The following is a 111,631-nucleotide window of genomic DNA, read 5'->3' as shown; positions in this document are numbered from 1 at the left end:
TAAAAGTACAGGATAGCTTAAAAGGACCCTAATAAAGCATTTTAAACCAATAAGACATCCTCATTTAGAAATTTCAGTGATGCTGTTTCCAAGCCTGTTCTAAGATGCCCATCTTTTTAAATGCTGTGTGGAGAAGGCAGATAAGGGTTTGGATTATTCCAGTGCTTGTGCTTCGTTACCTGACTTTTGTGCCCACTACTGGGGAGGTTAAATCTAAAACCAGGATATCTTCCCATGTCAGTGGTTTTAACAGCGAGTCGCTGAATGGCTTGGATCAGGAAGAACTTGCTTAAGAATGCATTCATTTGCAAATGAGAAAAGTGGAGATATTGTGAATATTTCTGGAAAGAAAGGGGGACAGTGGATAATGTCCTGAAAGCTTGATGAATGATCATCACTAATGATTAGCAGTGAACATCTGTATTTTAAACTCAGTAAGTTCTTCAAACCTATTAAAGTATGAAGCAGGATCAAAGTTTACAAATACATATCAAATTGGCAGACTGCATCAAGCTGTTAACCATTATTACAACTCATTCACATGAGACAAGAATCCTATTATTTCTGGTAATCTCTGACTCACAGCCTAATAATCATATTTTCAATTAACCAGGCATACATTCACTCCAACATTAAGTTAAGGGATTTACAGTGAATGAAATCAACCATTACTATTTAATATCAGGCTACATTTATACCAATGCCAGCTCACTTTCCAATTCAGTAATGCTCTAGGATGAGCATATAGTTTATGCTGCTGTACAGATAGATTGCTGCTGTGTTGGAGATAAGACAAAACCTCCTTTGTCTATTCCAGGACTAATAAAAGATCTATTCAGGAAAAAAAAACTTTCACTTGAGTCCAAGTCAACATTCTTCCATTAAACAGCAGCAATACTACCTAATTACACAGAAGCTAGTCAACAGCTCAGATCAGACTTCCTGGGAAATGCTGGAAGTTCCTCAACCCAATTGCCAGCATTTACCTGCCAGGAAGTTCGGGACTTCGAGACACAAATCCCAAACTTGATGCCCACCAATCTACCACTGCACTCAGTGGCTTGCTCCACATGCCACAGTATCCACAAGCCTACGGTTTTCACCAGAGATTTGAGGAAAAAAGAGAATAGGGCAAGGCTGCCAGGGAATTAAAGCAGTAATGTGGTGGAAAATTGTAGGTATTAGAATGAGAGGGAGCAGAGGTCATCTTAGGGCTGCTTTTTCCATCAGGAAACTTTGGGCAACATTAAGGATAATTGCCAGACATTCACCTGTTGGCCCAGGAGTCACTAGAGTCAAGATTGGACAAAGGAAAATCCACTGAGAACTTGAACCCAACATGCCACTGGTATTTGAATTTGGGTGGCAGAGAAGAGATGACCACCAATGGTCCACCTGGGACAGAAAGTGTGCCGTTTGGGATAAGGGAAAACAAAATGGGGGAGAATCAGTGGTGTTGGAATGGTCTTCACTGCCTATTTTCTGTTTGTGATGTTTGGGTGGAACAGCACAGAGAAATCCAGGCTTACTTACCTATTGAGACCAGGTCTTCAAAGTAAAGATATCTTGACTGATGCATTAATAAAAGAGTAGATTAAATGGCATATAATTTTACTGTTTTCATTGTCCATTGCACTGCACAAATTGTCAAATTTCAGCAAAAGAAAAGATTCTTTCCTGAACATCTTAGTACATCATTAGAATGACTGTGTTCATAGCCTAATCCCAAGGTAAGATGGCCACATATTAGAATACCTGATATGTGTTACATTGTGGAAGTGCATTTCCTTATTCCATTTAAAGATGTTGTTTAAATCCACACAATAAGTGCATTGGATTTCATGACATTTAGACGTAAAGTAAATTAAACCTGTAAAACAGGATATACTATATCACCAGGCTCATTTCAAAGCTAAATAAGAACTACTCTGTGCACAACATCAAAAACATATTCCTTTACTGTTCTATAGTTAGAAGGGACTCTCATATAAATATAGAAACTGAAACAATGTAGATTACATAGACAACATAGAGAGAATTAAAAAGTTGAACTATTAACCAGACCATTTTCAATAATTCATTGCAATGAATTGACAAATAATTAACAAAGCATCAAATGCACCATAGTATTAGGAATGGCATTAAGCATTAAGGCTGGCCTGTTTTCTGCATACTATTGTTAGTGATAGCAACCCAGCCTTTTCTCAACAATGTAGTCAGTAAAGTACACATTATAATCTCTGCGATAAGAACTATTATGATAAATCCTGTCAAGGATACAAAGTCATTTAATGGTTATAAAAAACAATGGCCACCTTTCTTCCCTTCCGCAACCAGATTATCAGTATTTTTTGACCTACCCGGCAGTCTCTCTGAGTCTTTCCCGTTTTAAAGTTGTTGACAGACCCATTATGGGCCTTGAATTTTCACCTAGATTTTCTAACTGAATCTTATATTGCACCCCCAACAGTGAATATCTCAGGAATTTCACAGTGTTATGAAACAGAATTTGACACAATCCACAAAAAGTGTTTTTGGAAGGGTGACTGAAAAAAGAGGAAAGGTAGATATGTGGAGATGTGGAGATGTGGAGAGAGGGAGGATGTTACAGAACGTGCTGAAGGCTGGCCACTAGTGGTGGGGTGAAGAAAACCTTCACAAAGGCAAATCTACAAAATTCTTATTATTTGTGAAACTAACCATGAGGTACTAAAGAAGAGAATGAATTGAGGCCCACCTCAGCATCTGCCCATTTCCTGAATTCCTCAGGATCTTTATCTCAAAGCCTCCAATATGGTACTATACAAATAAAACAATATTCAAATAGCCATGACTCATTAAAAGATGCTTGGAAGATGCTCTTAAAATAAATCTCTCTACCTGTTTTACATTATCGGAGAATTGGAGCAGAAATTTCACAATGTTCCATGCAGTTATACATGCAGTACAAAACAACAGCTATATCAATTCTATCACAAGGCTTCTTTGATAAGCTTTTTTTGAAATAATATGGTGTTCTGTGACATACTTTCCTTCTTTAATGTTCCACTCACAATGACGTGTGACTAACACCAGCAAACAAAAGAAATTAAGCCTTTTGTTATCTAACTAAGTTCTGGGTAAAGGAACAATTCTGTGTGAACAACCCACACATACCACAGGTTTAATGTGGAATAAAGTTCACAGCCACGTCTACCAGATGAAACCTTAACCATATGTCTACCTTCTCACCATGAAGGTCTCAGAATGTCTACATGGCATTCTCGGTTTCGATATAGAGTATAGAACTTTCATACCCAAACATTTAAATGTTAACGGAAAATAACTAATAAAAATCAGTTTACATATGAATATACCACTTACAGTCTGCAAAGGCTCAAAATATATTTCAACATTTTGCTGGCCTTTACAAAGTGACACAACTGGCACAGCTAGTAGAGCTGCTGACTCACAGAGCCAGAGACCTGGGTTCAATCCTGACCTGGGCTGCTATCTGTGTGGAGTTTTCACATTCTCCATGTGGGTTTCCTCTGGTGCTCCAGTTTCCTTCCACATCCCAAAGTTGCTTGGTTCATTGGCCACTGTAAATTGCCCAAAATATAGGTGAGTGGTAGAATCTGGGGGGTGGTTGATGAGAATGTGGGGAGAATAAAAATGGGGTCAATGTAGGATTAGTATCAGTCGGTGGTTGATGGTTGGTGCAGACTTGATGAGCTGAAGGGCCTGTTAATGAGCTGTGTCACTCTACGACTCTATGAGAGAAAAAAGACGAGTTGATAGGCAAAATGAAATAAAACTCAATGTGCACCCACAAGATGAAACTGGTAGCCAAGTGACTGAGTACGTCAAACCTGGTTTGATGGCTGCTAAAAAGGAGCTCCATCACCACGTTTGTCTTTTCACAGGCGCAGTTCCATAGGTCAGCACTGCAAGATGCCTGGAAGTTGTTCTGCTTCTGAGGCAGCCCCTTGGGACTCATTCCCACTGCTGTTTTGTGATTGATGAGGTCAATGTGGGAATTGCAGTCTCTTCCACAGATGGAGGCAGAGGTATCTGACAGGGCAGGCCAAGAGGTGGCTCCCAAGTGCTCTGTGTTTTCCTATGAACCCTCAGAGGGCTGTCCAGTGCTTAAGGTGGGCAGGGGAGTGGTCAGAGGGCCTTAATCTCAAGGATGTTGAGAGTAAGGCCCATCCTCTCATGTGCTTGAGTGAATGAGTTGATGGGGGCTTGGAGCTCAACCTCCAAGTGTGTGCAAATGCAAGCATCATCTGTGTACTGCAGCTCAGCTACAGAGGTTCGGGTGACCTTGGTTCTGGAGTGGAGTCACTTTAGGTTGAACACTTTCCTGTTAGTTCTGAAGTTTCACACCACTCCTGCAGAAAACTGTTGGAAGCAAGATGCAACATTGCAGCAAGAAATACCAAGGACAACGATGCAGCCTTGTTTGACACAGGTCTTCAATGAACTTGTTCAGAAGAGGCAGTGTTGTGGCTGCAGCGGACAAAGACTGACACTTGCTAAGACAGTTCATACCGAGTTAAATGAAGTAAAAAGATGCATTCATACAGTGCCTTTCATGACCTCAGGAAACCCTGAGGCTTTTACAGCTAAGGAAGTACTTTGTAAGCACGACCAACACTACAATTTAGGAAACAGAGCAGTGGATTTGTTGAACAACATGGACTCACAAATAGCATTACAATAAGAAACAGATAATGGGCCGGAACACTGGAAAAAGCCAACATTTCTCTGCATAAATGCCATCAAGCTCAGGGTTACTGAGCGAATGCACAGTTCCCAAACTCGCTGGCCGCTCTTTGCCAGCAATATCCTGATTGCGCTCCAATGTTGAACACCGCAAACATACAGAATTTACGCTGGGGAATCTGCCTGCTGAGCTTAGGCCTGCACAGGAATACCAAGTCCATTCATTTCAATGCAGAGGAACAGGTGTGAGAGACAAAGGAAAGTAAAAGGTAATTTACACTTACTAGAAGTAATTGAGCTTAATATAGGACACTTTGTAACAGTTAGACATTTAAATGGTTGTAAGCATTTTAGCCTTCTATTTTAAAATTTTTAAAACAATTTAATAGATTATGAATGTTTCGGAGTGTCAGGGTCACACTGGGGTAGGGAGAGGGTGACAACAGAAGAGAGGTGCAAGTGCTTTGTGCCAGCTTCCTTTTTCCATATCTCCTTTCATCAGTCTCCCTCTTGCAGTCAGTTACAGTTCACTCCTAAACCATCTGAATCTTTTGCTGCAGATGAGCGAGGCAATGAGAGACCACCTGAGCAAAGTTAGGAGAGTCCTGCTACCTCCAGCACATTATTTGCTACTGTCACCGACTCTGCCATCTGCTTCAGCTCACTTGTGAGTCGCTATGTAAAAATCTAAGTCTTTAACCTGCTTCACAGAGGTGTGAAGCAAGCCTGTGCATGGTCTGCATGAGTCCTATGATGATGTTCCCTTAGAGGGTGCGAGTCCCTCTAAGGGAACATTATTGCAGGTGACCATTGTTGGTTGTGTTCATGAAGATTCATGAAGTCTTTGGGTGGAAGGAGTGGTGCAGTTAAAGAGATGCAAAGGCACAAACGCTTGAAATGATCATTTTGCACTGATTTGTTTCAATGGCTGTTCACATCAACTCAACATGACTGAACATTGTCTGCGCTGTGACTGCCCAATATTTAATTCTGTAACCAGATACCCTGATGACTGGGAACAATAAGGCTTCCCTGATCTTCAGCATCTTCACCTGTTAACTGAACAATGACCGGAGGTCCACCTCTGTAGCACCAGCGAAAGGCAGAGAATCAAAGAAGGATTGAGAGTGACCATGGAGGATAGGCATGGCATTGCATAAGGATAGTGTGTTAATTATGGATGAATAAGAAAATATGACTATGTTTTTGGTCCTTGAACTTCAATTCTTCCTACCACTGTGAAACTGGATTCACCAAGCGCTGGATCACCCAGTGTTCAGAAATGTGTGCTTGGATCAGACCACTCTGAGCTGGTTAGCCTTACATCATTGATGAATATGTTGTTGCTATAGTAATCCTGCTCAAGACAAAAACCACCACAGGTATTAACTGATATACAGGTATTATATGATACTGGTGGAGACTCAAATAGGGAAAGTTGAGGTGGTTATGCTGAAACATACATCAAAAGTAAGCTCAGTGTGCCACTGCTTTCCTACCCTGTTGAAATCATCAAATCATTTCTTGCATGGTGTCCATGGGATGACAAAGGACCTCTGCTGATGATGAACTTGCCAATAACCAACCACTTTCCTTGTCATAGCCACTTCACTAGAGAACAGTTTCTCTGAGTCCTCACAGCCAGTACATCCAGAGGAATATTGCTGCTGTTGAGATGTTGTCTTTGCCCCACCTCATTTCCATAGGCTTTCCATGACTACTTCACATTCTTTCAATTTGCATGCTTGGTGTTTTCCTTTAAATAATGGAGATCTTCTCATTTTTCACATAGCTTGGGTAAACACACCACGGAAGATGATGAAGGTGGGGTTTGATAGCCAGTTAATGACGCCTCTGCTGGTGACGTGGATTGCTTCAGTTCCTCCATGAAGTGCAAGTTTAGGGCAGAAGTTTGCACCGTGGTTTACTGAATGTATGTCACCACATAAGCAGTTCTTCAAGTCTGTGATGCCCCATTTGTTCAATACACAGAACTTCCATAACCCTGATGAATGTGGATCAATAGGGCCTCAAAATTATATTTCAGGCAAAAATCCAGAAACCTGATGGTCGGATCTTCAAATTTTCACTAGTCAACTGTTGCTACAAACCAAATGTTGCACCTCCAACCTTCAGCATCCAGACTGACAGAAGTGCAACAGAATTCCCTCTAACTGTGCATGGAGCAGTATTTGATAATATCATGGTCAGCGATGAAAGTGCTGGGTTTTAGAGCATCACTAAATACATATTTGGTAGTATTTCTCCCTTGTAGTAATGAGCTGTTCAGGCACCAGATGGACCCGACTACTGAGCTGTAGAGGGTACCAGGACCTGTGTCAATCCAAGGTATGTAGGGGCATCATTTCCCCAGGATGTTCCAGAAGGCTTCCCTGGAACATTTGGTTTACCCTCACTACTTGTTTTTTGCCTTGGACATATCAGTGGTAGCAGAGAGTTCAAACTTTCATCATACACATCACTGCCATTGACACCCAGGTTAAATGATAATATGGTAACCAAGTTCCTTGAAGTGAAATGGGACATTATGCTCTAACTTTCAGATTTCCCAAGCACCCTTGGTCCCTCTCCTGCTCTCCCAGCATCCGCACATTAAAATTATCATTAAATATTATAGATGTCAGATAATTTTCCAACTGCTTTCATTCCATTTTTGAGAGAAATGGAAGAACTACCTTCTTGTACATCAATCACTAGTAAACACATGGACAAGAATTGTCATTTGACTTATCTTTAGACAGTTCAGGACAGTTAATGTCAGGAGATTGCATCAATTCCACATTAGATTATATCCTGGTTCAGACTCCTGGTGCAAAAGTCCCCTGGTCGAGTCCAACCTGGTTTAGTTCATCACTATTAGCATCACATTCCAGCCACTGCCACGTACTAACTTTGATCAAGTCCCACAGGCAGAGTTACTGATTAGATCACTTTTGACTAATCCTAAAGTACTTGCAATAAAAAATGTTTGATCTTAAAAGTATATAAATTAAATAGTCTGCATATCTGTTAAATATATATATTTTATTAATTCAGTCTGCAACAGCTAGCAGTATTTTCAATTACTGATCCAGTAGCAGATTCTGGTAAGAAATTACAATAATGTGCTTACTGCAACCAGGGAACTCGATGACATTTTAGTGAGAATTTCAGTTGTTAAATAACAATACCAAATTAAAAGTTGTCAAGGAGAAAATATGTTTACCATCTTTTTTCTACTTGACTGAAGCAGTAATAAGAACCCAATCACATTTTATGAAATAGAAATTGATGTGTATTAGTAATGCAGGAAGTAAAAATCAGACAGAATATCATTACAATATCCACATCACAGGGAAGACTGCCTCACTAGATTTAGTGAACTTCTGTGAGCATACCTTTTAATCTTGTTTATAAATTTAGGTCTCATTGGAAACCATCTCCATCGCCGATTCCTTCAGCTTTGGTATAATTTTACAGTTGTGGAGTGAGCATTCAGGGCTATGGAGCCCATCTGTTATCTCAACATGAGAGGAAGAGAGCAAATAATGCAAACTTCCCAGCAACACCAGGTCACTTGGCAGGGTAACGTAAATTAGGTTTAAAAACCACTGAAGGTTTCAACCGAAAAAACATTCCAAGTTTCCTTTTGATTTGAAATGTGATCCATGGCTGTGGAGCTCTCTTGCAATGTTCTGAGATCTTAGATCAGCTTACTTTATATCCTAACAACTTTATTTCCGATTTGCAAAAAAAACTTCTCCATACTTGTGATATCAAAATTTCATAAGAGCAACAGCATTGGATTAGAATTTCAGTTGCTGCTTATCAGAACTGTTAAATTAAACTGTTTCAGATTTGTGAGCAGATCGTTCACAAGGACACCCTTAACCTTTGTACACTTTTAGTAACTGGTTGGCTATGACCAGGCGCTGGATTTCACTGGTTCCTTCATAGATTTCGGTTATGCGGGCATCACGATAGTGCCTCTCTGCTGCCATGTCCGTTACATAGCCCATACCTCCAAGAATTTGCATGGCCTAAACAGATGGGAAAACAGAAAGCAAACTCAAGTAAACAACCAACGACATAGACCTGTGAAAAATCCAACATGAGAACCAAGAATATTTTATTTTAAACACTGTATCATAAGAAAATAAAAGATACACTAAGGCTTTGCTTTTAGATATGTACTAAGAACACCCCAACTCTGATTTATCTGTAATTCAAGTTCAATTTCTGTAACCTTTTCAGATATTGCAAGCCAAGTCTTGGAACAACAATTCCAAGACTTCAACAGCCCCATCAGGGTAGAAACTCGTAGAAAATCACTGTGGGATTCAAGTCAGTAGAACTTTATTTTAGAAGCTGAGTTCTGAACCAGGAACATGACAGTAAAATTCTATGAGGAATTCAGAACCAAGTCCCTGCAGTGGACTCACAAATTAATAGTTGAAATGCACCGACCACAGCTATCTGAAAGTGGCACAACAAAATAACTAATTTAGAGCAAAATGTGATGCAAGGTGAGAAACTTCTTTCCCTGTAAACTCAAGTGCATTGAAACATACCACAACCAAAGAAGTAGCGGTCACTGGCCTCTGCTTATCACCCAGGGCGGAATTTAAAGCTATCACTATTATATTTCATAGCTTTAAATATATCCAGGCCTTTACACAGATCAAAAATACTGTTGAAATAACACAGTCACCTAATTCTAATTTATATCTGTACATACATGCAAACATGTCACATCACTGCCATATTTTATCATCGTTTATTATGTTTTATAATCAGGTTGATAGCAGCCAATTTAGGTTTGAACAGCAAATGCTTTGCCAACATTTGTAATGACCTATGCTCTTTATTACAACGTTTACAGTTCCAAAATAGGTTATTCAGTTCAGCATGCATGTTTTTATTAGAGCCTTATCACATTTCTAGATATTCCCAAAAGCACATCAAATATTATTTTGAAGTATGATTATTGTCCATTTCCTTCTGGTGAAAGCAGCATGTATAAACCATAGCTCATCCCACAGCTCTCCCTCAATATTGCACTGAAAAGGCAAAATAGATAATGTGTTCAGACCACCGTGCTCATCGGCTTCTGATTTGGGGCCAAGATTATTCTCAAGTGACAGTGAATTACACATTCATGTCATAACAATGCTAAACACAATCCAACAGCACTTTTTGGAGGAAGGCTAATTGGTGCATCTCTAGTGAATGTTGCAAGAAACTATGACGGCATCACAGGCCAAATGCAAACTAGAGGAACAACACCTCATATTCCTCCTGGGTAGTCTATAACCCAACAGCACGAACACCTGAGTTCTCCAATTTCAGGTAATCTGCACCTCCTTTGTTCCTTTCCCTCTCCTCCTGATCCCCCCAGATCCTCTCACACACACCCTTCTTTCCAACTGCCCCCCCCCACCTAGCCCCTGGTTACCCAGTTTCTTTCCCCTCCCCCTCCTGGTTCTATCTGACTATCACCCTCACCTTCAACCCCCTGGATCCCCAATGCCCTTCACCAATCTGCCGATCATCCCTCCCTTATCTGGTTCCACTTATCACCTTCCTTTCTTATCAGATTCCAGAATCTGCAACCCTTTCTTCTATCCACTAATCACTTTTCAGCCTCTGTCACTATCTCCACCCTTCTACCTCTCCCCCACCTCACCCCCCACCCACATCCCCCCCCCACCCAAACTGGCTCCATCTGCCCATCAACCTCTTCTCACCTGGATCCACCTTCCGCTTGCCAGCTCTTGCCTCACCCTCCATCTCATTCTTTATACAACTAAGTCTTCTTTACACCCCAGTCCCGATGCAGGATCTTGACCTGAAACGTCAACTATCGCTCTGCCTCCACAAATGCCGCCCACACACTAAGTTCCTCCAGCAGCTTGCTTTTTGCCCCAGATTCCAGCATCTGCAGTCTCGTGTCTCCAATGGACAGCATCATCTACACTGTTTTCTCCCTTTTGAAACATAAGCCAGAAACTCCATGGCATCTGCTTTACTTCAGCAGACAACTGGCAAAACTCTCAGAGAAACTCTGCAAACAACTGAAACCATCAGCAAACCTCAGTATAATTAGGTCTACACTCAAGTCCAAATCATCCAATGGAAAGAAAGGGGGTCCTACCACTGACTCATTCAAACCAATCTCAGAAATCGTCTTTTATATTTAGTTTCTTGTTCACTAATCAATGTTTTCACATTAATGTAACATTTTGCCTTAAAACATTCAACTGAATTCTATAACTTGACACGTGCTTCCTACGAATGATTATAGGAAAGTACTTGGCAAGTACTTCCTAAAAAGTATTATCAAATTTGTGAAATGCAACTTGCTTTTAACAAAATAAAAGAGATAATGCTGGAAATTTTCAGCAGGTCAATTAGCATCTGAAGAGGGAGAAATAAGGTTAATGTTTCAAGCAGATGTTCTTCTCTTCACAGATGAATACATCCAGCATTTTCTATTTTATATCAGACTTCCAGCATCCGCAGTTTTTTGCTTTCCAATTACCATTTAACAAAGCCGTGTTGCCTGTCCTTGATCATCCCATGCATTTCTAAAGCTTCACCATTTTTATCTCCAATTTTTGATATTGATACCATATTTCTTTACGACACAGAAGCTGGCCAATTTGGCTCATCAAGTCTTTAATGAATTACAAAGAAATCCCGTTCCCCATTAATTTTCCATTATCCACAGATTCCCATTAACTCTCTCCAGATTCTACCACTCACCTACACATCAGGGGCAATTTACAGTGGCCAATTAATCTACCAACCTGCATGCCTTTGGATGTTGGAAGAAACTCATGTGGTCACGGGGAGAATGTGCAAACCTTGTTTCTGACAGCATCAAAGGTCAGGATTGAATTGGGGTCACCGGAGCTGAGAGGCAGCAGCTCAACCAACTGCACTAATTTGCTGATACTGAGTTAATTGAGAGTAATGTGGTCAAAGGCAGATACTTGAACTTTGATCAATCTTCATTACCTAGCACTTACAAGGCATATATGATGGCTGTCACTAGTAGGTCTGGGTGATCCTGTTGTGGGCTGATTATGGACTGCTATGTTAATGCAGAAGTGAACGGAGCTGAAAGCTTTGGAATCAGCAGCATATAACCTGGCATTAGGATGGAGGTAAAGTCACTAATGATGAAGCTGGAGATAATAACTCATACAGTGACATCTTGGTACTACAATTATTGATCTCTAACAATACAATCATTGTCCCTTGTTGGAGGTATGATTTAAGCTATTGAAGAGCTTCATTTTTGACCCCAGTTTTTCAATATAGTTCCTACATGAATTTGCTATGGAATTAAATGCTTTGTGTTCTCGAATTCTATTTTGGACATTTACACACGTAAAAGTCAACACAAACTATTTGGAATCTCAGTTTTTAATCTCTCATCTGTTCCTTTATATTTTGACATTCTTTTCATTTTCCCTTCATACATCCCTTGCCCATTAACCATCTTATTTTCCTCATCTTGTTTTGTAACATACAATAATTAGTATAAACCTGCACTTACAGCAAAGACATTCTTACCTACTTACACTAAACAGAAGGAGCAATCCCATCAATACCAGTTACCTTCCCATTTCTATTGTAACTTATTCTCTTTCACATCAACATGTCTGCCACTTACCTATGTTGAGGGATAATTTACAGTAGTCAATTAATGTCCCAGCATTTCTTTAGTATGTGGAAGGAACACGGAGCACTGGTGGAAACCCATATGGTCTCGGAGAGAATGTACAAACTCCACATAGGAAGTGCACGAAGTTAGTATCAAACCCAGGTCCCCAGAGCTGTGAGGCAGCAGCAGTGACTAACTGCTGCATCATCATCATCCCAACTCTTACAGAGTTAGTTCCAATAGTCCGGAAATCTCAGTCCTTTACTCATCTTATCAACATTACATTTCAATTCTCTCTCTTTACTGGAATCCTGGAATCACTAAACTTTAGATACTGTTCCTTATTATATCTCCTAAACTTGATACTCTTTTTGCATTGCTGTAGCATATGATCCTTGAATTCAGTCTCGAATTAAGGGTCAACTGACCCCAAATGAACCACTGAGCTAATAGACTGTGCCAAATCCACTATCCTCCAAGTGATGTACACATAGATGTATTTGAACTGGGGTGACAGGATTTATCAAACCTTTAGTTACGTCATACAGCAACACACAAAATGCTGGAGGAACTCAGCGGGTCAGGCAGCACCTATGGAGGGAAATGGATAGTCGACATTTCAGGTCAAGACCCTTTGTCAGGACTGCTCCAGATCAGGACTGGTTATGTCATAAATGTTGAAAGTGAGTCTTGCTCCACATCCAACCTCACCTGTACCTTCACTGTTCAGTCGAAAAGGATGAAAGGAGACTGCAAATGAGTTTAGTACAGAAGTATCTAGGTAGTCTAGTGCACGAATCACAGAAAGCCACTAGGCAGGTTCAACAAGTAGTTAAGAAGGCAAATGACATTTTGGCTTTCATTGCAAAGGGGTTGGAGTTTAAAAATAGGGAGGTTTTGTTACAGCTGCACTGGGTGTTGGTGAGATCACACCTGTAATACCGCGTATAGTTTTGGTCCTCTTACCTAAAAAATGGTATAGTTATTGTGGACGCAGTACAAAGCAAATTCATCACGCTAATTCTTGGGATGAGAAGGTTGTCCTACCAAGACAGGCTAGACAGCTTGGGCTTCTATTCCTTGGGAGCTTAAAAGAATAAGATCTATTACAGGGTAATGTTGGGATGTTTTCACTAGTGGGAAAGTCTCAAACAAGGGGACATTGCTGCAAGACAAGGGATAAATAAAACTAGGTACATAGAAATTTCTTCTCACAGATGGTGGTGAATCTCTGGAATTCTCTGCCCCAGTGGGTGGTGGAAGCTGAAAGATTATGTACTTAAAGTGGAGGTGGATAAATAGGATAGATTGAGGAATAGAGGAGTTAATGCCTGGATAGATCAGCCATGATCATATTAAATGGCAGAGCTTGAAGGGCGTGATGGCTTTCTCCTGCTCCTATTTTCTTGTGCTCACATTATTATTTCTCTTTCTTCCCTCCATAAACTAAACAAACTTAGTCACTTGAAACTTACTTTAAATCTTAATCCACTAATGCCTCAATTCTTCTGGTCACCCTTCTCTAAAGATGGATAGGATGGCAGATCTATGAGCCATTAATTTACACAGTGTCGGTCTAATTGGGAAAGTCGTTTCTTGCAAATGTATCCCTTTATCAATTTAGTAGGGCCAGCCCCTCCTGAGCCTTTAGAGTATCCTCCCTCAAAAGAAGACTATTTTGGTCAATCTAACAACTTCACTTGCTTGTCAGAAAAGGATGCTCACGTCAAACACATTTTTGCTTTTACCCTTCCCTATTTGTTTTGCCGTACATTTATTTACATCATCATCATCTGCAGGTTCTCAGCCCATCTATGTTATTGCTCTGGTACTGGATCCAAGTGACTGCATTTTATGGTGAAATTATCCACAATGAACTGATGAGCATTTGTTTTCAAAAAATAATAGAGTCAAAAAATGAGAAATCAGGGATACATTCATTCTAAGGACATGTAGATAGAGATCTCATCCTTCATGAGTAATAAATCAACTCTTTTGGCAATTGCATTTCATTTCAATTGTTAAGCGTTTCTAAAGCTTTCCTTTTTATCTTTCAGATTTTATTAATGTGAGCCTCCAAACTGAATATCCCTTTCAGTTTATGCTCCTGTCGTCATCTCCACATAGATCAGAATTTAAGTTTTTTTTATCACTTTGAGCCAAATGTATTCTCCTGTATTTCTCTCATCCTTTATTTCAGAGCAGGCAGATAATTTCAATAAATTACAGGCAATAGTAGATTCTTTATATTGGTTGATGCCAGACACCCTATACACCTACTGACCATTTATAGTTTTGTTTCTTTATGTTTCAAAAAGTGAACTAATATGTATTAGACACAAATCATATCTTACTTCTCCTTTATATCTAATTCAACAGTGTTGGCTGTTGGTTTTGGCATTAATATCAAAGGGACTTCTGAACAGCAATGGGATGCAGAATTTTGTGGAGAAATGGGAAGTCAGTAGGTCAGAATCTGTGATCCAAGTTCAACTGCACTAATTATTCCTTAGTTCCAGGTTTTGAAGGAAGTCTCCATACTGTGAAGTGGACATGATGCATACCCACTTGATAGGATGTCAGTTGTGCTAAAAGGGATACTGTGCAATTAGAAATTGCAATTACTCAGAAACAGACATAGATTAAGGTCTTCACATCTCGCTGGTATGATCCATGGCATGGCATAGGTGCAGGCAACTATTCTCATCGAGAAGGCATGAGTGAATGTAGTTGAGGTGAAAGAGCTACCCAGTCTAATCCCATGTTCTGCTTCTGAGCCTTGCAGGTTACAGCAGAAGTATGCATCCAAATATAGCAAAAGCTCCGTTATCTGCCACATGCCAAATTTCAAGGGTGCTGATGAAGGAAATACTCCAGTTAACCAAGTTACCACCTTGGCCTCCCTTGGTGTTATCCCAATCTTGGCCCAGGCATTCCCTGAGCACTGGTCTGATGCCAACCAGGGCACTCCCTCAGTGCTATCCCCTTGGTGCAATTCCAGAGTCATTGTATCTGGGAGAATACATAATTTCTCTATTTATCCCTTTCACCCTATCCACGTCTATCACAAAAACCAGCCTCCCCTCCATTGACTCTGTCTACACTTCCTGCTGCCTCAGGAAAGCATGATCATGAACCCCTCCCACCCCAGTCATTCTCTCTTTTCCCCCCTCCCATCAGGCAGAAGACACAAAAACTTGAGAACACATATCACCAGACTCAAGGACAGCGTCTATCCCACAGTTATAACATTCTTGAATGGACCTCTTAAATGGTAAAGACGAACTCTTGATCTCTCAGTCTACCTCCTCATGGCCCTTGCACCTTATTTGTCTACCTGCACTGCACTTTCTCTGTAACTGTAACACTATATTCTGCATTCTTTTTTTTGTATTATTTTGATATACTGGAATTATCTGTCTGGATGGCATGCAAACAAAAGCTTTTCACTGTATCTCAGTACACATGACAATAATAAACCAATTACCCCCCCTCACCCCTTTCTAAACAATGGTACATTAGCATCCCTCCAATCTTAAAGCACCGCTCCCTTGTGCAAGAAGGATTGAAAAATGACATCCAGTGCTTCTGCAGCTTCCTCCAAATGATGAGTGGGCTAAGTATGGTGATTATCAAGTCTTTGACATGAATAAATCACATTCTTTACCCGTATGCTCTGGAGCCTTCACATGCCTAGGTCATATTGCTGGACAATTCCTCAGAATGTTTCATTCCTTTTGAGTGTACACTGTTACTGAAAAGTGCACAGAATGATAGGTGATCTTCACTCTCCTTCCTACATCAATTTCCTGAGCTCCAAGAATCCTATGCATCACAATTTAATCTTAGAGCATGCAAGAAGGTTTTAAAATACCACAGTGTGACATTGTGATCCAATAATTACCCCTTCATGTTCAACTATTAAATGGCCAACTTTGAATGGGTTTCCTAACTGCATCCAAACCTGCCTGCTAATTCATCTTACAGGCTAACAGGTGAGGTTACTGCTCTAAAAAACAAAATTGTAACACCAATCCTTCTACCATCTTTACTCAACCTAGCTGAAAACTTCATTTATTCTTTCCAATGAATTGCAAAATAGCAGGTTAAAAACTCAAAAATGTGAAATTCTCTCTTTTTTTATTACTTGGACCTTTTCTTTTAAAAGATCTGAAAAATTCTGCCTGCAAAGATGTATCATTACAATAATTGTTAAATAGATGTAGTGTCAAAAACAGCTCCATTTGCATGTTGGAAGCAAATTAATGTAAAAAAATAATACATAACTTTAAATTTTAAAAAATGGTGCAAAGCTAACATCTGAGAGATTATGACTGAACAACTCCAAGTCAGAATCCCACCTCAGCGTAGTGCTTCTCCATCATATCATTTGTCTTACTATTATGTGCTATATTCCCTTTAATTTAATTTTACCTTTTTTAAAACATATAATACCTTTTTAAATTATGCTCAGAAATCTGCTCTAGATGTCACAGTACATCTGCTTCTAAATGACGACCCACACATGATGCAAATGCTGAGAATGTTTGAAATTATGTGGGAATGAAGTCAGGGGTGAAGACGTACAGATGTCATGGCACAGTCTCAGAGCATTAAGGAGCTAATCTACCATTTCTAATGGCTTGCCATTTTCCTGACCTTCAATAATTCATTAATGGAATCTAACACAATAGTCTTGCAAAGTAGCAATAACACACTAAAATTTTAAAAAGTATTCATAGGACTTTCATAAGATTTCACTGTTCTCTAAAATATTCTCCAGGTGTAAAAGTGGGCCAATGGCAGCTGTTGTCAGTATTGCTCTGTGATCAGTCGTTCAGAGGTGGAGAGTAACAACCCATAATGAATCAATCATTCATTTTTCACTTCCAATATTCCACTAGATGAGTATCATATCAGCACTTCAAATTCAGATCGACATCTGAAGTCAATGTAAAGGGAATCTAATGCGGAACTCATTGCATAAGAAAATTCTGGTGGGAATTAGCAGACACTCCCTATCTGTGCGTAAACGCACACAATGCTAATGCACATTTCAATCAAAATTCAGCAATGAACAACCTCAGCACTTACTTTATGAGCAATAGATGTTGCAGCCTCAGATGCTGCCAGCTTGGCCATTGCAGCTTCCTGTACATTAGGGGAAAAATATAAAAGTTCAGTTATAGTGAGTCAACAGCATTTTATTTATGCATAATTTATACATTATGTCTAGATTTTACTGCAAGCTACATCATTATGTTGGGTGATACCAATATAGAATTTACTCTGCAACCATCTCAAAAATTTCTACTCCACGTTATGTGGCAGAACTGGATACAGAAGAAGTGGTTATGCACTACACTGAGGTTCCCATGGCTTAGGAAATGGCCTCAATTCTACTGCTTGATGAATTCCAACGGCACATGTGCCAAGGCTGTTCATGTGCTTCTTCAAAAGCTTTTGATCATCATTTTCAGTTTCTAGCCAGAGTTCGTCCCACAGGTCTGCACAGATGGTCTCAGATACTTGGTAGGCTTGCAGCTGGAATAAAGTAGGAAGCAGCAGCTCCCCGCATACATTGCCAGTGTTTCGTGTGTTTTACAGCAAGTCAGGATTGCCGTTTGTTACAGTGCTATAATATTAAATAGACAAAAGGTGAGTTTGCCCATATTAGCTGATATACTGCAAGCTGGAGTGTTCTGTATATATAGCAGGCTATTTTAAAAAATATAAAACCTTATGAAGACATTACAAAATATCAGGGTTTCACTAAAATGACACAGGCTACAATATCCCTTGGAGCTGGTGCTGGCAATTACCAGATAATTAATGGATTACAATAAATTAGAATTTTAAATTATAAACTAGAACGTAATATGCAGCTATTCAAGATTATCATCACAAGGGCATATAATAAACTGTTGACAAGCCCTGATTAATCTAAAGATATATAATAAAATAGAATGTTCATGTGTCCCACACATAGATCAGTAACAAAACAACCTAGGAATCTGACATTTTGCATGCAAGTTATGCTTACCATAAGAATGTACACTCTTGTCTGAGGAGGCTTTCCATAGACCAAAGGGGGCCTAATTTTAATTTTCCCCATTGAAAATTGATGAGATTTGGTTCAGACCTATTTTTGAGGTACTAAATAATTGGGTGGACCTGACCCAAGTACTTCTGGTCTCCCTGAACCACAAAGAGAAACTGAAAACTTGTGCGCCGAGTTTCCACGGGAGACCTGCTCCGGTTTAAACCAGTTAGATGAATATATTTGAGAAAAAGTACCAAGTTTAGTGAGATACCAAAGAAATGGCTTAGATACTATTACAAGGGCTAATTACAATGACCAAGGAATCGTATCTTTTTTGGATACTTCCAAAATGGGAATGGGAAAAACTTTCCTTATTAATCTAGTTTTGGCTAAAGTTTGTAGACAAAACATGGATACCCTGGCTGTGATATTATTTCAACACTTTTGATGGGGAAACTGTACATTTAGCTTTTAAACTCCCTTCGAATTTGACAAATGTGGAGACTCCAACATGTAACATTGGTTGGGGAACTGCAAAGGAACAAATTCTAAAAGATTTTAAACTTATTATCCGGGATAAATGTACAATGGCTCAGAAAGTAGCCGCAGAAACATTAGATTGAGCGCTGCAGGATCTTACACACAATAATAGATTAATGGGAACTGTTACTTTAGCACTAGTTAGAGATCTTCATCAAGTGCTACCAGTAAGTCCATGAGGTACTAAAGCAGATGAATTGAAAGCCTGTATTAAAGGATCACATATCTGGGAAAATGCATCTGATGGGCAATCCATCAGCGAGACAGCTTGCTTCAAATTGATGCGTATAGGAAATGGAGACATTAAACACAAAGACTCAACAGAAATCATTTTGATGAAAAACTTTGGCCGATTGTTACATCACTTCATGATCTGATGCAAGCTGTTTTTCCAAATGTCACTCAACACTATTTGAAATACCAATGGTTTTCATAAAAGGGCAATTTTAGCACCAAAAAATAATGCAGTGCAGGCCACGAATAAAGACTTTCTTTCCAAGCTTCCTGGACAACTTGTACAATACAAATCTATTGGCAGTGTGACAGACATTGATAAGGTTGTACATTTTCCTGTTGAGTTTTTAAACTCTCTGTCACCACCTGGAATGCCATTACAAAATCTTGAACTGAAAGGAGCAGCTCCAATCATGCTACTTAGGAATTTTGATCCACCAATGCTATGCAACAGTACAAGATTATCAGTTCAAACATTACTGCCATATGTAATTGAGGCTCCAATAACAATGGGTAATGCTGTTGGGGAAAATGTCTTCATCTCTCGGATACCAATTATGCCATCTGATCTATCTTTACAATTCAAGCAACTTCACTTCCCTGTTCAACTTAGTTTTGTTATGAGCATTAAGACACAAGGACAGTCACTAAAAGTTGTTGGTCTTAATCTTGAAACTCAATGCTTTTCCCATGGTCGGCTATATGTTGGTTGCTCCAGGGTTGAAGATATAAATAATCTATACATTTTTACACCAGATTCAAAACAAATATAGTTTATTCTGAAGCACTTCAGAATCGAAATCAAGTAAATTTACATATTGTGCATATGTACATGCTACTTAAAGAGAACTATATTAAATATAATTTTGTATACATAATTTGCTTTTAGTGTGTATGTTTTTTTATTGATAACCAGTTAAACTACATAATTTTAACATCATCCTATTATTCATGGAATAATTATATATTTAAGCTAGATTTTATTTCATTTACAAGGAGTGTTATAAAATGATTGCATGGCAATAAATGAAAACATCATGATTGCCAGTATAATAACCTGAACAAAGCCAAGTATGGTTGTACCATTCCAGCCCTATGTTACCAATGTACCATTATACACCTTTGCTTATAAAAACAGAAAATGTTGGAAATACTCAGCAGGTCAGCCAGCATCTGTGTTGAGAGATATTTCAGATCAGTGATGTGGAAAAAATAGAAAACAATCATGTTTTAATTTGCAAAGCATGGAGAGGAGTAGAAAGAACAAAGGGAATGTTTATGACGGGATGTTGACAATAGAGACTAGAACGGTGCTCCCTGCTGAGTGGGAGTAGTGAAGGTTTGTTAATTGTAGGCGACATGTCTGGAGGACTTGATATAAACAGAGGATGAATAAAGACAAAGAAGAGGGGGAGAAACAAACTCAACACTGTGAGGTAGAGAACACTGCAGTTACTGGAAATGTTAAATAAATGAGAACACTGGAAATACCTGGTAGGTCAGTTGACATTTATGGAGACAGAAAAACTGAGTTAATGTTACAAGTTGTTGCCTTCTCATCAATTCTAAACTGGAAAGACTGGATCTCTGAAATTGTTGAAATTGAATTTGAGGTTCAGTTTTTGATTTTAATTCAACAACTGACACAATCAATTCTTAAAGCCTGACAGAAAAAAACAGAACCTAGAGAACTAATTCGACTCTTGTGCCTGCTCCATCATTTGATAAAATTATGACAGATATCTTACCCCAGCATGAATTTCCTTTGCTAAACCCAAATCCCTTGATTCCCTGAAAATCTATTAATCTCTGTCTTGAATACACTCAGTAACATAGTTTCTGCAATTTATTGGATGAAGAAATTTATTCTCATCTCTGTCCCGAATGGCTGATCCCTTATTTTGAAACCATGACCCCTGGGTCTAGTCATCCCAGCCAGAAGAAACACCATCTCTGCAGCTCCTCTCTCAAGCCCAGCAAGAATTTGGCATGTTGCAATGAGATCAATAGTAAATATTCTTGCTAATTATATTCAGTTCCAGTCTCTGAAGACTTGCACCTGTGTTTTTCCTTCAGATGTTGATTAAACTTATTGTGCATCAACAATCAGTAGGCCCTATTAGCTTGCTAGCATCTTCTGGCACAAACCATTGCAACAAGGCCACCTCTGAACCTGCCATCTCCAAATGAGTTTGATCAATAGGTCATACAAGTCCTATTTCTCTAGAAAAATTCCCATTACTAATAGCCTTTATTTACTTTTCCTTGAACACAAACTTCATGCCTACAATATAGATTCAATAATCACAGAAAAGGTGTCAAGAGAAGGAACAGGACCAGTTTCCATTACTGTTGAACTCTGGGAGGAGTCAGGATGGAGAGAGGATGGGCAGAAATGGATGCTCAAAAAAAAGAGATGGAAGAAAATGTACTGTAGATGGGGGAAGAACATAAGAAGTGGATTAGAGGAAATGACATGCATGGCATAGATTGGGAAAGATGAAAATATACATTCAGAAAGGAAAAAAAAACACAGTGAATGAAAGGGGTAACTACATGCCAGTTAGTGGGACTGGAACGTAATGGCAATGAATGGGAAGGTAACTCCTTGATAATAAGAAGTGGGTTGGAAAAATGTGTTTCAATCTTGGTCAAAGCTTACAAATTTTTCAAAAGAAGCAAAAGTGCTGCACAATCTTTACCTTCAACATTTGGATCTAGCTTTCAGGGTTTCACTTATGTCCCTTTTCCCTGTGCTACAAGTAAAGGATTAAAAAAGTGATAGGGTTGCTATCGGGAGCTTTTCTAAGCTTGCACAGATATTTTCTTTTGTTATTTCTGATATCTACCTTCTCCACTCCAAGCTAATTCTTAGCACAACTGAGTGCTGTGCTCCTTTGGATGAGACAATGAACCTAAGGTCAACCTGCCCCTCTTAGGTCTGCATACTAGATCCTATAGTACTATTAGGAGAGAAGGGTGTTCGTTTTTTTAGATAGATATCTTTATTAGTCACATTTACATCGAAACACACAGTGAAGTACATCTCTTGTTGTAGAGTGTTCTGGGGGCAGCCCGCAAGTGTCGTCACGCTTCCGGCGCCAACATAGCATGCCCACAACTTCCTAACTCGTACGTCTTTGGAATGTGGGAGAAAACCAGAGCACCCGGAGGTAACCCACACAGACACAGGGAGAACGTACAAACTCCCTACAGACAGAGGCCGGAATTGAACCCGGGTCGCTGGCTCTGTAAAGCGTTACACTAACCGCTACGCTACCTTATATTCATCCTTTAACCAAGGTCAGATTACCTGGTGATTTATTTCATTGCTGCTTTTGGTACATTATACACAAATTGGCTGTTATCGCTTTCCTGTAACGCAAAAGAAATTCCTAAAATGGAATTGCAGTGTTTGGGGAGGAAAGCAGAGTTGAAGCCAAAAATCAGAACTGCCATGATTTTTATGAATGGTGGCAAGATTTAAGAAGCTGTCCAGTCCACTCCAGCTTCTATTTCCTTTGTTCTTCTGGCTGTGAAGTACATTAGGGAGTCCTGGTCTCAACAAAAGATTTACATAAAATGTACACTTCCTCAGCTTTTATTTCCAAGACACTGTTCTGCTGAACTGCCAGGCAATGTTTTGTTCTGAATTTGCAGTACTATCCCTAAACACAGCAATTACCAATAAAATTGACGTGGATCCTATCTACAATTAACCCTCATCAGGATTATAACATTTTACTAATTTGCATTGAAAGGGTATTGCTATTTGACACTATATTGACTCTCTATAATTTTAAGTTCACAAATGCAAATCACTTGGGAGCACAAGGCACTTTATATTCCATTAAAGACGATGAACCTTTAGAAAAGATAAGGTGCACTTATGTTGACTACTGAAAGTGCTGAGATACAAATTGCATCTGATGGTGCAATGAAATAACAGTCCAGCTGACAAATTTCACAGAAATCCTCTCTCAATTCTTACACCTCCAATCCACATAATGGGCTTTTCTGATCTAATATAAAAACAAGCTAGATAATCAGCCTCTCAATGCCTTGCAAGTCAGACTATAAACCACAAAGCAGTAACATTAGAGATTTAGATGTTTTCACCAACTAAATTCATTCTGGGTAGATAAGGCTTAGTTTGACCTTGAATCCCAAATGCAGCTTTAAAAGAAATCGACTTACTGTGAGTGTGTTATCTCCTTGATCATATATAATCCAAATAACAATCAGCGTAGCTGAACTCCTCTGCTGCTGAGAGACATTACATTGTAAGAAGACATTGCCCTTCTAATCTAAATGCAATACTTAAGGACGTAGGGAAGGCATGGATTCTGTTAGAACACAGAAAAGAGGAGCAGGATCTGACCATATTGCCCTGTAAGTCTTCTCCACCATTCAATAAAATCATGGCTGATGTGATTATCGGCCTCAACACTTTCCTTCCTAATCCCTGTAACACTTGGTTTGCCTTTAGCCTAAAAACCCTATTTTAGCCTTAATATTCTTAATGATATTCACAGCTCTTGGGAGGGTAGAGAATTCTGAGGGTTCAAAATCCTCAGAGAATAACTTACTCCTCCTGTCTATCGTGAGACCATGTCCGCTAGTTGTAGATTCCCCATCAGAGGAAATATCTTTGCAGCATCCAATGAATCTTATTTGTTTCAGTTTGATTCCTTATTATTATTCAGAGAATACAGGCCCAATTTGCCTCAATCCTTTCTCATAAGGCAAATCCTTGATCTCAAGAATCAATCTAGTGAACCCTATCTGCAATGCCCTCCAAGACAAGTATATCCATCCTTAAATATGGAGACAACAACCGTATTCAGCACTCCACGTGTTTTCTTGCCAAATTCCAGTACGGTTGTAGGAAGTCTTCCCTACTTTAGTGCTCTGCCCCTCTTGTAATAATGGTCAACTTTCCTTTTGACCTCTGAATTACTTGCTGTACAACAGCTTTCTGTGTTCCTTGCATGTCGACACCCAGATCTCCTTGAAAATTAATTTTACACTATTTAAATAATATTTTGTTTTTCTATTCTTCGTAGTAAAGTGGACACCCTCGTATTTCCTGCCATTATATTCCATCTACCATTTTATTGCCCACATGTTCAACTTGTCCATTTCCCTTTCCAAATTTGAGTTCTCCTTGCACTATTGTTTCCTTCTCATAACTTACATTCCCACATAAACATGTTGACAGCAAGCTTGGATACAATTCTAGTCTACCAAGTCACCGGTATAAGTTGCAAATAGCTGGGGCCCCAGCATTGATTGCTGTGTCACCTCACTAAATACACACTGCCAATTTGAATATGTCTCATTTTACACACCCTGTTAAATTGTCAGTTAACAAATCCTCTATCAATGCAAAATATATTACTCTCAAAACCATGAGCTCTTACCTTGTGAAGTAACCTTCTATGCAACATTTTATCAAAGGCCTTATGGAATTCCAATTACATTATGTTTACTTGTTCCCCTTTATCTACCATACTAGTTAGATTCTCAAACAACTTTTATAAATTGTTAGACATGATTTCTCTTTTATACAACCATGTTGACTCTGCCTAATCATTTAATGTGTTTTACTGTTTCCTTAGTAATGAGCTCCAGCATTTTCTCAATGACAAATGTTATGCTGATTGACCTCGAGTTTATTGTTTTCTCTTAAAAAATAATATTATATTTGCAATTTTATAGACTGCTGGGACCTTTCCAGAAACTAGGGAATGCCAAAAGATCAAAACCAATGCATCTACTGTCTCTGCAGTTACTTCTTTTGAATTCTTGGATGCAGGCCATCAGGTCGAAAGTCTTTGTCAGCCTTTGGTTCTATTTGTTTACCTGGTGCTTTTTCTCTCCTGTGTTACATACCAGCAACAATAGGAACACACTGAGTCAGGTCTAAGTGTTAGAAACTACTTTATTAATAACTACTTGTAATAATAAGAAAAGTAAAAATGTTAGATATTAAACACTAACCCCAAAATTAAACTCGAAGTGTGTGTGTGGCAAATTCCCCAAACTCCAAGTCCAGGAATAAGTCTCAAAGTTCAGTTCAGCAAGTCATAAGGTGAAACGTGAGCAAAGGCTTTTGCAGAACCACCGTTGACTGGAGAGAAAATGTAGAGAGAATATAGAGAGAAATTACGAAATCCAAATGTTCCACGATGGAACCCATACAACACCTCAATCACTGATGATCTCCACTACCTTGTTCCGAAGTATCTGCCACCCCGAAAGGCATTCGAGACGTGGCCTGTTTCCTTCTACAGGTCAACAACAAAGTGGACTCCACTGGATTGCTCCAATAATCCATACGTGGATTTTAGTGACAGACACAGTTATTGTTCTTCATCCATCGATACAGAGACTGGCAGTCAGTGTCTCTCTCTCCCTCACTGAACAAACGTCAGCACGTTGTTATCTTCTTGCTGTCGTGATGACACCACACACACACACACACACACACACACTACTCTACTGTACTATATTTTAAAGGGACAGTCACCAAATAGCAACATAATCCGTAACACTTGTTAATTCTTTTGTTCTTCCCTTCCTTTTGCTTCTTTATTTCCTACTATTTTAGCTATGTTTTCAAGAGTGTGCTACTGTGAAGACCAACAAGATATTTGTTTTAGGCTTGACATGGTGTTTTGATACAGAAGAAAAAAATTGATTCTTTCAGTACAAGATCCGTAAGGAAAGAAGTAGTCATGTTGGTGAACACTATTCCACACTTCCAGCACCCCACCACCTAATGCACACATAACATCATGGCTTATTGAGAAATCCTCCAGGTTTAAATTTCTGTACGGTTGTACCCTGCCCTATTCCATCCCACGCCTGCCTTGATGCTCTGCTAATTTCATTCTAATATTCTACCACAAAACACAGCAGATCAAATTGGTTGTAAGAATATATGATCTAGAAAAACATAGGAACATAAAAACAGGATCAGGAGTTAGACCATTTAGCTCTTCAAACTTGCACTGATATTCAATGTGATCATGGCTGATTCCTTACCTTAATACCATATTCCTACTCTCTTCACATATCCCTTGATGCATTTTGGCTCCAGAAATATATCTGCGTCCTTCTTGAATATACTTAGAGACTTGGCCTCCTCTGCTTTTTGTGGTAGAGAATTCCACAGGTTCACCACTCTCTGAAGAAGTTTCTCCTCATCTCAGTCCTAAATGTCTTATCGCATATCCTAATATTGTGACCCCCGATTCTAATTGGTAAATTGGTTTATTATTGTCACATGTACTAAGGTACAGTGAAAAACTTTGTTTTGCATGCCATCCATACAGATCATTTCATTACAACAGTGCATTGAGATAGTACAAGGGAAAACAATAACAGAATGCAGAATAAAATGTTACAGTTACAGAGGAAGTGCAGTGCAGGCAGACAATAAGGTGCAAGGTCATAACAAGGTAGATTATGAGGTTAAGAGCTCATCTTATCATACTAGGAAACCGTTCAACAGTCTTATAACAGTGGGATAGAAGCCATCCTTGACCCTGGTGGTACGTGCTTTCAGGATTTTGTATCTTTTATCTGATGGGGGGGGAGGAGAGGGGGTCTTTGATTATATGTTGGTTGCTTTACCGAGGCAGCGAGAAGTGCAGGCAGAGTCCATGGAGGGGAGGCTGGTTTCTGTGATGTGCTGAGCTGTGTCCACAGTTCTCTGCAGTTTCTTGCGGTTATGGGCAGAGCAGTTGCCGTACCAAGCCATGCTGCATCTGGATAGGATGCTTTCTGTGGTGCAATGATAATAATTGGTGAGGATCAAAGGGGACATGCCAAATTTCTTTAGCCTCCTGAGGAAGTAGAGGTGCTGGTGTGCTTCTTGGCTGTGGCATCCACGTGGTTGGACCATTGGTGATGTTTACTCCTAGGAACTCGAAGCTTTCAACCCTCTTGACCTCAGCACTGTTGATGTAAACAGAAGCATGTGCACCATCCCCATTTCCCCATTCCGCCACCACCCACTTACCCCCCCCACCCCCAAAGTCAATCAATGACCAGCTTTTTTGTTTTGCTGACATTGAGGGAAAGGTTGTTGTCATGACACCTCTATCATGGCTCTCTATCTCCTTCCTGTACTCCAACTCATCATTATTTGAGGTTCGGCCCACTATGGTGGTGTCATTGGCAAACTTGTAGATGGAGTTAGAGCAGAATCTGGCCATGCAGTCGTGAATGTATAGGGACTGAGGAGCAGACTGAGAATGCAGCCTTGTGGGGCACCACTGTTGAGGATAATCGTGGTGGAGATGTCACTGCCTCTCCTTAACGATTGCAGTCTGTTGGTCAGGAAGTCAAGGATTCAGTTGCAAAAGGAGGTGTTGAGTCCCAGGTCTAGGAGTTTGGAGATGAGTTTGCTCAGAATTATAGTATTGAAGGCAGAGCTGTAGTTAATAAACAATAACATAGGTGTTTTTACTGTTCAGATACTCCAGAGATGAGTGAAGGGCCAGGGAGAAAGCATCCACCATGGACCTGTTTCAGCAGCAGGCGTATTGCAGTGGGTTGAGCTTGTCTGGGAGGCTGGAGTTAATGTGTGGCATGACTAGCCTCTCGAAGCACTTCATGATGGTGAATGTCAGAGCTATCGGGCAGTAGTCATTAAGGCCATTATCTTATTTTACTTAGCTACTGGGATGATAGTGGTCTTCTTAAAGTAGGTAGGAACCTCAGATTGAAATAGGGAGAAGTTAAAAATGTCTGCAAATACTTCCACCAGCTGATCTGCGCAGGATTAAAGGACACAGCTGGGGACACCATCCAGGCCAGGTGCTTTCCACGGGTTCAGTCTCCTGAAGACTGATCTGACGTCTGCAACTGTGACTGTGGGTTCAGATGCACTGGAGGCTGTTGGGATGGGTGGTGGCATTCCAATCCCCTTCTCTTCAAAAATGCATTAAGCTCATCAGGGAGGGATGCGCTGCTGTCAGTGATATTGCCCGACTTCGTTTTGTAGCCTGTTATAGCATGTGAGCCCTGTCACAACTGACGGCTGGTGTGGGACTCGATTTTGGACTGGTATTGGCTATTGGCGTCCCTGATGGCTTTAAGGACATTGTACCTCGATTTCTTATTTAGGTCAGGGTCACCTGATTTGAACGCCTCAGTCCTGGATTTCAGTAGGGAGTGGATCTCCTGGTTCATCCATGGTTTCTGGTTTGGAAGCACCCGGATTGACTTCTTTAGTACACTGTCCTCTACACACTTGCTGATAAAGACCATGACGGTGGTCATATACTCATCTAGGTTCTAGAATCCCCAGCTATGGTAAACATCCTCCCTGTATTCAGGCTACAGAGAACTTTATATGTTTCAATGAGTTCTCCCCTCACTCTTCTAAACTTCTGTGAATACATGTCCAGTCAACCCAATCTCTTATCATGCAATAGTCCTGCCACCCCAGGGATCAGTCGGGTGAACCTCTGTTACACTCCCTCCATGACAAGTACATCCTGCCTCAGGTAAGCAGACCAAAATTGCACATAACCCTGTAGCTGCAGTCTCTAGGCCCTGTACAAATGTAGTAAGGTACCCTTACTCTTGCAATCAAAACTGCTTGCTGCACCTACGTGTCTGCTTTCAGTGACTAGTGTGCGATAACATCCAGGTCTTTTTGTGCATCAACATTTCCCAATCTGTCACCATTCAAATAACACCCTGCCTTTCCGTATTTCCTAGCAAAGTGGATAATTTTGCCAGTTGCTATTAATTAATTGATTAGATTAACTGAGATTAAAGCAGTTCTTTTCCTTAGCAGATTTAGATATGGAGGCCTGAAGTTTCCTTGCAGCTGCTCACGCAGTTCTAGCTGCATTTGTGAAAACAAAAGAAAAGCCTTTATAATTATTGCTGCAATATTTGCTTCAGATTTCATAGTAGCTGCTGTAGGCAGCAATCTAACACTGTGCCTGCTTGTGGTGGATGGATATAACATTCAGCTTTTTGTATCTGTGCTGGCTCTTTGTTAAAGCTATCTAATTGGTCTCATTCCACATAATTTCTCCATAGCCTTAGAAGTATTTCCTCTCCAAATACACATTCAATTCATTTTTGAAAAGCACTGCTGAAATTGCTTCTGCAACTCTTTGCAGAGGCAAGTTCACCAAAGGTTAACAGTTGTCCTTAGCTACTGTTATTCAAAGACTGGAACGCATATAGAAAACAAAATACACCATCACCTTGGTGTTCACAGGTGGATCAGGGCACTAACTCTGGATAACTGAAAGAAGAAAGATTTTTAGAATAGCTCACAACCATTTCTAAGGACCATATGTCAGTGAAGCACACAGGCACTTTAAAATTCATTTCTATGGAAGAAAACAACTCTTCAATATAATTATATATTCATAAAAGGCCTTATAGATCTGAAAGGTGGATAAGACCTTGAATGTGGAAAAAGAGCAGATGTTGTTAGTTGGAAATGTGGGTTATGCTCTTTAAAGTCAAGTAGTAATAGAGTGACCACTTGACAAAGAAATAAGTCAACTTTCTGCCTCAATTTCAATTGACTGTAAGAAAAGACAGTGGCATATTTTAAACCATGCTCAAGACTGCCATTTATTCAGTGGCTGAAGCTGTATGGTCTTTCAGTATGCATTTTTGGATTAATTAAATTGATATTATCTATGGAATTCAAAGTTGAAGAATGTTACCACTGAATTGTACATGAAAAATGAGATTCAAAGATTTGATGATCAAGGTCAAGGGTGGAAATCCACCCTCTACATCCTGAGATTGAGTTTCACTTTGAGTTTTATAAACTATCAGCCACAGCAAGATTAGGCACATAAGCAATTTGAAAATGTTCAGAATAAATTGCACAATGTGGGGAGAAGGTGGTGCGTGGGTACCTTGTAACACAATACAATTGATTAAAAAAGTATTGTCTTCCTGTAGTATTTTGCATTGATTTTGAGAATATTTGAACATATTAAAGTCACTTCACCTACTACGAAACAGTATCAGATAAAAGGTCATATTTATTAAAACCCTTAAAAACACTAGGAAACAACAAAAACAATTTTAGTGAATAGGAATATTTAAATAAACACAATTAAATAGGAAATTTTTACTTGCCCTTCCTTCCACAATCTTTCTTTCCATTCAGATGAATAGATTTACTAGACTTGGGCCAAAAGTGCTGTGAAACCTGCAGAAGTTTGCATTGCCCCGCAGGACTCTACAAAGGCTACACTGACAGTGTGTAGCCAATGTAGCTACAAAGAAGGGTGATCAACTGCACAGAAGATTAGGACTTCCTTGGGAGTCACAGATATCTGTGCAGTTACAGAAGTAAAAGCTGCATTTCCATACGGAACTGCTGACTTTTAAGTGGAAGACAGTGATCATGATTTTTATTTTCAGCTCAACTTTTTGCACTTTTTTTTCAGTAGAAATGTCACGTTTTCAATGTTCTAGGCTAACTGCTTTCTCAACAACTATTCATCATTCCCAATATGAACTTAAGTAAACCAAGGATGATGCTATTAGTTGCAAAGGAAAACTGCACACTAGTCAAATCTGATAGAGTGAAGATAATTAAAGGGAGATATTACAGGAAGCAGGACAAAGTTTGGGGAGAATCTAGAGAATATCTAAAAGCATTTTAAACCAAGGGATTAAGAAAGAGAAGACCAGCAAGTGGCAGATCACTAAGAAGGAAAAGAAACCTCTAGGTACAGACACAAGTTTGCAAATGATAGTGCAGTCAAGTATCTGGACATGACTTTGAGGGCTAAAATCAAGGTGGAACCATGGAATATCCTTGCAAAGAGAGTGTTCTCTTCTAAAACACAAGGGTCATACTGCAAAGAATATCATGAGAACATAGAAGCACAAGTAAGCTATTTGGCCCCTCAAGGTAGACAAATTGCCAAGGCCTGATGAACTATATCCCATGGGTGTTATGGGAAGCAGAGGAGGAGATGCTGGGGCTCTGATAGAGATTTTTGCATCATCTTTAGCCACGGGTGAGGTACCAGAAGACTGGAGGGTAGCTAATGTTGTTCCCATGTTCAAAAAGGGTGGTAGGGATGACAGGAGATTACAGGCTGTTAAGTCTTATATTAGTAATAGGGAAACTATTGGAAAAAAATTCTTAGGGTTAGAATTTAGGACCACTTGGAAAGGTAGGGACAGATTAAGGGGAGTCAGCGTGGTTTTGTGCATGGGAAATCCTGCCTCACAAGTCTGATTCAGTTTTTTTGATATGGTTACTAAGAAAATTGATGAAGGCAGAAGACATGGTATACTTGGAATTTAGTGAGGCTTTTGACAAGGATCTGCATGTTAGACTGATCCAGAAAGTTAGGGCACATTGGATCCAAGATGTTTTGGGCAAACTGGATCCACTATTAGCTTGGTGAAAGGAGGCAGAGGGCAGTAGTGGAGGGTTGTTTTTCTGACTGTAAATTGGTAATCTGTGCTGTAGTACGGGTATCAGTGCTGGGACCTTTGTTGTTTGTTATATTTGACTTGATGAGAATGTCTGTGGTCTGATAGGCAGGTTTGCTGACGAGATGAAGATTGGTGTTGTCCATAGCGAGGAGGGTTGCCCAAGGATAAGAGCGACGTAGATCAGCTGGGAATTTGGATGGAGCACTGGCAGGTGGAATTTAATCCAAACAAGTTTGAGGTAATGTATTTTGGGTCATCTAGTACTGGCTGAATATATAAACAGCGGGGACCTGAGAAGTGTTAATGTACAGAGGAATCTTTGGGTGCAAGTTCATAGCTCCCCAAAAATTGCAACACAGGTGAATAAGGTAGTGACAGTGTTTAGCTTGCTTGCCATCATAGGCAGGGTTATTGAGCATAAGAGTTGGGACATCATGTTGCAGCTGTATGAGACATTGGTCAGGCCACACCTGGAATATTGTGTGCAGTTCTGGTCACTATAGAAAGGATATGGTACTGCTAGAAAGTGTGCAGAAGAAATTCATCAGGATGTTAACTGGAATGGAGGGCTGTGGGTATAAAAAGAGATTGAATAGGCCAGGTTTATTCTCACTGGAACAGGAAGCAGAGGGGTAGCCTTTTGGAGGTTTATTAAATTATGAGTGGCATAGATAGGATAGACAAGTCAGAATCTTCTTCCCAGGGCAAGGGAGTCTAGAGCCAGAGGGCACAGGTTTAAGGTGAGATGTTAAAAATCTAAAGAAGACCCTTGCTGTATATGAAAAAGTGCAGAAATATGGCAGCCCAAAACAAATCTTGAACAACTTCAACTGACTGACTTCCCTCTGCAAAATGACAATTCAAAGGATCCTTGGTGGCAAATGCCCCGGCACTCCCAAAGAAAATTAAATTGTGTGGTTTCTATGATAAGCCTTTTGTCTGGAAAGTTGAAATTGTATCCCAGTGAGTCAGTTTTCCCTAAATTGCAGACAAAGTCAGTACTTGAATGTTCTGCCAGCCTTCATCACATACACACCCAAGTTCAAAATTAGTCTTCAAAAGAATTCCAGCTCATATACAGGCCACAATCATAGAAATCAGATAATACTGAAATAATTTTGCCGGAAGAAAATGGGCACCTGTGCTTCCAATAGGGGAACTGACCTGAGCTTATGCACTCAGTGCCAGAAGTATGCTGCCTATCAAAGATGAGAGATGTAGATGACTGTCATACCTGAAAAAGGCTTTAGCTCCTTTCCAAATGTAAATAGGAGGGCTATCTTCTATTTCAAGACCCCTTTGTGAAAGTCGGTCACCTGTTTTCATGGTTGTCACACAGCAAGGCTTTGGATAACCTTGTCCACATTCAGCCAACCCATTCTATCACAGAAATCTTCTGCCAGTAGGTTGTGCTATCTAACTGTAACCCTGTGAAATTCTGCCTTAGTTTCGAAAAAGTTTCAAAGTGAACACATTGCAAGGAAATTTTGAAAAACGTACTTTGAAAATTTTACTATGAAATTTATTTATGAGCACTGATATTAATTTGTGCTCAGATCCTAAATGTGGCACTTTCCAAAGTATAGTGAGAGAAACACATTCTTAATAAATACCTGATGAATATAATCCTGATATGCTTGCTTAAAGCCTCTTGGATATTATGATTTCTATATTCTGTCTGAGGAAGCTTATCTAACAACTATGAATGTTCCTGCTGTTTCAATGTTTTAGCAATTCTATACAAAAGCCTTCAGACGGATGCCTTGCTATTATCTACAGTACACGCTGGTATGGACTGAAAAGCTCTTGACACAAAGAAGCCTCTGTAAATTTCAATGGCATGCTCAAGGAAAAATAGAGACTTGACCAAGCTCTATAGATTTTATAATGCATTACAGTGGTGGCTCTGTTTTAAGTCAGGACATTTACAGGCAAACTCTTATGCATCTTATTTATGGACAACAGAAAGGATGTGGCAGATTCTGAAGTGACAACAGGTAAAGAGGTGGAAAGCTAAGTAGACAATGCCTCTTTAACAACTGCAGGTGTTAGTAAGTGATTCAACATGCAGCTGCCTCCTGAGCACACAGCTGAGGCTGACAGAGGAACAATTATACAGGGGTATCATGAGTACAGCTGTGCATTGTTACTGGGCACAAAGCCAGAGCAGATGGTTGTTCAAAGTTGTGTCTTTAAAAAAAAGCCGTGAACAGAAGACAGTTACTTAGATCATTTTACATTTGCATGATGATTGACTTAATGAGTTATGGATCACTGTGCTTGCTCTGTTTTTTTAATTCATTCACAGGATGTGTATGTCATGATCAAGGCCAGCATTTATTGCCCATTTCTAATTTTCCTTGAGAAGGTGAGTTGTTTTCCGTGAGCTGTTGTACAGAGCTGCACATCAGAGAAACAGCCCTTTAGCCCACCATGCCCATACTGACCTTTTTGCCTATCCACCATAGTTCCATTTGCCCACATTAGATCCATATACTTCTATGCCTTGTCTACTTAAATGCCTGTCTAAATATCTCTCAAATGTAGTGACTGTATCTGACTTCACCACATCTCCAGCAGCAAGTTTCAGATATCAATCATTCTGGATAAAAAAAACTTTCCCCTTGAATCACAATAAAACTCCTTCCTCTCCTTAAACCTCTGCCCTCATGTTTTTGATACCCCAACCATGGGAAAAAGATTCTGGCTATCTATCCCATCTGTTTCTTATAATTTTATATACCTCTATCAAGTCAATCCTCAGCCTCCTTTGCTCCAGGGAAAATCCCAGCCTACCCAGTCTCCCTCTCTTGCTCTAAATCCTCCAATCCAGGCAAATCCCAGTGAATTTCCTCTGCACTCTCTCTAGTGCAACCACGTCCTTCCTACAGTGTGGTGACCAGGACTTCGCATAATACTCCATGTGGAGTGTAACCAGTGTTTTGTAAAGCTGCAACATCATGTTCCAATTTTATATTCCGTGACCCGACTTATGAATGCAAGCATGCCATATGCCTTCTTGACCACCCTATCAATTGTGTTGCCACTTTCAGGAAACTATGTTCTTTAACCCCAAGGTCCCTCTATTCATCAACATTCCTTAGCACTCTATATACGTATGTCCTACCCTTATTTGACATCCCAAAATTTATCACCTCATACTTGTCGGCATTAAATTCCATGTGCCAATGTTCCACCCCATTTTCCACCCGATCTGTATCCTGCTGTAGCCTTAAGACAACCTTCCTCGCTATTCACAACACTACCAACTTTTGTGTCATCCACAAACTTACTAATTATACATCCTATAGTTACATCCAAGTCGTTAATATATATCACAAACAAGAAGTGTCTCAGCACCGATCCCTGAAGGTATATCACTGATCATAGGCTTCCAGTTAGAAAAACATCCTTCTACCATTACCCTCTGCCTCCTATCACCAAGCCAATTTTGGATCCAATTAGTCAGCTCACCTTGGATCCCAAGTGCCTAACCTTCTAGACTGGCCTACCATTGTCAAATGCCTTCCTAAAGTCCATATAAACATATCTACTGCCCTGCCTTCATCAATTTTCCTAGTTACCTCCTCAAAAAACTCAGTCAATTTAGTGAGACAGGATTTCCCCTGCATAAAGCCATGCTGACAATCCCTGATAAGTCCCTGCCTCTCCATACACAAATCCTATCACTTAGGATTTTCTACACTAATTTCCCCGCACTGACGTAAGGCTCACTAGCCCATAGTTACCTGGCTTATCCCTGCTCCCCTTCTTAAATGAAGGAACAACATTAGCTATGCTTCAGTCCTCTGGCACCTCACCTGTGATTAAAAAAGATGCAAAAATCTCTCTCAGGACCCCAGCTATTTTCCGCTTTGATCTCATCAGGCCTTGGGGGGGTTTATCAACCCTTATGTGTCCCATGACATCTGAATACTGACCTGCTCCAGATTATCCAGGTACCCCTCCCTGAACTCATTATCTTCCACACCCTTCTCATTGGAGATTACAGATCAGTAGTATTCATTTAGAGTCTCGCTCTCTGCAACAGAGGCACCTCTCTGTTCCCCTCACTAACAAATCTCCCACTATTATTGCTTGCCTGGACTATTCTCTGCCCCGCTGTGCATCAGAGCCAAGTGTGCTACCACAAACTTGGCTGCGTGGCTGCTTTCCTCTGAGAGACCATCCTCTGAACTGTATCCAGTAAGGTATACCTGTTCGAGAGGGAATGACTACGAGGGACTACCTGTCTGCACTTACTGCCCTTCCTGGTGGTCTCCCATCTCCCTTCTTTCTGAACCTGCGGCATAACTCACTCACTAAATGTACTATCTACGACATTTCCAGCATCTTGGATGCTCTATAGTGAGTTCAGCTGCAGCTCCAACTGCTTTATGTTGACTAACAGGTGATGCACTGATATACAGACACTGGAAGTGTCCCTGATCTCTCACATCCTGCAGAAGCATACCACTGCACTTACTTCCATATCCTTTACCCCTGACCCTTCTACCGAGAAAAAGAAAGTACTTTACCTGATCACTACTCCTCCTCCTCGCCGAAGTCCAACACTTACCAAAACCACTTTAACCTCAATAGCAGCACTTCGACTTCACACACCCTCACAAAATGGCCACTCCCACTCTACATGTCTCTCTTTTATACCTCTGCTACAGGGCATGTGAGGAATATACTTCCACATTATTTTGAGGTAGGGAGTTTCAGAATTCTGACCTAGCAACAATGATTGAATAGTGATAAATGTTCCCATGCACCTGCTGGCCTCATCCCTCAAGGTGATGCAGGTTGCAGGTTTGTGAGGTTCTGTTGAAGGAGCCTTGGTGAATTGCTGCAGTGCATCACATGAATGGTACACACCTCAGCTAGTGCACCGATGGTGGAGGCAGTGAATGTTTAAGGTGGTGAATGGCAAATGGTGTGTCACTATATCCTGGATGGAGTAGAGCTTCTTAAGAGTTGCTGAGCTTCGCTCATCCAGACAAGCAGAGAGTATCCCACTGTAGTCCTGATTTGTGCCTTACGGATGGTTTAAAGGCTTTAAGGAGTTAGGAAGTGATCCAGTTGCTGCAGAATATTTAATCTCTGACATAGTCTCGTTGGACAGCTGGTCAATGATGATCTTCAAGAGATTGATGGTGGTGGATATGAAAATGGTGATGGTGTGCATGGTCAAGGTGATGCTGTTGGGCCTTTGAATACAACATGTCATAAGGTTATAGAGTCATACAGCAGAGAAATTAGCCGCTTTGGCCCACCCATCCATGCCGACCATCAAATACCCATCCATACTAATCCCATTTACCATCTTGTCACCAAGACCATACGTCACTTGTTGCCAAGAGGGAATGACCACCTCATCAAAGTGAGCATCGTGTAAGGGAAAATCTTTTGACAGGAAGCAATAAATGACAACAAACTATCTTGTCAGTAACATAGGAAAAACTGTTGCCCACAGCCTTCAATTCTCTGAGACCCTGAAAGACCCTCCAACTCAGCAAATTATAATCATATCAATTTTTTTTAATTATCCAAATTTCAGTGCAATCTAAATATAAATTGATGCAAATGTTCCACCCTCCAAACTTATTTTAAAGTGCAATAATGGACCTTACTTTCCCACATATTGCACTGATAAACTATGACACTGGAGTTTACATCTGACAATCTCAGTTTGTATTATCAGGTTTAATCTGGTCATGAGGAAATTGGTATTCCAGCCAACAACATGCAGTTAATATTTTGCTGACATTTCTCAATTTAGAAATATTTCAATATCTATTATGCTCACAATGCCAAGGAACCTTATTGTCTGCATTGGCTGATGAGTTTGCTGAGGGGTTTCCAGAATTAGTCAACAAATAGAATAGTTAATTTATCCTTCGAGCAATTTTTAGCTGCAAGTTTATTAATTTGATTTCAGAATTTCCTTGCTCTCTCTGTAATGTATTCCTGTCCTACTATTTTCTACGCTTTCTGCCCTGCTCCCTTTCCGTGTCCCTTGTGCATCCTCGATTGTCATTGCTCTGCCTTCAACAGCTTGGGCCCTGAACTCTCAAATAACCTCCCAAAAGGTTTCTGCATCCTTTAATATGCTCCTTAAAATGTGTCTTTGTGACTCTTCCCCTTTCTTTCTGTTTGGCTCAGAATCAAATCCTGCTCAATAACACTTGCATTTTTTTATATTAAAGGTGTAGTACAAATCTAAGTTCTTATTGTTACAGTAAAAATCATAAGTAAAGATGTTCTTTAAAATACTTTCAATACTTCCTGGAGATTAGATGAAAGTAATACTAGGGATTGCATAATAACAGAGGGCAACATGAGGAAAGTCCAAGTCTAGTAAGTATTATCCAAATTGGAACTAAACAGATATATCTTACCAATCAATTCAATTATTTGTCTTAGAAGTATACCCTTTACACTGGAAGGTCTATCCATGTTAATATACTTCTTCCAATACCTTGGACTCTTAATTAATGTACCAGCCTTTTATATAGAAAATGGTCAAATGCCTTTTGGAAATCTAAATATGCTACATCTACAGGTTCCCCTTTATCAACTCTTCCTGCTACATTCTCAAGGAATTCAAGCAAATTTTTCAAACATAATTTACCTTTCATAAATCCACATTGATTATGCTTGATCATATTAAGCTTTCCTAAATGATTAGTTACTTATTCTTTAATTATTGACTCTAGCATCTTGCCAACAAACTGCCCTAACTGCCCTATAGCTCCCTGCCTTCTGTCTTCCTTTTTGAACAAGGTAGTCATATGGGTTGTTTTCTAATCTTCTAGTACCCTCTCAGAATTTACCCTCTCGGTCTTTAGTCCAGTGAGTTTCTCTAATACTTTATCCCTTGTGACTGGGATTTTTTCAAGTTCCTCCTTGTTATTTGAAATTAGCCCATCTGTTATCTTGGGGATATTTGCAGTCTCATCCACAGTGAAGACTGATGCAAAAAATTGTTTTATCATATCTGGCACATCTTTGTTGCCTGTTATTAATTCACCAGCCTTGGTATCTAGGGATCCCACACCTAGTTCAGCTGCCTTCTTCCTATTTATATATCCAAAGGAACGATAACTGTTTATTTTAATATAACAAATTTTCTCTCAAAATCAATTTTCTCCCCTATTATGGACTTCTTAGTACTTTGCTTCAGTAAGGCATCTTTACTCTTATATTCAAATCATCTTGCAATAAAGGCCAAGATACTATAAACTTTCGTAAGTGCTTGTTCTAGCTGCATATTAACTTTCAGTGATGTGTGCAAGGATTCATAGTTCCTTTTGAATGTTAACATTTCACAATTCTCATCTTTTAACACAATCATCCCATCCAAACTCATCACCAAGCATCAAGACCTGGGCCCCTGTACCTCCCTCTGCAACTGGATACTCGACTTCCTCATCAGCAGACCTCAATCGTTAAGGATTGGTAACAACATCTCTTCCTTAGTGATCATTAACACAGGTGCACCTCAAGGCTGCGTGCTTAGCCCCTGCTTTACTCTCTATACACACGACTGTGTGGCTAAGTGCAGCTCCAATACCATCTTCAAATTCGCCAACAACACTACTGTTGTTGGACAAATCACAGGTGGCAATGAATCAGCTTATCGGAGTGAGATAGGACACCTGGTTGAGTGGTGCCGCAACAACAACCTCTCACTCAGCGTCAGCTGGTTGTTGACTTCAAGAAGGGGAAGGAGAACAAACCTGTGCCAGTCTACATTGAGGGACTGGTGGTGGAGAGAGTCAGCAGCTTTAAATTCCTTGGCGTTAACATATTGATTGACCTGTTCTGGACCCAGCACATAGATGCAATCATAAGGAAAGCACACCAGCGTCTTTACTTTCTTAGGAGGTTAAGGAGGTTTGGCTTGTCACCGAGCACTCTAACAAACTTCTACAGATGTACTGTTGAAAGTATCCAGACTGGTTGCATCGTGGTCTGGTACAGCAATTCAAAAGCGCAGGAACGCAAGAAGCTGCAGAGAGTAGTGGACTCTGTCCAATACATCATGGGCAGATCCCTCCCCACCATCGGTAGTATCTACAGGAGGCACTGCCTCAAGAAAACAACAGCCATCATCAAAGACGCCACCATCCGGGCCATGCCATCTTTTTGCAGCTATCATCGGGCAGGAGGTACAGAAGCCTGATATCCCACACCATCAGGTTCAAGAACAGGTACTTGCCTTCAACCATTCATTTCTTGAGCCAACTGGCAAAACCCTAATCACCACTATAGTTTAGCAACATTATGACCACTCTGATCACTTTGCACTAAAATGGACTTTGTTCTTTTTTGTTCTAATTGTGTTTTTTTCTTGTAAAAATTGTGTAATAATTTATGTTTAACTTGTGAATGCTGCTTATATTATGCTATGTGCCTGTAAGCTTTTCATTCCACGTGTGAATACATGTACTTGTGCATATGACAATAAACTCAACTTTAAACTTTTTATAAACACTCAACATTTCTGCTTTTTTTCCCACCAGAGGGGACAATTTCACATTTTTACCCACCGTACCCCATTTGCCATGATGTTGCCCACTCATGGAGCTTTCTGTATCCTCTTGAAATCTCTTTCCATCCTCAACACTATTCACATTTCCATGTAGTTATGTGTTGGTAAATGGAATTAGTATAGATAGGCACTTGATGGTTAATATGTACATGGTATGGCAAAGGACCTGTTTCTGTACTGTATGACTCAATGACCCTCCCACGCTATATCATTGGGAACTTAGGGTTTATCAGCTTTCAGGCTTATTTTCCTCTCTACTATAACTTTTTTTTTAAATGCTAATTTCTTTTACTTTCTCATTTGCACTGGACCCTTGTTTCTACAGCATTTTTGGGAGTTCTTAATGTATCATCTTCTGTGAAGGATACAAAGTGATCATTTAATTACTCTACCAGTTTACTCCCAATTCCAAATTATCACTTCCCCATCTTCTAGAGACCCAACCTTGCCCATGTTACTCTTGTCCTTTTCACACAACTGTAGAACTCTTGCAGTCTGTTTTGGTTTCTCTCTGGTTTATTCCCATATTCTAAAATAATTCCAAACCTCAGACTTGCATCCTTTTTTGCAATCCTTTATGGTTGGACCATTTTTCTTGTGTCTTTCTGCCTCAAAGGAATGCATTATTTGTTGTAAATCATAGACTTTTCTTTAAAAGCAAGCCATTACCTGTTCACTGTCATAGCTTTTAATGTAGTTTTCCCACAGCCAATTCATTCCTCATACCCTCACAGTTTACTTTGTTTAGATTGCAAACCTTAATGTCAAATTGAACTACATCACTATTGAACTTAATATAAAATTCTGCAATATTTTGGTTACTCTTCCTTGGAGCCTCTTTACAATAAGATTATTAACTACTTTTACTTGCACAGTACTAGATTTAAATAGCCTGTCCTGAGATGATTCCTCAACATATTGATCCAGAAATCAATTCTGTAGGCATTCCAGGACTTTTTTTTCTCTACATCATTAATTATATAGAAATGTCTTATCTGAGGCAGTTAACTGAAAGAGAAACAAGCTGTCTCCGCCAGCAACACGTGAACAATAATGGAATTTACAGAAATAGCTTTCAATCTTGCTTTGCCATATCACCACTTTAAAACTGATCTTTCATTTCCCTTCCTGCACTGAGTGTTTTGTTATTATTTTGAGCAGAGAAGATCAGTAGCAATTCTATTCAGGAGAAACACTATGACATTAAGATTTTCCATTTTGTCAGATTGCTTAAAAAAAGACATTTTCTGTGTATTATATAATTGCAATGGAACACAACATTGTAGCTCTGAAGATTATTTCAGAAATAATAAATTGCTTGCCTGTTTCAGACTACTCCCTCAATTCTCAAAATAACAGAAATAACACTATTTTTGTAAATGTGATTAAATGGTAACCAAATTCCACATCCCAGACATTATTTATTAAGAGACTGAGAACTTTGAACCAAGAAAATATATCACGTCATTCTACATTTGTTTTGGTAGTCTGGTTTCTTCATTCATCTCCCCACTCTCTCCCCTCCTCTCCTGCTGGGGCATTCCGTTCGCCCTTGAGTATCTTTTTCAGGAGTAGTCATATTTCATGCATGGGTCTCAGTGGTAAATTAAAACAAGACATTCTACTGCACAGGGCACACAGTCACACCCTATTTCATCCTCATCCAAGGTTAACATCCAAGCAATTTAAAACAGAGATTGAGGGCAACAACCCTGATTGATTTTCATCATACCGCTACACCAGCTCAAAACAAACACCTCAGCACAGATTAAATATTGATATTCTGGAACTAAGTGGGCTATTTTCACAGCAGGCTGTCATGGAAGCTACTAATGGCGATTTGTACCATCCAAAAGCAGGACTATTTGCGAGGAAGAGGGTACGAGGGCAGACCTTTATCTTGTGATCACAGCATCCATGTTAAAGCACTTTCCAGCAAAGATCTCTGCACGACAAATGGAGCAGGAAATCTAAATGTTATTTCCTCCTTCCTCACTAGAAAGACTGACTTATATTTTATACTGTACCATTCACAATCTCAGGTCTCAAAATGCTTTACAAAACACGTGAGGCAGCCATCTTGCACTCAAACATGTGTTTATTTTTCTGAATGATAACTGTAAAAACTCAATTGCCTCCTCAGATCGTTTAATTCAGCACAAGCCAAATCAGAGCTAACAGTCGCACTTTCCTGCATGGTCCAATGAGTTACCACACCAGGGACCGCACGCAGAATCATAGAATTTTACAGCGCATACGAGAGTCATTCTGTCCACTATACATCTTTTGGGATGCTGTTTAATCCCACCCTTCAGTTTTTCTTTCTTAACCTTTCAAGTTACCCATCTTCAAAAACAAGTCTAATTGCCTTCTGGAAGCTTCTATTGAGTCCAAATTTACCAATCTTTTTGGTAGTGCACTCCAGATCAAAACAGCCCTGTGTGGAAAAAGCTTTTCCTGATTTCCACTCCAGTTCTTTTGCCAATTTAAAAAAAATAAACCTTTGGTTATCAACCCACCACTGCGAAAACAGTTTTCCCCACAGGGTCTAAAGCCCCTCATGACTTTGAATACATCTATTTAGTTTCTCAATGATCTTCTCTGTTCCAAAGAGAATGTTCCCAGCTTCTCCAATACCTCCACATAACTGAAATCATTCAGCCCAGTATTACTTGAGAAAACCTCTCATATCAATAGCCTATCTCCAACACTTTAACAATGTGTACTGCCCAGAATTGGGCACAATGTTCCAGCTGAGGCCAATTTCATGATGTGTAAAGTTTTAATACTACTCTCATGCTTTTGTGTTCAATGTCTCATTTAGAAAGCCAAGATTCTCAGATGCTTTCCTAACTGCCTTTATCAACTTCCCCTGCCATCTTAAATCTTTACTGAATTCACATCCTCATGTCTTAGTACACTGGCAGCCCAATCAAGACAGCAACTTTTATATTATACTGCCAACCACCTTGTTTCTCCAAATGTCCATCATTTCACATATACACATTAAATTACACCTACCATGTGTTAGTCTGTTTCACCATCTGTCCCTATCCCTCTGAAACCTGCTACTATGTACTATATTGTCAAATGTTATACCATCTGCAAACTGATAAAGTGAGTAACTAATTTAAAATAGGTGCTTCTATTTTATAAATATTTCACTCTGTGGTACTTCAATGAAATGCCTTGTGAGAATCCATATTATATATATTTACTACTTACACATTTACACTCAACACCTCAAAGAAACTCAATGGGACTACTAGGGCATGATTAGCCTCAGCTAAGTCTGTACCATCCTTTAATAATCCATCATTTTCTAAGTAATAATTAATTTTGTCCTTAACAATAGTCTCTGGTAGTTTACCATCAATGGCATGAAACCAAGTGGGCTGTCATTTCAAGCTTATTCCTTTTCTAGTCTTTTTCTGTGGTAAATATTCTTCGCCAATCCTCTAGCACCATCTCCACATCCAAAGAGGACAAAAGATGGTGGTCAGGCCTTCTGTTATCTCCATCCTACCTTCCCTTCACAACCAAGGAGATGTCCCACCTGGAAACATTGACTTGTCATCTCAGTGTGATGCCAATCGACTTAAAGGCTATATTTATTACACCCAAGCTGCCAACTCCTCCCTTCGCTACAGCAATTTATCTGAAAAGCAAAAAAAACCTACAGATTCTGGAAATCTGATATAAAGGCAGAAGATACTGTAAATACTCAATAGTTCAGGCAGTAACTGTGAAGAGAGAAACCAATTTATGATCTTTCAACATTAACTTTATCCTCTTGTTCTGCAAGGACAGATGCAAAATAGTCATTCAGTACCTCAGTTATGCCATCTGCTTCCCCACAACAACTTCCATTCTGTCTTCAGTTGGCTGACCATCCCTTTAACTGTACATTTGCACCACTGAGCTACTGTGCAAAATTGGAAAGTCACATTTTATTTCCTCTGGATATAACCTGATTATTTGAATAACTTTTCCAACAAAAATTACTACATTAACATAACTAAGATCACCAAAGCCCAAAAATGCACCACCAATGGCTTTAGCATTACGATTATGATTTATAATGTTAGTGGAAGAATAAGTAAACTAAATTTATGCTTTAATATTTGATTTATCTTCAGGGGTTGGTTTGCGAGAGCCTCAGGATAAAGTAAACATGCACTGTCAACTGCAGGATCTATGATTTCTAATCATATGGGTAAAGTAGTACCTAAACCATTCTTTAATCAAGATTAGCTTAATGCTTAATTAGTGCCCAATGGCACAATCGTTGAGGAACTCAAACTTCCGAACGAGCATTGGAAATTACCTACCAAAATTACTTAAGAGTTCGTTGTTCTGACATGTTATAGGTGTCTAGCAATGAAAATCAACAGGGAAATACCCAAGAGGGATATCAGTTTTGAAGATCAAAGCTACGTCTTGATTTAGCTTACATGAAAGACTCTTGTATTACCTTTATATATGATTTTCCATTATCCTTCAGCATAGCGGCTCTCCAAGTCAACAAGCGAGCACTCTCTAGTGCCAGACCCATGTCAGCTAATTTGAACTGTAAACAAAACAAAATACAAGTCATCATCATCATCAATTATTCCAAGATAATCCTTTTTAAATCAAATATTTTGAAGTTGTCGTTCAGCAATAGTGTGCTAGATTTTACACGACAGCACTGGGCTCAAGCCTGGAATTTCAGTTATGAATTATTCAAGCAAATTACAAGTTATTTCCCAAAAGATCAATGGGTCACAGTTAGTCGGAGGGAATTCTGACTACAGCATTAAGAAACAATGTACAGCGGAGAGTTGCCATTTGGTCTACTGCTTCTGTGCTAGTTCTTTGGTGCAGCTATCTAATTATCTCAGTAAGCTGCTCTTTCCCCAAAGCCAAATAATACTTGTAGCTTTGAGTATTTATTCCCTTTTGAAAGATAGTACTGTATCTACTTTCCACCTTTCCTTCAGAGAACATGTTGCAAGTCATAAATGGCTAAAAAAACATGTTTCTGTGTGTTACTTGTCTTGAACACAGTTTCTCATTTTTTAAACAAAACCATTGAGAGTATGGAACATCAAATTTCCTCACGATCTCTACTGGTCTGAGGAAAGCAGCCCCAGTTTTTTTTCCCCATCTTTCTACAACATAATTTCATCCCTCCTGCTGCTATACTTTCCCGCACCTTCCCCAAAACCTAGACATCCTTCCTAATGTGTGGCCCCCAAAATTGAACACAATTGTCCAACTATTTTGGCCATTTAAAAATTCAGCATAATTTCTCTGTTTTTTAAACATTACCCACACTAATTAAATCTAAGCTTGTTTGTCTTGTAGTGACTCACCGCACCGGCATCGAACCGGCTCCCGACATCGCGACGTCGTCGGAGGCCCCGATCCAAGATGGCGCGGGGCCCTCCTTCTTCCCCAGCGTTGGGCTGGGAAAGCCCGCGTGCGGGAAGGTCAGGTGACATGCGCGTGATGTCAGCGCGGGAACTGTAGCGCGGGAATTGCTCAGCTATTAAAGGCGCACCGCGCCCCGGTCAGCATTCGACCTTCGATTTCGAAACCAGCAACTCTGTGCCTTCTTTTGGTAGTGTGTAGCTAGCAGCTACAGTCTCTCAAGAAGCTTTCTCAATATGTCCTAATATCTTCAAAGACTTGGGTACAAAGACCTCCAAGTTTTCAGGTTCTTGTGTCCTTTTAAAAACTATACCATTCAATTTATTTTGCCTCTCCTCATACTCCCTACAAAAATATATCGCTTCACATTTCTCTGGATTATATTATATCGGTAATGTTTCAACCGAATGCACCATTCCAACGTCCTTCTGAAGTATGTTATTACTTCCTTCATATTATTTTTATTTGTATCATTTGAAAACCTTGATATTGTAGAGTTGGTTGGCCATTGCTTGGACAGCAATGCAATCTAAGCATCGCCATTGTTTTGAAGAAGACATACCAAACCGGACAAGTAATAAAAATATAAATGCTTTAGATTTTTTACAGTACTACTAGAGAATTTAAAGTAAATTCTACATGTAAACCTCTTGCAGGGTTCACTGATCATCCCATTTTGAAAACTTTCTGAAAATTTCTGACAGAAAGGGAGACAGACGTCTCCATTTCTCCAAATTGCTGTTTTCACAAAATTTTGCCTCAAGAAACTCAACATCATCCAGGACAACACAGCCAGCTTGATTGGCAAGCCATCAATCACTCCACTACTGGCACATGGTGGAAGCACTGAATACCTTCTACAAAATGCACTGCAGTTACTCCCCAAGGCTCCCAAACCTGCAACCTCTAATACCAAGAAAAACAAGGACAGCAGGTATCATTGACAGAAATATTAAAACAGAAAGTGGGGATGATACATATCAGATCCATCAGCACCTATAAAGATAGAAGATATGCTAGCTATTGGTCAGAACTGGAGAGTGAGGAATAAGTGAGGGTGACTGAACAGCAAGTAAAAGAAAACCATTAAAGCCATAATTATTGTGACCACAGTTGAAGACAGTTACAAGCAAATATCCAACCTCTTAAATGAGGGTTAGGATTAGGCATAATTTTAAGGTGATTGGAGGAAGGTAATAGGGGGATGTCAGAGGTAAATTTTTTTACACAGAGAGTGGTGGGTGCGTGGAATGCACTGCCGGCAGAGGTGGTGGAGGCAGATATATTAGAGACTTCTAAGAGACTCTTAAATAGACACATGAATAATAGAAAAATGGAGGGCTATGTGGGAGGGAAGGGTTAGATAGATCTTAGAGCAGGATAAAATGTCAGCACAACATTGCGGGCCGAAGGGCCTGTACTGTTCTGTAATGTTCTATGTTCTATATGAAACAGCACCAGAAGCAGGATCCCCTCCACATTGCACACTATCCTGACTTGGAATTATATCACCAGTCCTTCATTGTCATTATGCCCAGTCCTGGAACTGCCTATCCAACAGCACTGTGGGGGCATCTTCACCATAAGGACTGCACTGGTTCAAGAAAGTCACTCACCACCACCTCCTCAAGGGCAATTAGGGATAGGCAATAAAAGCTGGCTTTGTCAGCAAAGCCCAGATGCCAAAAATTAATTTAAAACAATTGGAAACCTGTATATCAATCCAATAGAATAACCATTCCCTACATGCCCTTGTTACCTTTCTCCCCCAAGTCGCCCATATTTAACTTCTGTGTTAATGTTATCACCTTGAGTGAATATCTGTAGTGTATAGAACACTTAATTATCTGCAGAAATTGCATTCACACAATTTATACAATTGCTGCAGTGATATCTGCAGGAACTCCTACCTTTGGTATAACAAACAAGTGAGTGACCTTCCTTGGGAGAAGTGGTGCTGACTTTACCTGTATGGCCTGGAGTTTGGAAATAGGTGAGCCAAATGCCATCCTTTTCTCAGCGTAGTCCACAGCACAGTCCAGAGCTGCTTGTGCAATTCCAAGAGCCTGGGAGGCAATACCAATCCGGCCTGCATCCAGCGTTTGCTGAAAGACAAATAGTAAAAACATCAAAGCTAGAAACATTGTTGTCCATTTCTGCACCAAGAAGAGATGCTGGACTGGATCATACTTATCTTTAGCCAGCAGGTCTACAGAGAACCATTCTCTATTTATCATTCACAGTTAGTACATCTCTAAGTTATACTTCTATATATTGAAGTGTAGAAATCAGAGGTGAATTGAAGGTCAGAGGCCAATGCATCCCATCTCCTTCTCCATTGCTGGACTCACCACTGATCACAAACACACTGAGCTGAGGGGCCAGATGCCCTTCACTTTATGTCAATGATGGCTGGCATAAGAAACATTGGTGGTGCCTCAGGATCTGGCATCTGAGGATGTGTCACCTCTCATGCCCACTCTGATTCACAAGACAACTCTCGGGTCTGAAGGATCAGCTCAGCTGGTCCACTGTATCTGTAACAGGGCTAGTGTGGTGGGCAGGCTTTGCAGGGTGAGGTTCAGGCTCTGCACAAAAGCCGAGATGATCCAACCCATTATGGAATGTCCTGACAATTTGAAAAAGCGCCACTTTCTCCTAATTGAAGGCATGCAAGTTTTCCATACCCTTTGAGGTTACATTCACACACCTGAACAAATTAAATAACTACTTTTGCCATTCCACAATCAGAAGATGAAATAAGACAGAGTCATGAGCAAAGGCTTATCTGAGCGACATATTAGAAATGGTTCAATAATATGGAAATGGCTCAGTGCTTGCAAACCGAAGCCACAACATTAGTTGCTAACTTTGAGGCAGAATATTCACATAAACCAGCATAAATGAAAAGTCACACTGTAGACAATAGCTACATTAATTATCTGAAAAAGTACTTCTGTTCTTCCATGTTCTTTTCCCCAGACACCTATTAAAATATTGACCTCATGCTTGGATATGGTTCCATGACAGTGATCTTCTAGTAAATCATTTAGATAGCTGTTATTGAGAAGTGAGGACTATTAGTGAGTCTCAATAGGTTGTCTGACTCCAGGAAAGAGCATCAAAAATAATATGATAAAATCCTCTGGGACCATTTATGAAGCTGTACCTGCATATAGACATAATTCAGCAGGTCGCAGAGAATTTGGAACAGAAAATATAGGTATTTAAAAATAATCCAAAAGACGTTTATCAAATCTGTACCTATAAGTATTTGACAGCACCTGTAACCTTCAGAGCATCAAAGGTAAATAAAAATAGCAGTCATTTCAAGCTCTTGTTTTGGCCTGTAAACTAACATTTACAAACATGTTTAAATTTGCAAGCCTCCCTCCCTAAACACTAATTAAACATGGGTTGGCCCCAGCCTGGGCTTACTTACAGGAATTAAACTATGTAGCAGTAAAAGGCTTGGCCAAATCCATTCAGCAATTGAAAACACACAGGTCCATTAAATAGGATAATACTCCTGTTGTTACAACATCCAATTTATTATAAGCAAGACTACACAAGATTCTATCTTCTGAGCCCCAATTACATGTAGCAATTTGTTGCAGGACATTTATCAAAACAGGAATGAAATAAAACAGGAAGTAATTTATTTAATACTGAAGTCTACAATATTCACTTATTATGCAGGTCATCTCCTAGCCAGGATTTCTGGATCTAGTTGGCAGAAGTACCTGAAAACAGTCAAAAGCTCAGCTGCAATAATACATAGCACGCAAATTTTGTAAATTAAGTCCTTTTTACTGTGCACAGTTGATTGCAATTTTACGTTTGCCTACTCATTAGTGTAATTTTATTTAAAGACCAGTACACCAAATACTGGAATGGGCTACTTTTTTTTACATATGCCTCAACTCTTAAAACGTTCACATTATGAAATGTTTTATTACATTTCTGAATATATAATCTTTGAGGAAAAAAATGAGCCAATTTAGAACAAATTAAACATAAAATACTTAGGCTTCAAAATTCACTTCCACAGCTTGTATTTGTTATGGAAACTGGATTAGTTCTAATATAGCATCTGATGCACTAATGGGCACATTTGTGGTACGTGCCACACTGGGCCCATATTAGTGAGGGTGTTAGGGCACGTATGGCTAACACAGAGAAACCAAATCATAATGCTGATGACTTTGCAACATTGATTTGGTGCCACCACTGCCATTTTGGAGCTTAATACTTCAGCTAAAACTTTCTTTTAACCTTGCACAGCTGAATATGTAAGCAACACAAAGCCAATTTACACAGATTATTAAGCCCTTGCTGGTTAATTTTTTAACATATTTCAACTGATTCTTGCTATGATTCTACAACTGTTTTGTGTTTTCTAGAGGGAGTTGTGTACCAGGCGGTGAAGAACTCTGCTCTGACTTCAAAGCTTTTATACAAACCAGATGAATCTAGACTTGGTTGAATTGGTAGTCATTTCCCTTGAGCACTGAGCCACAAAAGCAAGCAGACATCCAAAGTAGGACAAGCTTCTAAGAGGAGATGGGGCAGAAAAGCTCTCAGCAGGGGGTCTTATTTATTCAAGGTGTTCAGACAGCAGTTCTCCTACCTGAACCTCAGTGAAGAAATGCAGTTGATGTCCGTGCTTGAGTAATACACCCTCACTGAAATTGTCACTTACTGCAGCCACATGTGCAATCTCAAAACAAGGCGAGGATGACATTGCCAGTAGCTGTTAATGTGCCTGTGACCACAAACTTTTGGGTCCTTTGAAACTGGAGTCGGGGACATTTGTAACATCTTACCTTATGCCTTCCAATGTTGTGGAAGGGAGATAAGTGACATTCTCTATCCAGAGACTGCGCTTCATTTTCTTCTGTCAGAAAGCAGCAGATGGAGCAGCCACATGGCTTTGTGAGGATTGACTGCTTCCCCATAGTGCAGGTGCCAATTAGTGCGTTCATGTCACTTGCAGGCACCACATGCCAACTCTTGAGATGTACCACAACTTAAATAGACTCCAATTCCCTCACGTCCATCTGCTGGATGACTGTACACAGCGCATCATGCACATCAATGCCCAGCACCCCAACAACAGTCATGATGCCTTGGTTCTGCAGCAGTCCACTTCAGTGACCACAAGCTGATGATTATCTACTGGGCAACAAGGGCAATTCATTAATAAGCACACCCTAGGACTCTGGTACACAATCTATTTGAGGCATTACACCATGAAAGCTATATTGTCAGATAAAATTTAAAAGGGCATGCCACTAGCATGCTAAAACAATGCCTTCACTGCCTTGACTACTTTGGAGGAGCCAGCGGATTTGCAGTTGATTGAAACTAAAACCAGACTTAATTGAACATTCCCTAGACAGCAGATATTATAATGCTCCTCTGGGTTGCTTTCCAACTGAGGTAAGTCCCATTACTCACTTACTCCCTCTACTTTGCTCCCCAATCTGCCCAGGACCCAAACCCTCCCTCCAAATAGCCCAGGACCCAGTCACCCAATCAGCCCTGGCTTTGATCATGACCTCCCAATCTCTTGATTTTCCCAGGCCTCAACTTCCTGATTCCATGTTCTCCCTGTCTCCAAGATCACCTACAACCACATTCTAAATGCCCCGGTCCTGCTTCAGCCCATTTGTTACCTCCTGACTTGACTCTTTCATGCTCTCCTGCCTGATCCCCCTTCTTTCAACTTTCCTGGGCCTGAGCTTTTCATGATCTGTACCAGTGATTTGGCTGAGAGGACAAAATCTCATATTTCCAGGTTTGCTGATGATATTCAATTAGGTGGGTTGCAAGTATAGAGGAAGGTGTAAAGAGGCTTCAGGGCAATATCAACAGCTGAGTGAATGGGTGAGAACAAGGCAGAGGGAATATAATGTGGAAAAGTGAGGTCGTGCACACAGAAAAATAGAATATTTGTGAAACAGTGAGAGATTGGGTAGTGTTGATGCTCAAAGGGACCTTGGTGTGCTTATATAAAAGTCATTGAAGGCTTACATACAACAATGATTCACTAGACTTTCCAGGGATGGTGGGCTTGGCACGTGAGAGATTGAGTAGACTAGGCCTGTACTTTCTAGAGTTTAGAAGAAGAAGAGGACATCTCATTAAAACCTACAAAATTCTCAAAGGGCTTAACAGGCTGGATGCAAGGGGAGGAGTAAAGGTGGGTGTTTCACCTGACTGAGTCTAGGGCCATGGGCACAATTTAAGAATAAGGGGAAGGCCATTTAGGACTTAGATGAGAAGAATTTTCTTTGCTCAGAGGATGGTGAACCTTTGAAATTCTCTACTTGGTGCAGGTGTGGAAGTTCAGTGACTGTGTTCATTCAAAACAGAAATCAATAGATTTCTGTTATCCATGCCATGATTGTTCTCCCAATCTCTTTGTATTACATGTACAAACATTGATGTTATATATTAATCTGTATTAATTTGAAAACTAATAAAAAGATTGAAACAGAATAGATTTCTGGGCAAGAAATTTAAGGGAATTGAGGGTTACGGAGATAGTGCTGGAGAATGATGCTGAGGTAGAAGATCAGGAGAATGATGCTGAGGTAGAAGATCAGCCATGATCTTGATGATGATGGAACAGGCTCAAAGGGCCAGAGGGCCTACTCTTGCTCCTTCTTTTTACGTTCTTATCTGCTTGTGTTATGCACTTATGATCTGTCAACTCTCGTCAGAACCCTTACCTGAATTGAGTTTTTTGCCCTTCACTCTTTGCATCCAAACTATATCAGTTCCCTACCTGGTAACATGCAATTTTAAAATTCACAACCATGCTTTCATATTTCTACTAAACTTCCCCGTTTCCCACCTCCTCCAGCCCTAGAACCCTCCAAGAATGGCAGACCTCCGATCCCAACCTCTAATGCATACCTAATTTCCTTTAATCCACTATTTATGGTCAACCTCCATTAAGAAACTCCTAAGCTCTAGAATTAATTGCCTAACCTCCCCAGCTCTCTACTTACCTCCCCACTATTTTTAAAACCAACCAGGCTTTTGGTATGGTGTCAACATTTTATTCTATCACCTTCCAAAACTGATGAAGAATATACAAGAACATAACGAGTAAACTAAAGTACAAAATAAGGGTTCACTAAACATTAACTAGGCATTCAGCAGATAAATGCATAATGCTGCTGGAAGGTTGCAGACCTGAACTGATCAAGGGTTGGTGGGTGCTGACCAATACAGAAGGAGTAAGTGATGAGTCTTGCTTAGATGGGCCTCAAAAAAAACATGAACTTGTATCAGAAACAGGGCATGTTATCAAAGAACAGCACACACTTGTTGGGGCTACACAGTGATGCAGCTAGCAGAGCTGGAGCCTCACAGCTCGAGTGACCCAAGTTCAATACTGACCTTGGGAACTGCACGTGTGGAGTTTGTACATTGTCCTTGTGACTGCAGGGGTTTCCCCTGAGTGCTCTGGTTTCCTTCCATATCTAAAAGATGGTAGATTAAATTGCCCCAAATGTGTGATAGAATCTGGGGGAAGGTGATGGAAGTGTGGGCAGAATAAAATGAGGTTAGTGTATGGTTAGCATAAGTGTGTGCTTGATGGCTGCTGTGGATTTGGTGGGCTGGAGGGCCTGTTTCTACAATGGCTTTGCAAAGAAAATTATCCTAACTTGCTTCAGAGTGGCACAGACCTAGGTTTTGTGTTAAAAGTAATGGTGGGACTAACAGCATTCAATGTTAGTATGGAAACTTAAGAAGCTAAACATGGAAATATGAAAACTGCAGTCCAACTACCCCGCTCCTTTATTGTTTCCATTATAACAGTACCTTGCTGATAGACTGGCATTAAATATCATGGGAACATGAAGTGCCTGTACTTTCCAGCTAGTGTGCCAGTAAAAGTTAGGGCTGGTGCATTCAGCGGTTCTGAATGTTTAAATGGTTGATTAGTGCATTATTCACTGTAAACAAGTTTGCTTGCACTGAAAATTTAATTTTCATTCTTGGAGATTCATTTGTACTGATTTAAACCAATGTCGATATTTTTTTTAAATGCTGCCTGTTGGTTTGAGTAATTCCAGCATTTTCTGTTTTTATTTCAGGACTTGCAGATCACGCATTTTAAGTAATGTTAATGAGTCCCAGCTGATAAAAGTTTGCACAATTGCCCTTTAAAACACACAATGCAAACTAAAAAAAATAGGCTGTCCCTGGGTAACAAACAGATTCTATTTTTAGCAGACATCCATGAATAGGTTTTATCTACAAGTCAGAAAATACACAAAAATTAGTTGATACGGTAACCATGCCTCCATAGTATTGTAATGAATGGCATCAAAAACACACAAAAGACTGATAAGGAAGAACAACTACTAAAAGTGGAGAGAGGAAATTAATTCTGCCATTTGTAGGAACTAACATACGTTCGTACATCAGACTTTTGAATTTCATATATAGGAGTGTCCATTATTCAGGCATTCATAACCCAGTAACCCAGCCTGTAACAAGATTTCCGCATTCATTTTGGAACTACTCTGTGCAGGAACATAGAAATAAACAGGTTCTGCTTCAGAGAAAAAGACACTCTACATTGAGGGTGTGGTGATACTCTGCCAGAGGAAAGTCAGTTATCTGTACCAAAGGTTACTATAATAGTACAAAAATGCAGGATAAGGGTTGATGGTTCAGAATCTTCTGAATAGTTCCCTTTGAAAAAAAGAGAACTAAAAATAGTTTCTGTAGCTCTTTACTGCTAAACTCTTTTTTTCCCCTTCTAGCCCTGTAGTCACATATAGAGTTGAATAGCATGAGCAAAGTATTAAAGTAAACTAGCACCATTTTCAACCACAAACAATGAGCCCACTTTGTGAGAACCCAGGGCAGCTGCTACAGACAGATCCCCCTCCCCCTCCCCCAAACACCTTGAGCACACAAATTCCGCTTTGTGCTTTCTTTTTTATTCTCTTTGTGTCAGTACTGGTGCTTGGAAATTGAAGCATCTATTGTTAACATCAAGATTCCCAGATGATGCGTACCACAGACGGATGCAGAATAAACCTCACTCTGCTTTATTCCCCCAGATGTTTTCTTTTTTGCTTTTCCAACACAGCCATTTTAGGTCTGTCTGTCTGGCTGCTATACAGTTAGGTCAGTATTACCCCATACACAGCCGGTTTGCAAAAGAACATGAAAAAGAATAGAAGTACTTCCATATAATCATTATCTCAGTACCTCCTTCATTAACTCTAAGATCCTGGAAAACAGTTATACGTTAGTTAGAGATCCGACTGTCAACAACCTTAGGGACAGGCTCTAGGTCAGCAGAAAGGAGAGAAGCAGCTCCAGCCTGCCTCCACGTCCTCCTTGGCAGCAAAATTTCACTACCGGTTTGATGAGCTGGAATGACAAACAGTGCCAGTCTTTTCAACATCAACAGTTTTCATTTATCTGGTACCTTTAATGTAATAAAACAGCCCTGGGCACTTCACACAAACATTATCAAAGAAAATTTGACGCTGAGCCGTATTAGGAGTTATTAGAACAGATCATCAAAAAGTTGGTGAGATAGATTTTGAGGAGCATCTTAAAAGAGGAAAGCAAGGAAAAGAAAGATATTCACAACAGCTGAGACCTAAAAGACTACACAGTTAATGATGTACTTCCATACAGTCATTATCTCAGTATCTCCTTTATTAACTCTCTAAGATTCTGGAAAATAGTTAGACAGAGAATCCAAAAGGTTTCTATAGCTATATTAAGAGCAAAAGGATAGCCAGGAACAAAATTGGTCCTCTTGAAGATCAGCGTGGTCATCTATGCATGGAGCCGAAAGAGATGGTGGGGAGATTTTAAATGGATTTTTTGCATCTGTGTTTACTCGGGAGACAGACACAGAGTCCAGAGAACTGAGGAAAAAGAGTAGTGAGGTCACGGACTGTATCCAGATTACGGAAGAAGGGGTGCTTGCTGTCTTGAGGTGAATGAGGGTGGATAAATCCCCAGGGCCTGATAAGGTGTCCCCTTGGACCTTGTGGGAGGCTAGTGCAGAAATTGCAGGGGCCCTGGCAGAAATATTTAAAATGTCCTTGCCACGGGTGAGGTGCTGGACGACGGGAGGATAGCTAATGTTCTTCCGTTGTTTACGGAAGGCTCTAAGAATAAGCCAGGAAATTACAGGCCGGTGAGCCTGACATAAGTCGTGGGTAAATTATTGGAAGGTATTCTGAGGGACAGGATATATATAAATATTTGGATAGACAGGGCCTGATTAGGGATAGTCAACATGGCTTTGTGCATGGCAGGTCATGTCTAACCAATCTAATAGAGTTTTTCTAGGATGCTACCAGGAAGGTTGATGAAGGGAAGGCGGTGGACATTGTCAAACACCTTGCTAAAGTCCATGTAGACAAAGTCCCACATGGGAGGCTGCTCCAGAAGGTTAAGTCACTTGGCATTCAGGATGAAGTAGTCAACTGGATTCAACGTTGGTTTCACAGGAGAAGCCAGAGAGTGGTAGTAGATAGTTGTTTCTCTGATTGCAGGCCTGTGACTAGTGGTGTGCCGCAGGGATCAGTGCTGGGTCCGTTGTTGTTTATCATCTATATTAATTATATAAATGATAATATGGAAAACTGGATCAGCAAATTTGTGGATGACACCAAGATTGGGGGCGTAGTGGACAGCGAGGAAGGTTATCAAAGCTTACAAAGTGATCTGGACCAGCTGGGAAAATGGGCTGAAAAATGGCAGATGGAATTTAATGCAGACAAGTGTGAGGTGATGCACTTTGGGAGGACAAACCAGGGTAAGACTTACACAGTGAATGGTAGGGCACTGAGGTGTGTGCTAGAACAAAGGGACCTGGGAAGACACATAATTCCTTGAAAGTGGCGTTGCAGGTAGATAGGGTCGTAAAGAGAGCTTTTGGCACATTACAGGAGTTGGGATGTTATGTTGAAGTTGTATAAGACAAAATTGTGAGGCCAAATTTAGAGTATAGTGTGCAGTTCTGGTCACCTACCTACAGGAAAGATATCAATAAGCTTGAAAGAGTGTAGAGCAAATTTATACATATGTTGCCGGGACTTGAAGACCTGAGTTACAGGTACAGGGATAGCCTGAATAGGTTAGGACTTTATTCCCTGGAGCGCAGGAGAATGAGGGGAGATCTTATAGAAGTATACAAAATTATGAATATAGATAGGGTGAATGCATGCAGGCTTTCTCCCCTCAGGTTGGGTGAGACTAGAACTAGAGGTTATAGGTTTAGGATGAAAGGTGAAATATTTAAGGGGAATCTGAAGGGGAACTACTTCATTCATAGGGTGGTGCGAGTGTGGAACGAGCTGCCAGCAGAAGTGGTGGATGAGGGTTCAATTGTAACATTTAAGAGAAGTTTGGATAGGTATATTAACGAGAGGTATGGGGGGCTATGGTCCAGGTCCTGGTAGAAGGGAGTAGGCAGAAATCCAGGCTGGCATGGACTAAATGGGCCAAAGGGCCTGTTTCTGTGCTGTAGTGCTCTACGACTCTATTAGTTAGACAACTCAAAGTTGCCTTGCAAGGGTGGTTAAGAAGGTGTATGGTGTGCTGGCCTTCATTATCCAGGGGATTCAGTTCAAGAGCCACGAGGTAATGTTGCAGCTCTATAAAACCCTGGTTAGACCACACTTAGATTATTCAGTTCTGGTCGCCTCATAATAGGAAGGATGTGGAAGCTTATGAGGGTGCAGAGATTTACCAGGATGCTGCCTGGATTAGAGAACATGTTTTATGAGGAAAGGTTGAGCAAGCCAGGGCTTTTCTCTTTGGAGCAACGGAGGATGAGAGGTGACTTGATAGAGGTGTATAAGATTATGACAGACATAGATAGCGTGGACAGCTAGCACCTTTTCCCCAGGGTGGCAATGGCCAATACCAGAGGACATCTGTTTAAGGTGAATGGAGGAAAGTTTAGGGGAGATGTCAGAGGTAGGTTTTTTTTACACAGAGTGTGGTGGGTGCCTGGAATGCACTGCCGGGGGTGGTGGTAGAGGTTGATACAATAGGAACATTTAAAAGACTCTTAGATAGGCACATGGATGTAAGAAATATGGAGGGTTACGGGCAGTGTAGGTGGGAAGGGTTGGATTAATTGTGGAGTAGATTTATATAGGCCAGCACAACATCGTGGGCCGAAGGACCCGTACTGTGCTGTATTGTTCTATGTTCTATTTAAATAACAAAGCTATGTTATGAATGAAAGAGTTTACATTGCCAGCCACCATCTCTAACTGTTGCTTCCTTTAAAAGAAAGTACCTGGAACTTTCTATATTATACTGTTGTAAGACACGATACAATGCTTCAGGGAAGACAACATTAAAGCAAGAATTGTTGTCCAAGGATTAATAATACAGACATACATGTTACAGTCACTGCTATAGGAAATTCAGAAGAAAAGCCTTTAGCCAAAAAGTGGTGGACTGTTTAACTCGCTAATGCAGGGAGTGTTGAAGCTAATGAGTGTTGGAGCTAATATAGTGCTGGAAGGTTGTTATTCTGGCTGGAAGTCTGTGACCAGTGGTGTTCTGCAGGGATCAGTACTGAGACCTCTGTTGTTTGTGAAATATATATATATATATATATGTATGTATGTATGTATGTATGTATATAAATCACTTGGACAAAAATGTAGATGGGTTGGTTAGCAAATTTGCCGACAATACAAAAATTAATGCAGACGGTGAAGAAGGCCTTCAAAGTATACAGCAGGATATAGATCAGTTACAGATACGAGTGGAGAAATGGCAGATGGAGTTTAATCCGGGCAATTGTGAGGTGTTGCACTTCAGGAGATCAAATGTTAAGGGGAAAGTATACAGTTAATGGCAGGACCCATAACAGCATTGATGTACAGAGGGATCTTGGGGTCTAAGTCCATACCTTCCTGATAGTGGCAACACAAGTAGATAGAGTGGTAAAGAATGTGTATGGCATGCTGGCCTTCATCACTAGGGGCATAGAATATAAGAGTTGGGAAGTCACACTGCAGTCGTACAAAACTTTGGTTAGGCCAGACTTGGAGTACCATGTGCAGTTCTGGTCGCCCCATTACAGGATGGATGTGGAGGCTTTGAAGAGGGTTCAGAAGAGGCTTACCAGGAAGCTGCCTGGATTGGAGGGTATGAGCTATATGGAGAGGTTGGATAAATTTGGATTGTTTTCTCTGGAGTGTCAGAGGCTGAGGGGAGACCCGATAGAAGTTTATAAAATTATGAGAGGCATAGAGAGGGTAAACAACCAGAATCTTTCTCCCCAGGGTAGAAATGTCAAATATTAGAGGGGAAACTTCAAAGGGGATGTGCAGACCAAGATCTTTTTTTTTTACACAGTGAGTGATAGGTGCTTGGAACGTGCTGCCAGAGTGATAATGGAAGCAGATACAATAGTGACTTCCATTAGGATTTTAGATAGGCAATGAGTATGCAGGGAATGGAAGGATATGGATCACGTGCAGGCAGAATGGATTAGTTTAACTTAGTATCATGCTCAGTACAGACATCATGTGCCAAATGGCCTGTTCCTGTGCTGTACTGTTCTATGTTCTAATAGATGCACATAAGGGAGACTTAAGAGAGGCCAAGAAACAGGAGTAGACCATCTGCCCTGTTGAGCCTACTTCACCATTCATTAACGTCATGGGTGATCTTCCACCTCAGCACCATTTTCAAGCACTATCCCCATAACAAAAACAGAAAATGCTAGAAACACTCAGCAGGTCAGGCAGCATCTGTGGGAAGAGAAACAGAGTTAACGCGTCAGGTCAGAGACCCTTCATCAGAACTGGGGAGGAAACAAAAGAAGCTTGTAAAGCTGCGGGGAGTGAGGAGAGGGGAGTGTGTCTGATAGGATAAAACTGGGGTGATCATGGGGATAAGCTGTAAACAAGGTTATCTGGTCTGTGAGTGAATGGGAGCAGTTAGAAGGTGAGAACATAGACAAAAGAATCTAAACAAAAGAATGTGGTTGTTGGGAAATGCAGAGCAGGAGGACAAGCCCAGTAGGACCAGTTGAGCATGTCCTCCACTACCAGACAGAGAATAAAAAAGGAGAACAAGAACAAGCTGAGCTAATATTCCAGGTGGATGACTGATGCAGACCAAGAAATCACGTTACCTGAAGCTGAATTCTACATCTGAAATGGCCTGACAAGCCATTCTGTGGTACTTACTACTATGTTCAAACAAACCACATGGCATTGAACAAACCACCAGTTTCATACATGGCAATATCCTTCCCAATCCTGTTGATCTGGCAAGGTCTTCCTCACAAACAACTGGGGGCTGGTACGTACATTGGGAGAGCAATCCCATAGACCAGTCAAACAACAGCCTGACATGGGCATACTCACAAAATCATACCCTACAGACAATGTGCCAGACTACTCCATCACATTCCCTTGGTGTGTCCTATTCTACCAAAAATGTTGACACAGTGGGATACAGATGGGAAAGTGTAGATTGAGAGTCCTCATATTTAACTCTAGATCCCATGTGTCTCATACCATCAGGTCAAAGATGGGTGAGGAAATCTGTTGATTACCACCTGCTGTTCTCCCTCACTTGATGAATCACTGCTCCTCCATATTGAACATTTGGAAGAACCAATGAATGGTCGACTTCAACAACACCCATCACCAAGGATGGCTTGGTAGCACCACTGACACAGGTGGCCGAGTCTGGAATGACGTAGCTGTCAGAAGAGATCTGAGGCAAGTAGTGAGTGAAAGGAAGACCAACTCAACCTTGCTCTCACCGATCTACCTATGGCAGATGCATCTGTTGATGGTAACATTGATAGAAGTGACAACGTACAGTCCTTGTGGAGATAAAGTCCCAGCTTCATCGTTGTGTGGCATTACAAGTGAGCTAAATAGTATAGAGTCAAACTCTGGAACTCAAAATTGGCCAAGGCTGAGGCTCTGTGGACTGTCAGCAGCAACAGACGTGTACACCAGCATAATCTGTAATGTCAGAGCCTGCAATACCCCTCACTCCACCATTATCAACAAACCAGGGGATTAATACTGGTTCATTCAGGAGTGCTGTAGGGCATATAGGTGCAGTACCAGACATACCCAAAAATTATGAGGCAGCAGTCAGGTGAAGCTAAAACACAGAATCAAAAACTTACTAAACAGCAAAGACACCATGTTATATACAAAGCGAAACAATCACACAACCAATAGATTGGACTGAAGAACTGCTATCCTACCACATCTAATCATAAATGGTGGTGGACAATTAAACAGCGAAGAGGAGGACGTGGCTCCAAGAACATCCCCTTCCTTAACAAATGGCAGAGTCCTGTATGCGAATGCTAAAGACAAGGCTGAAACGTTCACAACCATGATCAGCCAGAAATGCCAAATAGACAGTCTATCTTGGCTTCCTCCTCCGGTCCCCACAGTCACAGAAGCCAATCATCAACCAACTCAATTCACTGCACATGATATTACAAAACAGCTGAGGGCACAGGATTCAGCTAAAGCTATGGGACCAGAAAACATCCCAGCTGTTGTACCGAATTCCGGTGCTCCAGAACTAGATATGCTTCTAGCTAAGCTGCTGAAGTACAATAAGAACACTGACATTCACCTGACAATGTGGAAAATTGCCCAGGTATGTAGGGCAAATCCAAACAGACTAATTAATGCCCTATCAATCAACTCTTAATCATCAGTAAACTGATGAAAAGTGCCCATGTGCTGTCAAGCAGGATTACTCAGCAGAACTCCAGGATTGATAAGTATTCAAAGATTACTTCCACTTCTACATCCACTGAAAGAACATCAGTTTCTTTTAAATACAGATCTAAAGTCTAGAATTAGCTTGATTTTTGATTTGATGGATGTCACAATTATAATCAGTGCTGGTATTTGTTTTACAGATTTCTTAGACCAGAATTCACTTAGAAATTCTCTTTCATTTGTTAAAAACCTTCATAACCACTGTTAACTCAGAGGAAAAATAAACAAAATATCCTATTGATTCCCCCTCAAGCACAGAATGAGTTGGTAGAGCACCCATACAAGATGAAAAGAGATCTTGAGGGTTCTGACAGCCTGACAGTCTTTTAGAAGTATACAGGAAACATTAAAATACCAACAGGAAAAACAAGCTACAGAAAACCCTGCAGGATATTTATGAAATATTCAATTTTAAGCCCAAAAGGGAATGGGGATGAATAAGGAACTTCAAAACCAAATCAGTTTTAATGAATAGTATTGCTTGTGATCATGAGAACAAATCAAAAGCATCAACAAAATATGACACCTGATTGACTGCCCTTGACCTCCTAATCTTCCATGCTAACAAGTCGCATATCTTGTTATCTTAACTCATTTAATTAAAAATAACAGGACATATGGCAGTCATCCTTTCAAAAAGCTTGAATAGTTGCTCCATTCTACAAGATATATGTCTTATGGAATTGTGATTGATCCTTTATCTTTTTGTATTCCTTTTTCACAAAATGTGGCTTCCCTTCTACTGATGGAGCCCTCGCTCACATTTCCTCCATTTCTCAGACCTCTGCTCTCGCTCCTCCTTCCCCCAAACAGAGATAGAAATCCTCTAAAAAAAATCCAGTTTCAGATAACCCTTACCTCTTGTGTTCCCCTCTCTCTCCTTCTGATCCACTTTCAGTGCTCCTATTTTTGTTCCCATTCCCATACCCCACCCCCCCTCCATTGCCCAATTTCATGCCCCCTCCCGGTTCCATACGTCACCCAACATATCCCTTCCACCATCTGGTTCCATCTGCCTTTCATGGCTTCCTTCATGGTTTCCATTATCACCTTCCTTACTCATCAGATACAGGTAGCCTTTATGTTCCAGTTTGTCACCCTCCAGCAGCTGTCTCCACAACCACCCCCCTCAACCTGGCTCCAAATTGCCCTTCTATTCACTTGTCTGCTTCCACCTATCATCCACCTGCCTGTGTCTCCCAACTCCACTCATTCTCCCACCGGCTCCAGCTGCCCATCATCCTTCATCCCTCCTTGGTCCACCAATCACCTACAGGCTGCTGTCACACCACATCCCTGCTCCTCTACACTGGCCATCTTCCCTCTCCAGTCTCAGTCCTGATACAGGGTCTTGTCACAAAACATCAACAATTCCTTCCCCCCACAGATGCTGCTCAACCTACTGAGTTCCTCCAGCAGTTTGTTTTATGTTCCAGATATTAACCTGTCATTCAATCATGTCAATTTGATGCTACACAATGACTACATACAGATGTTTCAAAGTGAATGTGTTGTGTAAAGCTGCTTCAAGATTTTTCAATTTAAGAACATATTACATAAATGCAATGTTTTACAAGTCCACTAAAAGTCAGATCTCCCATTAATCCATCAGTTTATGCTCTAGCTTCCAAAGTGGCCAGGTCCATTTTGTCATATTTTGAATATTAATTTTCTTATATTTTCCCATTTACACCAAGTTTACCCAACTACTCCAACACCGCCATTCTCATTTCTTTTCAATGGGTGTCCATGCTTTTTTATTATTTGAAAATTTCAAATCAAGTGATGCTATCAAATTAATTATTTTTCATTTTTCTCATGAAGTTGCATAGATTTCACTGGAAGAAGGCTCTTATCCCTTGCAGCAGCACAATTTTTATTCTCTTGAACCTCCAGCCATTTAGTTTATTGTCTGTGGCAGAAACAGAGACACCTAGGTTGAAGGTGGCAGAGCAGAATGAGAAAGTGATCAAAAAAGTATTCAGATTCATAGGCTTCATAAATATAGAGGCATGGAGTACAAAGCAAGGAAGTTATGGAGATACTTCATATAACACTTGGTGAGCCACAATTGGAATATATGTCCAATTATGTTTTAAAAAATATGTGAAGGTCTTGTAGAAAATACAGAAAATATTTACTAAAACATTCATGTTTGAGAGACTTGTATCATGGGAAAGGATGGAGAATCTGGGACTGTTCTCATAACAGACATAGTTGCGAGGAAATATGGGCTGTGAGGTGTGTGATTTAGGCTGAACTGATAAAGGGAAACCATTTCCATTGGTGGAAGAATCATAGGACACGTGAGGTTCTTCATGTCCATGGGTTGTGGGTTGGGAGCAAGACTAACTGCATTGCTCTTGGAGGAGGCTGACATTCCTTGAAGAAGCAAATTACTACAATTATATAATGTTTTGCTGAGACAACACCTGAAGTAGTGTATGCAATTTTGGTCTCCTTATCTAAAAATGGATATACTTGTTATAGAGGGAGTGCAGCGAAGATTCACTATACTGGTTCCAGGGATGGCAGCTCTGTCATATGAGGAGAGATTAAGTCGACTGTCTCCCTGATTTAGAAGAATGAGAGGACACCTCATTGGAAAACATAATATCTTTCGATGACATGACAGTGTTTCTAGTAGTTCAGGAGTCATGAACTGAGAGTCACAGTCTCAAAATAAGAGGCAGGCCATTTAGGACTGAAATGAGCAGAACTTTCTTGACAGAAAGGGTGGTGAATCTTTGGAATTCCTTACTCCATGGGGCAATAGAGGTTCAGTCAATGGTTTTACTCAAAACTGAGATTAATAGATTAATAAATACTTAGAGGAATCAAGACATATGGGAATACGACAGGAAAATGGTGTTGAGATGGATGATCATGATTTTCCTGAATGTTAGAGCAGGCTCAAGGGGCTCAATGGCCTATGTTCCTTTTACTTTTGTTCTGATGTAAATAGCTTCCTTTTGTAATGTTAGCATTCCATTTTGTGATTTAAAGAATTTTAAAAATGAGGTATTGGTGGATCAGGAGCTATTAAGCAGAGGTGATACTTGAATAAAAAGAAAAAAAAGGTAAGATCTAAAAGTGTAACAATTCGCTGCTTGTGGAGGAAGAGGAATAGGGGTAATGACCCACACAGCCATTTATCTGCAATGTACATTGCAGGAATTTAGTAGAGGGCTCTGGGGTATTGTGTGACATACACTGTAGATACTGAATAAGCTTCAGGCCATAGAACATGGTAACATGAGATCTGGGATCCAGAAAAGGGCAGCTCCATGGTTCCAAAACAATATCATTGATCCCAAGATATTTTAAGTAAAGTCTCATGAAGAAAATATTTATTAAAAATTCTAAAAAGTGCCGTGAATTAATATACTAACAGTAGCTATAAACAAATGACACCCATTAAAGGAGAGCTCCTTGGAGCTGAACAACTATCCAAAATTATTTTAGTCTCAAATGTTTTTCCTCTGCCATCCCCCCTCATTTTGTTATCTCCAATTGATGTTTCTGAAGCAAAATAAATTGCAGGAACCCTATGCAAATTGACTGATGGATTAGACATGGAAAGGCTCAGGATTTGTACCTTGGCACATATTCTCTTCATTTTCTTATACTTTGTAAATCTATTCATACAAACATCACCTAATGTTCCAGTTAGATCTGGATGCACTAAGCTATAAAATCCAACATCCAAGTAAAAAGCTGGTGGGACTCAATTCCTAACTGATGGTTAACTGCAGCTGGAACTCATTACATTGTACTCGAAAACATGCTAGGAACACTGCTTTCTGGGCTCTAACTGTCCGTACAATTATGATCAATGTCATTTAAAATTGAAAAGCCCTTGTATCATATTTTATGTTAGCTCATTCATGTTCACAAATGAGTAAGCACCTTAACTAAAGTACTCTGAGTAAAATATGGAAGGACTACTGCAACAGAAGGACGGAGAATCCTCAGATAAGATCAGCTAGAGTAAAATAACGTAGTTACTTTACTCTTTCAATCCCACAGATTACTGCTTCTGAAACAAAAAGCAAAAATGCTGGAGGAACTCAGTTGGTCAGGCAACATCTGTGGAGATGAAGGGCCTTGACCCGAAATGTTGACTGTCCATTTCCCTCCACAGATGATACCTGACCAACTGAGTTCCTTCAGCCTTTTGTGTTTTGGTCTGGATTCCAGCACCTTCAGTCCCTCATGTCTCAATTTTACTGCTTCTGAAAAGTATGTTAATGTGCACAATGGCTTTTAATGGAGCTTTGAATTACTTTTTAAATTTTTAACAACTGATTATCTCTGGATCAGTTAGTAACATTATAAGCCAAACTCCTGAATGTTTCATAACCTTAGCCAATCCCACAACTTGTGCTCCTTCATATCTGTGCTCTTGCACATCACCAGCGGCAGCTGTGCCTTTAGCTGCCAAGCCCTTAAACTCTGGAACCCACTCTCTAAATTTCTCTACCTCTACACATCTTTTCCCATTTTTAGAATGCTCCTTAAATCCTACTTCTTTCACCAAGGTTTTTGTCATCTGTCTTCCTATATCCTTTTGCCCATTAGTTGCAGATTTTATTTGACAGATCAACTATTCATATTTAAATTATTATTACTGTTAATTTCCAAAAATGATCTTGAAAATTAATGAAGGTGCACAAACTACATGTACAGAGAAGGACTTGATAGAAGCTAAAAAGGCAATATCATTAAGTGTTAAAATTATACTTAAAAATGCAAAGTTTGACATTTGAAACAAAAAAAAACAGTGCACAGATCTGTGAGCAACCTACCGAACCATGCACTTCACTTTTTTCTTTGCACTGCTTACTGATCTGCTCTGCACTTCCAGCAGTTTCTGTTTTGGTTCTGCATTAGACCATGATACAAAGTATCACAGCACTGCTTCAGTTTTGTAAAGAAAACATCCACCATTTCTTGCAGCCACATAGCCTCAAGGAATTACAGGTGCTTTTAAGTATTACTTACACCACTGGCCTATTGGTGTGTACAGCCAATAAACAACAAAGGTAGTGCTAGATGTATGCAAAATAATATTTACATTTTCAACTAGCTGATGAGCATTAAGCCAACGTAAGGTTTGAAAGTTGGTGTAAATATGAATTTTGACTCCAGGATTATGCAATAAGTAGTTTTATATATAAAACACCATTAACTTAAAGACATTTTGTAAATGAGATAAAAATGGAAATGTGCATCTCTGTAACCATTGGATTACAAATTAAAATCTAATATAAAAGGCAGACAGATTTGCATTTCATGAACACCTTTTAGATCTCCTTCAGGACATCTCAAGACAGCTTAGAGCAAACAGTACCGTGAAGTAAGGCACTATTGTAATTTTGAAATTATGACTGCCAATTTGCTCACAGCAAAGTTCTATTATCAGCAATGTTATAACATACAGGTTTATTTAAGAATAACATCCATTGAGAGGTAAATATTGTCCAAGTTTCTGGGACAACTGCCCTGCTCAAGTATCACGAGATCTCATTCAAACATCTTAGACTCGTCAGCGCCTCGGTTAACAATGAACCTGAAGGACAGCATCTCCAACCTGGCAGTATTCTTAGTGCTACCAGTGTGAGCCTAGATTTTTCTGCTCCAGTGTCTGGAACGACACTTGAACACACAACTTTTTGTAGGGGAAAGAATGCTACCACTGAGTCAAAGCTGATGTGTTATGTTGCAGATAGTTTTGTTTATGTGGCACTACCAACGTTATAACATTTGATAAATATCAATTTGGAACCGAACATCTCTGCAACAAAAATAGTCCCTGAATTAGATACAATATTTCATAGAAAGAGAAAGACTTGCAAAACATACAATAAAGCTCTATGCATTATGTATTACACTTTAAATTGGAAAAAAAATCCAAGGAAAGGGAAGATAAAGAAAGGCAAGGAATTTATCTCTCTAGAAATCTTTGAAGAGAAGGTGTTAATAGATAATGTACTTTGATTTTCCATTGTAGAGCAAGAACAAGTCTAAACATAGAGTTTGCATTGGAGAAATGAGTGACGTCGGATCAGAAAATAGCAAAAATATAAAATGAATAATGACCATGTCAGATCAGAAATTCTAAATCTTGGCCTATACCTCAGCAGGCATCTAAAATAAATTCTTAATTCATGTAAGAAACAAACTTAATGTGAACTAATTCAGTTCCTCTAGCAAGCTTACGTTACTAAGAATGCTATTAAAAATATGTGTAGTAATAAAAATAAATCTACAGAACCAATTTAGTATTTAGACCAGTGTACTGAAACTACAAAAGGTTGAAAAAGCAGCACAGGGACATGCTAGACTGAACACTTAATCTTTCTAACATGACAATGAATTGCCTTGAATTATGATCCAGAGATTACAGATACATTTATTCAGTAGCTACATGCAAAATCCAGCCAGCTAGTACTTTGTTTATGGTCCCTGGCTCCAAGTCAAATTCTTGCACCAAGGAGAGATCTCTGTGAATGCATGTTTAAACTGGTTATACTTCATGTAGGGACCAACCCAAGCAGTTCAAGAATGCCTTTAGGCAGAGAAATTGAAAAACAATTTGTAGCACAGTAAAATAAGAAGTACAAACATAGCTTTCATGAAGCAAAAATTATTTTTAAATCGCCACCTTTATAAACAAGCTACACCATTATAGTTTTATAGAGTACAATATTATCAGAACAACCTCATCACAAAGCTGCACACTTACACCTTGGCCTCTATTTGGTGGGTAAATCAAGATAGGCCTACTTAAGATTTGCTGAAATAAAGAAAATAATTTCAAAATTGAGGAAGTTTTGATTTTTAACAGGAAACCTGAAAGTTCCAAAGAATTGAACATCTTGATATTATTAATAAATGTCAACTTTTTCCTGAAATCCATTCTCTTATTCTGGTCCTAATGAAGACTGTGACCTATTGGTGAGGGCATGGTGGCACATGTGCTTGTTGCTCTCAGATGCGAATTATCCAGCAGTGCTTGATTGAAGGATTCCAACAATAGGACAACCACAGAATCTAATCGCGACAACAACTGGCAATCGTGTACATGCACTTCAAGTAGTAAAGCAAGGAGGGCATTTACACGGCCCTATATAGTAGTATTTTAAAATAGTAGGAATAGGACTAATCAGACTGCTCTAACTAGCTCCATTATTTAAATAAATCATGCTTGGTATACAGTTTTTCACAATTCCATCTGTTGATAAAATGATAAATTCAGTTCTGAAATTCTCAACTGAAAAAAAAACTTCAACAGCTTCTGGGCAAGTTGAACAGCCTAATTTTATGGTTATGTACCCAATGTTCTTAATTTCTGGCAGAGGAAACGGTTTCTCTCTAACTAGCCTATCAAATCCTATAATACAAAGGCTTTCAACATTTCCTCATTTGCACATGCTAAAATATTTCAAATGGAGGAGCAAACTGCTTTGGAAATGAATAACAAGAACAGAAAATACTTGAACTGCTCAGCAGCTCAAGTAACATCCGTGGGGAGAGAAGCAGAGACAATGTTGCAGGTCAAGGACTTTTCATCAGAACTGGCAAAGTAAGAAAGCAAGTGTGATTTAAGTTGTTTATGATGTAGTGGTGGAGAGAACTCCGAAATGTCTATTTACCACAGTGTAAACTTGTCAAATTACCAACTCCATTTCAGAAGTATCTGAACAATATGATGCATTAGAATTGATGACAGTCATTGTGCATTGATCATCTGACTTGTTATCACTGAAAATACAGCATTTTTCTGTTCCTGCTCACACAACAATTCACATTACAGGTCCTTCCCAGGTTACGAACACCTAACTTAGGTACAGACCATACACACGAGCGAGCATTTGGGAGACTGGCGGGATGAATTTGCCAACTGCTGCGGAGCTGCAGGCATCTTCTGTCGTGTGGGAACTTGCTCGGCTTGTGGCAATATCTGAATGGTTGAGTTAAATACCCTGGTTTAACTACACATTGTCCTTGGTTGGCCTATGTTTTTATTTAAATATGCTACCGGGCAGCCACATTTCCAACGTGAACTGTTCGGGTTACCTAGGGAGGATCTGTACACTGTTTAGAAGTTCACAGCATTCATTACTGATGTGAAATTCTGAAGCAAGTTCAGAATGTCATGCTGTGGCATTCCATACTTAATTCAGTATAAATTATACACATAGATATTCAAATAGTAAAAGCTCATACCATGGCTATTTTGAATCCAAGTCCTGGTTCACCCAATATGTTGTCCCGAGGAAGTCTGCAGTCTTCAAAAATTAGGTTTCCAGTGGAAGATGCTCTAATTCCCAATTTATCTTCTTTCTTTCCCAAGGATAGCCCTGGTGTAGGCATCGGAACCAAGAAAGCACTTATTCCCTGTAAATGCATTGCAAGCAAAACACTTTAGGTACAATGACATAGAAAAACTGAATATGTGATATTTGTTTTTCTTTTCTTTTTCAGTCTTTTTATTAATTTTCAAGTTGGTACAAAATAATATATATAACATTAGTAATTAACATATGGTGCAAAGAGATCAGGATAGCAATCATAACAGTTAATGTATATAATCACAAGTAAAAAAAAGTAATCTAGACCTCCCGTTCTCTTATTAAGTGAACAAATACAAAAGGAAGGATTGAAAGGAAATGAAATTTAATTATATGAAAGAAGAACCACCAAATCAAAACAAATATTGATAATAAACCAAAAAAAAACAAAAACTTCATAACAAAAACTGGACTGATACTTCTTCAATTAAAAAGAAAAAAAAACATTACTATGTCGTCAACTCCGCTCCTCTGCATTCAAGGGTTATTGAAAGGGATCAGAAAAAGGTCAGCTTATATCATATGGAAATATTGAAATGATATTTGTTTTTAGGTGGTTTCATTTCTATATTATAATATTGCTATTCTCACTTATGACTTCTTCCCCATTAATGCCAATTTCCTCTGGCACCATAAGCATCATGAAATACTTTTAATCTAATTGCTCTCTTGACCAAACTGGATATTTATTCAGTTTATGTGGAATGCCACCACCTTCACGTTTATGTATCAGTTTCTCACAGGCAGGATCAGAGCTCAAGTATTCCTGATGCATAGACTAATAACTATAATCATATTTAACAAACTGCAAGACTATTGATAGGGATAGATCTACAATGTCAATCTACAGTGAATGACAGGGCCCCAGGGAGTGTTGCAGAACAGAGAGACCTTGCGGAACAAATACCAAGTTCCCTGAAAGTAGCGACACAAGTGGACAAGGTGGTGAAGAGGGCATATGGCATGCTTTCCTTCATCATTCAGAGCACTGAGTACAAGAGTTGCGATGCCATTTGACACCTGTACAAGATGTTGGTGAGACCACACCTGGAATATTGAGTGCATTTCTGGTCACTATACTATAGGAAGGATGTGATTAAGCGCGAGAGGGAGAGAGAAGGAGAGAAGAAGAGTAGAAGAGATTTACAGGGATGTTGCTGGGACTGGAGAGCTTAGGTTATGAGAAGTGACTGAATAGGCTGGGTCTGTTTTCCCTGGAACAAAGGAAGCTGAGGGGAGACCTTATAGAGATTTATAAAATCATGAGGGGCATAGACAAGGTGAATGGTCACAGTCTTTTTCCCAGGATTGGGGAGTCTAAAACTGGAGGGCGTAGGTTTAAGAAGAGGTGAAAGATTTAAAGGGGCTCTGAGGGGCAAGTTTTTTTTTAAACACAGAGGGTGGTGGGTATATGGAATGAGATGCCAAACGAAGTGTTAGAGGTGGGTTCAATTACAACATTTAAGAGACATTTGGACAGGTACACAGATAGGAAATGTTTAAAGAGGGATATGGGCCAAATGCAGGCAAATGGGACTAGCTCAGGAAGGCACCTTGATCGCCATGGACTAGCTGGTCTGAAGGGCCTGTTTCTGTGCTGTATAACTCAATGAATTTATGTCCAGTGGATGTGATGATGTGCCAACAATGAAAAGAAAAAATATTAATAAATGGGAACTATGGACACAACTGAAAAGTAACAGCAAAGACTTTTTAAAAATAACAAACACAATCAGGTATTTACAGACAGCACAAAATAGTGATGAAAATAAGTGCACTAAGTAGGGTGGCAAAACTTCAAGGAGAAAGATAATTCCAGCATAAAGATTAGCACTTAGCTGAAATGCAAGAGGTTAATTAAAGAGCAATTTTAAACCAAGCAATGCCAAATTCTGAGCAGTGATGTGTTATTCTGAGTCAAATAAAAGCTGAGTTGAAACTGTGCCATCATATTTTATATTAGGACCTCATTTATCAGCTTATGATTACAGGTGACCCCGCATTGTCGGGGGTGGGGGTTGTGTCCTAAAAAACAGTTGTACCGTGATTTTCCTTAACACCAAGCCTCATCATTTGCACATGTCGATAAACATAATTCGAAAAAAAATTGTGTTTACTTATGAACTTTTTTCACATAAATTGCATGAGAGTGAATTATTTCCCATATCTCAAATTTTAGGGTTGTGATTTATGAATTATGTACAGGCGAATTTCTGATACCCAAACGGCCATAACACGGAGGTTGCCTGTAATTCAAACGAGCCCCCTTGAGGTGGAAAATTACATGCTCATAAAGACATCAGAAATGATAAAGCAGAATGATGCCAACCAGCCCATCGACCTGTTCTGAAACTATTTCCTTTAATCCCGCTTCTCTGCTCCAAATGCATTTTTCATTTTCACATACTTCACAAATTTGATTTGAAACATTGTTAAATTGAATAGCACTGGGAAATGTTCACTGGAATCAAATGTGCAATTAAGCTGCCGACTCATTATCCTAATTTCAGCATCCAGCACGCTTGATTGCCTTAGTGAATAACCAGGGCTCTAATTTTATGAGCGGGTTGCATTAGTTCAAGCTAGCTGATGCCAGACTGTGTCTCCAAAATGGGAAGTGAGCTACAGCTGGAACAAGTCATGGAAGTCATTTCAGAGGTCCAGACATCATTGACAATCAGTGCCAGGACATGGACACAGGCAGCAAAAAAGTTTGATAACCTTGTATCTGCACAATCAAAGTCAAGAAATGTATCTTCAGATGCCACATCCCACCAAATGCATCACCAGTCTCACACACTGCTCAATGCACCACATCTTCATCACCCATCTACAATGTTCTCTATCAATCAGGATTCAAACCTCATCTACTGATGTTCTTCCATATCCTAACACACTTACCATTACTACAAGCTTCACACCTCCAGCTTGCAGTTTACTCATGAACATACAATGAGATAAACATATCATCCAAATTCATTTAATGATAGTAACTTACAAACTGCACTTTCTCTTGCAGGTGCATAAACCAACAACAGCAGAAGCAATGCACAACACATATGGCAGCAAGCTCTGTGTGCTGGCCATCGTTTGGAGTGACTATTACAGAGGCTGTGGTCACAACTTTCTTACATTGTAATTCCCATACTATAGAAAATAGGAACAGACCACTTGGCCCTTCAAGCCTGCTCTCCCATTCAATATGCACATGATCCTCTTTCTCAAGACCATATTCCTGCCCTCTCTCCATTCCCATTGATGCCTTTTGTGTCCAGAAATCTATCTACCCTTCAGTGACTTAGGCTCCACCGCTTTCTGTGGTAGAAAATTCCACAGATTTACTACCCTTTAAGCTGGGGAGAGCTGTGTCCTCAGTCAAGGTGAAAGGGAGAAAGCAGCTTCCATCACATTCAGCTGTAGGCGAGGAGAGACACTGCAAGATATGGATCGTCTGTTGACACATGGAGCAACAGCTGAGAGTCCCCAGTAATGCCTGCATTCACCACATCCGCCAAGATGCAGACCTAAGCCCTGCATCTCAGCACCAAGTAGCTGCAGCACTCGTCCCATCCTGTCCAACATTGCTCTCACAGACAGAAACTGCATATTGCCATGGTTGCTCACTCTACGCCAAACTATGCAGCAATGACCCTTCAACAATTTTGTTGTTGTGGAGGCACCAGCAGAGAACTGAGCTCTCAGCTAAGTTCCCAGCAAAGCAGAGCACAGAATTGGGAGGACAGGGGTGTGCACCAGGTTGCCTGCACAGCATCACTGTCACTAACATATCTCTTTATAGAAAATGCTCCAATGACCTCTTTTAGCACAGTTTGCACGTGTGCTCTCATTCTTGGGAATGCATTCTGAGCACTGTAAGAAATTAGAGCTCTGTTCTGGTGAACCTGTGCCCAACATATTGTTTTTGAGGTGTAACTGACATAACTAAACACAACCCCACAGACAGGATCTAATCACAGTCTATGCAACTGAAACATAATCTTTTCTTTGTACTTCAGCCACCTGGAAGTATGGCCAACACTGCATTAGCCTTTTTGTACCCATGGAGTAGCTTTTGGTGATTTACTCTTCTTTACCTTCTAGACTTTTACCTTTAGGAAAATTTTCTGACTGGTCTTTCTCAGATCCAAAGTGTTTCATACTTCCTACAGTGAATTCCATCTTCCACTGTTTAAACTATTTTTGTCTACCAATATCTCCTACAAGTTCCTACACCCATCCGTCCAACTCAATAACTTCCAGCCTTCTGACATCTGCAAACTAAGACATGCAATTCACTATTCTTTCATCTAAGCTTTCAATCCATATGATGAAAGTACCCAGAACAGATCCCTGAGGAAAACTGCTTATCACATTTGCAATTACAGATCAAACCTTTCATTCCTACTGTTTCTTACTCACAACCAATTATCGAATCATGTCACAAAGCCAAATCCAATTCCATACACTCTTATTTCTGCTGTTAATATCATGCACAACTTTATTAGATGCCTTTTGAAATTTCAAAAATGCAATATCTGAGATAGTCATCTATCACCATGCTACTGTGTTTCTCAAAATGAACTAATTTTTCAGATAAACACTCGACACAACAGAACCTGAAGGATTCCCAACTCTCCTAGTCCGTGGCCAATCCCAGTTACTGGATATCACAACATACTCCTTGAGGTTTTCTCCCTCTCCTTTAATGTTCATTCTCCACCCATGCGATCCAAAATTCCAAAGCTTATATTGAATGATGCAGTGGATGGGAATCCAATTGCTACTATTCTGTATGCCTTTTGTGTGAATTTAACCAAGTGAAACTAATGTAAAATCATTAACAAAAATACAAATGCAGCTGGTACTGACCAATGCTTGGTATCATGGAAAAGACATTAAAGATAAAGACCTTAAAGGCTAACTGACTGGTACAACACATTAAGCAGATCGGCCCCGGAAGCGCACGATAAAAAAAAGCTCAGTTAATCAAGCTGGTCTCTTTCATGGAGACACAATCAGATCTTCTACCCTACTCATTTATATGTTAGAGCAAATTTTCTTTCTGCTTGTCAAAAGGTAAATCAATGTATTTTCTCATAATGTCTATTAATCTCACATCCTACATTGCTTCAATGTTCACACTGCTTTACTCGCCATTAAATGATCCCAGTAGTTCCATAAAGTATTTTCTCACCTTCATCTATCCTGGAAGTGACAAAATCATGATTTTTTTTCCAGTTTTCAGAGATTCATGGTAAACAGTCATGTTGCACTCTCAGGACTTCACTGCATGGTGCCCTCTAACCCCTGCAGACTGGCCACAAACATGCGCCGTGTGCAGCATTATAGGACATGGCATCAGAAAGCCATTGTCAGAATGCATTCAATTGTTGTGGTGAACACAACTGGTTTGCATGCCATCTCCCTGTGGAATTAAAAAAAAACTGCTGGAGGAACTCAGCAGGTCGGGCAGCATTTATGGAGGGAAATGGACAGTTGATGTTTCCGGTCAAGACCCTTCATCAGTTCCTACAGCAGTTTTTTTTTGCTCCCGATTCAAGCATCTGTAGTTGTTTGTCTCCTAGTAAAATAAGTCTGCAGGATACGTCTACAGTATACAGTTGTGGAATACAGCTACAGAACGTGGGAACGGTGTATTATGGGCTATGCTCACAACTTATAAGGTTTAAGTATTACGTTAACTTTGTGAATGTCATTAATGTCATCAAATTCAGTGAAGAAAACAGTTTTAAGCCAAAATTAACACAAAGACCACAAGAAAATAGGAGCAGGAGTAGGCCACCAGGCCTCTCAAGCCTGCCCCATCATTCAATATGATTATGGCTGATCTATGCTGGATCTAATCAAAGCAGAAATAATAATTTTTTTCTGCTTTATTTTGCCAACTGTTAAACTAACTGGCCTATAAGTTCCCTGCCTTCAGTCTCCCCTTTTTAAACAATCCTCTGGACTCTGGAATTCAGAGCTTTGAAAATTTTCAATCAATGGAGCCACTGTCTTTGCTGCCACCACTTTAAAACCCTTGGGTGCAGGCCACTCGGTTCCAGTAATTTATTCATCCTTAGTGTCATGATGTGATAGGGATTTTTACAAGTTCCTCCATATTATTTGAAATTAGCCCATCCATTATCTTGGGGATATTCGCAGTGTCCTCCACGGAGAAGACATGCAAAAAATTGTTTCAACATATAGCTATGTTTTTGTTTTCTGTTATTATTTCACCAGCCTCATTGCTCTAGAGGTCCCACACTTACCTCTGCTGCCTTCTTCCTACTTGTATATCCATAGAAACTCCTACTATTTGTTTTGATATGACATGGTAATTTTCTCCCAAAATTAATTTTCTCCCTCCTTATCAGCTTTTTATTTTTTCTCTGCTGGATCCTAAAAACTTCCCAGGCCTACCACTAGCCCTTGCCACTTTGTATGCCCTACTTTTCTATTTAACGTTATCCTTGACCTCCTTCGTGAACCACAGATTATGTCTTTTTCTCATGGAATCACTCTTTCTAATCAGGATAAATTCCTGCTGAGTGTCACGATCAGCTGTTTGAATACCTGCCACTGTTCATCTACTAATCGATCTCTTAGCTTATTTTCCTAGTCTACCTTAGACTACTCCATCTTTATACTGTTATAATTGCCCTTATTTAAGTTGAAGACACTGGTTTTGATCCTGTGTTGTTCACCCTCAGACTGTATCTAGAGTTTCTATCATATTGTGGTAACTACCTCCTAGGGGATCTTTAACCACAAGATCTCTTATTAATGCTTCCTCATCACTCATGACCAAATCTAAAAAAGCCTATCCCTGGGTAGGTCCCATAGCATACTGCTCTAAGAAGCAATCCCTGATGCGCTCCACAAATTCTTCCTCAGTACCCTTGCTAGTTTAGTTCATCCAACTAATATGTAGATTAAAATCTCCCATGCCAATTGCAGCTTCCTTCAAACATGCCCTAGATATTTCCCTATCATGGGGTCACATTTTGGGGGCCGATAGACTACTCCCATCCGTGTCTTCTTTCTCCTGTCATTCATGATTGTAACCCAAGCTGATTCTACACTACTATCCACTGCATCTATATCATGACTCAACACTGCTCTGATGATTAACAACGCCACCCCACCTTCTTTCCTTTTTGGCCTGTTCTTTTGAAATATTGTGTAACCTGAAATATTGAGCTGCCAGTTGTAGTCACCTTGAACCACAGCTCTGTAATAGCTATTAGATCATACTCACGTGTTGTTTTCTGTGCTGTCAATTCATCTCTTATTCTGCAACTGCTACATGCATTCAAATAAAGACTGTTAAGCTTTGATTTTTTTTTGAACGGGATTTTAAACTCTGGACTTGCTTTGTGCTGCACACCTTTGTTAACATTTTCTGCCCCAGTCTGTCACACCTTGCCTATTAATTTCCCCCTTCATTATCCTCTCGCATTTCATCTTGATTTATTAAACATCCCATTCTTGGAGCCCTCCTTCCTCCTATTTAGTTTGGGAACGGAAAGAGCATTTGCCTTCACTGTCAAGGACAGCAAACCACTATGTCTTATCGGCAAAAGTATTGTTCTTTCACAACAAAGCAAGCAACTTTAAATGTCACAACAAAATGAGTCACAAGAAGTTTTCTTCTGAATAACATCCTGGATTAAGATTAAGGAAAACAAGACAACCACATGAAAAGCATGTCTAAACAGCCAACAGACACTGAATTCTGCTTTCAGAAAGGAATCTGGTAGAACTGAAGCCAGCTTTGTCATTCATGGAATATTGCTCATGGTATATGTATATATTATGATGAAGAATTCATCTAGGAAAATATTGCAGAAGAGTTTGTAACTTTAGATTCAAATAACAGAAAACTCCAGCGATTGCTAAAGCAAACATCAATTTCTAAAAGACTTGTGACCATGATGGAGAGTCACAAGGCCTCTAGCTCTAGCAGTAAGTAACCACGATGCAGCAAGTAGGTGCCTAGAGGTTACGGAGTCAAAGGGCTACTAGATTTGGCCTCTGCTGGTCTATACATCTTTATAATTCCACCAACATGCCCAAATACACTAGGTATCATATTTCATAGTTCTTTATGACATAGAAGGAGGCCATTCACCCCACTGAGTCTATGCTGGTTCTCAGTTCCCAGGTCAATCCCAATTAATTCCCTGTAACCTATTCTCTCACACATGCCCATTAACACCCCATTGATTCTCCAACCAGCCACCTAAACTAGGGTTATTTATAAGCAGCCAGTTAACCTCACAACCAGCATGCTTTTGAAATGTGGGAAGAAACCCACACAATCAGAGGGAGTACATGCAAACCCCACACACACATCACTGGAGGTCAAAACTGAACCCGGGTTGTTGGAGCTGTGAGACAGCTGCACAAACTGCGGTGCCACAGTATCATCCAATATATCCAGCCAATTCCATTTCCACAGATATAAATCACTCACTTTAGCTGGTACTTTATAAATCTAACACCCTGTGGGAAAATGATGCTCAAATCTCACAACTTCCTTGTGCTGGCTTGATGTTCAATTACTGGCCAAATTCTGAAATCAAAGCAGCCCATCCTCTGGGAGCAGTTGTGGTCAAAAAGAAGCAAATCAAACTGAGTAATGGCCTTTCAGGGTTTCACCAGATAAATGAGAAGAGGCATAAATTAATTCTCATTTCAAATATGGGAGTGGGAAGTGAATTCCATCAAATGGTTAAGCTAAAAGAAACAAGAGTTACATAAGATGAGTCTGCCAGTGTATAAAAATGGCAGTAACTCTCTTTGTGCTAAAATTGCAGCTGATAGTAGGGACAGGACTGCTGGAATTTGTACAGAGCAAGAAACAAATTTCCACTTGTACATTTAGATTTAAGATTGGCTGTGAAAACGAAATACAGGATATTCATGAAGAGCAAACATCAAAGCACAATGATTCAAATTTTCTGGCTTGTTCATCTATCCTAATATCTCCTTTTGTGGCTCACTATCGAATTTTGTTTGACAACATTCCTATGATGCACCTTGCAAAGTTTGGCTTAATTAAAGGTGCTTAAATGATGCGTCATTTCTCACTTAAAGCTCTCTCTTTATAACAGTGTTGTTGGGCTGTTTTCATAGTTGGAATACCATTGCAGCGGACAGTCTGCAGATAGTTTTGCTTGTGGTTCTGCAAGCACTAATGAAATCTAAACCACTTAATTGAATATTTTGATTTGTCTTCTCTGACAGAAGTTATTCACGGGAAACCCAGCCATTGAATTCTTGCAAAAAAAAACTCAACCCAGTAAACAGTTATGTATTCTCTTTACAATTCATCTTGCATATCACCAGCTTAAACTATAACAGTAAGCCATTGTCCCCAAACATGTTCAAAAGGCTCTGAGAAAATTATATTTTGTATAGATTGGAATCATTTCCATTGGATTGGTGTTGCTTCCTGCTGTTACCACATTACCTCTCTGTGAAAGGTTTAATTGTAAAAGTGCAACAGAAATACTCAAAATGATGGCAATTAACAATAGTAATCCTATACCCAACTAAACCAGTATCAAAATATTACCTGACTACCATCCTGCCAATCCTCAATTTCCACCTGCTCCAATATTCGCACCCTTCCAACTATGGTCTCTTGTGCATTCTAATTTTCATTGTACTAAAGCTTTCAGCCTAAGTATCTTGTCAATTGCTATGACACACTCCCTAAAACCAATCTCTTGATCGTCTATCTTAATATTTCCTTTTTGTGGCTCATAATCACAGTTTGTTTGATAATATCCTATGAAGTGCCTTGGGATGTTTTACTTAATTAAAGATGCTTAAATGCATCTTGTTGTCAAAGTGGATCATTTCTCACTTAAGGCTCTTATTATAACTGAATTATTGGTCGGCTTCCAATTTCTAACATCCACCAATGGAGGAATTGCTCCATTAGGATGGAATCCAGCCAAGCACAAAAGTCATGCACTATTGGAATTAGATAGGATGATGACATTTTAATCTTGTATATTATTCAAACCCACACTATCCTTTCTAATGTACTTAGCTAAGTACTTTCCAGGAAGCATCTCTCAAGAGCTGTAAGGAGCTATCTTATTTATTCAGGGTATTTGAGGAAACTGACAAGGGAAGGACTAATTCACCATCTCCTGATCCTTCCTTAGGTGAGGAGAGCAAAACTATATACAGTCCTTCAGTGCAAAGCCTTACATGTCACAAGAAGATCATTTCACTCTTATATTCCAACCTTCCAGCAATAAAAGCTGACATACATAGGCTAAACATTAATTCACACAGCTCCCAAAAACTCCATGTTTTGAGTTCAAAACTGAGTTAACCCAGAGTAAAGAAATGCTGCCAATATCTCCAGGATATTATTCCATTTAAAATTGAGATGAATAAGAGTTTCTTCTCTCAGCAGTCTGAGTGTCTTTGGAACTCCTTGCTACAGAGAGCTGTGGGGTGGTGTATATTTAAGGCTAAGATAAATGGATTTCTAATGAGTAAGAAAATCAAACGTTATGGGGAAAGGGCAAGAAAGTGGACTTGTGAAACATCAGATAATCCATGATCTTATTGAATGGTGGACCAAGCTCGAGACGCTGAATGGCCAACTCTTGTTCCCATTTCTTACAGTCTTGTATCTATGTTTTCTGCCTCCATAATAAAGATAACCACTGGCTGTTTAGAAAATTAAAATCTCAAACAGTATCGGCATTACTTGCTTCAGAATACTTAGCTATGGATAGAACATTTGCCAATGAAGAAATGATACCTCAGGGTAAGGGCAATACTTTGACAAGGTGAAAACAGCTGTATGTTTAACCTGATTCTCACTAACATCATTGCGCTTCCTATTGTTGCAAGAGTGATATCCCTTTTAGAGGGCTATGCAGTACTGCACAAGCATTTTGCTGTTCTCCCTCCTAGTAAATGTTTATCTATTTCTAACTTGGCCTATAGATACTGAAGCCTCCAGTAAGATAAAGCCACAAGACAACAGTCACATGTCCATTTTCCTGCCCTTTCCCCATATATCTTGATTCTCTTACTGATAAGATTAAACTCTTGTTCTGCCATTAAGCTTGTACTTGCATAGCTTTTATTATAAATGTCTCACGCAATGTTAAATGAAATATTTTACAGAAATATTTTGATTTTTGAAGAAAATGTAGTTTGAGTGTCACTTTAATAGGGTGTAACTAAGGCTAATCTTATCTGCTGAACCAATGATTCCATCTTAATTGCTACTATGATAAAATTTACCAATTTGTCGTATCTTGCAAAAATTCTGGTTAGCTGCATTTCTGGACTCTGTCTGGACTTCACACAACAAAAATGAGCAAAGGAAGAATTTTGTAAAACAATTAGCAATCGCCCCAAAAAAAAGGCTGACCACATCAACAGAGTTAAAAAGACAAAACTGTTTGAAGCATTAAAAAAATTGTTGCTACTGTCTAACCCTTTCCCTGAATGTTTTATATGGATTGTAATGAAAAGCAGTCAGAGTCTGCCATCTGCTGGTCTTGATTCAGTGATGGATAGTGAGCCTGGATTGGTCTATGATCTAACAGTAAGGGAGCACCTGTTCACAACGATCTACTGTGATTAAATTCAACTAAGGGAGAGAAAAAAATGATAAACAAATATTTCAAATTTTAATAATACAGAATTTGAAGGAACAAGACAGAAAATGACCACAGTGTAACTGTTAACAGGTAAAAATACAGATGAAAGTGTTGAAAGAACCAACTGGTAGAATACATAATATATACATAATCCTGATGGGAAAGAGCTCCACTTGTCTAATTAAGCAACCATGTCCAGCAGGAGATATGAAAAAAGTAGAAACAATAATAAAAGGGTTATAAAAATTCTAATATCAGTAGGACTCCCTTGGGCTGGGAAATATATAAAACATAGCAAAGGAATACAAGCATCTAGCAGAGCTGCAAAAACAGAAAATATCCAAGGAATTACCAAAAGCATGATCAAAGGCTAAAAATTAGATAGATTAGCAGCTGTCTTTATACACAAATCACGCATAAAAGGGATTTAAACTAGAATAGATTGCAGTAGTAATTATTTCCAGGTGAAATCACATCCATCTGGAAATATTCCTGGCACTTCCATGCTTTTTTAAAAACGTTCTTTCACAGTCACGCACATGTTTGTAACCCAGAATGCCTTTGCAATTTAAGTGCTCGTCCAGATGCTTCTTAAATGGACTGGTGGAGGAAAAGGATAAGGTTACATGAATTTTCCATGAAAATTAAAATTAAATCAAGGCAAGAAAGTTACTGAATTTAGGATGCACAAGAGTATACAGAGAGAAAATAATGAGACTAAATACAGACAAATCTCCAAGGCCTTATGATAACCTTAGATTAGAAAATTGTCAATATCATGCATGGTGACTAAATATGAAAATATAAATCTACTGACCTAATACCTCTATTCAGGAATTTACAAGAATCTGTTATTGGATCAGAATGAGTGGGATCTTGGTAAAATATGAACTGGGCACATTTTGGAGGTGGTCACTAATGCAGTGGATAGAGGAAGGTCTACGTATGTTATGTATATGGGTTCAAGGAGTGGTTGATAAGTTCAAGATAAGAGGATGTTCATGAGAACAAGGCTGTATGAAAATGCAAGCAACCTATTGGGAAGGCCAGGGAACTAGTGGGAGGTACGAGGCAGAGTTAGTTCTCATTAGGGTTAGTTATGTACTCAAATTGGCAGGAGGTGACGGCTAGTGATTTCGTACACTAAGAGCGAACACAGGAGGAAAATCATGCATGTTAATTTAACAATTTACAGGTTCTTGTGGTCATTGAATCTTTAACCATTACAGAACAACAAACCAGGTCATGAATCATAGCTGATCTTTGCCTTCTAGGTCCCTGCTCTTTTCTTGCAACATTCATGTTTTTTCCAATTCATTTGTCCAGTTTATTCACTCCTGCATAATTGACTCTTCCTTTAGATCTCTCGCCTCCAATCTTGCTTATTTATTTTCTTTCCAGTCATAATTTCTCTTTACCGAACTCATCTACAAACAGAAAGCTAGCCAATAATGCAGAAGTCACAAGTATCAACAGCATCAGTCCCATTTTCTGGGATCAGAGGCCAAAAGAAACAATTTCAAAAGGCAATAATCCAACTTTAAACCTGTATGGCCCCCAACAAAAACTACATGTGGGAATTAATAGTGAATTGTTGGATGGAGATGGTCAGTCATGCCACTTTAGGCTTCTCTTCCATTTCTCAATAAATAATCAACATATTTCCTATAATCAATTTTTGAAGAAGCAAAATTATAAATCTGTCTGTCTTGTTAGAAACAAAAATACAAGGACAGTTAGTATAAATTTGGCTCCCAGATTCTCATTAGATTTCAAAAACCTTCCTTACTAGCTTCCTGGATATGGATGTTAAATCAATACATAATAAATAATTCACATTTTAATTGTTTCCATTCTTTATGCTTGTACTTTCACATAAAGAAAACATATATTGAGAAAAATAAACAGAAAATGGAACAAAAATTGTCTGATTTTCAGGAAAAATTTCGGCATTATGATGAGAAGGTTGCTTCAAAATCTTTGGAAAATTTCAAACTATTTCCTAAGGGAAGAGCATGGAGCAACATTTCTGAAGGGGTAGTTTTTAAAGAGTACATTGCAACCTCTGAGACCAATAATTATTGTTCAGATTCTTGATCTACCTCCAACTGATAGAAGTCTCAGTCTCACTACTCGCAACTTAATTCATGTCTTCTTTTTAAAGGAAGGTATTTAACTGACTTTACGTCGATTTGGTCTGTGACTGCATGCTGGAATTGGGTTTAAAAAGTGTCATTAAAATCTTCAAAACTGACACCAGTAACTGTGGTGGCACTTTTAGCCAAATGTTGTACTTCATTTAAACTACCCAAACAAACTAACACGTATACATTACTGGTATATCTATAGAATAACCATCCATACCATGCACAAACATTATATCTGTGTACAGTTATATAAACTATCCATTCCTACACATGTAAAGTACACTAACTATGGGATACATTCTAGCAATTTACTCTACCTCTTCAACAATAGCATTCAAAACACGTCCACTACCACCAACAGGACAGGGCATTAGCTGTATACTATCACTTTTCAAATCATTCACAGTCTTGGTGATCAAATATCATCTTTCATCATTCCAGAGTTAAAACACTGAAATCTCCCTGCCCTGCAACACTGTGGGAGCATCTTCCCCACATGGACTGCAATAGTTTAAGAAGGATTGCCACAGACTCAAGAGCATCTAGGGTTGGGTAATAAATGCTGGTCTTATTTGTAATGCCTTCATCAAAAAAATGTTTTCAAAACCATCCATACCCATACATATAACTGCCTATACAGTACCCACATACTTAATTGCTCATAGACTACAAATACATTTTCATTCTCCATATAAACAACACCAAGTCAAAACAGGAACCAATTTTTCCTACTTACTCAGAATTTAGTATCTGGTTTACAAAGATATATTCTTAACCACACATTATTAACAAAAAGCACTTTGCTATTTCAAGATGGTAAAAGAAATATAGGAAATGGCCCATAGCATTTTCACAGAAATCATAAAATGCAGGGAAATTCTTGCTAAAAAATAGCAACAGCAGAAATAAAAATTATCTCCAATAGTCAAAAGAGTCACTTCCTCATGCAGTTGCCTGATACTGCACATGTTATCCTTTAAAAGAAAACTTATCATAACACTGCATGTTTTCAGAGTGATTTGGCACAATTCATCACAACTGAAGATCTACAGTGACTTCAGAAATTTACCACAGTAGTCTCTGTCCTTGACAGTTCAAACAATTCTCCTACATTTATAAAGAACTCCCCTGGCATAACACTTCCTCGGATGCTTCTTTCACTATAAAATTGGGGGGGGGGGGGGGGGGGTTGCAATTCTGCTATTATCTCATCAAGGAACCCTGCAATTACTTTTCAGGAAACTAATGCAGCAATAACAGACAAAATCTTAAAGTAATGAAACTGGAGTAGCTCACATTGGTTCTTGAGCAGCAACATTCTCAATTCTTCAGCTCAGAGCGAGTCAATTCTCCTGCGATTTTCTCATTTATGCATGGACTAATCCCAATAATCCTCATTTCTGAAGGGTATTTGCAGGGCCATGCCATTCCCTTTCATGCATCAAAATAATTCCTAGCCATCATCCTAGAACCATGATTCCTCGTAGCACTTTGCTTCTTACAAGTTCAGTCATAGATCCAGCAACATGCACAAAATCCAACAGTAGGTTTAAACTGTAATAATTGCACGCACCATCATTAGATCACTGCCATTTTCAAATAGTCTCTGTAATGTGGAATCTGCTAGTATATGTCACTTTTACTTACCTTGTGTTTGAGTGATTTGTCTGTGGTGGCGAAGACAATTGCAGCTGAAGCATCCCAGCTATTTGTGATCCAAGCCTTTGTGCCATTTAAAATCCAGCTGTCACCATCCAGCCTGGCAGTGGTTGAGGCTGCACCGGCATCACTTCCATTCCCTGAAAAGCATAGGGGCACAGTACTGAAAGACTGCGTCAGCCTTGAGTAACCGTTCTTTGTATTGAATGTAGTGTTCATTTGCACAGTGTGCCTATACTTACTTCTTGGGCCAGGTAAAGAATACTTTCAACTTAGCGACCAGATTTCATCTTTTTTTTAAATTTAGACTGTATTTTAGGGATCAAAATTCTTTAAAATCTACATTTATCTACAATAAAAAACATCAGCTCCAAGCATATCATATTAATTAGTTTAGGTAATCTAGTTTCAACTTGTGAACCTATTACATAGTCTTTTTCTGAGAAGAAATTTAACTGGACCAAAGAATTTAAATGAATCCTAGCCATGAGGAAAGCATAGTATCTTTGATTTGTGCTTGATTGCATTGTCAACCATATCACTGAATACACAATAATTAACATAAGGTAGTAAAAAATGTGTGAGGAAAAGACAGTACACAAGAAAACAAGAACACAAGAAAACAGGAGCAGGAATAAACCACTTGGCCCCTTGGGGCTGCCCTGCCATTCAATATGATCATGGCTGACACAAGGAACTGCAGATGCTAGAAGTTGGAGCAAAAGACAAACTGCTGGAGGAACTCAGCGAGTCAGGTAGCCTTTGTGGAGGCAGAGGGATAGTCGATGTTTCTGGTCGAGAACCTGCATCAGGACTGAGAGCATAGAGGGGAGATGGCCAGATCATGGCTGATCTACGCTGGCCTCAACTTCTCTTCCTTGCCAGTTTCCCAGCGCCCCCAATTCTTCAAAAAATACAGAACCAAACTGATATGACAACCTGCTCATCCCAGGAATTAGCCTGGTGAATCTCCTTTGGACTGCCTCCAAATGCTACTATATTTAGGTAAGGGGACCAAAACTGTGTGCAGTACTCCAGGTATGACCTAACCAACACCCCGTACAATTGTAACAGAATCTCCCTACTCTTAATCTCCAAAACCCTTTGTAATAAGGGCTAAAATGCCATTTGCTATTTTTAACTATTTGTTGCACCTGCCTGCTAACTTTTTGTGATTCATGCACTAGAACACCTGGATCCCTCTGAACTTCACTCATCTGTAGAATCTCTCGATTTAATTAATAATCTAGTTTTTGATCCCTCTTACAGAAGTGCATGATCTTACATTTCCCCATATGAATTTGCCAGGTATTTGCCCAATAAATCAATCCACCTATATCCTTTTGCAGCATCACAATATCCTCACCACATGTCCTTCCACCTATTTTTATGTCATTGGAAAACTTAATAAATTTCGCTTCCTCCTTTAGGTCATTTACATAAGTAGTCAACAGATGAGGGCCAAGAACTAATCCTTGGGGTACTCCACTAGTTACAACTTCCAACCTGAAAAAGACCCATTTATTCCAACTCTCTTTTTCCTGCGCATCAGCCAGTTTTCAATCCATGCTAATACACTTCCTCTAATAACATGAGCATTAATTTGTGCACCAGCCTCTTAAATGGCACCTTGTCAAATGCCTTTCGGAAATCTAAATACGCTAAATCTACAGGTTCCTCTCTATCCACTTTCGCTGTTACATCCTCAAAGAAGTCAAGCAAATTTGTCAGCATGATTCACCTTTCATAAAAATAATGTTGATTTGGTTTGATTATGTTTTCCTAAATAATTAGCTAGTTCCGCTTTGGTTACTTATTCTAGTATCTTGCCACAATAGATCTTAACCTAACTGGCCTACAGTTCCCCACCTTTTGTCTTCCTCCCTTCTTGAATAAGGGAATCACATTTTCCAATCCTCCGGTATCCTCCTGTAAGTTACTGAGGTTTGAAAAGTTTGAACCAATGGGTCCACTACCTCTGCAGACCCTGTCTTTAAAACCCTTGAGCACAGCCCATTGGGTCCTGATGACTTGTCTGTCTTTAGTCCCCAGATTTTCTCTAATGTTTTGTAACTTGTGATTGGGATGCTTACAAGTTCTTACATGTTATTTGAACATAGTCTGTTATCTTTGGAATATCTGCAGTATCCTCGATGGGGAAGACATGCAAAAAATTGATTTAATCCTTGTTATTAGTTTCCCAGCCTCATTCTCTAGAGGTCCCACACTTAACTTAGCCACCATCTTCCTTTGTATATATCCATAGAAACTCGTATTGCTGGTTTTGATATTATGTGCAACTTTTCTCTCAAAATCAATTTTCTCCATTCTTTTCAGCTTTCTAGTCTTTCTCTGCTGGTTTATAAAAAAATTACCAGTCCTCTGGTCTACCACCAGCCCTTGCCATTTTGTATGCCCTACTTTTTGATTTAACATTATCCTCAACCTTCTTTGTTAATCACAGATGGTTTCTCTTTCTAACTGGGTTATTTGAATATCTGCCACTGCTCATCTACTGATCTCTTAGCTCATTTATCCAGTCCACTCTAGACAACTCCACCTTCGTACCATTCTAATTGCCCTTATTTAAGATGAAGACACGGGTCATGGATCTGGGGTGTTCTCCCTGAAACTGTATCTGGAATTCTACTATGTTGTGGTCACTGTTTCCTAGGGTATCCTTAACCACAAGATCTCTTACAAATACTTCCTCACTACTCATGAACAAATCTAAAATAGCCTGTTCCCAAATAGGTTCCATAATATAGTCCTCCAAGAAGCACTCCGTGACACACTCCACAAAATCATCTTCTCCAATACCCTTGCCAGTTTGTTTTGTTTAATTAAAATGCAGATTAAAATCTCCCATGATAATTGCAATTCCCTTCAAACATGCCTTTGGAGGTGACGAGGAAGATTGATGAGAGTAGTGCGGTGGATGTGGTCTATATGGATTTTAGTAAGGCGTTTGATAAGGTACCTCATGGTAGGCTTCTTCAGAAGGTCAGAGGCCAAGGGATCCAGGGAAGCTTGGCTGTGTGGATTAGGAATTGGCTTGCCTGTAGAAAGCAGAGGGTTGTGGTGGAAGGAGTGCCCTCGGATTGGAGGGCAGTGACTAGTGGTGTCCCGCAGGGATCGGTTCTGGGACCTCTACTTCTTGTGATATTTATAGATGACTTAGATGAGGTTGTGGAAGGCTGGGTTAGTAAGTTTGCGGACGACACTAAGATCGGCGGTGTTGTGGATAGTGTGGAGGGCTGTCAGAACTTACAGAGGGATATTGATAGGATGCAGAGCTGGGCTGACAAGTGGCAGATGGAGTTCAATCTGGAGAAGTGTGAGGTGGTACACTTTGGAAGGACAAACTCCAGGGCAGAGTACGGGGTAAATGGCAAGGTACTTGGCAGTGTAGAGGAGCAGAGGGATCTGGGGGTTCATATTCACAGTTCACTGAAAGTTGCCTCACAGGTGGATAGAGCAGTTAAGAAGGCCTATGGGATGTTAGCTTTCATAAATCGTGGGATTGAGTTTAAGAGCCGCAAAGTGATGATGCAGCTTTACAAAACTCTAGTTAGACCACACTTAGAGTACTGTGTTCAGTTTTGGTCGCCGCATTATAGGAAGGATGTGGAGGCATTGGAGAGGGTGCAGAGGAGATTTACGAGGATGCTGCCTGGATTAGAGCGTATGGAATATGAGGAGAGGCTTAAGGTGCTAGGGCTTTATTCACTGGAAAGGAGGAGGATGAGGGGAGACATGATAGAGGTATATAAAATATTGAGAGGAATAGATAGAGTAGACAGCCAGCACCTCCTTCCCAGGGCACCAATGCTCAAGACGAGAGGGCATGGCTTTAAGGTTATGGGTGGGAGGTTCAGGGGAGATGTCAAGGGGAGGTTTTTCACCCAGAGAGTGGTTGGTGAATGGAATGCACTACCTGGGGTGGTGGTGGAGGCAAATACATTGGACAGGTTCAAGAGTTTGTTGGATAGGCACATGGAGGAATGTGAGATAGAGGGATATGCAGGAGGAAAGGTTTAGATAGTGTGAGGGTGGTTTGATGGACGGCACAACATGGTGGGCCGAAGGGCCTGTTTTGTGCTGTATGGTTCTATGGTTGATATTCCCCCCATTTATGAAAATAAACACTGTTTTTGAAAAAATCTTGCAGCGTTGAAAATGAATCTTCAAGTTTTTACATGCAATGACATCCAGCTCTTCCTACCATTCAACAGCCCAACATCTGCAAACCATGATTGAATATAATACTCCACTTGAAGTATTGTGTCCAATACTGGTCACAACAACTTACGAAGGATGTGGAGGTGCAAGAGATTATTGGGAATGGTTCCAGGGATGAAGGATTCCAGCTACAAGATTACATGGAAGAAGCTGGGGTTGTCTGGCTTAGAGTAAAGAAGATTTGTTAGAGGTATGATGGGTTCTGGTTGAGTAAGTGGAGGGAAGCTGTTCTCATTCACAAACCAGGGAATTCAGATTCAGAGAGATGGGCAAAAAATACTGAAGTACGCTTCATTTTTTTTTATAATACTGAGAGAGCTTTGTTATATGGAACTGTCTGCCTATAATAGTGGTGGATCAGTCAATAGGGCTTTTTAAAAGAAACTGAATGGACAGTTGAAAGGAAATAATTTGCAGAACCATGGGGAGGAGAAGGGGAATGCAACTGACTATATTACTCCACAGAGAACTGGCAATAGACTGAATGATTTCTTTTCTGGGGTAATGATTCTGTGATTTTACATGCTTAATACAGATATTCACATGCACAATACGACAACTGCTCAGTTCATTCCCCATTGCACTCAAATATATCTGTAATCTATTTCCTGGATTTAGGGTTCCAACACCACACATTTCTTTAAATCATTTGTGATGCCTTCATCTATGTTATTGACAAAGATAGCAAAGAGCAATGGGCCTGGAACATAACTTTGGGGCTCTAATCATAACAGCACCCGCTGCCCATTAATACAAACTTCCTAAGAGAATTCAACAAATTACTTATCCAACCCAAAATCCACCTACATGCCTGTCACCTTGTCAAACCTTGTCTTACATCCACACCTTAGTAACTTGCTCAAAATATTCAACAACATTTGTGAGATTTGACTGTTTTTGAAACATGCTAAGAAACTCTAATACCTGTTGGAGGTGATCTCGTGATGCATTTAAAGTGATCCGTTCTACAGTTTTCCCAAAACTGTCTCCAGGTTAATGAATCCATAATTTCCAGATTCTGGCATTGTTCATTTGAGTGTCTCTATGGTCCATGGGAACAACACTGAACTTAAGAGCAGTTTAAAATAGGAGCTGGATGACCCTATTTCATTGAGCATCCTCAGATGAACACCATCAAGGCCAATAGCACAATCTGTTCTGGCCAAGAAAATATACATTTTCATTTTGACTTTAACTTCAACAGCATGCTGTAGCAAAGCCTGATGCAGTGTTGGTCATTCCTGGGTTCGGGAGAGGATAGTTGGCTATTAAACTACCCAAAGGCACACACATCTCCTCTCACATCTGAAAGGTGTATGGGCTGGTAGCTTAATTGACCATTGTAAATTGCCCCTACTGTGTAGGTGAGTGGCGGAATCAGGAATTGATGAGAATGTGGGGAGAATTTTTTTAAATGGCCGGCGCGGATTCAGTGGGTCAAAGGCCTGTTTCCACGTTGTATGTCTCCATGATTCTATTCTCCTTGGTAAACTAGAACCCTTTCTAATTTTTAGCAGAAAGCCAAGATACTATGGCTTCCTAACATGTTTAACACACCACAACCCCTCTCTAATGTATCATATACTGACATTCTGCACTGGTGTTCATACATATATTGTAACCTACCTGGCTCACTCAGGCCAAAGCAGCCAATTTTAGTTCCATCTGTGAATGGGGTTATCCACTTATGTTTTTGTTCTTCTGAACCAAATTTCAGAATTGGACCCAAATACAAAGACTGGAAAAAAAGATAAAAATATGAATTTTTAATGCATTTTCAGCAAATAACAACACCAAGCTGAACACAAGCAGCAAAATGGCTATGGGAAACATAGAACAATACAGCACAATAGAGGCCCTTCGGCCCACCATGTTGTGCCGACCTTTAAACCACCCATTACTTTAAAGCCATGCCCTCTTGTACTGAGCATTGGTGCCCTGGGAAAGAGGCGCTGGCTGTCTACTCTATCTATTCCTCTTAATATTTTGTATATCTCTCTCATGTCTCCTCTCATCCTCCTTCTCTCCAAAGAGTAAAGCCCCAGCTCCTTTAGTCTCTCCTCATAATCCATACTCTCCAATCCAGGCAGCATCCTAGTAAATCTCCTCTGCACCCTTTCCAATGCTTCCACATCCTTCCTATAATGAGGCAACCAGAATTGGACACAGTACTCCAAATGTGGTCTAACCAGAGTTTTGTAGAGCTGCATCATTACCTCACGGCTCTTAAACTCGATCCCATGACTTATGAAAGCTAACATCCCATAAGCTTTCTTAATTACCCTATCCACCTATGTGGCAACTTTCAGTGATCTGTGGATATGAACCCCCAGATCCCTCTGCTCCTCCACACTACCCAGAATCCTGCCATTCACTTTGTACTCCACTTTGGAGTTTGTCCTTCCAAAGTGTACCACCTCACACTTCTCCGGATTGAACTCCATCTGCCACTTCTCAGCCCAGCTCTGCATCCTATCAATATCCCTCTGCAAGCTTCAACAATCCTCCACACTATCCCCACCACCATCGACCTTTGTGTCATCTGCAAACTTGCTAACCCACCCTTCTACCCCCTCATCCAAGTGATTAATAAATATCATGAAAAGTAGAGGTCCCAGAACTGATCCTCGTGGGACACCACTAGTCACAGCCCTCCAATCTGAATGCACTCCCTCCACCACAACCCTCTGCTTTCTACAGGCAAGCCAATTCTGAATCCACACGGCCAAGCCTCCCTGGATCCCATGCCCTCTGACCTTCTGAAGAAGCCTTCCATGTGGAACCTTGTCAAACACCTTACTAAAATCCACGTAGACCACATCTACTACACTACCCTCATAACCTTCCTGGTCACCTCCTAAAAGAACCCTATCAGGCTTGTGAGACATGATCTTCCCTTCACAAAGCCATGCTGGCTATCCCTAATCAGTCCATGATTCTCTAAATGCTCATAGATCCTATCTCTTAGAATCCTTTCCAACAGCTTGCCCACCACAGACATAAGGCTCACTGGTCTGTAATTCCCTGGACTATCCCTACTAACTTTTTTGAATAAGAGGACAACATTTGCCACCCTCAAATCCTCCGATACCATTCCCGTGGACAACCAGGACTCAAAGATCCTAGCCAACGGTTCAGCAATCTACTCCCTCGCCTCACGGAGCAGCCTGGTGAATATTCCATCAGGTCCCGGAGACTTATCTGTTCTAATATTTTCTAACAACTTCAACACATCCCCTCTCTTGATATCTACATGCTCGAAAACATTAACCTTACCAACACTGTCCTCAGCATCATCAAGGCCCCTCTCTTTGGTGAACACTGAAGAGAAGTATTCATTGAAAACCTCACCCACTTCCACAGCTTCCAGGCACATCTTCCCACCTTTGTCTCTAATCGGTCCTACCTTTACTCTCGTCATCCTTCTGCTCTTCGCGTATGTGAAAAGCGCCTTAGGATTCTCCTTAACCCTGCTCACCAAAGCCTTTTCATGTCCGCTTCTTGCTCTCCTCAGCCCCTTCTTAAGTTCCTTCCTTGCTACTCTATATTCCTCATGAGCCCTATCTGATCCTTGCTGCTTACACCTTATGTATGCTGCCTTCTTCTTCCTAACTAGTTGTTCGTCCTCTCTTGTCACCCATGGTTCCTTCACCCTGCCATTCTTTCTCTGCCTCACCAGGACAAATTTATCCCTAACATCCTGCAAGAGATCCCTGAACAATGACCACATCCCCATAGTACATTTCCCTTCAAAAATGTCATCCCAATTTACACTCTCAAGTTCTAGCCTTAAAGCCTCATAATTTGCCCTTCCCCAATTAAATATCTTCCCGTCCTCTCTGCTCCTATCCTTGTCCATGACATAATAAAGTGGAACAGCTTGAGGGTCTGCAAGGTTAGGGAGAAGAAAGTTGACTAGTAAGCAATCCAAAAGGGGCATATGAACACACTAACTGAGACAAGAAGAGATCTCGCTGTAACAGATTCCCAGGTGACACATAGTTTAAGTTCAAAAAGTACTTTGGGCATCAAGTATCTGTGAAACTACACCCAGCAATGATTTGATGCTCAATAGTGAGGAACGGAAGAAATTCTGCAAAACTAAATCAAAACTAACTCTTCATTGGGTGACTTTATCTTGGCCTCAACTCCACATATTTGGCTATTTCAAATAACTCTTCACTCCCCATCAGTCCAAGTACATGATTATCTCAGCCTCCATACCGCTCAGTAATAGAGGATTCTAGTAGAGAATAGTAGCAGAGTAGTAGTAAAGATTCACTGCTGCACAAGTCTTATTAGCTTTACTCAGTATTTGCCAGCGCCACAACAATTTTTCTCCTCTGGCTGGATATTCTCACCTCTTTGGATATGGTTGCTGCGCTGCCACCCACCTCTAGTGTGTTCATCTCGAGAATCATTGCAGCTTCACCCAGTGTCCATGTATGCAATTTCAGCAGAGAGCTCAAGGTGTTCAGAAGTTACAAACTCAACATCTTAAATTCACTCACTCACACACCCACCCGCCCCTTACAAATCCCTCTTCTAAACAAAAGCACTCAAATCAATTGCAGCGTCTCTTCTACCTTGCCGAGCTGCTCGGGGGTTCTAACTTTCCCGGCTGAAATCAGCTAACAAAGTTTAGAACAGTTTTAGAAACAGAACTTTCTTAGTTTCTGAGGCTTTGCTCCTCACTTACATAACCAGCTGTTTACTCAAGGAAGTTAAAATGAAAATTGAAATCTTTCCAAACAGTATCCGAAATACATCAATAATTCTATGAAATAGTCAAAGTTTAGCTGAACTGAATCATTAATCATACTAGTGTGCACGTGCTGTAACACTTCTTTGATTCTAATTATTCTTATACGTACATTGCAGACTCACATTATTTACACTCATGATGACGCCAGTGGAAGCACAGCCCCGACTTATCTCTTCTATGGCAATGGCGTATGCCAGGTAATCCAGTCCTGCTCCACCATATGTCTCAGGCACATCCATTGCTAAAAGGCCAAGTTCTCCCATCTTCTTTACCTGAAAATAGCATTGCAAAATTATTCTTAGGATTGCAAAACCAGAACACATTCAAAATTTATGGATAATCCACAACAGAGGCAACTAGTTGAATGGCAGCAAAACACACACTACTGGAGGCTCAGTGGGTTGAGCAGCATCTATGGGACAAAGGAATTGTAAACGTTTTGGGTTGAGACCCTGCATCAGAACCCCTGTTCAATGGCACAATGGGTTTTACCACTTCTGTGGAAATAAATAGCATTAACTTCAGGTCATCCCAGAAGCACTTTACAGACAAATAACTGGTTGTTTAAGGGTAGTTACTGTTGTGACGTCTTTTACACATCTGAAACATGGTTGGATACCATGGGAAGAGATTACCAGGTTGAATGATGAAAAAATTCAAAGATATTCTGAAACCCTCCTCAAAAATATGCAATAACCCCTCTGTTTCCTGAAAATGGAGAAGCAGCATCTGGAATGGCGCTGTAAGCCTCAAGTCAATGCATCATGAGAACACAGAACCACAGAGGAAATGGCAGAAAAAGCAGAACACCTCGCAAACTACCCATCCACCCATCTATCAGGCCAAGTCTGCAGGTCCCACATTCTCCTCAACGGTCACCTCAACCCACAGAACCACAATCGAAGCACAACATCTTCAGGAACTGCCTAAGAGAAGTAGAAAACCACAAAATTAGATTATCACCATACCAACTCTTTCACATACACACGGCTTACTGGATCACTTGTTCTAGTACACCCTTTCATATTCAGAGAGAAAGTTCTGACATAAATATTTCAACAACTTCTATAAATAAGACTACTTGCTGCCTTCTAAGCAGCATCAAGGAAAAGAGTGTTAAGGGTTCAAGGTAACCAAATGTTTGCTGGGAATGAGCTGTATATTAAAGCACGTTGTGACAGCTGTTGCAATAAATGTTGAAATGTCATCTGTGGCAAAAGGATTAAATGAAAGCCTCCTTGAAATACGTATGTACCTTTAACGTTGTACTTTTTTCCATTAAACATTGAATACTTGGCAATGTTAAATGAAAAAAAATTACAGTAATTTGAAAGAAAAATATACAGACCCTCATTAGAGCCATTCAGATTGCTTAAATTCATCATTACAGAATTCACAAATCACTGCCCAAAAATTTGAGATATGCAATTTTTATAAAATTTAACTTATTTTTCAATTTGCATTTCTTGACATATATGCAGCTGATGTGACTTTGCATACAGAAAAATTGCTATATGGCCCAATTTCTAGGAATGCATAATGCAGGGGTTACCTGTATACTTTATAAAAATTACTGGACAATCATTTAAGTATTTAAGCAACTGATATTTCAGAGCAGATCACTATCATCCATCAGAACCCTTTTTTTAAAATGGTTGAGAAGAAAAAGTATCATTCAACTGCAGGTTCATATAACATTCAACTGCCTGCAACTAGTAGACCTGCTCTCCTTTGACCAAATATAAAATAATCTCCTGGTTCTCTAGTGAAGCTCCTGTAACATTGCTCAGGGTAAGGCAGAGGATAGGCAGGTTATAAAGGTGGGAGCCTTACACACAGTAATGCAAAATGTATTACATAGAAACCTGTAATGTGGCCGACTGAAAACAATAATGAAAAAGAGTCCTGATGAAGGGTCTCAATCCAAAAATTTGACTGTTTAATTTCCCTCCATAGATGCTGCCTGACCTGCTGAGTTCCACCAGCATTTTGTGTGTGTTGCTCCAGCATCTGCAGAATCTCGTGTCTCTGTTTGTGTGTATGTATTTGGTTCCCAGGGCCCTAACAGAAATCTCAAAATACCACGAAGTTGGGATCCAACTTGATTGTGGATCAGTGACTTTAGTAATGCATTAGATGACCTGAGATAATGCAATGGGATATCTCAGATGAGAAGAAAAAGATTACTGTTCACCGTAAAATGGGAACAGCAAAGTGTAACAAGGATTGCAGGATAATGTAACAGACCTTATTGTTCAGATTGCTGGTAGTTACAGTTCAATGTAGAAAAACAACATCTTTTAGAAATAAGGATGGATAGGAATTACATAATAAATTAGAAATGGAATAAGAAAGCAGTGGATCTTAACATGAAAATGCACAAATTATTATAGGCATTAGGGCATTTCTTTCTCCCCACGCCCCCTTTTCCCAATTTTGATGAAGGATCTTTGACCTGGAACGTTAACTCTGTTCCTCTTTCCACAGATGCTGCCTGACCTACTGAGTGTTTCCAGTATCTTCTGTTTTTTATTTCAGATTTTCAGCATCTACCTTCTTCAAAATATGAAAAATCCTGAACCCAGTGGCAAAACGCACAGTGCGCAGGAGCTCAGATGCACCCACATTTGATCTCCAGCACATTCTGTGGTCCTGTACTACAGTACATTGTTAAGAAATCTGAAATGTGCTGACTGGCACACTGTAGCTAGCCGATGGTTCACTACAGAACTGTCAGCTAGCCATCAGCATGATTAGTCCCACAATTGACTCCTGTGCCTCTGAAGTTGGATTTAAACAAACCATTTGTCTTCCTAATCTAATAATCCCTATCCTGCAACATCTAAATGTAGATAAAAGCAGGATTGGCTTAACTGTGATACTTCTGAGAGATGATAAGCATGCTGACACTGTCAAGTTTCAGACCTGAAAAATGGGAATTTGGCTGAGGTACATGAGAAGCACTGGAAACACAGAGTGATGCTAGATAGGATCATGTCTCGGTACAGTATGGTAGTGTAGCGGTTAGCGTAACGGTTAGCATAACACTATTACAGAGCAAGCGACCTGGGTTCAATTCCGGCCACTGTCTGTAAGGAGTTTGTACGTTCTCCCTGTGTCTGGGTGGGTTTCCTTCGAGTGCTCCGGTTTCCTCCCACATTCCAAAGACGTATGGGTTAGGAAGTTGTGGGCATGCTATGTTGGCACCGGAAGCGTGGCGACACTTGTGGGCTGCCCCCAGAACACTCTACGCAAAAAGATGCATTTCACTGTGTGTTTTGATGTACATGTGACTAATAAAGATCTTATCTTATCAAAGTAAAGAGTGCTGGAATTCCTTAGCAAGTCAGGCACAATCTGTGGAGAGAGAAACGCCATTATCTCAATCGATGACCTTCCTTTAGCAAAATCATCCACCTGAAATTTGTTTATTTCTCCACAGATGCCTGCTCAGCATGTTCAGCATTTTCTGTTATTATTTCAGTTTTATAGTGCTTATTTTACATGATTTCAAGTCTCTGATATTGCAGGCATTTGTGTGATGTAGTAAGGTCGAGGAAAGATAAAAATATGAAACACAAATCAAATATATGGCAGTGATATGGGCACTACATTTGCTTTTGATGTCCTGGGCTTAGGAGCAAATAAATCAGCTACAACTCCCTCCCCACTCTCCAATACAAAACATCGGGCATTTGCACATGGATCCTCAATGGGGATGTGATAAGATTCCATTCTAATGCCTCACTTGTAGTTATATCTGAGCTTAAGAAGTATGGCAGTCCATTTAAGGAAATGCAGACCAAGTATTCAGAGCAAAGAGGCTATGGGACTATGGAGGTACCATAGCTTTCTGCCTACTGCTCTCAATCTGACACATAGTAACTGCTTGGAAATATTAGGGGTTTTGAACAGTGTGTGGTATAAAAACAGAGACTGATCAAATATCCCCCACCCTACATTCAAATTCAAAACCATCTCCAAGCAGGATACTGGCATCTGTGTTTCATTTTCTTAACCTCTTCCACGATTGGAAGAGGTCAAGGAAATGTTCACACTATTGAGAATGATCTTTCTATCCAATTCATGTGGAGATTTCTTAAGCTTTCTATCCCTCTTTGGATGGTTCTATTTTTGTACACAATTCAGGGATTATCTTAAATTGGATTTCCCTGTTGCAGTTTCCTTCTCAGCATTATAAATCCACAGAGGGAGCCAATATGAGACAGCACATGTACCATTTTCCCAAGCTGTTTATAAATTCATTGTTCTATATTGGGACTAAGGAAAAAGCCAAGGCCACTACTCGCAACACACAAAAGTCAAGCAGCAATTTTCAAAGTCAGCATTGGCCACTGGCCAACTGTTCAAAGGTCCGGAATGTATTAACTGTTCCTTTTTCTCAGTCAGTTTTCTCTGTGTACTACCAATCAGAGTCTGTGTCCTGAAGGAAAGGAACATTCATTGTATACGTGACACCGATTTAATTACATTAGACATTTGCAGCCCAAGCATACTCAATTCATGCAAATGCTTTGGTCACATCAAAAGACACTATGTAAATGAACTTATTTTCTTCTTCCTAGCATATTTTGTTCGAGGTGTTAAAATGTAATGTTTGGAGAATTTCACATTCCTGACTTCTAATATTTAGTAGAACTAAGAATATATTTAGCGCATATATCTGGTGAAAATTCTACTTTTATTAGATCATGGTAAACTGTGTTTTACAGAAGTTATACTAAAAACAATAGCAGCACCTCATGTATTACACCACTATTTATTCACTTCTGGCACCGTCCAACTCAGGCTCAACACTAAATGCCGCACGGGGTAATTGAATGGGTTTCGTTTTCATAAATGTCCATAAGTTGATTTTGTCCGTAAGGGGGAAAATGCAGAAAAATCATTTGATATGGTAAGCATACTTCCACGGTATTGTAATGAATAGCATAAAAAACACATAATACTGATAAGAAAGAATAATTACTCAAAGTGGAGAGAGAGGTGAAAGTACTTCTGCCATTCGTAGGACTTTTGAATTTATTAATATTATGTGAGCTTGTTCGTGAGTAGGGGTCTCCATAAGTCGGGCATTCGTAACCTGGGAACAGCCTGTATAAGATTTATATTCTGGTTCCAAGATGTATTTGCAGACTCCTAAACCATCTTGACAAACAAATTTCAATTTTTTTTGGATAATGATAATGATAAAACAATTCTGTTGTAAGGCCGTATCTGCTCCTCTTATAAGCAAATTCAAACAACACAAAATAATGGTTCCCTAGAGTGCCTTCATCCCAGCCTTTGTTATTTCTGAACCTCCTTCCTAAAAATCTACCTCTTTAACCAACCATTCCAAATGTCTTCTTATGAGGCTCGGTGACAACTATTACTGCAAGATCTCTCTTGTAAAGGAGCTTGGGACATTTTAATACATTAAATGTACAATGCAACTAAAAATTGTGATTGTATTATTAAAGGATAATAAAAAGAAAGATCCAGTCATATCTCACTGAATGCACTCGGCAATCAACTTATTTCCTTTAAGGGGTTGCCTTGTGTTTTTACTCTGACTAAATTATAATTATATAAGTGACTGATGGTGCAAAGCAGATAATTTGATGATTATGAATTATTCTTGCCACTTGGTAGTCATGGAAAACTATAAGATGGGTCCTCAGGATAGGGCCCTAAACTGAGGAAAGGTGGATTTCAATAGTGTAAGACAGCACCTGGGAGAAGTACATTGGGAGCAACTGCGAGAACGGAAAATAAAAGCGAGGTAGTAAGAGTTCAGACTCAGCGTGTATTTGAAAGGGTAAGAAGCAAAGATGGTAAGTTCAGACAACCTTGGTTAACAAAGGATTTTGAAATTTTGATCCGGGAATAGAAGGAAGTGTATGTCAGGTGTAAGAAATTGCTACTTAATGAGTCCTTTGAGGTTTATAGCAGATATAGGAGAGACAAGAGTCCATGAAATGACGACAAGTAAGATTAAGAACCAACACCTGCCTTGGCTTATTAGAGTAATCATGTTGCAGTTGTATGAAACACTGTTAGACCACAATTGTGTCGAGCTCTGATTGCCACTCAAGAAGAAGGAGATGGTAGCACCAGAGAGCGCAGAAGGGATTCACCAGGATGTTGCCAGGAATGGTTTGCTACATTAATAAGGAGAGATTGGATAGGCTTGGTCTATTCTGAGCTTATTTGATATACTTGGCCTGTGAAGGCAAGTATACAAAATGCCTTCTTCATCACACTTTCCACCTGTGTCACAACTTCCAGTGAGTTAAGAACTTACTGAGTTCTTACTGGTGAGTTAAGACCCAAATGGCCTACTTCTGCTCCCTTGTCTTGTGATCTTGCACCACAAAGTTCCTCTGTACATCATCGCTCCTGAGGTCCCTGTGATTTGCTCTTTATGTCCTCCCAGAATTTGACTGCCTTATGCTTGCCTGGATTAAATTCCATCTGCCATCACTCCACCCAACTTTCCAACTGATCTATATCCCACTGTATCCTCCAAAAGCCTTGTCCAACATCTACAACTCCACCAATTTTCCTGTCATCTGCAAACTAACTAATCAGACCACCTGTATTCTCATGCAAGATATTTATATATATTACAAATAACAAAGGTCCCAGCACCAATCTCTGTGATATACCACTTGTTAAAGACATCCATAGGAGGCTGAGGGGTGACCTTAGAGATGTTTATAAAATTATGAGGGCCATAGATAGGATAGACAGAGTCCTTTTCACAGGGCAGAGGAGCATAGAACTAGAGGGCACAGGTTTAAGGTGAGAGGGGAGAAATTTAAAGAAGATCTGAGGGGTGGGCTTTGCCACAGAGGGTGGTGGTTACCTGGAACAAGCTGGCAGAGAGGTGGTAGGGGCAGATACAATTATACATTTAAAAGGTGTGTGATCAGGTACTTGGATAGGAATCGAGAGATATGGGCCAAATGAAGGCAAAAGGGATTGGCATGAACAAGGTGAGCTGAAAGGACGCATTGCTGTGCTGTATGATCCTATGATTTTGTTGAAGAAAGGAAGAGGGGTATGTAACTGTGGTATTACTTCTTCGGACTTGCTAGGCTCTTAATTATTTGCATGCAGTCTGTCATTTAATTTATTCAGTTTTAAGATGCTATTTTACACAGCTCACATAATCACAGCATTGTACTGTAATCTCAGAACCAAACAGCTCCTCGTTCATTTTAACTTTCACAGAACAGCCAGGCAGCCTAAACAAATGTTTTTTTTAATGCAGTGTCTCACTTCTATTAGGAGGCAATCATAGGCCTTATGCAAAATTTTGGGTACTACTTTTGGTACAACACCATATTACAAAACAATCTAATCTTCCTCCTTCAAATATATCTCAGATTTACCCGCATGCCATCTCTTTCACTCTCTCTCTTCCCCTATTTGTTTGAAAGTCTTGATTTCCACTGTTACAGCACAAAAGATCAAAAAAATTTTAGCTGAAAGGAGAAAGTGTTACCTCATGATTGTGAGAAATAGAAAATATTAAAATGTACCATGTTAAGGAGAATCTGATGAATAGTTAGATTTACAATCGAAGTAGAGAGACTTGGGATTGATCCAAGGTTTGAGTGGGAATTAAATGTTTGGTTTTTTTCTGTTTTAATCTCAGATTTACACCTTTTACATTTTTATATACACCTCAACATCAGCTTACACAGTATTTTGCTTCTTTTAATATCCTCCTGATCTTAGTGGAGGAAAATCACTTTCAAAGTTAATGAACTGTAAATTAGTTGGGGAAGTAAAAGAACAATGCCAGCACTGGGCTCACTGTCATCTATGAACGATTGAAATCAGGCTCACAAATGATGTAACTGTATTGGTCAATCACAATTTTTGGAAAAGACAGGAACACAATAAGAAGGATCAGAATCTCTGTGGACAATGCAAACTAGTTGAAGAAAAATTAGCCAGTGACTTAATAAATGAAACAATCAATCGCTACCAGGGAAAACAAGTGAACAGTTTGTGATATCGATGGAACATTAATCCAAAGATTATAACTCTGCAATTGAGTGGTTTTCAAAATAGAAAGAAAAATCATCCAAGCTCCCCTGAGAGATCAGTCAATGTAATGTGGTACTGAACTAAACAGTCCAGTAACATCAATCCCTTATCTGTGCTAGGTTAACAATGAGTTAAAACAGACTTCCATTTCCTGGCTAGAAATTTGAAAAAGTAAAAAAATCAGTCTTTAGTATTCGCAAATGAATGAATTGAGCCCTGCTGGAATTTAATGCATTTGAAACCATATCTCAAGTCTGCTGAGAATGAATTTAACTTAAATAATTTTATTTAAATAACTCAGTTTATTCTGTCTGTTCATTTGAATCATCCATTTATGCCTCATTAAAAGTCCTGGCCAAAAACCTCATTGTGTTCAGAAACTGTGCACAAGGGGTTAGGACATGTACCACTTTGCATGGATAGTATGTAATATTTGTGATGCCTTATTATTATAAACTTATACTTGTACAGCTAGCTTTAATCTGTGCTAGCCATTGAATTCAAGCATTTGGGGAGATAACCAGATATCAAGCGTCTTTGATACCACTTAAAAGGCAGCAAATACCCTATTCTGGTTTCAAAAAAGTAGCAAAGATCACTGAAAGAATACCATGGTTCTCTGCTGCTAACTTTGAGGCCAAGGTACTGCCAGTGGACAGAAGGAACATCCTGTGCCTGGGCCCCAATCTCCCCCACTCCTACTTCCAGCAGGAGGTAAGCAACTCTCCACGTATCAATTTCCAAAGGGTTTATGGAATCTGCCTAGAGCTGAGGTGACTTGGGAGTGTGGAAAGTACAAAAAGAAAGAAACTATTTGAGGGAAAGAGAATGGAGAGAGAGCAAGAAAAGCCAAAAAGAACTCCACATGCTGGAAATCTGAAATAAAACAGAAAATGCTGGAAACACCCAGCAGGTCAGGCAGCATCTGTGGAAAGAGAAACAGAGTTAACATTTCTGGTCAACGACCTTTTGTTGGAATTTAAAAAAAGAGAGAAAACAAATTGCCCTAATGTCAATAATCATTTACGCATTTTCAATTTAAGATCCACTGCTTTCTTATTCCATTCTTAATTTATTATGCAATTCCAATCCATCCTAATTTCCAAAATATATTTCTTTGTTTTTCTACATTGAACTGTAACTACCAGCAATCTGCACAACAAGGTCTGTTATGTTATCCTACAATCTTTGTTACACTTTGCTCTTGCCATTTTACGGTGAACAGTAATCTTTTTTCTGAGGTTAGATAAGGAGAATAACCAGATGTCCTATTCCATTATCTCATGCCATCTAATGCATTACTAAAGTCACTGATCCACATTCAAGTTGGAAAGAGAAACAGAGTTAATGTTTCAGATCTGGGATCCTTTGTCAGAACTAGGATAAAGAAAGATAATTTGAAGTTGGGGAAAAGATAGCAGGATGAACGTTGTGGAGGGAAGGATAGGAGAGAATAGAAGATCATTCACCATCACCTATTTGTTATAAGTAAGTTGCAAAACCCATATTTTGCTGATATCAATCACTCCAGATCTCTTGTATGTTTAGAAATACAGACATCAACTGAGGAAGTGGGTTGATTCGGAGGGAAACCAAGGGAGACACGGATTCTCATTGTGGAGGTGTTGAGAGGATTCTACCCTTCTGTCTCCATCTGCATTCACAGATTTCCTTGCAAGTCATTACCTGTTCTGCAGGAAATTTGTGTTCTCTGTCCAGCTGTGTAGCAATCGGAACAAGCTCCTTTTCTGCAAAGCCTCTGCAGGTGTCCCTCAACAACTGATGAGTTTCTGGAAGCTCGACCATCTGATAGACAGTGTGCAGTTGGCGTAGGCATATTGATTTCACAGCTAGGAGGAGAAAATACAAGATAACTAAGAAACAGCAAGTAAAACTTGCATTGCAATCTCAAAACAAAGTCATGAATATTCTGAAATTGCTTGATTAGATAAGATATCTTTATTAGTCACATATACATCAAAACACACAGTGAAATGCATCTCTTTTGCGTAGTGATTTGGGGGGTAGCCTGCAAGTGTCGCTACGCTTCCGACGCCAACATAGCATGCATAATTAATCCATCCATGTTATCCTAATCTGGTCTGTGCACATCTACTCAAGTAAACATCCTCTCCTTGTCAATCCAGTCAAGATCTCTTAGGATATTATGTTTCATTCACGTCTTGTCTGATTCTTCTGAAGTCTGGTGGTTACAAGCCTAGCCTGCCCACCTTACCTCATAGGCAACTCTCCCTTTCCAGGTAGTAGTCTAGTAAACCTTCCATGAATGGTTTCCAGCACATTAACATCCTTCCGTCATTAAGGAGACTGATACTGCACACAGTATTCCAGATGTAACCTCACCAATGCCCTATATGACTGAAGCATAACCTTCCTACTTTTGTATTCAATTGCCCGAGCAATAAACAATAACATTTGTTAGTTTTCCTAATTACCTGCCATACCTGCATATGAACCTTTTGCAACACATTCTGACACTTGGGAAACCAGTTCAAAGGAAAGAGGGAGATAGCTTGGAAGCCCTGTGGCACTGAATTGCCAATCACAGTAAGCAATGAAAATCATGCCACCCTCCCCCCAACTGCTCTTTAGATGCAAAGTTTTCAGTCCTGACCCATATAGCTACTGTATCCACTGGTATCAACATGACAACAAGAGGTAAGAGTCACCTGTTGCCCAAGGCCAAGCAAGGGAAAAATGCCATTGATATATAATTCTCTCCTTTATCATGTCACCTTTTATCTCAGGCAGAATACAGAGAGTAGGAATAAACAGACAGGAAAAAAAATAGAAATAAATGGGTATTTTTTGGGTTTGTGGGCTGTGACTATTGGGCTGCTGCATGGATAAAGTGGTGAGCCCCATGCAGTTCACAATCTATATCAATGATCTGGATGAAGGGACCAAGTTCTTGAAACAAAGCAAAGACGCAGCATGGGTTGTGAGGGGGATGCAGAGAGAGGCTTCAAGGAGATTTAGATAAGTTAACTGACTGGGCAAGAACTTATCAGCTGGAATATAACGTGGAAATATGCGAGATCTTCCTCTGGTGGAAAAATAGAAAAAAACAGAGTATTTTTTTAGATGGTCAGAGATTGAAACATGACGATATTCATGGGAATGGGGTGTTGTAGCACACAAATCACTGGAAGTTAACATCAGGTACAGCAAGCAATTTGGAAGGTCAATGTCATATTGGTCTTTATTGAAGGAACTCTTGAGTACAAGAGTAGAGATGCCTAGCTCCAATTATAAAAGGCCCTGGAGAGACCACATCTAGAGCACTACGTACTTCTGATCTCCCTGGCTAAGGAAGAGCAATCTCATGACAGATGGGGTGCACCAAAGGTTCATCACATTAATTCTTGGGTATGGCAGGCATGTCATACAAAGAGAGATTAAGCAACTGGCCTTATATTCTCTCATGGATAGATACAAAATTGTTATGGAGCTTTACAGCATATACACAGTGTTTCTCTTGACTGGGGTGTCTAGATCCAGAGGTCACAGTCTCACTATAAGGGGCTGGCCATTCAGGACAGAGACAAAAATAATTTTTTTTCATCCAGAGAGTAGTGAATCTTTGGAAATCTTTACCTAAGAGGGGTGTGGAGGCTCAATCACTGATTATATTCAAGGCAGAGATCAATAGGAATTTAGACATTCAGGAAATCAGGGGATATCTGTTAGTGCAAGAAAGTGGTTGCTGTAGTAAAAGATCAGCTACAATCTTAGTGAATGGCAGAGCAGGTATAAAGGGCTGATTGACCTACTCCTGCTTCTATTTACCAATAACTGGCAAGTCACCCTTTGCCAGTCACATTCATTTGGGCACACACTGCTTCTACCAGTGTGTTCCTGGATGCAATCTTTCCAAGAGAGCTTAGCTCCCAAGCTGAGGTACAATTATGTACATTGCAAGAGAAGAGCAAAAGCAAATTACCAATTAGTGCAGCAAAGTGGCACTGAAGTAAGATCAGCCGTAATCTTAATGAATGGCGGAGATGGTGTAATGGCCAAATAATGCTGCTTCCAACCACTTAATGCTCTCTTTATTTCTTCATAATATTTAGAGCTGTAGAATTAGTTTTCTCTTGCCAGAAGTTTACTCCAGAAATCATGGCAAAAATGTTAAACCATAATTTTAAGAATGGGTTTTTAATGATAGCATTAAATAGCCTGGTTACTGTTCAGGCCAGTTCTATACACACTCTTTGAGATTTGTGTTCAGATGGTAGTTTCTACTACCTTTATTTATTGCCTAGTAGTGGCTCCTATGCCCAGATATAACCATTAACTGTTAATTATAGCACCCCATGACTATTTTCCACTTTGTCCTCTCATCATACCAGAAGAGAGAAAATACAAAGCTAAAACTAACTGTACAAATTTTTTTTTGAAGAGACAACACAAACAGGAGAAAAAAATTACATCAAGGAAGTTTAACTAAACTTGCACATTAAAAGCCATCTTCTTAAAACAACAGAAAATGTGAAATCATTGTGTTTTATTTCATTAAGCTCTAATTAAAAAACTTATGTAGGTAGAATTGGATCATGCAGTGCAGGTTTTTTGCAGGTCCAGACAATCAACTTTACTCAGAGTAAATTGTATTAGTAGTCATTTCCGGAAAGATCACACTAAGCCCAAAATTGGACTACACACTTCCAGTCATAATCCACACAAGCACACTGGACATTTCCCCAACAGCAGATGTGTACCTAATGACTTCAACTATCATGCAAGTTTCAACCTGCACCAACATAAACTGGAACACAAAGCTGCAGACAACAACTGTCATAGAATAGTCATAAGAGAAACAAGAACACAACACATTACATTCTTGCATTATTCGTGATTAAATAATTCCACCAGACTCCATTGAATAACCTGGATCTGGAAATGCAAACTGCTGGAGGAACTCAGCAGGTCAGGCAGCATCTGTTGAAGGAAAAAGACAGTCCATGTTTCGAGTCGAGACTCTTCATCTGGACTGAAAGAGCAGAGGGAAGCTAGTTGGTATGAAGCGGTTAGGGGAAAGGGTGGGGGCAAAAGCTGGCAAGTGATAGATGGATTCAGGTGAGACGTGTAATTGGCAGATGGAGGAGGAAAGAGTGGAAATAGTGACAGAGGCTGGGAGGTGATAGGTGGAGGCAACAAAGGGCTGCAGATGATGGAGTCTGATACAAAAGGAAGGTGGAGTCTTAGGGGGAGGGGACCAAGTGGGAGGTGTGTGTGGGTGATGGGCAGATGGAGGAGGGGAAAGAAACAGGGTGACCAGAGGCTGGGGGTGTTAGGTGTATGTGGGAGGAATAACCTGGACCTATTTATTAATTGAAGGAATTTCCACTCTCTCAATGCTTAGCTTGTCATGGATCACAGAACAGAATACCACATTTCCCAGCAGCTTTCACGATCCTTTTTGCTGAGGGAATCCCGAGGCACAAGGATCATGCTGAACCTTCGTGGTTTCTCACACTCCAATCACACCAGCTGAGGATGACCATGCCAGTACAGGGATAGGAGTGGAAAATGCCATTGGTCTCCTGAAAACGAGAAACTTGGCTTTCATCAGTTCAGGGCACACTGCAGTATATGCCAAACAGGTGCAGAGACTTCACTGTGGGTGTACAGTATAACCTGGTAAATAAAGGATTACAGCCAGTGCTGCAACATCTCTGTATTTCCTGGTACATGGTACCTCTCTTAAATAGTATGACCTCTGAACAAAATACACCTTGTTAAGTGAAGCTCCACTCCATGGGATGCAGAGGGACTGTACTTGCATGATGAATTCAAACGAGCTGGGACAAGAAAACTGTAAAATGGCAAAAAAGGTGTCACCCATGTAAGTGAAAAGGGACTGGACCAAGGAAGGATGCAGTCAAGTTAGGAAGAATTTTCCATCTACAACTTTCAGCATTATGGTCTTCCAACTCTCCACAACCCACTTCTACCTCCTCCCCAAGATCTACAAGACTGTGCAGACTCATTGCTTCAGCCTCCCCTTGCTCCACTGAATTTGTTTCTTCCTATCTCGACTTCATCCTTTCCCCCCTGGTCCAGTCTATTCCCACATACATCAGTAACACTTCTGATGTCTTCCACCACTTTGAAAATTTCCAGTTTCCTGGTCCCCATCTGGCTCTCCTTCACCATGGACGTAAACCCTTCCACACCTTCACCAATGATGATATGATGACCCTCCACTTTCTCTTTGAATGGAAGCCCAATCAGTGCCCCTCCACCAATACACTCATTTACTTGCCTGAATTCAAACTTGCATTGAACAACTTCTCCTTCAACCCCACACACATCTTCCAGATCAAAGCTGTAGGTATAGGAACTCACGTGGAAACAAGCTATTGCTGTCTTTTTGTGGGATACGTGGAATAGTCCTTCTTTCAGTCTTACTTAGGCCCGCTCCAAAAGGCACATTAATGGTGCTTCCTGCCTGTGTACAGAACTCAAAAAGTTCATTACTTTAGCTGCCAGTTTCCAGCCTGCTCTCATTTTCACGTGTTCTATCTTTGACTCTTCCTTTCCCTTGCTGGGTTTCTCTGTGATTTCTTCTTGGCCAGGGGAAACACCACCCCTGCACTCATCGTGGAGCTCTGAAAAACCATTTAAGTTTCAATGAATATACTTCAGTCGGTATATTTCAGAAGTGAAACAACTTCTGAATACATGTCGTGAGGGCGTTAAAGGGATCATGACAACAAACCACCGAGTGAAAACCTCTCTCATAACTTTATTTGATAAAATCCTCCTGACAGTAGAAGGCTTATCCACAGGAGCTTTCAATCTGGGTTGGTTATGATACCTGGGGGAAAAGAAACGGGTATTTCACCCAACCTTTTCGGCAATCAGCAACACTTTACAGTCATCGGCCTGGGGCATTAGCCTTGTTTCCCTCTCCACAGACGCTGCCTGACCTGCTGAGCGCTTCCAGTATTTCTGTTCCTATCCTTCAGGGAAGGCCCTGCCGGAAGCCGTTCACGATCTCTCAGCAGCAGCAGCACCAAATTCCCCCCTCCCGCAGTGCTCGCTGCCCGGCTCTCTCCTTCCCTGACAAGTTTGCTTCTTGTTAAACTCACTCGGAGCTCCGGCGACTCTCCACAGCAGTGAACCCATCCTGCCGGCCCTTGTGTACCCGACTGTGCGTCCCCCCACCCGACCGCTCCGCGCCCGGGCTTTACGTTCCGCTCCCAAACACTCGACCTGAACTCTTGGACCCCGAGGAGCTGCAATGTGTCGCAATGAGTCCAGCAACTTTGATTGTGAAAAGGAAGACAGGTAATTGTTGCTAACAGTTACTGTGCATTACTTTGTAAAACCGAGGGTCAAGTAATATCTCTAGAACTGGAGGTACGGTGAAAACTAAAACTCTTCTCCTGAGGGGTGACTGGGCAGTAATTGAAATGTTTTCCCTTAAAGCAGCATTGTGTATGCAGAGGGAAACCTGCTCATTTTCATGAAGATGGAAAGGAACAGGGAAAGGGAAAGGGGAAATATTAGGGGGTGGGCGGAGGCGACAGACGCATTCAGGTATGATAGTACCAGTGGAGCTACGACATAAGAAATAGGAGCAGGTGTAGATGAAAATCAAAACCTGCTAATGCTGGAAATATGAGATAAAAGCAGAAAACGCTGGAAGTATTCACCAGGTCTAGCATTTGTATTTTAATTCTCCATCCCATTCCCCCCTGACTTGTCTGTGGACCCTTGTGATGTTACAATAAAGCCTAATGCAAGTTTTAGGAACATCATCCCATCGTTTGGCTGGGCATGTTGCAGCCTCCCAGACTCAATATCAAATTCATCATCATCATCATGTAATTCACGTTCTCTGTTTATGTCAGATTCCATCTGTAATATGGATAGATTAATTGGCATCGTGATCGACACAGACATTGTGAGTCGTTGTTCTATGTTTTTCTCTCTTCACTAGCATAGCCTGACTTGCTGAGTATTTCCTGCAGCTCTGTATTTTACAGCTTTTACTCCATCCTTTGTTTGTGTTCTATCTCTCCAACTGCCCTTGTTACCTATCAACCAGATGGCTTCACCTGTAGCTTATCAGCACAACACCTGAGCCTCACCCTATGACAGATATTCCCTTTTTGTTCTATCCATTACCTTCCCCACTCTCTCTGCAACTTTCTGATGTCCACCACGATGCCGATTAATCTATCCATATTACAGATGGAATCTGACATAAACAGAGAATGAGTTACATGATGATGAATTTGACCTAAACCGTTAATTCTATTTCTCTTTCCACAGATCCTGCCAGACCTGCTAAATGTTTCCAGCATCTTCTGTCTTATTATAGAAACAATTATAAGCCACCAGTCCTTCGAGCCTGCAATGCTATTCATTACAAGATCATGCCTGAACTTCTACTTCCATGCCATTTGCCAGCACCTTCCTCATTTCCCTTGATTCCCCTTCTGTCCAGAAAAAAAAAGAATGTTAAGTTTAATTTTAATGTATTCTAATAAATAATCTATAATTGAATTTTGCAACATTTTATAATTGAATTTTACAAGACCACTTGGAACATTGTGGCCAACTTTGGGTAAAGGCATACAAAGAATGGAATAAACTAAAAGTACACAGAGCAAGGGGGAGGGGCAACTTTCTATTATTTTTTCTTTTGTGGATCTTTCTAGCGGACCAGCAATTGTCTTTAGGAGGTGAACCATCTCCTTGAATTGTTGTATTCCTTCTAGTGAAGCTACTGTAGATACCCCTACATTGCTGATGGATTAGAATTCCCAAGATTTAGAACCCAACAACAATGCACCTCCCCAGCCAGTACACAACAGGTTCTTTAGAGAAGCAGCTCTTCAAGTATGGTCTTCCATAGTCCATGGGAGCTCCTTCTGCAGTCAAGCCTTTAAATCTTGCTAATTTGATATTCCAGTCCCGCCCCTGCATCTTTGCTTAATGTACTCTGGCTTCCACTTGTCTCACCACATGATGTGCTTGTTCTCTTCCTTTGCTTTTTGGATCCTACCTGTGCAGCAATGTAGTTCCACATTAGGATGGCATATCACTTGGGATGGGAATATGCAGAGATTTATGTTCCTATGGACCTGCTGCTGATGTTCTTGTAGATGGTAGAGGTCACCAACTCAAGCTGCATTTGGTTCATTCCATTCAAGATCTCCATTAGCATTAGGAGTCTCATGGACAACAGATATTTCTTTACGGTGTGTGCTGGTTTGGTGACAGTTGTACTTATACTATCATCACCGTTTGATTGCTACTGAGTCTGCAAAGATGTGCATTT

The 111,631-nt window shown here is 40.0% G+C and overlaps 1 protein-coding gene across 1 annotated transcript; it reads right to left on the bottom strand.

The window, feature by feature from the left end:
- Positions 1–7,733: 7,733 nt before the first annotated feature.
- acads (acyl-CoA dehydrogenase short chain) lies at positions 7,734–109,571 on the bottom strand. The gene is made up of 10 exons (XM_052032048.1): positions 109,431–109,571; positions 103,999–104,162; positions 94,371–94,520; positions 91,110–91,221; positions 85,230–85,381; positions 69,660–69,830; positions 47,595–47,732; positions 44,687–44,782; positions 17,474–17,530; positions 7,734–8,747 (listed from the first exon to the last, which is right to left on the bottom strand). The coding sequence occupies exons 1-10, from the start codon at positions 109,465–109,467 to the stop codon at positions 8,595–8,597; spliced, it is 1,230 nt and encodes a 409-aa protein (XP_051888008.1). The 5' UTR covers positions 109,468–109,571; the 3' UTR covers positions 7,734–8,594.
- Between the last annotated feature and the right edge of the window lie 2,060 nt (positions 109,572–111,631).

The sequence above is a fragment of the Pristis pectinata genome, chromosome 17 (genome assembly GCF_009764475.1).
Source record: "Pristis pectinata isolate sPriPec2 chromosome 17, sPriPec2.1.pri, whole genome shotgun sequence".
NCBI lineage: Eukaryota > Metazoa > Chordata > Chondrichthyes > Rhinopristiformes > Pristidae > Pristis > Pristis pectinata.
The sequence above is the reverse complement of the archived record's forward strand: the minus strand, read 5'-3'. Positions and strand labels throughout refer to the sequence as shown.

Coding starts and splice junctions, on each gene's coding strand:
- acads (XM_052032048.1), bottom strand. CDS start 109,467: ATGGGTTCACTGCTGTGGAGAGTCGCCGGAGCTCCGA. Junction 104,163..109,430: donor GAGAGTCGCCGGAGCTCCGA/GTGAGTTTAACA, acceptor TTCTCCTCCTAG/CTGTGAAATCAATATGCCTA. Junction 44,783..47,594: donor CCAAACTCCAGGCCATACAG/GTAAAGTCAGCA, acceptor TTTTGTTTACAG/TTCAAATTAGCTGACATGGG.